The sequence below is a fragment of the Prionailurus bengalensis genome, chromosome C2 (genome assembly GCF_016509475.1).
Source record: "Prionailurus bengalensis isolate Pbe53 chromosome C2, Fcat_Pben_1.1_paternal_pri, whole genome shotgun sequence".
In the NCBI taxonomy this organism is placed as follows: Eukaryota; Metazoa; Chordata; class Mammalia; order Carnivora; family Felidae; genus Prionailurus; species Prionailurus bengalensis.
This window is the reverse complement of record NC_057350.1, coordinates 12,031,079-12,173,578: the sequence shown is the minus strand read 5'-3', so window position 1 is coordinate 12,173,578 and position 142,500 is coordinate 12,031,079. Positions and strand designations below refer to the sequence as shown.

General features: G+C 48.7%; 2 protein-coding genes and 1 long non-coding RNA gene across 5 annotated transcripts; 2 read left to right on the top strand and 1 right to left on the bottom strand.

Annotated features, from left to right (window-relative positions):
• Positions 1–47,594: 47,594 nt before the first annotated feature.
• On the bottom strand, positions 47,595–73,590 carry LOC122491226. The gene is made up of 2 exons (XR_006299305.1): positions 73,159–73,590; positions 47,595–48,179 (listed from the first exon to the last, which is right to left on the bottom strand). It is a non-coding gene; the product is annotated as an uncharacterized LOC122491226 (long non-coding RNA).
• On the top strand, positions 73,581–106,032 carry IFNAR2 (interferon alpha and beta receptor subunit 2). 3 transcript variants are annotated; one of them, XM_043593709.1, is made up of 10 exons: positions 73,756–73,864; positions 81,976–82,083; positions 82,966–83,053; positions 83,792–83,833; positions 85,713–85,836; positions 87,881–88,053; positions 90,675–90,835; positions 95,698–95,866; positions 99,886–100,016; positions 103,868–106,032. In XM_043593709.1, the coding sequence occupies exons 3-10, from the start codon at positions 82,999–83,001 to the stop codon at positions 104,570–104,572; spliced, it is 1,560 nt and encodes a 519-aa protein (XP_043449644.1). In that variant the 5' UTR covers positions 73,756–73,864; positions 81,976–82,083; positions 82,966–82,998; the 3' UTR covers positions 104,573–106,032. The 3 variants fall into 3 exon arrangements, with proteins under 3 accessions (XP_043449645.1, XP_043449644.1, XP_043449646.1); XM_043593710.1 differs by lacking the exon at positions 81,976–82,083 and having other exon boundaries at positions 73,581–73,864; XM_043593711.1 differs by lacking the exons at positions 73,756–73,864; positions 81,976–82,083; positions 85,713–85,836 and having other exon boundaries at positions 83,002–83,053.
• An 840-nt stretch (positions 106,033–106,872) lies between these two features.
• On the top strand, positions 106,873–133,122 carry IL10RB (interleukin 10 receptor subunit beta). The gene is made up of 7 exons (XM_043593712.1): positions 106,873–107,020; positions 108,642–108,765; positions 113,272–113,429; positions 115,489–115,655; positions 119,833–119,980; positions 125,973–126,127; positions 132,439–133,122. The coding sequence occupies exons 1-7, from the start codon at positions 106,972–106,974 to the stop codon at positions 132,751–132,753; spliced, it is 1,116 nt and encodes a 371-aa protein (XP_043449647.1). The 5' UTR covers positions 106,873–106,971; the 3' UTR covers positions 132,754–133,122.
• Positions 133,123–142,500: the final 9,378 nt, after the last annotated feature.

Genomic DNA, 142,500 nt, shown 5'->3' with positions numbered 1-142,500 from the left:
GACGTTAAAGTAAAACCAGCCATCATTTGGGAAGTCAGGCATTTTCTGGCGGACCCTCTATTCCCGGGGGACATCTCAACCAACCGTGGGGGTTCACTGACAGTTTAGAAGACACATTTCCCAAGCAGATGAGCTGTCATAGACTGGAAAAAAAAGGGCTCGTGTTTCTCATTTCTTTCCGTTTATTTCATCTGAGTTATTAGTATCAAAGACTAGAGTGAAATACTCTCAAACAATTAAAACAATCCGTGTTCCACGCATTTAAGTTTCTATCCCATGAGCTCAAGATGGAAACGAGACTCCATCCGCATCATTTCTGGAAGCCCACAGGACACATTTGTAGTTGTTCCAGCTCTTTCCGACAGAACTGGAAGGAACTGCCGTGAATTTCACAGAAGTCACTGCTCTGTGACAAAGTTCACGGCTCTCCATACCACCTGCCTTCCGTTCCCACCAGAAGCCATCATTCCTGATTAAAGCAAACACTGTCAATTCGGCCGCAGCCCCGGCGGCTCCGATCCCCTCTGAAAACATTGCCAAAACAGATTTCTGATTGGGTCACGTTAGGTCACAGTATCCACGGGTGGACAAAACGTAGTAAAAATTTTATGGGCCACCAGAGACACATTGGATCGGTGCAGAACAAACCCTGGTCAAAAGAGCGCCGTTGGCTTCAGGCTCTTTGGCCAGCTCCTTGGCATATGGAAACTTCCCCAAGACTTCTCCAGCATCCTCTGCAGCCCGTGGCCCCCACCCCCTCGCTCCTCCGTCAGTCCAGACGGCGAAGCCTATTCTCTTTCAGCTTCGTGCCTCACAGGGAACAAAAGAAATTTCAAAGTGGGTCTCTCGCCTTTGTTAACACCCGCAAGGGCCCTTTGAGGAAGAGTGGGTGGGAGCTGGGGGGGGTGGGGCGGGGGGGGGAGGGCAATGAGGCAGTAGCTTTTCCAGAAGCTGTGGTTTTTATTAAATGCCTGCCAGCCTCCACTAGTATGCATTAACTTGGAGAAAGGATTGCTATGAGAAACCTGACCATTGCCCCCCCCCCCCGCCACTGGTTTTACTGAAGGTGTGGGAGGCGAGCAGGGGTATCCAGTCCTGTTACTGGGTCTCTGCCTTCGCTGGCAGACGCTGAGGGGAGTGTGTCCGATGATGGAGGCCGCTGAGCCTCCTGCAAAGATATCCAGACCTGATCTGTCGGCCCTGGGAGCCACAGAGGATGTCTGAGTGAGGGAGAAGACTGCTCTCGGGTTCTTTTGAGCTTTGAAGTGTCATCGGCGAAATGGCTCCTGAAAGCTACAGTTTCCCCACACCGATGGGGTCACCTGATGGAGACTTCAGTGATGAGAGCCAAAAATTCTTTTTTTTTTTTTTAAAGTGCTGTGACAATGTTGACGGGACAGTTTACGTAGAGCACCTTCTTTTTTTTTTTTAATTTTTTTTTAAATGTTTATTTATTTTTGAGAGAGAGAGAGAAACAGAGCATGAGTGGGGGAGGGACAGAGAGAGGGAGACACAGAATCCAAAGCAGGCTCCGGGCTCTGAGCTGTCAGCACAGAGCCCGACGCAGGGCTCGAACTCACGAACCGTGAGATCATGACCTGAGCCGAAGTCGGACGCTTAACCGACTGAGCCACCCAGGTGCCCCAGAAACCAGAAATTCTTAACCCTACTTAGTCTCAGTTCTGTTATGCTGAACCTTGAGTCTTTTTCTGAACCTCAGTCTCCTCACCAATAAAATGGGAAGAAGTGTTTCTTAGGCCCCCATCCATGCATAACAAGCAAAAATTTTTAAGTGAGATCTGAAGAAATGCTATTTATGGCTGGAGCCTTTAAATCACTTGACATATTTCCAGAAGAGAGATTTTCCAGCTCCTCACTTCCAAAATGAAAGGCTCTTACTGCTTGAGAAAGGAAAGGCAGCTTCACTCTCAGACTGATCAACAGAGGCACTTTCTATTTTAAAAATTTTTTTTTCAACGTTTTTTTTTTTTGGGACAGAGAGAGACAGAGCATGAACGGGGGAGGGGCAGAGAGAGAGGGAGACACAGAATCGGAAACAGGCTCCAGGCTCCGAGCCATCAGCCCAGAGCCTGACGCGGGGCTCGAACTCACAGACCGCGAGATCGTGACCTGGCTGAAGTCGGACGCTTAACCGACTGCGCCACCCAGGCGCCCCATCTATTTTTAATATATTAAAAAAAACTTCCTATTTTATACGTATAAAATTCCCAAGATGGCTGCAAGAGTATCTCCCATCCCACACGACCTTCTATCGTTCCTCTATAGTCTGTGACTTTGAGAGTCCTCGCACCAAGAGGCAGGGGTCTGTGCTCACGCTCCTTGAATCCCAACAGGCTTGTAACTCACTTGTAACCAACAGAATCCAACAGAAGTGATGAGTCATGAAGGCTGAGTCATGAAAGGTATGCATCTCCCACTGTGTCCACTAGAACACTTGTGCAGGCCCTGAGCCGCCACGTTGTGGAAAGGCCCGTCGAGGTGGCCATTTTGTAAGGAAGCCCAAACAATGTCACACAGAAAGAGCTCCTGGAGAAGCACGTGGAAACACGCAAAGGGACAGAAAGAGGTGTACAGGCTGTTCCCCACTGCTCCAGATGCCTGATGTTCCAGCTGTAACCACTATCTGACCACAACTCCATGAGCGACCCCCAAGACAAAAACCACTCGGCTGGTCCTTTCCTGAATTCACGACCCACAGAAGCTGTGAGAGAACTGGCATCTTACAGCACCTTCCTAAGCCCGTCTCTACCCCCAAATCTTAGAGCGATGGGTTATATACACACACACCAGTGTATATAACAATCACCTGCAATACCTCCCCGCCTCTACCCAGATTCTGATTTAGTGGCTTTAGACGGAAGCCAGGTGGCGAAATCCACCCCAAGAAGATCAGAAAGCAGAATGGGATGTACCACTTTTGCTTGCCTCCAATCCTCAAATGCCTGGAAGCTCTCTCCCCCCTCGCCACAGGGCTCTTTTTCTGGATTAATTCTGAAGGCACAAGCTTCGGGTCCCCCAGGAAAATGTTTTGTCCGGAAAACTTGTTGGCTAGAGACCTGTCTGGTGCTAAGTGGGCAGAGGCAGGAAAGCCCAGAGCCGAGAGCATCCAACGACTCTCCCGGGACATCTGGGACCTCTTTGGCTGAAAGCTACAGGGAAACGGGGTCACCAACTGCTCTGTCGGTCTGCTCTACATGGACCCCCTCCCCTTCCTGACCCTCACATGTATACCCTGTCCCTGCTGGTCATTGTGCCGTGAGAGACTTTCCGTCCTTCCAGCAGAGTGATGCCTAACAATGCTTCCCCCCTTTCTCACTGCGAGTCCGACATGCACTCCTCTGTGTGGTCGCCGTGTTCAGCTCCAAACCGGGAGCTCGCGTTCCAGAAGGCCTCACTTTTCCAGGCTTTGGACGTTCTCTCCAACTGAGGCTACACACGCTCACATTGTGTTTTTGATATGACACATTACCAGTTGTTCGATGTAAACGTTTAAAATGCCCCGTGCTTTGTGTAACCCCGTTTCGGCATCCCCACCCCCATGTATTAGGCGCTTCAGCAAACGAAAGTAACCTCACTCAACCTCTGATTCTAAGATACTCCGTTGGTAATTGCGTACCTATTTTCCTTAGACACATTCTCCCCTTTTCTTCAGGTTTTCTTTGTTTTGATCCTGACTCCACCATCAAGTTTAAGCTTGCTGAAAACAAAGCCCTGGACTTTTGTTTTTCTGTACCCCCTGCAAACCCTCATGTTCAGAGCATCCACGGGTCCGCTGACGTATGACACACAGCACAGGGTGGGCTTATTTCGTGACTAGCTGGGTGGTCTCTCTCAGTGCCAGTGTCCTTGAACGTGAGGCAGGACACGTGCAGGAGGGTCGCGACCCTTAAATATGAATCTGTGGGCAATACACATATACAGTCCCTGAGACGTAAAAGATATTCAGTGAATCGCAGTCGTGGGTTGAACTGTGTCCCTCCAAAAGATATGTTGAAGTCCCAACCCTGACCCCTGTGAATGCGATCTTATTTGGAAATAGGATGATTGCAGATGTAATCAAGTTAAGGTGAGGTCCTGCTGGAGTACGGAGGGCCCTAAATCTGAGGGCAGGTGTCCTTAGGAGGAAGAGGCAAGTCGGAGACACACGGTTACACAGAGGGAAGATGGCCACATGGCCGTAGAAGCAGAGATTGGGAAGATAAAACGACAAGGCAGGGGACCCCAAGGATTGCTGGCCACCGTCAGAAGCTGGAAGAGACAAGGACAGATCATCCCATAGACCCTTTGGAGGGAGCATGGCCTTGCCAACACCTGGATTTTGGACTTTGAGACTCCTAGAGTGTGAGACTGTACATTTCTGTTGTTTTAAGCCGCTCAGTTTGTGGGTACCTTGTGATGGCAAAACTAATACGCATTTTGGTTCTGGCGGGGCGGGGCGGGGGGGGGGGTTACTGTTTTTTTTTAATTTTTTTTTTCAACGTTTATTTATTTTTGGGACAGAGAGAGACAGAGCATGAACGGGGGAGGGGCAGAGAGAGAGGGAGACACAGAATCGGAAACAGGCTCCAGGCTCCGAGCCATCAGCCCAGAGCCCGACGCGGGGCTCGAACTCCCGGACCGCGAGATCGTGACCTGGCTGAAGTCGGACGCTTAACCGACTGCGCCACCCAGGCGCCCCGGGGGGTTACTGTTTTTGAAAAGGAAGAGAGGAGGGGCTCCTGGGTGGCTCAGTCGGTTAAGCGTCAGATTCTTGGTTTCAGCTCAGGTCATGATCTCATGGTTCATGAGTTCAAGCCCTGCATCGGGTTCTGTGCTGACAGGGCGGAGTCTGCCTGGGATTCTTTCTCTGCCCCTCCCCTGCTCATGCTCTCTCTCTCTCTCTGTGTCTTCAGAAGAAATAAATGACCTTTAAAATTTTTTGGAAAAGGAAGAGAGGAGCCAGCTAGACAAAGGCCCGGAGGATGAGGGCGGTGTTCATGTAAAGCAAGGCACCCACACGGGGCAGGTGCAATCCTTTCCTCCCCCCGGCAGCCGAGGACACCTTTCCCAGCCCTTCCTCCCAAGACTTCCCAGCAGCCCAGTACGTAGTCCATGGGACCAAGCACTATGACATAGAGTTTGTATCAATGGTGATTTCATTGAGGACTTAGTCCAAAAAGATACCAGACACAGTGGTGGTGGGTAAAGGCAAAGAGTTGTGGTTCCTCCCCCGGAGGAACTCAGATCAAGGGAGCCCTGCCCTGCAGTGGGGAGGAGCAGAGCTCTGGGTTGGCAGGGGCGCTGTGGGTGTGTGGGTGGGGGGTTTGCTGGTTATTGCCCAAGTCTTAAAGAACATGGTAAGATCAGGCCAGAGAAGACAGCAGCATCCAGGCAAGCATAAGAACAAAAGCACCAGAACGCGAAACAGTGTAGCACGTGCAAGAAAACGGAAAGCAGCTTAGAATTAGCAGACGAGAGGGGTGCCTGGGTGTGTCAGTCATCTAAACGCCCAACTTCAGCTCGGGTCGTGATCTCATGGTTCGTGAGTTCGAGCCCCACATCGGGATGCTTTGGATCCTCTGTCCCCTTCTCTCTCTGCCCTTCCCCCACTCCTTCTCTCTCTATCTCTCTGTCTCTCTCTCTCTCTCAAAAATAAATAAACATAAAAAAAAAAAAGAATTAGCAGCCGAGTCAAGAAGAGGAAACTAGCAGGCGGGTCTGGGAGGCAAGTTGGGGCAGTGAGCTTAGAATTGTGCCTCCGGGAGTTGGGATGTTTCTCAAGGACTTAAAGCAAAGGAGTAACAAAGACAGGTTTTCGCTCCATAGAGATCATCTTGGCTAAGATGTGGGGGACGGATTCAAATAGAACAGGAGAGGCGGCGGGCTGTCACACAGTCCGACCAGCCACAGCGAGGCTGGGGCTGAGGAAGTTCGCTGGATGGAGAGGAAGGGTTTCAGGGATCTTTCAGGGGCGTCGAACTTGGACTCCCCCCAGAAGCAGGGCCTGTGACAAGCACTTACTGGGCAGGCAGTTTCGGAAGGGATCCCAGAAACAGCAGTGGCTGGGGGCGGGGGGCTGGGGAGAGGAGAGGAGTCAGGTCAAGGGGGTGTCGTTGGGCTGGTTCCCTGAGTGGGCAGTGGGGCCCAGATCCCCGGGGGGCCCTCGAAGGAGGGTGTAGGGACCCCAGAGCCATCCACTCGGAACACGGATGGAAGAAACACTTACCCATCACCTCCCACCTCCTACTGGTCAAGGTTCTTCTGAAAGAATGTCGTGTTTCTTGAACTTCCAAGCTTACACGGGAGCCAGAGTGGCTAAGCAAGTGTGACCCAAGTGGCTTGAGCTGAAAGCAAGTGGTACCCCCTGCCCTGTCGGGACACACCTTAGAGCTGTGGTCACGGCAACACCCAGGCCCCAGAGGGGAGCCAAGAGAGTTCGAGAAGGGGCACAAAGGGGGGGCGGGGGGTCCGGGAAGCTAGCCAGACAGGGGAAGTGAAAGGAAGACCAGTTTCTGGGGTGGGTAATCGCGTGGGTGGTGGCGCCCTGTCCCCCTGGGGATGGGCACTGGAACCATAAGGGGCTTCGTGAGCGACATGCTAAATGGAAAGGACTGCGGGACCGTCACAAGATGTGGGACGAGGTCTGCGGAGCGGTCAGGCCCGAGGTGGAGCTCAGGGGACAGAATGAGAAGCCCCAGGGCGGGTGTGTGGACAAAGCGAGGAGCCGCCTGACCCAAAGGCAGGGCCCTCGGCTACCCGGAGGCTCAGAGGCCAGAGAAGCTAACGAAGGAGGCTCGAGGAGAAGAGAAACAGAAGAACCAGGTCACGGAAGCCGATTGATTGAAAGACACAGAGCCCTGGAGGGTTTCGCGTGCAAGACCAGATCAGTCATCTCTCTCTCTCTCTCTCTCTCTCTCTTAAAGAAAATGAGGGCGGGCTTGCTTTGTCTTTTAAGTGTCCAGTCTGCTCCTGGCACCTCCTTCCCTGTCACCGAGTCCTGTCGCCTTTCCCCCACGGTGGCATCCATTCTTGCTCCCTCCTGGCTGTTGTCACCGCCACCGTGTGGCTTCAGTGCCTCTGGTCTGAACGAGTCCCTGAAGGCCTCCCGCTCCGGCCTCCCTCCTCCCCCCTCCCCCAGCTTGATTTTCCGAAAGAAACAATCTGAACAAGAGATCCTTCCTGATCTTTCTCTCACCAACAGGCATCTTCATTTTTTTGCTGCCACTCACAGGGCTGCTATCAACGCTGATACGTTTGTCTCCCGGAGCACTAGAGTAGGAGTTTCTCTGGAGGAAACACTTAGGAGTGACATTTCTGGGCCAAACGGTATGTTCATGGCGGTCCTGACTCTCAACTTTTTTCTTCCGCTCACCCACAAACCCTACATTCCAGACAAGTACGACCACTGCATTTCTAGGACAGCCCGAGCCTTTCTCCGTGTTGTTTCCACTGCACGGGGTGTCTTTCTCCCCCATCCCCAGCAGTCCAAACCCTGATTTCCTCTGAGCCCAGCTCACATACCACCCCTCTTCCAGGAAGGCCCCCCTGACTCCTCCCCACCAGCACTATTCTCTCCCTCCTCTGTGCGCTGAGGCACTTGATTTTTCCCCCTCATCCTCTTCTCCTTTGCCATTTCCTCTCCCAAGAGCAAAGGCCGTTTCTTCTCTTTTTTAACGTTTATTTCTTTTTAAGAGAGAGAGAGAGACAGAGTGCGAGCAGGGGAGAGGCAGAGAGAGAGGCAGACGTGAGAATCCAAAGCGGGCTCCATGCTATAGGCGCAAAGCCGGACGTGGGGCTCAAACCCGTGAACCGTGAGATCATGACCGGAGCTGAAGTCGGAGGCTCAACCCACTGAGCCACCCAGGCGCCCCGCAAAGGCAGTTTCTATATCACAATCCCCCCTACGACTAAGGTGTAACGGACACTGTGCCTACCCCAAAACCCACTTTCTTTTCACACTTTCTCATCTCCGAACGACAAGAGTGTCTTGCATTTGATAGTGTATCATGGTTTAATCGGCAGCTTTTCTTCTTGGTGCTTCTTAAAACAGCAACATGGCTACGGATACCTTAAGATTCCACTACATACAGTAGGATGCGTTCAACCGATATTTGCTAAATTGGGTGGGTTTAAGTCACTTTAGGTAGGAGAGAGAATCTCGACCCACTGTCTGGATTAGAACCATTATGATGCAGTTCGAGGCTTCCCTAGAGTCCCCTGACCCTCCCCTGCCCTCTGGGTGATGACGGAGGCGCCCAGAAAGACTTCACCCATTCTGAACCCACACGGGGAAAGAACTTTCTTAAAGACGTTCTCACCTGCAGGATCCCAGCTGCCGCAGCAGCAAAATCTTAATAACAAGTCTCTCGCTGGCATTCATTTCTTCCCTCTCTGTTTTGCAACTCCTTCTCCCTCACCCCTGCTTCCTGGAGCCCCACGCCCCCCTCATAAACCACCTACACCCAAGCGCAGCTCTCGGGCTTTGCCTCGGGGGATCCCAACCCAGACTACAGGATTGCCATCAGACTGTCCTCACGGGGCCTGTGCCTGCTGTTCACGAAGGAGGGAGGTGGCCGCAGGGTCTGCGGGCAGCCGAGGGTCCAAAGAGAGCTGCCTCTCCCCTGGTCCCTCCCACCCATCCTGCCTGTCCTGTAGACAGGCTAGAGAGCAGGATTAACCCGGACTCGTGACAAGGCCCCTAAGGAGGGAACATCTCCAGGGATGGCCGGGCAAGAGGACAGGAATCCTGCCTGGTCTGGGAGTGAGGGAGGGGGCGGACTGGGGCGGCACAGTGTGTGTGCCGGGAACAGATGGGGCTTTCTGGGGACCAGCGCTAATTAAGCGGCTCGGCAGCTCAGGCCCACGCCTATTGCCCGAGGCCCCTGGGGGTTGAGCCCGTGGCTGCGCACAGCCAGGAGCCCACCGAGCCCCGAGACCCCAGCCCAGGGAAAAGGAAAAGGAGGAGGGAGAGGGAAGCCCCAGGAACTGGTCATCTCTCCACTGTCCAGGCCAGGCAGCTGCAGCTTCTCACCCGGATCCGGGTCTTATCCACCGGTGCCAGGGACCCAGGGAGAGGAACAGAGGGGCAGGAAAGCAGGGGAAAGAGTGAGGGCCCTCTGCTTGAGAGGGCTGTTGCCACCACCCACCTGCCCTAGAGCCAATGAAAACGGAACCTCAGAAAGACTGTGTGTGTGTGAGTGTGTGTGTGTGTGTGTGTGCGCACGTGACAGGCATGCGACAACTTTTCAGTCACTTCATGCCCAAACCCGGGTGGCTGCTGGCACCCTCCCACCGCCTTCCCCTCCTCCCCACCCCTCACCCCCTACCCCCCACCCCCCCATCCCTCCCCTCTCCGTGTTCCCTCTCTGGCTCCTCCCTGGCTTCCAAGAACAGAATTCATTGTAACGGTTCCTGCTCTCCAACCAGAGATGGGGTGTGTGCTGTGTGGGGAGGACACTGAAGGGAAATAGCTCCGGCCTTTTAATTTTAACTGGAGTTGCCTGCGTCAGGAAGGACAGTTTGGGGGCTCTTGAGTGGCTCGGTCGGTTAAGCATCCGACCCTTGATATCGGCTCAGGCCATCATCTCGCGGTTTGTGGGATTGAGCCCCCCTGTTGGGCTCTACCCTCACAGCGTGGAGCCTGCTTGGGATTCTCTCTCTCTCCTCTCTCTCTCTCTCTCTCTCTCTCTGCCCCTCCCCCACGTGCAGACACACACACACACACACACGCACACACACATGCTCTAAATAATAAACTTTTTTAAAAAAAGGAAGACAGGGCGCCTGGGTGGCTCAGTCGGTTGAGCGTCCGACTTCAACTCAGATCATGATCTCGCAGTCTGTGAGTTTGAGCAGTCTGTGAGTTTGAGTCTGTGAGTTTGGGTCTGTGAGTTTGAGTCTGTGCTGACCGCCCAGAGCCTGGAGCCTGCTTCCGATTCTGTGTCTCCCTCTCTCTCTGCCCTTCCCCTGCTCTCTCTCTCTCTCTCTCTCTCTCAAAAATAAACATTTAAAAAAATAAAAATAAAAAAAATTTTTTTAACTAAAATAAAAAAGGAAGACATCTTTGGTCCGGATTTTTTTGTGTGTGATAAACCCATAGACGTGTGAAATGGGCTGTATATTATGTATATCAATTAATTCATACTCAACACTTGCAATCTGACCAGGATCAAGGTGCATTTTTAAATTGTAAGCAAGATGCTCCCAAACACACCGCTGCCATCGAGCTTAACGAGGCCAATCTGCTTGATTCTCTCCCAGCTCTAGGCCACCTCTGAGTCCCCGGGGCCCAGTACACTCCTAGCTCAGAGTAGGAATTGGTAAATTTTTGTCGAATACATAAATCCGCCTTTCAAAATACAATCCCAGAATTTACAAACAATAGCTGACCTATGCACGCTTACTGAATGGGGCAAGCCTGCCCCAAGATGCAAGTCAACAGAGAGTGATAAAATGATGCTGGAATCCACACCAGTCCCCGAGCCAGAATCCAAAATTCGTTTCCTTTGTCCTTTCATCGTGTGTGTGTGTGTGTGTGTGTGTGTGGGTGTGGGTGTGTGTGTGTGTTTTAAAGTTCTTCCATTTTTCCATTCTAAAGTATTTACGGGTAAAATAACCTAATGTGTGGGTTTGCTTCAAAACACTCAGCAGACTGGGTGCATGGATGGAGGAACACTAACCACGTGTGGACACCTGTTGGAGCTGGCTGATGGGAACACAGGCATTCATAGAACTGTTCTCTCTACTTTAGAAGCTGAATTTCAAAACCACGTTTGAAATTGTCCACTGTAAGGTGTTTTCATTAGGTGGTCCTAGGAAAAATTTAATTGAAACGAAACAGAAATTTTAGAAAAAACGAAGCATACAATTCACAAGGTTGGTGTCCTACCCTCTTAGGACACGGATGTCACACACATATCCCAGCCAAGGAGCATAATACGCATGGCACCCCTGTTCAAAAATGTTCTTGGCGGGGCGCCTGGGTGGCTCAAGTTGGGTAAGCGTGTGACTCTCGATTTCGGCTCGGATCACGATCTCACGGATCATGGGTTCGAACCCCACACCGGGCTCTGTGCCGACAGTGCGGAGCCTGCTTGAAATTCCCTCTCTCCTCCCTCTCTCAGCCCTACCCTGCTTGCTCTCTCTCTCTCTCTCTCTCTCTCTAAATAAATAAATAAATAGTTTTTTTAAAGTGTTCTTTGCCACTTCCCCAGTACTTTGCAAATGCAAACTTTAAGCCACCCAAAATGAGTAATGATAAATTCCATTACTATTTCCATGACTTTTTCTACTGATTAAAAAGAAAAAATAGCAAAAGCAATCCTCAAGACAATGCTTCCCTCTGTGGCTCCACACCGTGGGAAATAATCAAACCCTCTTGGAAAACTCGTTTTTAGAAACAAGCGTAGCGGAAGATGTTAATAACCAATTTCTAACAGAGTTCCATCACTTTAAGATTCTAGCACAAAATGTGAAGCAGGCGGAGTAAACACAGATGCTTTCACTTCGGATGATGCTGTGTTGGAGTTAAGGAACATCTTCCATGTTTGGTCGGTAGGATGCTTTTAGCTGTGACCACTTGTTAAGGTTTTCATTCTAGACCTTTTCCGCACAATTTGGAAATTCTGTGGTGAAGAATGATTTTAAAGTCTCCGGAAATGTAAACCTTGATTGTAATCTCAAAAGACAATTGAGTACCTACACTGTTACTATGTAAATAAGTCAGCAGGCCTGGGCATTTTAGTGGGCTCCCAAAGGCTCTCCAAAAGACGCAAGTTGTCCTGTTAAAGGGGCCATCAGCAGATTTCCAAAAGGGAGCACGCAGCGATGTCCCATAACCCGTCTTGAGCCTGGAACTTGAGCAAGCAAAGCCATTTCACAAATGCTGAGCCTGTATTTCCAAATGCATTCCAAAATGACCTTGGAAACCCAGCGCAATGGAGATAATATCTTTAGAGTCAGGAGGGATGGACTTAAGAGAAAAAGAGTTACCAGGGACTGGGGGCGGGGGGGGGGGGGGGGGGGGAGAGATGTCGTTTAAAGGTACGACCTTAAAACTCGCAGGCAAATACGTGCTGGAAATCTAACGCACAGCATCGTGATTATGGACAATATTGTGTTAGAAACATCAAACTTGCTAAGAGACTAGATCTGAATTCTTCCCACCCCAAAAAATAAATGGTAAATACGTGATATGATAGGGGTGTTAGCGAATACTATGATGGTAATCATATTGCCATAAATAAATGTACCAAAACAACACGTATACCTTAAACTTACATCATGTTATATGTCAAGTGTATTTTCAAATAAAAAAGGAAAATTACCTTGTCATTATTTATCACTGAAGCAGAATCACTGTAAAAGGAGAGAGCTCAACTCCAAAGGATGGAAAACTAAAAGTAGTTTTTACATATGCATTTAATGTACATGTTAAATATACGTATAGGTGTGTGTGCATATGCATGTGTAAATATACATATGTAGGTACATGTATGTGTGTATACATATACTTATCATATATGAAAGGGAACAGCCCTTTTCCAGGGAAAGGTGGAAAGAGTCAAAATAATAAATATTATTTTGCCTATTATAAGAACCATTGCCCGAGAACAAATATGAATTATTCATAAAATCCTCGTATGTACTCCCTCACACAGCGACTGCTAATATTTCCCATCTCTTTTAAATCTTGCTCTTTTTTTTTTAATGTTTATGTATTTATTTTTGAGAGAGAGAGAGAACATGAGCAGGGAGGGCCGGAGCGAGAGGGAGACAGACAATCCCAAGCAGGCTGCACGCCATCAGCACAGAGCCCCACGTGGGGCTCGAACTCGCAAACCATGAGATCGCGACCTGAGCTGAAATCAAAAATTCGATGCTTAACCGACTGAGCCACCCAGGCGTCCCTGGTATTATCCCCATTTTATAGCTGTGGAAACTGAAGCCTGGGAAGATCACATAATGTAACCAAGGTCATACAACCATCGAACAGCTCCCCACCATTTCCCAAAATTAAAAGAACTCTATTGTATTGAAAGGTGCAAATACGAATAATGGTTGCCCCAGCCCTCTTTTTTTTATATATATATTTTTAACGTTTATTTATTATTGAGAGAGAGAGACACACAGAGCGTGAGCAGGGAGGGGCAGGGAGAGGAGGAGACCCGGAATCCGAAGCAGGCTCCGGGCTCCGAGCTGTCAGCACAGAGCCCGACGCGGGGCTCGAACCCACAAACAGCGAGATCATGACCTGAGCCGAAGCCCGACGCTTAACCGACTGAGCCAGCCAGGCACCCCTGGTTGCCCCGGCACTCTTGAGAAAAATCTAGATCTAGCTCTGCACTTGAGGATGTTCACCATCTCCCACCCTCTTCTCAAGCTAGCTGCCCCCTTTCCTAAGCAAACACTCGAAATAAATGACTTCCGAGGGAGCTCTCCATGGACAAATCAAGCGTGTCCTACGCAGAGCAGCTGATTTGTCTGTAAGATTAAAGCCAGAGCTCTTTTTTGGGAAGTTCCACCAAAGGCTGGAACACATGGGGCTATTCTGGTAGAAATAAAAAGTGATAAACCCACCTGGGGACAACAGAGCCGGCAGGGACTCCATGGGACCAGCAGATGGTCCCTAAAAGGTCTCTGCCCTCTTTCCCTCCTCAGTGGGGGGCAACTGTGGCTCAGGCCCAAACCTTGGGGGCACTTTTGACTCTTCTCTCTTACCTCGCATCCAACTGCCGGCAAATCCTAAACTTCAAAGTATATGCAGAATATGATCGTTTCTCACACCTCCACGGCCACCGGATCTACCTATGATGCCGGGTGTCTGGATTCTTATCGTTGTCTCACCTGGTGTCCCAAGTCACAGTCTATTCTTTTTCCTTTTTTTTTTTTAATGTTTATTTATTTTTGAAGGCGAGAGAGAGACAGAGTGTGAGTAGGGGAGGGGCAGAGAGCGACAGAGACACAGAATCCGAAGCAGGCTCCAGGCTCTGAGCCATCAGCACAGAACCTGATGCGGGGTTCGAACTCAAGAACCACGAGATCTTGACCTGAGCCAAAGTTGGAGGCTTAACCCACTGAGCCACCCAGGCGTTCCAAGTCAAAATGTATGTTAACACGGCAGCCAGAATGTCTCCTTAAAAACCTAGTCAGATCCAGGCCGCTCTGCTCTGACCCCTCCAGGGATTCCCCTACTGCTTTCAGAGTCAAAGCCAAAGTCTCTGCAATGCCCTGAGGCCCTACAAGATCCGCCCCTGTCCGCACCCCATCCTCCGTCCCTCTTGGACCCCATCCGGGACCTACAACTCTCCCCCACCCGACTCTTCTCCCTGAACACCAGCCTCCCGTGTTCCTCAGACACGCCAAGGCTGTTTCCTGCCTGGAGCACACATCCCGGGACCTCCTCGTGACTCACTCCCTCACCTCCTTCCATCTTTGCTCAGGAGATCCTTCTTCAGTGGGCCTGCCCCAACCTCCCCCACCTAAAATTGTAACCTCCACCCAGCACTCCCATCCCCCAGACCCTGCGCCTTTTTACCCCATTAAACCCCTCCCCTGCTTACCTAGGATATCATCTGTTTCCTGTGTAGTCGGTCTCCGCTCCCTACCCCTGACGCACTCAGGGTAACTGGGTAAGCGCCAGGAACACGATAACTTTTACATCCCAGGGCCTCGGATGGTACAAGGCACACATGAGACCCGGTTTGCGAATAAGTTATTAACTGAATGAATGGATGGCCGTGAAAGAAAGACAAGGGCTGAAGATGAATCTTTCAAGAGTGCTTCCTGCCTCCTCGCCCACTCCTCCTGTCACTGGGAAGAGGAAGGTGATGTGGTGGAGGGAAAGACCTCGAACTGACCAGAGGGAAGAGTCGTACGTCAAGGCTTTGCCCCAAAACTGTATTAACAGTAAAACAGTAAACGCGGACACTTACCCAGGATCCTCTGCGTCCCAAGCTCTGTGGAAACTGCTTTACCTGTTTCCGCTTCTCGACACCCGACCCTATGCGGTACTTGGGTCTCCTCTGTGAGTGCGAAACTTTGCTTTTGTGGTGACTATTGGGACACCAGCTGCCCGCACTTCCTACTGACTAGCGACAGATTCAAGGGTCCCCGTGGCCCCTTCAGGTTTGGTAACTCGCTAGGATAACTCCCTGAACCCAGGAAAGTGCTCTACTTAGGGTTTTGTTATAAAAGATACAAACTGGGAGCCACGACAGTCGGTTGAGCGGCCGACTTCGGCTCAGGTCACGATCTCGCGGTCCGTGAGTTCGAGCCCCGCGTCGGGCTCTGTGCTGACAGCTCAGAGCCTGGAGCCTGTTTCAGATTCTGTGTCTCCCTCTCTCTGACCCTACCCCGTTCACGGTCTGCCTCTCTCTGTCTCAAAAATAAATAAACGTTTAAAAAAAAAATTCAAACTGGGAGCCACGAAATGAACATACGTATAGGCCGAGGTCTGAGAGGTCCCAAATCCAGAACTTCTGTGCTCTTTCCCCACGGAATCAGGTGCATCACCCCCCTAGCACATTGATGCTGGCATCACCAACCAGCAGGCTCCACCCGCCCTCGATGTCCAGAGCTTTCCATTGAGGTTTTCTTGCCTAGGCACAATTGACTGACTCATTGGCCATGTTTGAAGCCCATCTCCAGCTTCCCTCCCACCCCCAGAGGTCAGAGGTCAGGCTTGCCCAAAACCCAACCCTCCAAGTCCGTGCCTGGGCTTTTGGTGACCAGTCCCCATCCTGAATCACCTCATCAGTTAGTATAAACTCAGGAAACCCCTCCTGTTACTTGGGAAATCCCAAGGACTTAGAGCCTCCCTCTCACAACCAGAAACAAAAGCCAGGCAAATTCCTTATGATGACAACAGTAACATCACCTAAACTCTCCTTCAAGGCCCCATGCAACTGGCAGGAGGGCAGCTCGGTCCATTTCTTGGCTAAATTTTCTGCAGGGTTAATTCCGATTTCCAGGAGGGCACGAGGCTCATGTGGCTCCACGGGGACAGGGAAGGAGGGAACGCACACCCGGTCATTGGTCACCAGCTGTGGCAGCTGCCGTACCTGTAGCACTTGGCCTGCAGGGGCGTCTGCGAGGCTCCTGAGGCCGAGCCCCCCTGGACCCCAGCGTCTCATTTTCTGTCTGGGCTCTTGCCCCATCTCTAGGATCTGTCTAGAGCATGGCCCAAGCTTTCTCTATTCTTTCATTCCACAAACCTTTTCCTTACCCTCCACCCAGATTCAGCTGGCAAGGGAGAGGGGTGCAGAGTGCTTTTCTCCCAGGAACCACAAATATTGTGCACCCATTTCTCCGATTAATCTCTCCCCACAGCCTGGAACCTCCTTTTTTATTTCAGAGACAAAGAGCCTGTTTTTACCTCATTATGTTTGTTCTCATATCTGATAGCTATGCCCACATGTGTTCCATTCCTCACCAAGGATTGGCTTCAAAAACCCCAAGGCCAAGGGCAGCTGGGTGGCTCAGTCAGTTAAGCGTCAGACTCTTGATTTCGGCTCAGGTCGGGATCTCACGGTTCACGAGATGCAACCCCACATCAGGCTCCGAGCTTCAGCGACGCACCTGCTTGGGATTCTCCCTCTCTCTCCCTTCCTCTCTGCTCCTCCCCGCCCCCCAAATAAACAAGCTTTAAAAAAAAAGGAATCTAAAGATCTGTTTACAACCAGGTATCGTGTGCCCCCACATGAACGTAAACGCACACAAGCACCGCTTATGAAATATCCTTTGCCCCAGAAACATGAACCTGAACCCAGTCCAACCTCCAGCTGACTTCCACCTACTGGCAAGGTAACAAGTAAATGACACCAGAAGGAAGCAAACAGACAAGTGGAGAATCTGGGCCATTCTCCTCCGGGACCGCTAATCTGGGTTGCACAACAAATCAAGGGGAAGGAGACTAAAAGAAGAAAAGGTCGAGAACCGCTCTAGATTAAAAGCCACCTAAGAGCCGTAACAACCAAATGCCATGTAGAGGCCTTGCCTGGATCCTGACTTGTACAAACCAACAATACAAAGATACTTTGGCGACAAGAAGGGACATGTGATTATGGGCTGGATAGTATACCCAGCATATTACCAAAGAAGTTGGATCCGTGTTGTGGGTAATTGTTTGTGGCTTTGTGAGCAAATGTTCGGTTCTTAGAGTTACATACTGAAGTATTTCGAGATTAACTGATGTGATGTCTGGGATTTACTTTAAAAACACTCGAGCGTATTAAAAGGGGTAAAGAAAACAAAAATGGCGGATAGCTAAGAAGTCAGTTTTATTGATCCACAATTTATACACAATAAAACTCTCCCTTTTTAAAGTTTAACTAGTTGTGGGGTGCCTGGGTGGCTCAGTCGGTGAAGCGTCCGACTTCGGCTCGGGTCATGATCTCGCGGTCTGTGAGTTCGAGCCCCGCGACGGGCTCTGTGCGGACAGCTCGGAGCCTGGAGCCTGTTTCGGATTCTGTGTCTCCCTCTCTCTCTGCCCCTCCCCCCTCACGCTCTGTCTCTCTCTCTCTCAAAAATAAATACAGTAAAAAATTGTTTTAATTTGCCTAGTTTTGACAAACATACACAGTTATGTTACCACCACCACAGTCAAGATAGAGAACATTCCCTTCACTTACAAGGCTCCCTTGTGTGTGGCAAAATGTTGGCAACTGTTGGATGTGTGTGATGGGTGTACGGCATTTAACATATTATTTTCTTTTTTTTTTTAAGCGTATTTATTTTGAGAAAGAGCGGGGGAGGGGCAGAGAGAGAGAGAGAGATTGGGAGAGAGAATCCCAAGCAGGCTCTACGCTGTCAGCCTGGAGCCCAACACGGGGCCCAACCCCACAAAGTGTAAGATCGTAACCTGAGGGGAAATCAATTCAGGGGTCACCTGGACAAAGATGGTATTTTAAGCCCCGGGATCAGATTAACTCCCCCGGGGAAAGAGTGTCGACGAGACAAGTCGCCTTAAGGAACTCTACCATCAACAGGGAGCGGTCCTGCCCGACACGGGCCAGCCCCCGGAGCTCCTGAACTGCACTCCACTTCCTTTTTGTCCCCCATCTTTGGAAACAGGCAGGAATCACTTACGGATGCCCAACCAGGGGCTTCTGGGTCTAATCGGGGTTCAGTTCTTCCCACCAGCGGCCTCAAGCCTCATTCCCATTTCCTTTTGCCTCACCGGCAAAGGCGGTTCATGCCCGGGCCAGGCTTGTCGGACGGCATCCGCGGGCCGTCCACCGCATGGGAAGTATATGAGAGACGCTCTCTGACCCTGGGGACTGGCCCGGACTTTAGGTGCGCTGCTCTTCTGTGTTTGGCGTTGTTCACTTCTTTCTGGAACTGTTCTTAGCTGTCGCTGCATCTAGCACAAGGGCCAGCACGGTGCCTCGTGCTTTCCGGGTTTCCACGGAAGTTTGATGGAGAGATGAGCACCTAAGTCACGGTCAGTGACGCCTGCCTGTATCAAAGGTGGGAGGGAAGAAAGAAAGCGAAGTGTTTCTTCGGGAGCTCCTGGGGCTGGCCTGTGTCAGGCATGGCCATTCCTTCAACTTGGAGACAGCTGGCCACAAGCCACTTGGCATTCTCAGCATGCCACATCCCCCAGGTGATGTGTACAGCTTCAGGTAAAATTTCCACCTTCTTATGGGAGGGCCACTCCGTCTATGTTCCAGCCCATATTAAGGTAGACCCAAGGGGCGCCTGGGCGGCTCAGTCGATTAAGCGTCCGACTCTTGGTTTTGGCTCAGGTCGCCATGAAAGATAACAAATAAAAAAATAAAACTACCCACAAATTTTGTAACAATTACAGACACGCATATTAACCATACCACTATACATTTGTCTCAACTTTTAACTGATTTGTACACTTGGTTTTGGCTCACAGGTCATGAGTTCGGGTCCCGCGTCAGGCTCTGCGCTGACAGCACGGAGCCGGCTGGGGATTCTCTCTCTCCGCGTCCCTCTGCCCCCGTCTCTCTCAAAATAAATAAATAAACTTTAAAAAAAGGTAGACTCCAGCACTCAAGAGAGAGGGAGAGTGAGCAGGGATGAAGTGAACTTTGGAAGAAAAGAATAATTGAATTGAATTGAATTGAATAATTGAATTGAATAAAAGAAAAGAAAAGAATAATATTCTTGGAAGAAAGAATAATTTGAGTGCAACAGGAAGTTTCTGAAAAGCTATTTCTGCCATGAAATCTCCCTAGGAGGAGCAGAACCTATTTCTCACGTGCAGAGAAGCCCAGAGGACAGAGACTCTTGGACAAGTTGCACACTCTCCGGAGGTAAACGTGATTCACCTCCCTGCCCTGTTTCTCTGTGAACTTACCGTTACCTCAACTGCCACTAAAATGTGCTTACTCCTCCCTTGGAAGATTAATGTTTCTATTTGCTTTACACTTTCCCGAGCACTTTCTCATACGTTATCTTGTGGGGTAGCAACTGCGTGGTCATCTCCACTTTACCAGTGAGAAAATGAGCCCAAGGTCATCGAGCAGTGCATGGAAACCGGATGAGTCACCAACACTCAACTCACTGCATGATCCCCGGGGCTGAGTGACCGCCTCCCTGGATGGTCGCACAGTCATTTGCCGAACTTGTAGATGATTTCTGGAAGCCTTTGTTTCCCTATAGATTTATTACAATTTCACTCCAGTCTTTGTACCACAGTTGGTTTGCCCAAAATTGGTTGGTCTGGCACGGCCGAATGTTGGCATTGGTGTCTCACATTTCTGGGCTCAAGCACTCACCCGTTGCGTGATGTTTCTATGTGGGTGCGTGAGCTGGGCCCTGTGTGAATCTCACCGTCCTCTTTCTGTAGATTTATGTCCTGCCTCTGTTTCTGCTTCTGGCAGCGAAATCAGAATCTGTCCCGGCCCATTTCTGTGAGTGAATTTTCTGCACACTGACCTTGACCCTTGATAACCGGCAGAAGCAGTAGAACTTGAACTCAAAATGCTGGGCGGCTGTTCTCCGACGCTGAGTCGCTTTCGCTGAGCCTCCCATCACGTAAGCCATTTGTCGCCGTGCCTTTGGGTGCTCGTTCTCACTCCTGGTCCTGGCCTGCCTGGCGTCCCCGTGAGTTCTGGCTCCTCTGCTTCAGCCTCGGGCACCAGCCATGCAGACCCGCGCGGTGCCTTCCTGTACCTGCTCTACGTCTCCCAGCACCACACCACATGCAATTAGGTGCCTAATAAAGGCTCTGCACTGCTGATGACAGTAATGATGACGTGACGCCCATGATGATGATCACAACTGGGAGCAATTGAATGAAATTATGCATAGGGGTGTTAAGCTAAACGTCAAACTCTCCTGATGCTGAAATTTACAGAATTGTGGATTCCTCCCCAGGGTTTGTTGGAAAAACTCCTCCCTGGAGACAGCCAGTCTATCTTTCTATACCTATGCGAGGGCATGTATGGCCAGTATCACGAAGCATAGGAAAGGGTTCCCAAAGGTGCTTCCAGACCCAGGGGATGGCTACGTGCCTTTCTTTTTCTTTATCTGCTTCTAATAGTGGTTCATCAGACATCTATAGAACGGGAGCATTGTGGCTACAGTGATTTCAGATGGCCATCCATTCTTCCTGTCCCTCCACTGAAGGGTCTATTTCACCTCCCCTTGACTCTGAGTTGGTCTTATGAGTTGCTTTGACCAACAGCATGTTGGCAGGTTACCCTTGCCAGCTCTAGATCTGGATTTTAAAGGGTCTCACCGTCTCTGTTTTCGCTCTCGATGCTCAGCTGCCTTGCCCTCAGCCAGACTCCTGCAGGATGAGAAGCCATGCAGCGAGGACCCACCTTGGGTATGTCAGCCCCAGTCAAGCTCCCAAGTGAATGTAGCCACACGTGTGGTCCCAGCTGACATCCCAGCTCGGCAGCGTCGAGCCCTGTCCGACCTCCCAAACCACGGAGTCCTGAGAACTGATACACAATTACCGCTTTCCGTCATGGAATTTTAGAGGGATACGTTATGCAGAAGTACACAACACGACACTGCTCTGGTAGAGCCAACAGAGAACTAAGAGAATCCACTGCAGGCATCTGCAGAATCAACGCCTCGAGAGGAACTCCATTTAAAAGCCTTTCCCGCCAGGTCTGGTCCATCCTGGGCATAAATTTGAAGAACAGTGTAGTCAGAGAAGCCTGGCTCCTGTTGAAAAGGCTCCTCCCAGGGCACCTGGCTGGCTCAGTCAGTTGAATATCCGACTTTGGCTCAGGTCATGATCTCACAGTTCATGGATTCAAGCCCCACATCAGGCTCACTGTCAGTGCAGAGCCTGCTTTGGATCCTCTGTCCCCCTCTCTCTCCACCCCACCCCTGCTCGTGCTCTTTCAAAAATAAATAAATATTTAAAAAGAAAAGGTTCCTTCCAAGAGAACCCCATGAGCAAAATGGCTCCCCTAACTCCAGCTCTGCCCATGCCTTCCCGGGGGTCACGCACCCCAACACTAACAGGGGCGAAGGCAAGTCATAGGAACCAACGGAGTGGGTGGAGTGTTTGCAAATCAGTCACGTGGGAATGAACATTCTTCACTCCCAAAGGGACCGATGTGTTCTCCCATTTTTTTTTGAAACAGGCAGCCTTCCCTGAAGTTTCATTGTCACTTTTGCTGGAGATTCAGGTAAAAGAGAAGCAGCCTCCTATCGTAAGACAGACAGCAGCACAAGGGCAGCTTCTCATGACAAGTGGCTCATGGCTCCAGCTCAGGAAGGAAAGGGGTGGTGGTGTGATAGATGCCGTGCTGTGCTGCCCAGATCCCCCCGCAGAGCTGACCCACTGGTCTCTGATGTGGCTCTCACCAACTCACTCTTCGGGGATTGCCCTCAACGAAAAAAATAGCTATCTTGACCAAGGGCATGCCCCTTCCCGGGGCAGCCCACATCCAGAAATGTTCCATGTGGGAGGTAAAAGTCTGGCTCCCGCCCTTGCAGCGAAACAACCCAGACAGACCATCCTACCTTCTGTGGGATAGACTGAGCCCTTGGTTGTGGCCGAACCGCCCCATCATGATTCCACTTCCCCATCCAATCCTTCCCTCTTCCTCCCCACTACCAGTGATGATCCTAAGACCACTCTCCAAAAAACTCCTGACTGCAAATTCCCATCTCAGAGTCGGCTCCCCAGGGAACCCCACCAAAGCAGGGGGTGGGGGAAGCTAAAAATGACCAGCAGTGGGCAGCTGCTGCTGTAGCCATTGTCACATGTCAAGACTGAGCTAGATCTTTGCCATGCTTCAAGAGAAGTCACAACTCTAAAATTTTATGTGCGATCTTGTAATATTTAAACGCTGACTTGCTTTTTTCTCGTGTCATGTTTGCAACCTCTGAATCCCATCCACTTCATCGGAGATCCTGAGGCTTACCCATGAAATCTATCCAGCTTCTTGGACTCAATAAAGCGAAATCTGTCCAGCTTCTTGGACTCAATAAAGCGAAATCTATGTACTCCTGTACTCCACATGATCCTCTCAAATTCTCAGATGATTGATCGAATATGAAAAGAGAGTTCCTACAGGTTGACCTTCATGCAGGCTAGCAAGCTTATTCCACCATTGCTGTAATGGGCTAAATGCTTGTGTCTTCCCCACGCCCCTCCACCAAGTTCATATGTTGAAGCCCTAACCCCCAATGTGATGGCATTTGGAGATGAGGTCTTTGGGAGGTAATGAGGATCGGATGAGGTCGTGAGGGTGAGGCCTCCACGATAGGATTATCGCCCTTATAAGAAGAGGAAAAGACACCAGAGAGCTTGTTCTGTCTCCTTCCTTGAGTGCACAAAGAAGAGGTCATGTAAGCAGACAGACAGCAAGACGCTAGCCACCTAAAGTCAAGGGAAGAGGCCTGCCTGGACTGGACTTTGATCTTGGACTTCCCAGCCTCCAGAACTGTGAGAAATACATTTCCCATTGGTTAAGTCACTCCATCTATGGTATCGTGTTGATATCTGCTGTGTTACAGCAGCCCAAGCTGACTAAGAATTTCCCCTTATTGTTCTGCATCAGTTAAGTCATGGGTCAGTTCCCACTTTGCATACACTGGCAACTACTGCGTGAGACTCTCAGGTGGGCCACATGGCACAGCACAGGACATCAGCTCCTGCACGGTGAAGACACCTCAGTTTGCCAGCCCCTCACTAGCCTGCCCACTAGCGTTGGCCTTCTTTGTTTGGACGAACCAAGGGTGCTGGCCATGTTGATCTCGAGCAATGAATCTCTGGGGCTTTAGCCTTATATTCTCACTCGTTTCTGCAACTGATGGCCCGGGACCCGTGCACACATCTGTACAAAGAGGAATTCAGCCATCCTCTCCCATGGTGCCCTGCCAGCGGGAACTTCTAGAACCTCCTGATGGCAGAGTCAACTAGAAACAGGAAGACGTGGTGGGGGTGGTCTGGATACACGTCTACACCCATCATCAGGCCTTCTTCAATTCTCATGCATATCTGCCTCTTTGCAGCCGTCAATCCAAAAGCCTGTTCGCTGTTCCCTTTCAGTATGGAGAAATGCTGATGTTCTGGGGCTTCCACAGCAAGAAGGCAGCCAGCTGGCTTCGCCTGCTTACAGCCAAGACGGTAAGGCCTGGGTAGCTTCATGGCACCACATCTGTGACCCTGGCCAGTTGGCATTTGTCACCACCCTGCTGGCACTAATTTGGCACCTCCTCCCGACCGCAGGGTGACGGGAACATCCGTTGAGAAGACAGCAACATTCCCCTTACGGGTCACAGAGAAACAAACACTGCCATGCTGGCTATTCTTTTCTCAAACTGAGCTGGGTTTGGCCTGGAACGTAGTAGGCTGTCAAAGAAATTTATGTGGAATGAATGAATGGGCATCAATTGAGGCAGTGTCCGAATGATATTCCGATATGATGATTTGAATATGTGGAATTTAAATGTGGGTCCCTGACTTTATCAAATAATTCTACTTTTTCCTTAAGTATTTCTGACGTCCAACATCATGGTGGCCCTTAAATTAGGGACAGGCTACTGAAGGCCCTTTTTGACCTGCTCCCAACTCTTATCTTCAACTTCATGTCTGTCTTCTCCCTTCTTCACCCATGGTGCTCCAGCCACATAGAACTCCCTTCACTCCTCTAAGTGTGTGTGTGTGGGGGGGGGGGCTCTCCCTGCCCCAGGGCCTTTGCACATCTTGTTCTCTCTGCTAGAGCTTTCTTTTACCACTGCCATGACCCCCACCACCGCTAGCCTAATTCATTCATATTCATCAAGTCCCAGATTTAATGTTATTTCCCTAAGACAACTTCCTCAATCCCCAATTCATCTGGATTAGGTATATCACCTATGTTTCTGAAATTTCCCTGTTTTAGCACCCGTCACCACAGGTAGCCCCACTGCCTGTTGTACCTCTCGTCGGACTGTGCACATAATGCAGGGAAGCGTTTCACTGTGGTATCTTCAGGGATTGACAAATGGGAGGTGCTTGTTACATGTGTGAGTTTTGATTGGTTAATTAATTGGCCATTAATAATTCCATTAATAGCTCTATTATTAAAGGGCTCTGTTCTTGTGCCCTCCTGGAGCTCAACAATGTAGGCTTCAGAGAACAGATCTTGGCATCAGACAGATGTGGTGTGCAGCCTGACCCCACCCATACCAGCTATATGAATAAAGATAATAGAAACCACTTTAGATGGCTTAAATATAAATATATATTTATATGGATATATTAATTATATTAGTTATATGTTATACTATATATAATATAGTATATCGCATATGTAATTTATTATATATTATAATAATAATTATATATAGTATAATATTATATTATATATATAATTATATACATATTGTATACATAGATACAATAATATATAAATATATAGAACATAATATATACTATATATAATTATATAATATATCACATTATACACACACCATATACATATATTATGTATATATAATATTATTATAATATAATATAATATAATTATACATAATATATGTATATATTATATATATACATATACATATATGTATATATATTTTATATATATACATATATATATGTATATAATATATATAATATTATTAATATATACGTGTGTGTGTGTATATATATATATATATATATGTATATATGTATGTTAGTTAGTTACTTCTTGGAAGCTCCAGGAAAGGTAGGAAACCAGATATGTCAGCTGTGCTGGTTTTAAGAACTGGCTGAAAATTCTTGGATATTTGTCTGATCAGAGGCGGAGTCTAATTCCCCTCCTCGAATGTGGGCCTTAGTGACTGCATGGCATCTGAAGCTAGGCGACAGGGCTTCTGCCCGGCTTGCTCCCTCTCTCCCCACCCCCCGCCCCACCGCCATGGCGTGAGGAAGCCAGGCAGCCGCATGGGAGACCACGCGTAGGAGTTCTGGCCCTGGCCCCAGCTAAGGGCCCAGCCAAAGTCGGCAGCAACGGCCAGCTGTGCAGGTGAGCAAGCTTGAGAGGGTCCCAGACCCCCACCTTCAAGTCACTCTACGCTGGGTGGAAGCAAAACGACCGTCTCTGTGGAGTCCTGCCCAAAGGGCAGATTCACAAGCAAAATAAAATTTTGCCATTGTTTTCAGCCTGTAGGGTCTGGGGGCGGTTCCTCATACAGCAACAGATGACCAGAACATCAGCTCTGCAGCCAAAAGCACGGCCCACGGGGTGCCGCAGTGAACACCCTGTGCCACTCTTGCCGGGCAGAGACCCCCAGCTCCATCCCGGGAGCGTAGACGCTGCATGCGGTTCTAGAGCTTCTGCCATGGCTGTGCCCCGAGAGCCGGATGTCTCCGCTGACCTCCCAACCAGAGGCGCCCTGTGCACGTTCAGCTTCCTGGTGTCTGCCAGCCCTAAACCAAAGCCCGAGTGGGACATCTGACTGGCGGGTCCCGCAAACGTGCCCCATTGGCAAAGAAGGCTGGGAAGGCAACGGCCTGGGTGCTTCCAGAGGAGAAGCCGACCCAAGATATGGGGACTTCTCCCAACAACGAAAGGGTGCTCAAAGGAGCCCAAGGGCCAGAGCATTTCTGTGGACGCCTTGCCAGAAAGCTCAGACCAGCCCTTAACCTGCCCGTGGCTCAACACTGCCCAAGCAGAGGACAGCCACCTCACGGGACTCTCAGGCAGGGTGAGACAGTGTGTGGAAGGACCTGGGCATAGGCTTGGGACCTGGTGCGTGGGCTGCATGCGATGCTCCGTGAGACCTGGTATCGTTACCACACCCAGGAGTCCACAGCGGACTGGTCTCCGGTGATCCTCAGACCAGCTCTAGCAGAACATTTGCAACATCTTGTTACGAAGCAGATTCTCAGGTGCCACCTGGGATCTACTAAATCAAGCTGGGGCCAGGGAATCAACATGTAACATACTCTCCAAGTGATTCCCTGAGCTAGCATTGGGACCTCTCTCCCCAACATTCATTCGTGCATTTATTCCACAACTGACCTCCACCTGTGAGCCCAGGGCCGTGCTAAGTAAGAGAAGAACTAGCAACCATCCACATGGGGTGGTGGGGGGCGGAAGCTGGTGAGCCCCATTCAAACGTGCAGCATGGATGATAAGACCGCTGGCAAAGAGAACAGGTGTTGTGCAACAGAGGAAAGGGAGGTACTGGGCTGGGTTTGCCTCTCCCACGGCAGGCGATGACTGTCCACAGCAGCCACGACCAGGTTTAAGTACAGCCCCCAGGGGCGCCTGACTCCGCCCCAGGACCAAATTCCTGGGGAAGCAAATCTGATTAGCCCTCCTGGGTCACATGGTCACCCACGCGCAGAGCACCCACCCCTCCAAACCAGCTCCCGGGACTGCGCTGTGGCCCGAAAGGTGGGTGGTGGGAAGGGGTGCAGATCCCTGGGGCGCGTGTCCTGCAGACAGGTGAAATCCCGTTAGCGGGACGCAGAAATAGGCCATTGCGGAGGGGGGGGGTCGGGGGGGGAGCCTCTTGAACGGGTGATGGGACCAAAGTTCAGACCCCTTACGAGGGGGAACAATGAGGCGCTGACCGCGGGGTTGATGTAGGAGAAAGCTGATGGAAACTTCTTCTTCGACGGCAGTTATTTGCATTTCGTCTTCTCGAGGGCACAGGGGCCAGAAGAGGGTTTGCTGCCCCGGTGACCGTGATTAGGACTTGTGTCGGGAGGACTGGCCTGGAAGCCCACGCACGTGCCAGCCTGGAGGACTCTTGGAGCAGAGATGGGCTTAGCATTTATTGAGCACCTACAGGGATCCAGGCCTTTGGCTCAGTGCTCGGTCATTTGGTTGAATCCTTACAGCAGCCCTATTACTGGCCTATTTCACAGATCAGGGAAGCCTTAGACCGGGGAATCACTGGCCCAAGAGGAGCCTCAACCCTTGTCTGGTCCTCAGGGTCATCCGTCCACGTTACCAGATGGCAAAAATAAGGGAGGCTCACGACATCTAGGTGAGACGGGGCAGGATGAAAAGGGGTGGTAGGACAAGGCGGGGTCAGATGGCACTTGGGTCCAAGGTGGCAGCCAGGGACTCCAAGGGTCACAGCAGAGCCCAATTCCACCCGGTTGGGTAGCCGGCTTCCTGGTCTATGAGCTTCCCAGGCAGAGACGGGCCCTGCAGCCTCTTGCCTGCATCGGAGCCTTGGCTGGGCCCTCCTGCGCTGCCCCCAGGCTGAGCAGCCCGGCTCCCCTCTGACCAGACCCCCGCACACCCTGCTGGGGTTCCCTGGAATCAGCCTAAGGGCTGGGGGGCTCTCATCAATAGAGCCAAATCCCCCCCCAAGGCCTGGGCACCTGCTCAAATGCAGGAAACCAGGAAGACCAGACTGAGAAAGGCAGAAGCCGGGTGTCCCAGTCCAAGATCTTACAGACGTCATCTAGGGTGGCGGGTTGGGAGGGGAAAAGGGACAGAGGCCGGAGTCATTTTAGAGGAAGAAGCCCACGGGCGTGTGACCCACATAGTCCATCAAGGGCCTGCCACCACCAAGGTCCTGCTCTGGGCATGGTTGTGGCCGCGAGGAGAGGGAAGGACGGACCTTGGAAGTGCAGGTGGAGCTTGCTGAGAGCGTGACTCAGAAGCCAGACTGCAAGACTCTGCTGTTGACTCCTGTGTGACCCCAGGCAAGCTCCCTAACTACTCTGGGCCTCGGCTTCTCTTCGCTAGAATGGGATTACTAGTGGTGCTTAATTCATAGCGTTATTGTGAGGATCCGACAAATTAGAGGTAGCGATCACGACAACAAGGCTTGCTCCGTGAGTGCTTGTTATTATTTTCTGAATTAACTCCTTCGTCACCCTACCTAGTGATATCCTTTCCTTCCCAGCTGCTATCACTGTGTGACCGTATTACATCTCTGGTGGGTTCGCCACGGTGGGTTTGCTGTCTGGGCTGCTTCCTCCCGGGCTGCAAGTTCAAATGCGGGCAGGGAATTTGTTCTGCCATCACTGAGTCTTCGGTGTCTAGAAGGGTGCCCACCTAGCACGTAGCAAGCACTCGGTCAATACTTGCTTAGCAAATGAGTCCAGAGGCTGCTAATACCAGAGAGCTAAGAGGGGACCTCGAGCAACGTTAATGCTAAACAGGATACTAAACTCCATAGGAAAGGGACACAAAGCCACAGAGCTTCAAAGGAAAGAGAAATAGGAGTGCCTGGGTGACTCAGTCGGTTAAGCGTCCGACTTCGGCTCAGGTCATGATCTCGCGGTTCGTGAGTTCGAGCCCCGCGTCACGCTCCGTGCTGACAGCTCGGAGCCTGGAGCCTGCTTCGGGTTCTGTGTCTCCCTTTCTCTCCCTGCCCCTCCCCGACTCACACTCGGTCTCTCTCTGTCTCTCAAAAGTAAATAAACATTGAAAATTTAGAAAGAAAAAAAAAGGGAAGAGAAATAAATCAGTTGAGAGTTCTCAGAAAGGTTTGGGAGAAGGAATACCCTGGGAGAGGGGTCTCTGAGGAGGAAGAGAGTCTCAAGGGATGAAGATGGGGTGGAAGGTGTGGCTGGAGGGGGGAGTTAGTGAGAGCAAAAGCCGAGGTAGGGAAAGGCAGAGCATGCTTCGCAGGTGGCCAGTGGTGTCCTTGGGCTGGTCCGTGAATTACAAAGGTTGGTGGCAACAAGCTTTCAGTGCGCTTCCGAGGGTAAACTATTCCCTGGGTCCCAGGAGGATTCAGTGCAGGTGCTTCCTGCTCAGCGGCATCTGGGCCTGACCCTTCCCTCGAGCACGCCTGTGCTGGGAATGAGCCATGGGGTCCACACTCGTGGTGGAAAAGATCCCAGTAGCTTTGTGTCTTTTTTTTTTTTTTTTTTAAAGAATGCAGAAGCTGGGTTTTCAATTCTGAATTCTAAGACAGTGAACATATCCCACCTTTAGAGCACAGTGGGGGTCCCCAAATACTATTCAGCTTTGGGATGGATAAGCACGCTTCCCAGAATGCCCAAGAGCGCAGTGCACCCAAAGAGTTTTAAGTTCTACTTGACTCCTCAAAGGAAATTGCCTTCTCAAAGGACCACGTGGGGAAAAGAGTGGGCGCCACAAGCATGTGCGTTTTCTCCTATGTCTGGGTGAAAAACAATCCACATCTGTCCCCTCTGCACATATTTACCAAAAAAAAAAAAAAAAAAAAAGGACTCAACATTTTCTGTTTGGAAGGCAGTACCACTTTCTTAGCCCAGGAGCTGTTCTGTGGTTCACAGAGTAGAAACGATGCCCTGTTCATGGGTGTGTTTAATACCAAACAAGCAGTGAAAGTTAAAATAATTACCTGAGAACAATTGTCTATGTTTCTGTCATCTAATTAGGTAATCTGCCCAGGTGTTTAGCACCGAGGCCTCTATGCTTTAATTGGAAAAAGTCAAGGACAGAAACTAATTAGCAGCATTAATCCAAACCAGAAGTCTAATGATATTAACCACAAATCACCGCTGCCATCAGGAACCTTTATCCTCACACATTTTCAAAGTGGGGGAGGAGGAGCGGAAGACAAAGTCGTTTTGAGCTTTAGAATACCGACTTCTAACCACCAGTTCCGAGCAACCTTGATCCACTCCCTCTAAGAAACTGAAAGAATTGTGATTGACAAGGCAACAGAGAATTGTAGGTGAATGAAGACATCCCGACCTTTGTTTCAGGCGAGAAAGAGTGACATACCCTCTTAGATTCAACGGCGCTCAGTTCTGTTCGCACGTTGACCCCCACCTCCCTCCTGAGCCCCCCGCCCCCAAGTTAAAGATAAGAACCCACATGTGCCTAAAACTTTTAGAGGGCAAATAGATTTGTATGATTTTTTTTTTTTTTTTAGTTTATTTTATTTTAGAGAGAGTGTGAGAGCCAGCAGGGGAGGGGCAGAGAGAGAAAGAGAGGAGAGAGAGAATCCCAAGCAGTCTCCCTAATGCCAGCACAGGGCCCCATGCGGGGCTCAAACTCACAAACCATGAGATGGTTGGTTACCTGAGCTGAAATCAAGAATCAGAACGTTTAGCCGACTGAGCCACCCAGGTGCCCCAATTTTTATGATCTTCAGCTCTCCTAAAATTTCCCTTTCATTCATTTCTGTTTTCATTTCAATGTGAGAGAAAAATAACCAAATTCTACGAGAAAAATCCCTAATTCCAAGATGGCGAATGGACTATGGGGTCTATAGAAAGAACCACCGGGTTGTTTTTATTATGGACCCTCTTCTGCTTACCTCTTGGTCATTTTTCCAGAAATTTTCATTCCCCGTGACATTTTTCTTAGGAGACCTGGTGGTTTGAACACACAGGGAGAGACAGTTTTGATTTGTTTGGTTTTTATCAGACAACAGAAAATGACCTTAGAAAAATTTTAGATCTGGGGCGCCTGGGGGGCTCAGTCGGTTAAGCGTCCGACTTCAGCCGGGTCACGATCTCACGGTCCGTGAGTTCGAGCCCCGCGTCAGGCTCTGGGCTGATGGCTCAGAGCCTGGAGCCTGCTTCCGACTCTGTGTCTCCCTCTCTCTCTGCCCCTCCCCCGTTCATGCTCTGTCTCTCTCTGTCCCAAAAATAAATAAAAAACGTTGAAAAAAAAATTAAAAAAAAAAAAAAGAAAAATTTTAGATCCCTAGCACCCCGACATTTTACGTGAGAAATTAGATAAAAACTCAAACTGGATGAAAAGCCCAACTGGGGACAGGGCTGAAGACGGAAGAAGTCCCCGTCCGAGAATTAGGAAGTTCAAACGCAATCCTTATTTGTTGCAACGGAGGAAACCGTTTTTCCAACCCCTCTTCTCTCCGGCGATGCCTTGGGTTTTGTTCGTAGGGCTAGCCAGATCCCTCGAGGTTAGTGCCGACTGACCCAAACTTGGACCCTCCCCCAGCCCCACCCAGGAGAATAAAACCTGTGTATAAAGCAATGCTCCGGCAGCTGCTTCGGGAGGTGCCCCTGGCTTGTTTGTTTATGTATTTATTTATTTATTGTTCATCCTCTCTTTGTTTGACGCACGCTAGGCTTTTCCAAGCCTAACCCTCAAACACGGCTCACGCGGGAAGGGTTAAAATAATGTGGTCATTATGGGGCTATTCCCGAGGACCAGGAAGCAGACGCCCACACCCAACTTGCAGCTGGTAGGAGGCCCAATTGCCATCCCCCAGGGACTTTGCTTATTTCTATATCACAGCCTCCCACCTTGATAAAAAAAGAAGAGAAAACACACCCATTTCACTTGGACTGTGCGCTAAGAATAATTGCCACCAATATTGATTGGTCCTTGGGGACCCGGCTGAATGTAAAAATTGCAGACCGTGAAATCCCAGCTGATGGGGCCTCCCAGAGACTGCTGCTTATTTGTGACATGTTCCTATGTTTAAACTTATCTGTGAAAACTGTGAAATTAATATCCTCACAATATGGTGACACACCCAGCTGGAGCACAGGGCTATTTTTGTCCTCGCTGTTTGCCACGCCGGCTTCTGTCTGCGCGCCCGCCGCTGCAGACCCTTCTGGGAAGCACGTTTGCTACCTGGTTATTTGCAAGATGTGAGCGAACGCGTGAGGTTTTTCACTTTCTCTTTGCCGCACGTTTTGTTTCAGCGGGGTTTTAACCTAGAAGGGCTCTCGTGGCGGGGGTGCCCCTGGCTTGGGTGGAAATGTCCTGAGGCTGCGTTAGCCTCTCCTTCATCGTGCGCGCCCCCAATGCAGGAGGCCGGAAGCTAGACATTTCCTGGCAGGTGCCCTCGTCTGCGAAAAACAGAGGAAAGCGTGCTAGCGTCTTAACCCCTAACTCCATGGGATTGAGTTGCAAGGTTCAAACAGGACAAGGATGGAACTTTCAGAGGTTTCTGTGATGAATCACAGCTAAAAAAGAAATCCTACTCCTTCGTTCTGAAACCACGCAGAGATGTGCTTTTAAGCCCACGCAAAAAAAATATCAGTGGCTGTGCCGATGGAAATTTCAGGGTCTCAGGGACTGTTACCGTGACATCGATAAAAGCAGCAGAGAACTAAGGCACTCTGCTTTCTGTTTGTCCAGGGGCTCTTTGTTTCGTATGTCATTATCAGAGTCGTTGAGAGAGCTCGTCTTCCTTCCCGTCTATTCGGCTGTCCTGCCCTTCCTCGTGTCATACACAAATTAAATGATCTGGGCAACACCACTTTTTAAAAACACATGCATATAGACAAAAACTGGAAAGACGTACACCGAAATTCCCCAAGGTCCTCTCCGTCTACTATACAGTTCCTATGATTTTGTCTTTCTTTTGCTTATCTCTGTGTCCTCAATTTCCTACACTGTGTGTGTATCGTGACTGTAATAAGGAAACAATTATTTTTTTTTAAAGCAACAAATAGCATCACGTCTACAGTTCACATGCAAATTACATGTAATTTCACTTTACATATTTAATGTGACAACTATGTAAACAAAATATTTAATATTGCCATCAATCTTCCTACTTACATTTTATATTCAAACATCTGCTGGGATGCTTGGGTGGCTCAGTCCGTTGAGCGTCCAACTTCGGCTCGGGTCATGATCTCGCGGTTTGTGGGTTCGAGCCCCATGTCAGGCTCTGTGCTGACAGCTCGGAGCCTGGAGCCCGCTTCGGATTCCGTGTCTCCCTCTCTCTGCCCCTGCCCTGCTCTCACTCTGTCTCTCTCACTCTCTCTCAAAAATAAGTAAACATGAAAAAAAATTTTTTTTAATTTTGCTTTTATGTTAAATGTTTTCGAATTCACCCTGATATATCCCAGTGAGGAACGACAATGTAGCTGTTCCTTCTTTTGTGTATGTACTTATTGGTCGGTTAGCTGGTCAGCCGGTCGGTTAGCTGGTCAGCCGGTCGGTTTCATTTGATCTTTGCTGGTAGGATTTCCTGTTCGTCACTTTCATTGAGCATTTGACTATATTGTTATCCTGACGTTTCCAACAAAGGGTCCCGGTTGTATAAATCCAGGTGCTAACTAATGAGTAGGAAAGCCTGTAGAATGTGAAAAATATAAATGCAAGACACAGACGCACACACACACGGAAGGTACAGTGTATCTCACGATCCCAAATTTGGAAATCGTTTTTTAAAATCACAAACCAAGCCAGTTCAGCAAACATGCCCCTAGCGCAGGAGAGAACAGCAGAAAAGTCTGCATTCACGTACATCTCCAGTGGAGCCACCAATTGCTGGAAACAGCAACCTTCTTACTTCTGCGCTGAAAACAGAGCATGAGAAACCAAGATAAAGTATATCCCTAACTACTTGGGAAAAACTTCTGGCTCCAGGGGCAGTTGAGAATCAACGTATTTAAGACTGTTGTGAAGCTGAGTTCACAATGTTGGTGTTATTTGTACACAATATTTCTGCAGACGCAGTTTGCTGCCCCACCCCTCCAGCCCCAGGAAACCGTCACATTTGCGGTTCCAGACCTACAGACTCATGGCGACAGGTTGACGGAGTTCCTGCTGCCGAGCCGGGAGGTCCCACGTCAGGATGCGAAGAGGAAGGGCTGTTCCTGAACTCAGCTGGAACCCCTCACTGGCGGGGCTTGCTTTCGCAAAATGCAGCTGACGTTTGTTTTTATTGGGGATGATTGATTATTTTAACCTGCAAAGGCAGGTGTCTGGAGGCACAAGAGAGGGAAGCCGGCAAAGTGGCCCCTCAGGTTATCTTCTCTAGGCCAGGGGGTCTGTTGACCGTCATCATTCCCGAATTAGAAGACACAAAAGCTTCCAGTTCTAGAACCTTCTCTCCAAGTCTGGGCTCCCCTGGAGGTAATTACCAAAAAGCGATGTAACACTGTTTTTACTGCAGCAGCCACATCGCTGCCAACTGGTATGGTTTTTTAAAAAATAAATAAATAAGACAGAGTAGGATGAAGGCGGGGGGGGGGGGGGAGGGGGGAGGATTTCCCCATATTTAAATTTGGAAGGTTAACGGCTTGACTCTGAGCACAGACCCACAGATGTTCCACCAGAGACTCTTTCGGGAAGAGGCTGCCCATCCCACATCAAGAAGGGCACTTGGAAAACTGCAGACACTGCATGGTGTTGGGGTTGCCCGCAAAATACATGATGGGTTTCTCCTGGACACATGAGACAAAGGAATGATTAGCATTTTTCCCCCCAGGGGCCGGGCATGAGACATTCACAAAGCAATGGCTACCTAGATGTGTGCTAAGATGTTTTCTACTTGCAAAGGCTTTCTTAGGAGTTATGTAGTTCAGGAAATTCTAGCCTGACTAGCCTGACAGGTTCAGGAGAGCTACATCCAGGCCCCACAAGACCACAGGCGGCCACGGTGTCCCTGGTGCCCCTGCCCAAGGCACAGGGAGCCAGGTGAAGGTTGACCGAGAAGTGTAATGGTGATTCAGCTAAGAAAGCCACCTCCTCCGGCCATGGCCTGCGCCAGTGCCATTGGTCACCCGGAGACTCGCCAGATAAAATACAGAACACCCGGTTAAATTCGAACATCAGGTGAGTAATGTAATCTCTTAGTTATAAATGTGTCCCAAATGTTAAAACACTAGAGCGGCACCTGGGGGGCTCACTCAGTTAAGTGTCCAACTTCGGCTCAGGTCATGATCTCGTTGATTTGTGAATTCAAGCCCTCTTGAATTCACAGCTTGAATTCACAGAATTCAAGCTCTCTTGCTGTCGGCGCAAGGTCTGCTTCGGATCCTCTGTCTCCCTCTCTCTCTGCCCCTCCCCCGCTTGGGCTCGCTGGCTTGCTCTCAAAAATAAACATAAGGGGCGCCTGGGTGGCGGTCGGTTAAGCCTCCGACTTCAGCCAGGTCACGATCTCGCGGTCCGTGAGTTCGAGCCCCACGTCGGGCTGTGGGCTGATGGCTCAGAGCCTGGAGCCTGTTTCCGATTCTGTGTCTCCCTCTCTCTCTGCCCCTCCCCTGTTCATGCTCTGTCTCTCTCTGTCCCAAAAATAAAATAAAAACGTTGAAAAAAAAATAAAATAAACATGAAAACAAACAAACGGAAAATCGTACTATAATTTGGTACACGTACTGTGCTCCAGGACATATTCTAAATAGTATATACTTACAATATTACACACAAGTTTATTATACCCAAATCTCATTTATTGTCCATCTGAAATGCAGCATATAATTCAAATTCAGAAATATGGGGTGTCCTGTATTTTTTATTGGCTAAACCTGGCAACCCCGGCATACAGCGACTTCAGAGGGAGGGGGGATGGCCCCAGGCCCTCCACGTGGCCCCCCTTCCGCTTCCTACCCCTCCCTGCTCAGAGGCCCCCCCCCCACTGAAGAGGCCTTCCCTGACCATGCATACACCGCCTCACCCCTTCCCACACTCTCATCCTGCCTGCCTCCTTTCCAGAGCTTATCACTGTGTGACACGCCATGCATTCTAAATAACTAAAGTTTAGGGGCACCGGGGTGGCTCAGTCGGCTAAGTGTCCTGACTTGGGCTCAGGCCACGATCTCACAGTTCGTGGGTTTGAGCCCCGCATCTGGCCCTGTGCTGGAGCCTGCTTCAGGCTCTATGTCTTTCTCTCTTTCTGCCCCTTCCCCGCTCACGTTCTCTCTCTCTCTCTCTCTCTCTCAAAAATAAAAAATAGGCATTAAAAATTTTTTCAAATAAGTAAAGCTTATTTTCATTCTCCGCCCCCTCCCCCATGAGCTCCACAAGGCCAAGGACTTTTATTTTTACTCCCAGCCCTCAGACTAGACCCCGCTGCTCCACGGGCCTTAGGAAGTATCTGTGGCATGGCGTGACTAGCAGTGACCACGTGGGCAAAAGCAAAACTCTGACCTGAGAGCGGAGACCGAACCAAGGGAACCTGGCGCAGTTGAGCGGCTCGCCCAGTAGATCCGCCGGCTGGTGCTCCCCGGATGCTCACGGGCGCGCGACTCACCTGCTCATCCCATAGGTGCGAGGTGGGCTCCAGATTCTGCCTTCCTAACGAACCAGCTCCCGCGGCAAAGGGAGTATTTAAGAAAGCACAGATAAAGGTAAAAATAAAGAGATCACAACCTGAAGATCCCGCAATTCTGTGATCTCAAAGGAAGGTACCAATGGGCGGGGGGATCTAAGTTACTTGATAAAACAATATTTTCCAGAAAATAGAAAGCCAGTCATCCTGAAGCTAGTAGGCCCGTATTTCAGAAACTGTTCTTATTAAAGCTCCCTTACCTCTGAAGGAAACAAACAAACAAAAACGAATACAAGGATAATAAAAACCACCTCTCCCCGCGGAAGAGAGGAAACGGTACCTGCTGGCACAGAGATGATGTCATCAGCGCGGTGACACAAGTGTTAACAGGTGCCAGGAGCGGAGGTGCGTGCCTGCCTTTTTTGGTGGCCTTGAATTCCGTGCGACAGGTGCTGAACGCCTGGAGGACCCTCACTGACCACGCCTTGACGGTGCTCACCATTAAAGCATAGGACACTTTCCTCACTTCTATGCCCAGAAAGTCAGCAAAAGCTCACCAAAACAAACAAACAAAAACTTGTTTTCTCGGAGGAAACCTTCTCAAAGATTGAATTCAGAGTCTGGGAACGTACCTGTGACATCCCATCCCTAATATGCTTCATGTTCTACGAATTATGAAAGGAGCTGAAAATAGCTACCACGGAGTCCTTTTCATGATCAGGCTGCTATGCGTGAACACCTTTTAAAATTTACATGCAGTCTCGGGTGTGATAATTTAAACAGAACTCATGCTTACCGACATTAAAAAAAAAAAAAGTAGACTAGAATAAATTTCCACCCATGCCCGCTGTTTTTCTTCCTTCAGAAGTATGGAAAAGGAAAATAAATCATCTGTTAGGCACAGATATATACAAATGCTTCTTATAATAAAAACCGGACCAGGGGTGCCTGGGTGGCTCAGTTGGTTGAGCCTCTAACTCTTGATTTCAGCTCAGGTCATGATCCTAGGGTCGTGGGATTCAGCCCCATGTCAGGCTCTGTGCTGAGCATGAAGCCTGCTTAAGATTCTCTCTCTCCCTCTCCCTCTCCCCTTCTCCCCTTCTCTAAAAAAAGGGGCGGGGGGGGGGCGCCTGGGTGGCTCAGTGGGTTAATCATCTGACTTGATTTCGGCTCAGGTCATGATCTCATGGTTTGTGGGATTGAGCCCCACATCGGGCTCTGTGCTGATGGCTCAAAGCCTGCTTGGGATTCTCTCCCTCTCTCTCTGCCCCTCCCCTGCTTGTGCACATGCCTGTGCCCTAGGGTGCTCTCACTCTCTTGCTCTCAAAATAAATAAACGTGTTTTTAAAACAAATTAAATATAAAATAAACAGCTTAAATCTGGCCTGTGATTAGGAATAATAGGCATTTAAAATTCAATGACGATTGAATTCTTTGGAAATATCACCAAAAGTTTATAATCTGGGAGACCTATGTTTAGCCTCACCTCTGTGGCTTGGCTTCAGGGAAGAATCCTACATCTCTGGGTCTCAGTTTCCTTGCCTAGAAAGTGAGAGAACCGAGGGGCACCTGGGTGGCTCAGTCGGTTGAGCGTCCAACTTTGGCTCACGCCGTGAGTTCACGGTTTGTGGGTTCAGACCCCACGTCGGGCTCGATGCTGTCAGCAGAGCCTGCTTCAGATCCTCCGTCCCCCTCTCTCTCCACCCCTCCCCTGCTTGCACACTCTCTCTCTCTCTCTCTCTCAAAAATAAAATAAACCTTTAAGAAAGGAGAATTGAATCAAATTACTTTGCAGATTCTCTCCAATTCCGATGACAGTCTATCACTTCACCCGTCCTTTAACCTGACGCTCCAGCAGCCACATGCGGTTCTTCCTTGGGAAACAGCGCCACCTTCAGGTCACAATGACCATAACAGAGCAGTTGGGGCATTGCTTCTCCAGCAGGCAAGAGGTATTTGCCAGATTCACAGAAACCCGTCCCCTTCATGTCCTCTGGGATGTGGCCACACATTTGTGAGCCGGCCAGCTAGGTTAAGATCAATGTGTACGGACATGGCACCAAGCTGAGCTAACTGGCCCACAGGGGACAGATGCATGACCTTGGCCTAATTATCATAGCCCCCAGCCAACAGAGCTCACCCACAGAACGATTCCTAGTGGAAGGAAAGGAAGCAAGGAACATACAGGATTAACTGAAGCCCATCAAACAATGATACCTATTTCGACACTTCCACTTGAGAATTACACAACAGACTCTTTAAGTTAATAATGTTTTTTTTTCCACACTGCAAATATTTGTTGAGCAACCAACCGCTCAGTGCCCTCAATGCCAACACAGTGCTGAGGGCTCTCGCGGAAGTATTCTTCTTGCATTCCCACAACAGCCTTTGCAAGATAGGAATTAAGATCCACATATTTCAGCACAAGGAAATTGAGAGTCAGAGAGGCCCAGAACGACAGCTCTGGCCTCCAGGCTTGAATATGCAGACACGTGCACATTCACACGGTCCTCCTGAGTAGGGATGGACCTCGGTCAACCACGAACATGATAGCGACTGCCCCTTTTCGAGAGCTCGTGTCTCAGCACGGTGTTTTCTGCCGGTTGCAATCAGCGGATTGGAAGCAAAGGCAGTCTGAGAACATGGCTCATTTCTTTGGAGCGTGAGCCGTAGGCAGAAAATGGCCCTGTCTTTGCCAGCCATCCTCAGTTGCCGTGACCCAAGCCGCTGTTGGATGAGGCCCAGGATAAGGTGTGATGTGGCGATCTGTTACTAAGCATCGCCATTTCGAAATGATGACACTTCCTACAAATAGAGTATAGAACATTTAAAATTGTCCCTTTGATAATATCCCACCACTCCCTAAATTCCATAGGTTCTCTCGGTTGGACAAAGGCACAGAGGAAGTGCTAGCCCAGGGAATGCGTCGTATCCGGAAATAGGTGCCCTGTGCATCACTGAGGAAAGAGGTAGGGAGCCACTGTTCAGTGCCAAGGGGCTCTGGGCTGCATAACTCACGCTTCCCTATATTCGAATATGCCTACTTGATTTTAGTTGACAAGATCAATTTTCCGGTCTTTGTACCCACCCCCCCCAAACAGAATACTGGGCACATAAATACTTGCTGATGCGTCAAGGGAAAAAGTATGGTCTCCATACAGAAAACAGGAATGATACTGGCTGGGGTGATCAGACGTCTTCGAGATGACAGCTGAGTTATTTTAGGACAGAGCCCAAGGAAAGAGCCTGGATACAAGGGAGATGGGAGGAAGTGTCTGTGAACTTTGGGTTCTGGGTAGCAGTCAGAAAAGACCCAGATGGAATAAGACACCAGAGTTGGCTTGACCCTTTGGGGAAGGAAAAGTTAAGATCTGACATCTGAACCACGAGGCAGCTGCCAGAAAAAGAAAAAAATAATAATATATTGTGTAAGCAAGGAATTTCTCAAATTTTAAGTACAGTATCTTCTCATACTCGGGAAAGCATGTTTTTCAGGGTTGAGTGATGACCACGGAGTCGCAGCTAGTTAGAAGTTGAGAAAGAAAGGCCTGACCCGGGTTATCCAGTTTTTTTTGCACGTGATCAGAATCGACACCGTTAGTTCCGCACTGTCTCAGAAGCCAAGGCCAAGGAGGAGGAAACAAATGGGAGGAAGCCAGCCCGGCTCGGGACTGATGGTCACGCCATGGAGGCAACCACCGAGCATGGACAGGAGCAGAAAAGCAGAAATGTCTACATGGCACACATTCCTGGAAAAAGTGTTGTGCAGCGAGCCTCAACAACGGCAGCAGTGGCTTAGCTAATCCTGGCTGGAATCCGGAGAGACCCCTCCCCAGACCCAGTGATGACGGTGGATTCACAGCCCGTTGTCAACTGTCCCTGCCTTCCATGTGTCTTACCCTGCTAGCCTTCTCTTCTCCTCCTTTCCACCCCACCCTCAGTGACCCCTGCCTCCTTTTTAGAGTCACTGACCTGCAGGCGCCTAGGACAACAGAGAATCAGTGACATCTCCCTGAGGGCCCAAAGGATGGAAACTGGTTTTACCTGAATGGAGAGCCGAGGACTGGGAACAGGTGACAAGGAGGACCGTCCTCTATGGGAAGCAACCGGTAGCTGGCAAAGAGGCTTTAGCTCTTCATGATTGGGCAAACTTTCAGTTCCCTGAATGAGCCAGACTTCAGGACCCGCCGGCCCCCAAGGCCACTTGGGCACGTGAAGGAAAAATGTGTCCTTTGAGCCAGGACAGCCCCGCTGTGGGCTTGGCGTGAAAAGGACGCCTCCATGGGAATTGGGTAAAATGGCCCAGGCTGGGCTTGAGCCCCCATGCACCGCCGCCCCCCACCCCGCCCTGTCCCGATGGCATGAGCTTCCTTGGGCATTTACTCGGGCTGTTCGGTCTTCCTGAAATGCTTCTCCACGCCACCGCCAGGGGTCTCACCTTACAGGTGACTGACCCCGGGTAAGCCTCCCCAGCCTCTCCCAGCTGAACTTGCTCGGTTTCCATTTGCACGTCACCCTGTGCTCCTCCTTAATCAGCCTCATCACAATCACAGCATTTGCGGAAATGTCTTTCTCTGATGAGTGTGTAAGCTCCTAGAGAGGAGGGTACGTGTCCCACCCCCCCCCCCCCCCCCCCCCCGCCAGCTCACTGCCTGAAGCCCTATGCGTGCCAGGCACAGGTGATACAACTCAGTAAATGCTTCCGGAAGACGTGCATGATGGAATGAATGGAAGGTTCAGCAGAGGAGTCAGAAGAAGCCGCCTTATCCTTCTAAAGGGAATGGTTTGACCCCACTCCCCCCTCCGTGCAGCCAGGACATATCAGGAAAGTCCCTATATCACAGGCCGGGTCCCCTTATCGGGCTGGGTGGCGGAAACTGAGGCCGAATGGGCCAGCCTCGTTGGCGCTCACACCCCTATTTTTCTCGTTTGCATCCGAAAGACATGGACTCTGGGCATGCTACAAAAACGTGCTTCCCAGACTGTACAAGAGAAGAAAAATCCTCACGCCATAGAGGCCAACTACAACAGGCAAGGGACTACCCACATTTGGAATACACGGCTGCCGGTGTTTTCTTTTCATGGTGTCTGGTCACCTTTCCGTCATTTATTCCCAAACGTTTATTGGGGTACCTCCTAGGTGCGCCAAGCACAATTCTAGTGGCTGATTTTTCCATGCTCGAGAGAGCTTTTGGAGCCCAAGCTGTGTGGATTGCTTCTGTTTCATAGCATTAGCACAGGCTGAGAGTGGTGGAGAAAGCCTGACATCTTGACTGCGGTGCACCAGACTTGGTCCAGACCTGCTGTCCGGCTCACAGCTCTAGCAGTGCAACTTGACCATGACAAGGAGAGTGCAGTTAATAGCATTAATCTGACTGGGGCACCCGGGTGGCTCAGCCGGTCACGCTTAAGGGGTTAAGCGTCCAACTTTGGCTCAGGTCACGATCTCACGGTTCGTGAGTTCGAGCCCCACGTCGGGCTCTGTGCTGACAGCTCAGAGCCTGGAGCCTGCTTGGGATTCTGTGTCTCCCTCTCTCTCTCCCCTCCCCTGCCCCTGCTCTGTCTCTCTCTCTCTCTCTCTCAAAAGTAAAATTAAACGTTCTAAAAAATGTTTAAAAAATAAAAATAAATAACATTAATCCAATTTACAAAGGATGTGTGTTGACCAACAGGACAGTGATTTCCTGCTCACAAAAGGGTATTCTTTGTGGACTATTTCTGGAAGCACTAGACGAGGTTAGAGATTTGCAGGGTGTGGTGGTGGTGGTGGTGGTGGTGGTGGTTTTGTAAGTTTATTCATTTTGAGAGAGAGAGAGCATGGGGGAGGGACAAGGAGAGAGGGAGGGATAGAATCCCAAGCAGACCCCACACTGTCTGAAGTGGGGATCGAACTCACAAACTGTGAGATCATGACCTGAGCCGAAATCAAGAGTCAGAAGCTTAACTGACTGAGCTACCCAGGAGCCCCCAAAGATCTACAGTTTCATAAGGAGGCATTAGGAAACTATATTTATATTATTACAAGCTGATCTTCAGCTTGGGAAGTTGCACCTCCCATACAGGTTGGTGCAGAATTTTCCTCCAACCCCTGTCCTCCCCACGGGGCCCTGGCCAAGCAGCCCTCCCCCAAGACCTCCCACCCCGTCCTCACAGACCAGCATCCTCTGCTTGGCACAGTAGGGACCCACCCCAGTTGCTGTATATTTTTTAATATCAGCCCTGATTACGGGTGAAGAATTCTGTAAAGATTCTATAAAGCATTTTATAAAGTAGCATCTAAGTACTTTGTTTTTAATTCTGAACAGGAAATTCATTGTTTTCAGGGCATTTGGCTGTAGCATGAAGACCCAGCAGAGGGAGCCATTTCCCAGCATAAAAGTTGCTATGAAACACAAGATGGCCGCTGTGTTAGGGCCGCCATAACAAAGTGCCACAGACTGGGAGGCTTCAACAATGGGAACTGGAAACATACTCTCTCTCACCATTTTGGAGGCCAGGAGTCCGAAATCAAGTCGTCACCAGGGTTGATTTCTTCTGAGGCCTCTCTCCTTGGCTTGCAGATGGCCAACTTCTCTCTGTCTTCCCTCTGTGTGTGTCCTGTCCCAACTTCCTCTTCTTATAAGGACACCGGTCATTTTGGATTGGGACCCACCCTAATTACTTCATTTGACCTTAATTACCTCTTTAAGGCCCTATTTCAATTACAGTCACGTTGTGAGATACTGGGGATTAGGAGTTCAACATATGGATTGCGGGGGGGGGGGGGGGGGGAATACAATTTAGCCTATAACAGCCAATGGGGTTTTGGAGTGGTGGGGGTCTGGAGCTGATGGCCAGGAAAGAATTCTTGAGACGTCTTTGGTGCTAAAAAGGTGATTTTATTAAAGCGTGGGGACAGGACCTGGAGGCAGAAAGAGCTGCACTGGGGTTGTAAAGAGTGACTGGTTATATACTATGGAGTTTGGGGAGGTAGAGGCAAAAGGGAGGCCTCCAGAAGGACTTTCTTATGCTAAAGAGGACTCTGGCATACCAGAAGCCTTGATACTGTCAAGCTAAGGTTGTTTTCCCTCAAGTAAGGCATTAACTATTATGACAGTAGGGAGGGGTGCTTGGGTGGCTCAGCCTGTTAAGCATCCCACCCTTGATTTGGGCTCAGGTCCTGATCTCACAGTTTGTGAGTTTGAGCCCCGCATCAGGCTCTGCACTGACAGTGCAGGGCCTGCTTGGGATTCTCTCTCTCCCTCTCCCTCTGCCCCTCCCATGCTCTCTCTCTCTCAAAAACAAACAAAAAAGAAAGTAGGGGGTCCTGGAGAAATGGTATACTCTGTATTTGCCTCAAGTATCTGTCAATGGGCTGCAGATTATAAAGAAATTTAATTTTACCTGCCATTTCCTTCTTGTCTTTGTTCCCCACATCACTATGGAGGGGAGGGTGATGTTGGGGCTCCAGGAAACTGAGTCTATAGGTTTCTGGAGATGAGGCTATTAATAAGGTATCATTTCTTCTTATAATTTATAATTATATATATGTTTCTTCTTATAATTATCGTTTCTTCTTATAATTTACCAAGACATTTGTAAACTGATGGAGACTCATGTCCTATTAACATTTGTTTTCCTCCTTCCTTTGTTCTTGAACAGGTAAAATATCACACATATCCCATGGGGGGCGGAGGGCGGGGGTGCTAGTTTGTTCTTTGTCCTCACCTTGCCTTAGGCTCCCTCATCACAGCCCCCCCCCCCCCCCGCTCTTTTTAATTTTGTGAACTTTTAAAAAGCTGTATATTTTTAAATGTGTCTCCACTGTTTTCTAAACGTTCGCTCACCTATACTCCTTTTAACTCCCGTGGTGATAAACCCATGGTTCAAAGGTCTTTGTCTGCCGCCATATTGGTTTGCTCAGATTGACAGAAAGGGCAGACGCAGCCACCTCTAGGGAAAGTCATGCAAGTTCACATAGCTAAAGACACAGAAGGAAGTCCATGAGGCGAGGACACAGTGGCCACCTAAAGAGGCCACGTCAGGTCTCTGGGCATGGAATGGGAAGTTGCAGATGATAATAAGAGCTACCCCAAGGCATCGGCAAATCCAGTCTCGAAAACTCTCTCTTCCCTCTTGATTTCCCCTTCTCTCCCTGAAGCTTCATACACTCAAGGCTGGGGCAGTTCTGCTGTTGGCTGGCCTAGAGTTGCACGGGGACACCTCATGGCCTGGGGTGCCGGATCAGTCCTTCAGTTAGACGATAGCAATCTGACCGAGAAGCACGCTCTGCTCCCCAGGCAAAGAGCCTAGTCTAAGACACCCCTGACTTAGAGCCTTAGAGCTGGACACGGGCAGTTAGAGGTGTCTTTTTTTTTTTTTTTCAACGTTTATTTATTTTTGGGACAGAGAGAGACAGAGCATGAACGGGGGAAGGGCAGAGAGAGAGGGAGACACAGAATCAGAAACAGGCTCCAGGCTCTGAGCCATCAGCCCAGAGCCCGACGCGGGGCTCGAACTCACAGACCGCAAGATCGTGACCTGGCTGAAGTCGGACGCTTAACCGACTGCGCCACCCAGGCTCCCTCAGTTAGAGGTGTCTTAAGGGGTCAAGTTAACTGGCCCCTAGACTCGCCACGTATCTCACCCAGCCGTCTTAAAATGTGGTCTACCCAATCTGAAGAGTTGTCTTAAGGATGAACAAATGCATCGTGGCACCTGAGTGGCTCAGTTGGTTAAGCATCCGACTCTTGGTTTCGGCTCAGGTCATGATCTCACGGTTCATGAGTTCGACCCCTGCGTCGGGCTCGCAAGTGTGAGGCCTGCTTGGGATCCTCTCTCTCTCTCTCTCTCTCTCTCCCTCTGTCTGTTCCTCCCCAACACAGAGCATGTGTTCTGTGTCTCAAAATAAATAAATACTTTTTTAAAAAAGGATGAACAAATGTATCTAAATAGTAACCGGTTGTCTTACCCTACAATCAGTTCATTGCAAATAAATGTCATTCAAAAATTATTGTATGTACTTCCTTATACATCCATGTATTAGAGGATTTATGCAAAATGCACCATTACCATTCATACAGTAAATAAGACCAGGAAAGGACACGTATTTGCTTAAAGTAGGATTCTTTTGCTTACGGTGCACCTGCTTTCCTGTAAAACTGCTTGTAGTTACTGCACATGTCAGGACAGTTGAGGTAGAGTTTAATTCTTGAAAGAGATTAAAAGCCCAAGTCCGGATTCAGAGGCAAGCAAGCCTTTCCGCACCCCCAGGTCTGGAGGACAGGGGCAGTTCTCATGAAGTACAAGGAGCTCTGAATCAACATGGTTCGCTCAGCCGTTCATTCCAGATCCCAGAAGTCAGCTGGGGCCCCTTTCCCTCTGGAGCTCAAAGCGTGATTGGCCCAGGCCCATCATAATCATATCATGACCCAGAATGTGCGCTCCCTGGACATGTATTCTTGGAATCTCCCTCTCTTCTCCTGAGTATGATCTCGAGACTTCTTAAGCCAAAGTCAAGGGTCAGACACTTAACTGACTGAGTCACCCAGGTGCCCCAAGCCACCTTCGAAGATCAGCTAAGGTTGCATATAGCTTTCGTGTTTTCTGTTTTCTTAACAATCTGTTTAACCTGTTCTCACCGAATGCCTTCTACGAGGTGGTCACAAAGGGGGCTCTAGAGCCAGACCCCAAAGGTAGAATCCTGGATTCACACTTACTGTGTGACTTTGAGCAAGCTGCTTGTCCCCTCTGGGCCTCTGTTTTCTCACCTGTGAAGTGGGGAACGTGCTAACAGCTCCCGACCCTTGGGGTTGGGCTGGGCACGTGACTCAGGAGGTGGGGAGCACCAGCAACACCAGCATGAGTAAGAGCGCGGTCAGTGGTGCTGTGTGGTGGGCACGGGATGAGCCAGGGAACCACAGCCCAGGGCAAGTAAACCCTCAGCGTGTCTCAGTGCCCTGATGGCGGAAGTGCAGGGTGCCGTGGGCTTTACAGGGGGGTCACCTGGCCCACATTTGGGGAGCAGAAGGCTTCCCGGAGGAAGGGACAGCTAAGCAGAGTCCAAGAAGGGAAGGAGGAGCCAGAAAAGAGGAAGTTGAAGGGTCTTTGGGGGACAGGGAACAGCATTTGCACGCACACTCCCACAGGGAGGAGGGAACACAGAGGTCAAGGGCGGACACTAATTTAGCCTCGTGGGCATGAGGAGTGGCCCAAAGACTGGAGCACTAAGCGGGGCAAGAGCAGGTTCCTTCGGCCCGGGGAGGAGTCTGCGTTTCATTCCAAGGGTGACGGGAGCCCAGAAGCCTCCGGCAAGGGAGCAGGCGGATGGCATTTGCATTTTGGCCAAACAGCGCTGGCTGCTGTGTGGAAAGCGAGTGAGAGCGTGGGCTTTTGTAGTTTTTGTGTTTGCCTGTGACCCACGGGGAGCGAAGCGGCACCACAACCGTCTTCGTCTTTAAGAAAAATGACACGAAATGGCATTACAAATACCAAAACAGGGGCAGGGCTTTGCAAGGGGCTAGTGGCCCTGAAGTCCAAGCTTCATTGGCCTCAGGATAGAGCCACTTCTGATTACAGCCCAATACACCCACTCACACACACACACACACACACGCACACACACACACACACACACCATACACAATATACACACTTGAAACAGGTCAGTATTTATCATATTATGCACTAAGTGCCGGGCTATTTTCTATTGTGCTTTTTTCCTTCTATGCCATTCCATTCCATTTCTCCCTAAGGCTATCTGTGACTCACTACAGTGATTTCATGACCCACTAATAAGTCCCAAGCTGCCCTTTGGAAGACACTGGCTTAGAGGGAGGCACAGGAAGTCCCGAAGTGGGGCTTTAAAACAGAGCGGGCCAGAGGCAGGGTGTGTTTGGCTCAGATGGGGCCACAGCCCGGGCTGCGGCTCGGACACATGACACACAGCCACCTCCCCACGTAGGAACGCGGAGACACAGGGCCTCGCAGCCTGCCAGGACAGCTGGCAGGAAAGGGCCCCTCGCTGCATGGCTAATCTGACCCTAAGAAGATTTTGATTTGAATCACCTTTTTGCTTACGGTGGCCTTGGGTTTCCTGTGCCTCTCTCCAAATCAGTGTTTTCCCAACTGCAGTTTGGAGCCTATTAGTGGGTCATGAAATCACTTTGGTGAGTCTCATACAGCATTAAAGAGAAAGAAGGAAAGGAAGAGAAGAGAAGAGAAGAGAAGAGAAGAGAAGAGAAAGAATGAAATGGAATGGAATAGAATAGAATAGAGAATAGAACAGGCAGAGCACATGGTAAGGGTAAGTACTGATTTACTTGGTGTGTGTCCGTGTGTGTGTGCATGCATGTGCTGTGTGTAACTTTTACTTCCAAACAGCCATTAAATAAGTAAAGCTGTAAATGCAGGGCAGAGGAAATCAATCATGTCCAGTGACTCAGACACAGAATTTACAGAATGGAGCAACTCAAGAAACTCCAGACCGAGAAATACAGAAGAGATCCAGCCCCCACAGACGTGTCGGACTCTGCCAGATGATGACTCAGTGAAAGCTGAGCAGTTTCTTCACTTGGCCAACTTTTTTCCTCGTTGCTGTTCAATCCAGCCGTCCTTCCTCCTGCATCCCGGGGGCCTGGGTAGGAAGGGGCCTCCAGTACTGGAGTGACTCACCCTCCTACCAGTCACCTCAGAAACCCTCAGGCCAGGATCATTCTTTTCTCTTCCACACAGATGCTCTTGCCCGCTTATGGGTCACGGCTCCAAACATGTGGGAACCCGCTTCAGGAATTTCCCACCAAGTCGCAGCTCGGTCCTCGGTGTGTCAGGAGTTTACAGAGAAATAGCCGGGCTCCTAGACTATTCAGCACGAGTTGGATTTGTGTCTTGAAAACAAAAGAAAAAAACAACACTTTCTCAACTAAAAACCACGACAAGGGGTCCTAACTTGATAATTGTTCTGATGTACACGATTTATGTGAAAATCACAAAGTTCAAGTCTACATAAGTGTGTTTTTTTGTGAATTACCTTCGTGAGAAAGAATTACATTTTCTTTTTTCAAGGGTGCCATGCTAGAAAAATCCAGAACGTGGAGCCATCACGTCTGGACATACGTGGGTGCACATACGTAGGAAGGCGCACAGAGCCCCCCTTGCTGTCTTCACCTCCCCCCATTGGTCCACCCACCTCCCCCGCCCCCCGGCTTACGCTTCTTGCCCACACTCCGCTGACCCAGCGTTGCCAAGATCCTCACCGATCTCCAGGCTCTAAAATGCAACAGACACACTCTGGTCCTCTGCTTGACATCTTGACATCGTCCAACGCAATCTGTTTCCCTCTTCTTCCTAAAGCACACCCTTCTCTCGGCTCCCACCTGACGCCACACAGTCCTGGCATTTCTTCCGTCTCTCTGGCCACCTCTCAGCTTCCTTTGCCAGCTCCGCTTCCTCTACGAAACCTCAATGGGCACGTCCCCTCCTGGGTCCTTTTCCCTTTCTGTTCTATATAGTCTGTCTAGGCAACAGGCAGTCATGGGGAGGTGGCGTGGGAAATGTGTGATTGGGCAGATTGGGGTCGTCACGCTGATGGAGCGGAGGCCGCATCAGCAGCCTTTTAGTGCTTCCGCGTCCTCGTCCTTAGCAACTGGAATCCTCTTCTAAAACAACAGCTTCAGTCCTCCCACACTCCGGCTCAACCTGGCCCATGCGTCCCTCCCGCTGCTCTCAGAATGCGGCCCCCAAACCCTCACCACTGCCGGTGAGGAAGACGTCTCTTCAGCATCGCTCACCCTTGCTGAGTTACTTGAGCCACCTTCTGTCACTCGTCCATGACACCCTACATACTGGCTGCTATGATAACTCTTTTGTCGCTTCAAATAACAGTTTTGGTGCCAAGAAACATGTTTGACACTTATCGGTGAAAAAATATACACTTACTGCTTCTGCTCATGAAATAAATAAACCATCTCATCACTATTTTCTTAAAGTTTTTTTTAATGTTTTATTATATATTTTTGAGAGAGAGAGAGAGAGAGAGAGAGAGAGTTAGCGGGGGAGGGGCAGAGAGAGAGGGAGACACAGAATCCAAAGCAGGCTCCAGGCCCTGAGCTGTCAGCCCAGAGCCCAACGCGGGGCTCGAACTCACAGACTGAGAGATCATGACCTGAGCCGAAGTCAGATGCTTAACCGACTGAGCCACCCAGGCACCCCTCTAATCGCTGTTTTTTAACAAAGAACATTTTATTCTGTTAACCAAATCTTTACTCCATAATTACACAAGCAATTCATTTAAATTTTAATCACACAAGCAAAAACAAAAAAATCCTAAGACACCCCCACCTTAACAAATGCTCCTTCTCTTCTCCTCCCCCACCAACCTCCCCCCCCCCACCCCACCCCCGCCAGTGGCTAATGCTAACATTTCCCTAGTTATCTAGTGTTGGTTCGAATATCACATCTTTCAGGAAGCCTTCCCTAGGATGAGCGCTCCCATACATTCTCATGGCTCCTAGTCTGTCCCTTTCCAGAACTGATCATCATTGTTATGAATTACTTGGTTGTGCAGCTCTTTATTGAATGTCTTTCTTTGCTGGTCTGAAAGCAGCCCTGTGGGATGAGGAATGAGCCAGCCTCCTTCGGTGAGGGTCCTGTGGCTCCCAGCACAGTACCTAGCAGAGTGGACACGCAGGACATAGCCAATACATGGATTCCAGTTTTAGTTTCAGATGCTGACCCAGCAAGAGTGCCGATTTTCCCAGAGATAAACCCAGGAGAAAAGTGATAAAATTATGCAAAAGCCCTGGGGGAACGTGGTTGTGAAAGGAATGGGGGGGGGGGCGGGGGGGCGGGATTTGGCCAGAGGCAGGAGTTGGCAGGCGGTCTATGGAAACACTCAGAACAGAAACCATGGGCTCTGAGCTTATTCCTCCCCAACCAATGTCAGGGACAAACAGTGACTTCCCTAGACCCATGCTAACCCTGCTAAGACCCATGCTAAGACCTGTGGTCTAGTTGTCCCCGGGAGAAAAATCTCAGTAGTTCTGTGCTTGTGAGGAGTTAAGAAAAACAAGTAGGGACACACACACACACACACACACACACACACAGTTGAGTCCCTTCTCTGACAGCTCCCTTTTCAAACCTCCATCCCATAGGAATCCCAATCTAAAACGCTTCCTGAATAGTTTCTCCCTGGGGCAAAGGATGGGGAGCCAACCTGAGGAGTTTGTCTTGCTGAGTATGGAGTGACTGCAGGGACTGATGCACCCACCACCTTATCTCCCTGGGACAGTGGTAGCCTAGGCACTGTCTCAGAGAGACACCAGTGCCCCGCAGCCCCGCCATGGAAAATGAGCTCACAGGTCAAAGTAGCAAAAAGCATTAGAGAGGCACGACCATTTTCAAGACGAACAAGCAAGGAAATAACAACAAAAAACTAGGTTACAGAGTCCATTGGAAGCAGAAATGTTTGTAAGTCCAAGGCGTGAAAATTAGCCTGATAGGGAAATACAAATCAAAACCACACCGAGATACTACCTCACATCTGTCAGAATGGCTCACGTGAGCAACTCAGGCAACAACAGATGTTGGCGAGGATGCGGAGAAAGAGGATCTCTTTTGCATTGTGGGGGGGAACGCAAGCTGGTGCAGCCACTCTGGAAAACAGTAGGGAGGCTCCTCAGAACACTAAAAACAGAACTACCCTACGGCCCAGCAATTGCACTAGTAGGTATTTATCCACGGGATACGGGTGTGCTGTTTCGAAGGGACACACGTACCCCCGTGTTTGTAGCAGCACTATCGACAACAGCCAAAGTATGGAAAGCGCCCACATGTCCATCGATGGATGAATGGATAGAAGATGTGGTATATAAATATACAATGGAGTATTACTCAGCAATCAAAAAGAATGAAATCTTGCCATTTGCAACTCCGTGGATGGAACTGGAGGGTATTATGCTAAGTGAAATTAGTCATTCAGAGAAAGACAGAAAGCATATGACGTCACTCATATGAGGACTTTAAGACACAGAACAGATGAACACAAGGGAAGGGAAGCAAAAATAATATAAAAACAGGGGGTTATGGGAGGGGGGATGGCATAAATGGGGAAGGGGCATTAAGGAATCTGCTCCTGAAATCATTGTTGCACTAGATGCTAACTAACTTGGATGTAAATTAAAAAAATAAATTATATTTAAAACCTTGACCTGATAAATCATTAAGAAATAGGGGAGGGGTACCCGGGTGGCCCAGTCGATTAAGTGTCTCACTCTTGATTTTGGCTCAGGTCATGATCTCATAGTTCATGAGATTGAGCCTCTCATTGGGCTCTGTGCTGACAGCATGGAGCCTGCTTGGGATTCTCTCTCTCTCTCTCTCTCTCTCTCTCTCTCTCTCTCTCCCTCTCTCTCTGTCCCTCCCCTGCTTGTACTCTTTCTCTCAAAATAGAAATAAACTTAAAAAAAAATCTTTAGGGAGGCTGGGTGGCTCAGTGAGTTAAACGTCTAAAGTTCGGCTCAGGTCATGATCTCACAGTTCATGAGTTCGAGCCCCACATCAGTCTCTGTGTAGACAGATCAGAGCCTGGAGCCTTACTCCAGGTTCTGTGTTTCTCTGCCCTCCCCTGCTCATGCTCTGCCTCTCTCTCTCAAAAAATAAATTAACATTAAGAAGAAAATTTAAAAATAAAATCTTTAAAAAAAAGAAAGGACGAAGGGGAAATGAAACAATAATAAAACAACATAAAAAAGGAACTGAGCATATGACATAAAAATACATAAATAGTTGAAGTAAAGACACGTTGATGGAAATAAATAGCAGACTGGATGCAATTCAAGAACAAGTCGGTGAATTGGAAATCCAGCCTGAGGAACTTCTTTAAAAGAAGGGCCAAAAAAAAAAAAAAAAAAAAGGAAACCATTAGAGGAAAGCAAAGAAACATGGATGATTTATGTGTAAGTGCTAACATGGGTGGCTCAGTCGGTTAAGCGTCCAACTTCAGCTCAGGTCACGATCTCACGGTTTGTGAGTTTGAGCCCCACATCGGGGTCTCTGCTGTCCGCACAGAGTCAGCTTCGGATTCTCTGTCCCCCTCTCCCTCTGTCCCTCCCTCATTTGTACTAAATAAATAAATAAAAGCATTTTAAAATATGCAACTATCAGGGCGCCTGGATGGCTGGGTCAGTTGAGCGTCCAACTCTTGGTTTTGGCTCAGGTCATGATCTTGCAGTCTGTGAGTTCCAGCCCCGCGTCAGGCTCTGTGCCGACAGCTTGGAGCCTGGAGCCTGTTTCAGATACTGTGTCTCCCTCTCTCTCTGCCGCTCCCCTGTTCATGCTCTGTCTCTCTCTGTCTCAAAAATAAATAAACGTTAAAAAGCAGAAACAACAAAAAAAAGGAGTTGCTGCAAGAAACATAGAAATACAAGTGACTGAATACCTTAGAAAAGTCAGTTGTTGTCTTAGCCTAAGAACAGGAAAGAAAACACATTTATAGTTACCCAGAAGTCTAGATGAGAACTGTCCAACAGAAATGCCACGTGAGCCACATAGTTGACTTTCAACTGAAACCACAGTTAAAAATTAGAAGCAGGTGAAATTAATTTTAATAATATGTTTATTTAACCCATTGTGTCCAAAATAATATAATTTCAACATAGAATTAATTTTTTTACTGTTTTTTTTTTGAGAGACAGAGACAGAGCAGGAGTGGGGGAGGAGCAGAGAAAGAGAGGGGGACACAGAATCCAGAGCAGGCTCCAGGCTCTGAGCTGTCTGGACAGAGCCCAATGTGGGGCTCGAACCCACAAACTGTGAGATCATGACCCGAGCCGATGCTTAGCCGACTGAGCCACCCAGGCACCCCTAACATATAATTAATTTTTAAAAGCTGTTCATGAGATCTTTTACCCCGTCACATGCTAACTCTTCAAAATCCAGTGTATGTTTCGCACTCAGAGCCTGTCTCAATTCAAAGGCTCCATAGCCACGTGTGGTGAGTGGCTTCGTACTGGGCAACATTGCTCTAAATATCAATAAGATGGTGTTAGAAATGAAGTGCACCAAGAACTATGAGAGTGTGCTAAGTATTCGTCTTATTTGATGGAGGAAACAAATTCTAATAAAGACATTACAAAGGTGGGACAAAATGAGTAATAAATGAAGAGCCAAACTGGGACACCGGATGGTTCCCAGGGTGCAAAACTTAAAGAAGCACTCACTCTCAGGTGCCGACCTTGAACTCGTCTGATCCCGAGTGAGTGCCTCCTTGAATTTTGTGCCTGGGAAGCATGTTTGCCTCACCACACTAGCCCCAGCCCTGCTTAAGACAGAAGAAACATCCCAAATATAGTAATAACTGCAATAAACGTAAATGAACAAAATGCACCAAGTGAAAGATACAGATTGCTGATTGAGTGGGAACAAAATCAAGATGTATGCTGTCTTATAATATCTGAATACCTGCAACATGAGACCACACAAAGATTGAAGGCAAAAGCATGGAAAAAGACAGACCAGGCAAATGCTAGCCAAAAGACAGCTTGTATATAACAATATTAATATCATATAAGATTAGAATAACCATACATAATTTATTGTCTAAAGCAGCATATCTTTGAGAACAAAAGGTATTCTTAAGAATGACAGCAGGAGGGGGGCACCTGTGTGGCTCAGTCGGTCAAGCCTCTGACTCACTTGATCTTGGCTCAGGTCATGATCTCGTGGTTGGCAGGATCGAGCCCCACATCAGGCTCTGTGCTGGCAGCATGGAGCCTGCTTGGGATTCTCTCTCTCTCTCTCTCTCTCTCTCTCTCTCTCTCTCCCTCTTTCACTCTCTGATCTCCCCTGCTGGTTGGTTCTCTCTCTCTCTCAAAATAAATAAATAAACCTAAAAAAAAATTACAGCTGGAAAAGAGAAATAAACTGGGACTGTCTTAAGCAAGTCAAGATGGATGGTCAGTCACGCAATATGAAATAAATCAGAAAGTATTATTACGGATAAGAAGGATTTCTAAAAATTATAAAGGTTTGGGGCACCTGGGTGGCTCAGGTGGTTGGGCGTCTGACTTCCGTTCAGGTCATGATCTTGTGGTTCATGGGCTCAAGCCCCACGTCAGGCTCTGTGCTGACAGCTCAGAGCCCGGAGCCTGCTTCTGATTCTGTGTTCCTTCTCTCTCTGCCCCTCGCCCGCTCATACTCTGTCTCTCTCTCTCTCTCTCTCAAAAAATAAATAAGAGACACTAAAAAAAATTTTTTTTAATTATAAAAGTTTTAATTCCTCAATATTATATGAAGCAAAAAACCCCGATAAGACAGAGAAAAAAGGAACAAACCAAAAAACAGACTCTTAAACACAGGAAACAGACTGGTGGTTGCCAGAGGGGAGGTAGGTGGCGGGGGGGGGGGGTGCATGAAATAGGTAGAGGGGATTAAGAGGTACAAACTTCCAGTTACAAAATCAATAAGTCACAGAGATAACAAAGACAGCATAGGGAATATAGTCAATAATATTGTAATAACATATAGTGAGAGATGGTGACCACATTTATCGTGATGAGCACTGAGTATGGACAGAATTACTGAATCATTATGTTGTACACCTGAAACCAATATAACACTGTATGTTAATCATACTTCAACTTAAAATTTTTGATAGACATATGGGGGAAATTGCTCAACTCCACCTTCACGATAGGAGATTTTAACACACCATTCTCAGTGAAGGATGGGCCAAATAAACAAACAAAACCTCGGGCAAAAAATATAAAAGGTTTGAATGTCACCTAAACATACGTACAGGGTTACGTATCCAAAGCTTTAAAAATGCGTTGTTTCAATCACATATGAAACATTTACAAAAATTGATCATATACCAAGCCGTGAAAAGGCCCTAAACAAACTTCGGAGAATGAATATCACACAAACCAGACCTTCTTGACCAGACGCCACTGAGATAGAAGCTACTATAAACAGAAATATTTTGCACGTTTGCCGGTGGGCATATAAACTGATGTGAGAACACTGGGGGAAAGTTTAGCACGGCCGCCTAAAGCGAAATAGCCACATACCCTGCGATTCAACAATTTCACTCTTAGAAACATACCTGAAGCTCCTGCACCTGTAAATCAGGCAAAATATACAAGAACGTTTGCAGCGGGACTGCTCTCAGTCAGAAAAACCTGCGGGTGCCTGGCTGGCTCGGTCAGTGGGGCATGTGACTCTTGATCTCAGGGTTGTAAATTCAAGCCCTACGTTGATGGTAGAGATTACTGGGGGGGGGGGGGGGGGGGGAATCTGGAAATAACCTAAAAGCTCATCAAGGAAAAGTAGGAGAAAAGATCATGGGTGAGTTTGTTTTGTCCTGCCGTGTAACAAATTGCCACAAATTTAGTGGCTTAACACAACACCGATCTATCACCCCAAAGTTCCGTAGGTTAGAAGTCTGGACAGGCGGTAGCTGAGTTCCCTGCTCAGGGTCTCCCCAGGCCGGCTCAAGCCGCTGGACAGGCAGCCAGCCCGTCTGAGGCTGGGGTCTCCTGGCAAGCTCACTGGTCGTTGGCCGAAATCGATTGCTAGTGGTTGGAGGTCAGAAGCTCTACTTTCTGGATAGCTGTCGGCCAGGCGTTCTTAGCTTCTGTAGGCCACCTGTCACATGGCCCTGTCCGCCGCATGACCGCTTTCCTCTACAAAGCTAGTCGGGAGATTTCACCGCACCTTTATTTTTTATTTTTTATTTTTTTTAATTTTTTTTTCAACGTTTATTTATTTTTGGGACAGAGAGAGACAGAGCATGAACGGGGGAGGGGCAGAGAGAGAGGGAGACACAGAATCAGAAACAGGCTCCAGGCTCTGAGCCATCAGCCCAGAGCCTGACGCGGGGCTCGAACTCACGGACTGCGAGATCGTGACCTGGCTGAAGTCGGACGCTTAACCGACTGCGCCACCCAGGCGCCCCTCACTGCACCTTTAAATCTCTGACTCTGGCCCCAGAGATAAAAGGGCTTGTGCGATTAGGTCAAGTTCTCTTAAGATCCACTGGTTTGGGACCTGAATCACATCTGCAAACTCCCATCACAGCAACACTTAGATTAGTGTTCGACTGAATAAGGTGTGTGTACCAGGGCCCAGGTGGCCACCTTACTCTTCTGCCATCCTCAATGGTCTGTTCACCTGATAAGTATTATGTAGCTCAAATGGGATGAGTGACAGCCACCAGCAACTGGAGGGATTCTCCTTAGCAATTTAATATTATAAGGAAAAACTAGAGTCCCAAAGACCCCGAATTAAAAACCACTAAAGGGGCACCTGGGGGGCTCAGTTTGTTAAGCCTCCGACTTCAGCTCCTGATCTCGCCGTTCTTGAGTTCAAGCCCCACATCAGGCTCTCTGCTGTCAGCCCAGAGCCCACTTTGGATCCTCTGTCTCCCTCTCCCTCTGTCCCTCCCCCGGCTACCACCCCACCCCCTCAAAAATAAATAAGCATTAAAAAAAAAAAAAAAAAGGATGTGTGTATTCCCTCCGTGGCTGGGAAGGCAGCTGGATTCCGGATAGCACCAAAGAGGCAGTGACTGATTTCCTCAGGGCAACCTCACCACCTTGGAAAACTTCCAAAATGTAAGTCGAAATGGCCATTTGTTAGAAAAGCCTCGTCTGAAAATATCTGCAGTGATCAGATACCACTCTTACCCACTCAGACCTTGAACTCTCTTACCCCTGTTTCCTATTTCCTCTCTTCCCCAATGCCACTGACTCCTGTGCCCCTGCATTTAAACATACCCAAGGCTCTCCTGGGGGGGGGGGAGGGGGGGGAGAGGTGGGGCAGGAAATGAAGCAAGACCTCTCTTCCCCCAAAACCCTTCCAGCAGCAACACTAGCGAAAGATGTTGCAAACACATCCCCTACAATCTGAGTCTCGGTCCTCAGGCCACCCACGGCCACCTGACTTTCGCCCTCTCCATTGCACAAAACCTGCCCTCCTCCACCAAGTCACCCACCACCGCTGGCATTTAATTTTCCTGGCCTTTTGGCACCCTTTGACTCTGTCAACCACTTCCTCCATGAACCCTTTTTTCTTAGAAGCTGTCACCTCCCTGACCGCTCCTTTTCCGATTCATCCACGGGTTCGTTTTCCTCCACTGTCCCCTAAATGCCAAAGGACAGTTGCCAATTGTACACTGTCGGTCTCCAGATCCTCCCTTGCGCTCAACCTTCTTCACTCTGGGTGCATAGAACCAACTAGCCGCAGGAAACGTCTTCAAACCCTTGTACCTAGAACCCTCTGTACCCCAAGCTGGGCTCGCCATTTCCTCCACCCCCCCCCCCAACGTCTGCTCCTTCCTTGATGTGTCCTCTGTTCGCAGGGCTGTCCAGAGAAACAGAGCCAACGGGATACGCAGAGAGAGACGGATTTCTTTTAAGGAACTAGTTCGCAAGATTGGAGAGGCCGGCAAGCAGGAAGCCTAGGGAAGAGTTGACGTTGCAGCTGAAGTCCGAAGGCGGTCTGGAGGCACAAGTTCTCTTTCCTCAAGGGACCTCACGTTTCTGACCCATAGACGTCCTGGTCCAGGGCCCCATCACATCTGAGCTACGACAAGAGCCTCAGCCCCGCCCTCTGCCCTTCTGGTCTCACCTTCGCTGGACACAGTGAAGAGTGAATCTGCTGATCTTAAACTGGCCTGTGATCATTTCCTGCTCTAGACCACCATGAGCACCCAGTCTGATATAGGAATGATCTGTTGTTGGCTCAGATACCAGGAGTGGTGTTACTGGTGTGCAATTTTTCTAGAATGAAGAACTGGTGGTTACGTTTGGAAGGAAACAGTGCAATCTAATTTACACAACAGTGACAACTCTAGAAAAGTCAATTGCATTAAAACCATACCGTCTCAGTCTGCTTGGGCTGCTATAACAAAATACCCTAGACTGGGTGGCTGAGACAACAGATGTTTATTTCTCATGGCTGTGGAGGCTTGAAGTCCAAGATCAATGTGTTGGCCAATCGGCTCCCGGAGAGACTCTTTCTCTTCTTACAAGGACATTCATGTCATTCATGGGGGCTCCTTAGCATTCACCTTAGAGTTCCTTACAGCTTTCACTCTGGGGGACATTGACTAAATCCTCTCTGGTGAGATCAGGGGAGTTGGAGCGTTGTCATACCCAAAAACACTATCGCTCCCCAGCACTTACGCCAGGACCTAGGATCCAGTCAAGGCAGTTTGATAGGCTCTTGCCACCCTCACACGAGCTGCCTGCCTTCCTGAGCCACTCCTCTAGAAAATCCTAGGGTCTTCCAGAAATCCATCAGCTCTGGGGCGCCTGCGAGGCTCAGTCACTTAAGCGTCCGACTCTTGATTTCAGCTCCGGTCGTGATCTCACCATTCGTGAGACAGAATCCTGCGTCGGGGTCTGCGCTGACCGCAACATTGAGAGAGTCAAGGTACACGAGAAAACAGTGAGGTTGAGGGATTTTAAAAAATGAATCCACATTTCCATAGTGACTCACTGGCTGAGATTCAATAACACATAGGTAAAATTAACTCACTGCCATCGTATTGGCTCAAGAGACTTTAGCAATCACTTGGTCCGCTGGCCTGTTCTGGATAAGAATGCTGTCTCAAATCCCATTACTTCCTTCTTCCTTTCCCTTCAAGCCCCGGTGACACCCATTTCTCAAGAAATCTTGGAGGATGATCTGGGCTCCAGAGCACTGCAGCAGCCCCAGGACCCTGACACCTCACTCATAAAGACCCTAGTAGGGTGAGGGCATGAACAGAGCCAAGTCCTAGAGAATGATGCTAGCCTAAAAAGAGAGTTGAAGAGGAAGGAAATGACTAATTCTGAGAATCAGAGGTCATGTGCATATGGCTTAGTCTCTGAGTTGAGGTTGGGTGTGATGGAGGCAGGGCCTCTTTGTCACCCAGGGCCAGAAAATGGCCCAAATGCCAAGGCTGGAACACCCGGAACTATTATCAGAGACATTTTGCAGCTGAGCCGGAAGAAGCCGCCCCTCCATGGCCCATTTCCTTCCACCTGCCTGGGCCACAGAAGGCAGCTGCAGAGAGAAAAAAAACTCGGTGCGGTTGAACTATGGTTTCTCAGTTTGAGACTCGGGGGGATGGGGACAGGGGAATTGGCCCACACTGTCCTCACACATGCAAGTTTGAGGAAGAGTTCATGGCTTATAATGGGCACAGCCATCTACAACCTCAGCCACGAGCTGCCAAGAGGAAGCTCGAGCTGAACATTTCACCCCAGAAGTAAACTTGACTAATGAAACTGTTCATGCCAGAGTTGAGGCCAGATCCTGTCCTGCAGGCTCCTGATTCGGTTTTCTTTCCATTGATCCCGAGAAGAGTTGGAAGGCACAGGATTCTGCATTTATGAAGAGAAGGATCAAACCCACTAGTACTCTCTCCAGCCCAGAGAAATGCCTTCACTCGGTCACCTCCCATCATGAAGACTTTGATCTACCAGGGTATTTCCCGTCTAGAATGTTCCTGCTCCACAGACCTCCTTCAAGACCCTTTCTGTTCAGCTCATTAGCAGAAATGTTGCCATACGGCTTCCTGCAGAGTGCCGAGGCTGTCAGATACATCCTTCCCTTCCGTTTTCAAATCTACCCACTCTTTTTGCCTTCCTTTGTCCTGCTGCAAAGGACAAAAGGTCCCTGCCTCTACCCCAAACCAGCCCCGTCAGTGTTTGGGATCCCCCTCCCATCTGAACAACTTCACTCTTGCCTTTATCTCCTTGTTTCCCCATTATCAACTTGTCACTCTAGAAGATCATCCTCAATAGACTGTGAACATGCCTGGTAATCTCCCACCCTTTTACCGGAGAGACAGGGAGTGAAGGGATGGGTGAAATAGGGGACAGATGATGGGGATCAAGGAGGGCACTTGTTATGGTGAGCACCGGGTGCTGTATGGACCTGCTGGATCACTGCATTGTATGCCTGAAACTAACATTACACTGGATGCTAGCTAACTGGAATTTAAATAAAAACTTTAAAAAAAAACAACACCACCCACCCCTTCACACAACGGTGAGATACCACCACGCACCAACTGGAGTGACAAAAATTCAAAACACGGACACCACCCAAAGCTGACAAGGGCAGGGGGCGTTCATTCACTGCTGGTCGCAATGCAAAATGGTACGCCCACCTTGGAAGGCAGCTTGGCAGTTTCTTACAAAACGAAACATACTCTTAAAATATGATCCAACGACTGCACCCCTTGATACAAACCCAGATGAGTTGTTCACACCAAAACCTGCACACAGATGTCTATAGAGGCTTTATTCATAACTGCCCAAACTTGGAAGCAACTAAGAAGTCCTTCGATAGGTGAGTGGATGAACAAACTGTGGTACACGTTTACAATGGAATATTATCCGGCACTAAAAAGAAAGGGGCTATCAAGGGCTATGTGCTGTATGATTCCAACTATATGTCACGACGGATAAAGCAAAACTATGGAGGCGGTAAAAAGGTTAATAGTTGCCAGGGTTAGAGAGGAGAAAAAGAGAATGACAAGCGGGGCACAGGGCACAAGAGGGGCAGCTAGATGCCGCAATGGTGGATGCAGGGCTTTATTCTTTTGTCAAAACTCAGGGAATGTACAACACCAAGAGTGAACCTTAATGTAAAGGGTGGACTTTCGTTGATAATCATGTGTCGGTATAGCTCCATTGTAACAAATGTCCCACACTAGTGCAAGATGTTAACAGGGGAAACTCGGGGAAGGAGTGATATGGGGACGCTCTGCTTTCCACTCAACTGTTCTGTGAATCTGCAGCTGCTCTAAAAAAAAATAAATCATTTATTTTAAAGAGTAAAAATAAAACTATTCACCTGTGTCCCCAGGGGCCATCCTGGCTCCCACCTCACTTCTCTGCTCACTTCCCACCAAAACTTTTCCAAAGCTGCTCTCTCACCTTCCGTGTTTGTTCCCAACCCTATCTCTCTTTCTAGATACGTATTTCTCTCTCGCAGTTTCTGGCTGCTGCGAAAAGGAAGTATCACAATCTTAGTGGCTTAAGATAACATAAATGTATTAGTTTACAGTTTGGGAGGTCAAAAGGCCTAAAATCAAGGACAGAGCTCCCTTCCTTCTGGACTGCAGCAAGAAATCCGTGTCCTTGCCTCTTCTAGCTTCTGAAGGCCACCTGCATGCCGTATCCTCTGTCTTCAAGGACATGGCCCCTCCCTCTGTACTTCGATCTTTCTCTTCTGATTCTGACCCGCCTGCCTCTCTCTTATGTGGATCTTGTGATTACCTTGGGCTCATGCAAATAATCCAGGATAATCTGTCCATCTCAAGATCCTTAATCACATCTGCAAAATCCATTTTACTATCTAAGGTAACATAGTCAGAAATTCTGGAGTTCAGGGGATGGATGTCTTTGGGTTGAGGGGGGGACCATTCTTCAGGCTGCCACACTCTCTAACGGGACTCCACTGAGACAGCTCTTGGCAAGAGGTTCCTGGCAGCCTCTGAGTTGCAAAGCCCAATGGTCACTCCTTCATCGGGTTCAATCTATCAGCCACGGTCAACAGAGTTGATTGAGAAAGTCTCTTCCCTCCACTTCCATGACATCCAATCTCTTGGTCTCCTACCATCCAACTGACCATGCATGGCAGTTCCCTTGCCTCGCTTCTCTCCTGGATGTCTAGACATTGGCGAGACTCAGGGCCAGTCCTCAGCCCTCTTCTCCATCTGTTCTCTAGGTGACCCGACACATCTGATGACTTAATACTCCAGCTCTATGCTGACGATGTGCAAATTTAGAATCCCAGACTATACCTTTACGCCAACGCCAAAAACTGTATACCTCACCACCTTCTTTGTACGTCTTCAATACATTTTTACTTTTAAACAGTCACAAAGGTACAGAAAAGTTGAACTATGGGACAAAGAGCTTTTTTTCTGAGTCATTTCCTGTGGCCCATCACCCCTAAATACTTTCATGTTTACTTCCTAGGAGCAAGGACACTCTTCCACATGACTATAATACAACATTCACGATAAGGAAATTAACTTTAATGAGTTAATACCATCTAATCCCTGGACCTCCTTCAGGGGTCCCCAGTCAAGTCCTCTCGGTAAAAAGGACCCAGTTCAGTCACAAATTGCTTTTAGTTGTCATGTCTCTTTAATCTCCTTTAGTCTTGAAGTTTTCCTTCGACTTTGACCTTCATGACCTTGACCTTCATGACTTTAGAAGACTACTGGCCAATTATCTTCTAGAATATCATTATATTTGGTTATACACCTTTGGCAGGAGCATCGCAGATGTGGTCTGCTGTCTGATGAAGACATTGCTCCCTGCTGAGCCATATGCAATTTATGCAGTGTTGTCCCAACATTGACAGTGTTCAATTACATCATCTGATTTAAAATGAACTCTGACAACATAGGCCACTGTAAAGTTACTCTTTTCACCTTTGTAATTAATAAGTATGTTTTGGGGCGCCTGGGTGGCTCGGTCGGTTGGGTGGCCGACTTCGGCTCAGGTCATGATCTCGCGGTCCGTGAGTTCAAGCCCCGCATCGGGCACTGTGCTGACAGCTCGGAGCCTGGAGCCTGTTTCGGATTCTGTGTCTCCCTCTCTCTGACCCTCCCCTGTTCATGCTCTGTCTCTTCTCTGTCTCAAAAATAAATAAAACATTTTAAAAAATTAAAAAAAAATAAGTATGTTTTGTGGGGACATGCTTTGAAAGGAGGTAAACATCCTACTCTTCATCAAACTTTCAACTTACTCAATATAAAACAAGGAAAACACCAGTGTGGACTCATGATGTCCCTTTTTATTAAGTGGGTTATAATCCATTACTGGCATTATTTATTTTGATACTCCCATTGTCCTTGTTTGGGCCAGTCCCTTCGACATGCCCCTATCATTCTTTGACAGCTTCCTTGCTTTCCTGCATAAGGTGTTCCAGACCTGCCTTCCCTGCCCCTACCCTGGAATCTCCAAGGAACCAGTTTCTTTTACTGGGTAATTATATTTCGAATCAAAGATCGAGGAACTAGGTATGCCTATCACTATTGGAATGTCACCAAGCCCCTCAGAGGGCAGAGCTAGGGGAGGAAATACACACATACATGTATGCATTCATATCTCAGAGGGCAGAGTTAGATAGATAGATACAGATATAGATATAGATATAGATATAGATATATTCATTCTATAATTATATATATTTATTTTTAATATTTATTTTTGAGAGAGAGAGAGAGAGAGTGAGAGAGAGAGCGAGCAAGCATGGGCAGGGGAGGGGCAGAGAGAGAGGGAGACACAGAATCCCAAACAGGCTCCAGCCCCGAGCTGTCAGCACAGAGCCCGATGCGGCTCTGTGAGACGAACCGTGAGATCATGACCTGAGCTGAAGTTGGACACTTAACCGACGGGGCCACCCAGGCGCCCCTATATAGTTCCATTATATACAAAAATATATAGCCTCACACATACTTATATTACTTATAAATATTTACATTCACATGTGCACATTTTACATTGTACATATTATCTTTTATATATTCTATTGTGTCTATTATATTATTATACCTATTTACATTTTATGTCTATATCTATCTTTCTATGGGTCTACCCATCCATCTAGAGAAAACCATGAGTTCACATCAACGCCTCCAATTCCAATCCAACACCGCAGAGTTGATTCTAGTCTCTCCCTCTCACTACCTGTTTCTCCAACAGAACCTTAGCTCCCATTAGCCTTGATAGATTGATAGTATGGCTGATCCCCCCTGTAGTATGTAACCAATCTCCAATCTCCCCTGCCCCTCCCCCCTTTCTCAGCATGAATGCCCTCCTCAAGCCACCTGGGCTGTCCCCAGGAGAATTCCTTCCTCACCCCTTTTGTACCTCACACTGCCCCCTACTCCCGTGTGGGTGCAACCCTCACTCTCCGGCATGCTCTGACGCTCCACGCAAGATTGTCCTCACGGATGCCCCCTATTTCCCCTCGATGGGTTTCCACGGCTCCCCCATCACTCACCAGCATGGTCCCTGTCTTGCTCCGTCCCACCTAGCAACTTTAGGACTCTACCTGCCTTAGCATCAGTGGGCCTGTCAAACTTAACAGTACAAGGCAGAATGTTAGATTTCCATCCTCTACCCTTACACCATTTTTCTCTCAGCCTTTCCCATGTCAATTCACGAATCCAGTAGCCAGCGCATTGCTCCAGCCCTCGATACGGTCACCCGTGATTCCACACTAGACTTGCTCTTCCCTTTCCTTCTTTGGCTGGTTCCTGGCCCGGGGGCTTTTGGGCTTAGCTCTTCTTCCAGCCTGGCCCTCTAGGAACTCTTAACCTCAGACTTCCCGTTGTTCAGGTCTCAGCCCAGATGTTCTTAGCTGAGGGAGGCCCTCCCAGACCAGCTTGTCCCCCGTAGCTCTCCCAGGCCCCCTCCGGCTTACCACCTGTTGCTTTGTCCTCACATCACTCTGAAATTATCTTGTTTGCTTATGGTCTGTGTCTGCACCCCCAGCCCCCCTCCACCCACTAGTTATATAAGCCCCACCAGAGAGCAGAACTTGGCCTGTGTAATACACTGTGCTACCTCCAAAACACACAACCATAGTTAACATGGGTGGGTGCCCAATATGTATTTCTGAGTGAATAAACAAAGGTGCATTTTTAAGAATGTAGTAGACTTTCTTTACAGAAAAATACAGCATATAGTACAGAGATTTCCCATATAACCCTTCTCCTCCATACAGTTTCCCTTATTGTTAACATCTTGTATTGGCGTGATACGTGTTACAATTGATGAGCCAATAGTGATACAATATTATTAAAGTGTAAAGTTTACATTGGGATTCGCTCTTTGTGTTACCCAATTCTACGGGTTTTGACAAATGTATAATGTCACGTAGCCACCACTATAGTATCGCGTAGGATAGTTACAGCGCCCCCAAGTCCCCTGTGGTCCACTTTTTCTTCCCTACCCAAACACCGGAAACCACTGATCTTTTTACTGTGTCTATAGTCTTGCCTTTTCCAGAATGTCAGGTCATTGGAATCACCCAGCATGTAGCTTTTTCAGGCTGACAGGTTTGTAAATTTAGATCCCTCCATGACTTTTTGTCTTGATTAGCTTATTTCTTTTTATGACTGAATAATATCTCATCGTACGGATGTGGCCGCCATTTGCTAATACGTTCACCTGTGGAAGGAAATCTTGGTGGCTTCCGCGATAAAGCTCCCGTCGATTTTTGCGTGACCACAAGATTTCAACTCATCGTAGTAAAGTTCATGTTTGCTGGATCATACGACGTAAGAGTACGTTTAGCTTTGTAGGAACTGCCCAACTGTCTTCCAAAGTGATTCTACTGTGCTGTACTCCCACCTACAAGGAATGACTCCTACTGCTCCAGCATTTCGGGTTGCCAGTGTTTGGGACTTTAGCCATTCTAATAGGTATACAGTGGTACCTCATTGCTGTTGTAATTTGCCATTCATTGCCAACAAATGATTTTGAGAACTTTATGTGCTTCCTTGTCATCTACCTATCGTTTTTTATGAGGTGTGGGTTCAGATCTTTGCCTCCTTTGTAATTTGGTTGTTCTCTTATCACGTTTTAAGAGTCCTTTGTACATTTGGATACAAATCCTTTATTAGATAAGTTTTGCGAATATTTACTCCCAGCCTGTACCTGGTCTTTTCATGATCTTAACAGTGCCTTTTGCAGAGCAGAAGTTTTTAATTTTTTTTAAACGTTTATTTATTTTTGAGAGGGAGAGAGAGATACAGAGCATGAGCAGGGGAGTGACAGAGGGAGAGGGAACACAGAATCGGAAGCAGGCTCCAGGCTCTGAACTGTCAGCACAGAGCCTGATGTGGGGCTCAAACTCAGGAACTGTGAGATCATGACCTGAGCTGAAGTCGGACGCTTAACCGACTGAGCCACCCACGCGCCCCAGAAGTTTTTAATTTGAATGAGGTCCAACTTACCAATTTTTTCTTTTGTAGATTGTATCTTTGGTGTTGTATTTAAAATTCACTGGCAAACCTAGGGTCATCTAATTTTCTCCTATGTTATCTTATAAAAGTTTTAGAGTTTTGCATGTCACATATGTAGGCCTATGATCTACTTTGAGTTAATTTTTGTGAAAAGTGCGAGGTCTGTATTTAGCTTCTTTTTTCTTTTCCTTCTTTTTTTCTTTCTTTTCCTTTCTTTTCTTTCTGTGTGTGTGTGTGTGTGTGTGTGTGTGTGTGTGTATTCAGCTGTTTCAGTACCATCTGTTGGAAAGACTATCTTTCTCCGTTGAACTGTCTCTGCAGCTTTGGCAAAGATCAGGCGACTATATTTGTGTGGGTCTTTCTCTGGACTCTTTGTTCTGTTTCATTGATCTACTTGTCTGTTCTTTTACCAAAATCACACTGTCTTGATTATTGTGGTTTATGGTAAGTCTCGAAGCCAGCTAGCTTCAGTCTCCTGACTGTCTTCTTCAGCCATGTGTTGGCTATCTGAGCCTTTTGCCTTTGCACATAAACTTGAGAATCATTTTCTTGATGTCCACAAAACAGTCTGCTGAGACTTGACTGAATGCAAATCCAATTGGGAAGAACTAACATTTTAACAATATCGATTCTTCCTATCCATGAATATAGATATCTCTTTATTTATTTATATATATTTTTTCACTTTCTGGCTTCACAATTTTGTAGTTTTCCTTATGTACATCTTCTGCATGTTTTGTTACACTTAGAAAAATATTTTACTTTGGGGGTGACAATGTAAATGGTACTGCGCTTTTTTTTAATATGTGTTTTTTCAATTTTTTTTTTATGTTTCTTTATTTTTAAGAGGCAGAGACAGAGCGTGAGCAGGGGAGGGGCAGAGAGAGAGGGAGACACAGAACCCACAGCAGGCTCCAGGCTCTGAGCTGTCAGCACAGAGCCCGAACTCATGAACCACAAGATCATGACCTGAGGGACGATTAACCGACTGAGCCACCCACACGGCCCCAATGGTACTGTGCTTTTAATTTGAAATTCCAATTGCTCATTGTTGTGCATAGGAAGCAGTTGACTTTTGTATATTAACCTAGTATCCTGCAACCTTGTTAAAATCACTTATGACTCTCAGGAGGGTTGTTTGTTTGTCTGTTTGGGGATTTTTTGGTGAGTTCTTTGGGATCTTCTACATAATTATGCCATCTGCAAACAGACACCATTTTATTTGTCCCTTCCCAATCTGTAACCCTTCTTCTCCTTATTTGTAGGACTTCTGGCACAGTGTTGAATAGGCGGGAGGGAGAAGTCACCCTTGCCTTGTGCCCGACGGTGGGAGAATACAGTTTTTATAATGTGAGCTGTAGGCTTGTTGGTAGATGTTCTCTATCAAGTTAAGGAAGTTCCCTTTTATTCCTAGTGTGTTAAGAGTTTTTGTCAGGAATGAATTTTGGATTTTATTAAATGCTTTTTCTGCATCTATTGATATCATCATGTGATTGTTCTTCTTTAGCCTGTTGATATGATAGCGTATATTCATTTTAGAGTACGTGGATTTTTGCAGATTGTACAAGCTTCACATAACTGGAATAAATCTCATTTGGACATGGTCTATAATTCTTTTAATCATAGTTGGATTTGATTTGTTAATATTTTGTTGAGAATTCTCACTTCTGTATTCACGCGAGCTATCGATCTGTGGTTTTATTTTCTTGTATTGTCTTTATCTAGTTTGGGTATTAGGGTTATGCTGGCCTCACAGAATGAGCTAGGAAGTGTTCCTTCTACTTCACTTATCTGGAAGAGTTTGCAAGAAATTGTCACCATTTCTTCCTTAAATATTTGGTAGAATGCACAGTGAAACCATCTGGGCCTGGGGCTTTCTTTTTGGAAGATTACCAACTATTGATTCAATGTCTTTAACAGCTATAGAATGATTTCAATTATCTATTTCTCTTTGTGTGACTTTTGATAGATTGTGTCTTTCAAAAAATTGGTCTAAGTCATCTAAGTTATCAGATTTATGGGCATAGAAAATTATTCAGAATAGTGCTTTATTATCCTTTTAATATCCATGGGATTAGTAGTGATTGGTCCCTCTCTCATTTCTAATTGTAGTGATTAGTGTCTTATCCTTTGTTGTTGTTGTTGTCGTTGTTTGGTTAGCCTGGCTAGAAGTTTATCAGTTTTATTTATCTCTTCAAAGAACCAGCTTTAGTTGTGTTGATTGTCTCTATTGATTTCCTGTTTTCAATCTCATTGATTTCTGTCCTCATATTTATTCATTCTTTTCCTCTCCTTGCTGATATTGATCTCCTCTCTCTAGTTTCCTAAGGTGGAAGCTTATTGATTTGATATCTTTCTTCTTTGCACTGCTTCCCACAAATTTCAATAAGTTGTATTTTCACTTTCATTTAGTCCAAACGTTTTCTAATTTCTTCTAAGCCTTCTTCTTTGGCCCAAATGTTTTCTCATTTCTTCTAAGACTTTTTCTTTGGCCCATTTGGTATTTAGAAATGTGTTGTTTAACCTCCAAATATCTGAAGGTTATCTAGCTATCTTTCTATTAGTGATTTCGAGTTTAATTCCATTGTGAACTGACAGCATACTTTGTGTGATTTCTATTTTTTTCAGATTTGTTACGGTGTGTTTTACAGCCCTGAATATAGTCTATTTTGGCAAATGTTCCATGCGAGATGAAGAATAACGTACATTTTGCTGTTGTTGGATGAAATATTCTACAAATGTCAATCAGAGCCAGTTGATTGGTGATGTTGCTCAGCTCAACTATATGCTTACTGATTCTCTGACTACTGGGTCTGTCGATTACTGATAAGGGGGTCATGAAGCCTCTATAATCATGGATGTGTCTATTTCTCATTGCAATTCTATCAAATTTTGCCTCACATATTTTAACACTTTGTTGACACTTTGTTAGGCATCCACACCTTAAGGATTGTTATGTTTTCCTGGAGAATTGATCCCTTTATCATCATATAATGTCCTGTTTATCCCTGATAATTTTCTTTGTTCAGAAATCTGCTACTCTGAAATTGACATAGTTCCTCCAGCTTTCCTTTGATTAATGTTGGCATGCCATAGATTTCTCCATCCCTTTGCATTTAATCTATCTGTGCCTTATATTTAAAGTAGAGTTCTTGCAGATAACATGTCGTTGGGTCTTACTTTTTTACACACTCTGTCTCTGTCTTTTAATTGGCATATTTAGACCATTCACACTTAAGGTTATCATTCATATAGTTGGGTTAAGGTCTACATATTTGTAGCTACTTTCTACTCTACTATTTATACTTGTTCTTTGTTTCTTTTTTTAATCTTCTATTTTTTTTAAATTTAAGTTTATTTACTTATTTTTAAGAGAGACAGAGACAGCGTGAGCAGGAGGGGCAGAGACACACACACACACACACACAGAGAGAGAGAGAGAGAGAGAGAGAGAGAGAGAATCCCAAGCAGGCTCCTTGCTGCCAATGCAAAGCCCAACATAGATCTCAAATCCATGAAACTGCGAGATCATGACCTGGGCAGAAACCAAGAGCTGGATGCTTAACTGACTGAGCCACCCAGGAGCCCCTTTAATCTTTTACTCTTTTCTGCCTTCTCTAGTTTTAACTGAGCCTCTTATATGATTGCCTTTTCTTTCCTTCATTAGTATATCTATTAAAAAGAAGTGTAATCATCAGTGATCGCCCTAGAGTTTTCAATATACATTTACAACTAATCTAAATCCACTTTAAGATAACACTACACCATTTCATGAGTAGTGCAGGTGCCGACCCACAGTAGGTTTCCAATTCCTCCTCCCCATGCCTCGTAAACTTTATTATTACACGTTTCATTTATCCATAAGCTCTAATCACCCAATTCAATGCTATGGTTATTATTTTAAATAATAATCTATTCAATCACTTTGGAATAAGAAAAATAAAAGATTTTATTTTACTTTTACTTATTCCTTCTCTAGCAGTCTTTCCATTTTTAGACAGGAAAAGCGTCCAACCTATATTATTTTTTTTTTCTTTCTGAAGGACTTATTTTAACATTCCTTGCAAGGCAGGTATACTGGCAACAAAACCTTCCATTTTTGTTTGCCTGAGAAAGTCTTTATTTCTCCGTTATTGTTTGAAGGATGATTTTTCTGGATATAGAATTTCAGGCTGCTGGGGTGTTTTTTTATGTTACATCACTCTTCTCGCTTGCGGTTTCTGAAGAAAAATAACGTGAAATTCTTATCCTTGCTCCTCTGTAAGGTAAGACGTTTCATTCCTCTGGATTCTTTCAAGGTTTTCTTTTTGTCCTTGGTTTCCTATAGTTTGAATACGAAAAGCCAGCATGTAGACTTGTCGGTATTATTTATTCTTAGTATTGTCTGAGCTTCCGGAGTCTATGATTTGGTGTCTGTCACTAATTTTAGAAAATTCTCAGCCATTATCGTTTCAAATACTTCTACTCCGTCCTCTCTCACTCTTCTCTTTCTGATATTCCTTTCCTACTAAGAATGTGATACCTTTCGTAATTGTTCCCCACTTCTTGGACACTCTGTTCCTTTTTATTGAGCGATTGATTTTTACTTTTTAGTTTGGGAAGTTTCTAATTTTTAAGTTTTATTTATTTATTTATTTATTTTGAGAGAGCAAGGGTGAGTATGTGCATGAGCAGGGGGAGGTGCAGAGAAGGAGACAGAGAAAATCCCAAGCAGGCTCCATGCTGCCAGCACAGAGCTTTAGGCGGGGCTCAGATTCACGAACTGTGAGATCATGACCTGAGCCCCAGCCAAGAGCTGGATGCTTAACCAGCTAAGCCATCCAGATGCCCCTAGTTTGGGAAGTTTCTAGCCACGTATCTTCACACTCACTGATTCTTTCCTTGGCTATGTCCAGTCTACTGATAGGTCCGCGAAAAGTGTTCTTCACTCCTGTTACAGTGTTTTGCTTTGTTTAAATTTCTGGCATGTCCTTTTGACTCTTTCTTAGAATTTTCATCTCTCTACTTACATTACTCATCTGTTTTGTTGTTGTTGTTGTATTTTTCCTCCCAACACCAACCAACTCGAATGCCAGCTGGTGTCCTAGAATTCAATTCAACGCTGACACTAAGTACCCAGAACTCACATCAGACTTGGCAGGTGTAAGGCTCAGTCCTCTAAGACTGCCCTCACTTCAGATACCAGTCACAAGTTTTGGGTTCCCGGTCCACCCACCCTTCTCTCCGACCTGACTACAGAGTCAGGGGTTCCCATGACCACCCTGCCAGGTTTGAAAATGCGCTAAACTGACTCACAAAACTCACCAAAGTGCTTTAGTTACCATTGCTGGCTTACTGTACAGGATACAACCTTGGAATAGCAGGAGTCAAGTGCAGTTTAACTTTTCCTACGGTTTCCAAGACTCCTGCTCCCTGCACACCGATTCTCTCTCCACATTGGTCTGCCTCTCCGGGTTTCCAGCTGCAGTTTGTGCTGTGATCAAAGAAGAGATTCACTACTGGATCAAAGAGATTTCCCAGGGCGCCTGGGTGGCGCAGTCGGTTAAGCGTCCGACTTCAGCCAGGTCACGATCTTGCGGTCTGTGAGTTCGAGCCCCGCGTCGGGCTCTGGGCTGATGGCTCAGAGCCTGGAGCCTGTTTCCGATTCTGTGTCTCCCTCTCTCTCTGCCCCTCGCCCGTTCATGCTCTGTCTCTCTCTGTCCCAAAAATAAATAAACGTTGAAAAAAAAAATTAAGGAAAAAAAAAAGAGATTTCCAGTTGGCTCAGCTTTTCTCTTGTGAAATGTGGAGTGACAATTTCTAAGCACTTTACATCTTGGAACAGACTGTGTTTGTTCTTTAAAATCTCTTTCCATGGGACACCTGGGTGGCTCGGCCGGTTAAGGGTCCAACTTCGGCTCAGGTCACGATCTCACAGTTTGTGGGTTCGAGCCCCGCGTCGGGCTCTGTGCTGACAGCTCAGGGCCTGGAGTCTGCTTCAGATTGTGTCTCCCTCTCTCTCTGCCCCTCCCCCACTCATGCTGTGTCTCTCTCTCTCTCAAAAATAATAAAATGAACACTAAAAAAATGTTCAATAAAATCTTTTTTCTGATTATATAAGTAAAAATATTTGGAAATTAGACATTTGGAAAGGGAAAAGAAGAACCTAAAAATCACCTTGAGCCGCCCAGTCTATAATTAATCATTGTTAACATTTGTATATATTTCTATTTGTCATGTTTCTATTTGTGGGCATATTTATATTCATAACTATGTTTTTATAAAAGGATGGAGTTCTGTATTGTCTTTCCCCCACTGTCAGGGACTATTTCTGAAGCTTCTCTAAAACTGCTGCAGAACATATTTCCAATGTTGAATGTCTTCTGTGGGGACCCTGACCCGGTGGCGAGTTCCCTTCAGGTCTTATGGGGCTGGTGACAATTCTCCTCTTGAAGACTGAGGGTCACACATGAAGCAGACTGACATTCTCTCATGATCACCTCGGTGCCTATCGTAGGGAGGAGGGTCAGCAAACATTAGTTGACTGGACGGGTGCAAATGTCCCCTTTTTCGGCTACAAAAACTATGAAACGTCCTCCTCCCCCTTTCCTCAGAGTCCAGAAAGCCGAAAGTCAGGTTGGATGCTCGATGAGAACTTACGGGGTTCGTGTATTTCTTTTCCTTCTCCTTCGAGGGGATTTTCAACATTTCTATAGGAGTAGCTTTAATGTTCCATGCATACATACATTTTCCTGAAAGTTACCTTATATTCTATTTTGAAAATCGCCAATATAAACCAGAGATACGCAAACTAACGGGGGACTATCTTTCCTCTCCTACCCTGAACACTTTGATCCGTGGGGGACTGGGGAAACAGGAACGCAGAGGGGAGGACTCACGGATGAGGAGGGAAGCGAACTGACAACATCGGCAAAGGCCTGCTCCAACCTGGAACTACACCAACCCTTTGCAGCTCGATGGTGGCTACTTTTATCCCTGTGTCATCGATGGGAGCACTGTGATCGGGGTGGCTTCGAGAACCGGCAGGCGCGGGAGCCAGGAGAGAACCCATCCACTCTTTCATTCGTACACTCATTCATTCATCCCACTTTTACTGAGTAAGTAAAAGGTGCTAGCGAGGCTTTGTTCCCAGGGCCAAGCACCGGTGTAGCCCCTGAGGATCCCGCAGGAAACCAAAGCGCACACCCCTTGCCCCCGGGCCCCGCGCAGCCCCCGAGGGGAGGGCGCTGGGGGGAGTGGTAAGAGCTGGCTCCGCGCACGTCAGGCGAGTGGCCGATCCCGGGCTCCGCCCCCGGCCCGCGCGCTCCACCTCCCCTAGCGGCCGGAGGCCGGCGCTCGGCGCGCGCACCCACGGCGGGGACTTTTCGCCACCCCGCGGATCGACCCCGGTGTCTTCCCCCGGCGGAGGCTGCGGGCAGCCCCTCGGCCCGCCGGCGCCCCCCGTCACTGCCGCCGGGGCCGCCCGCAGCGCGCATCCGGGCCGCGGGGCTCCCGAGCCCGGTCCGGAGGTGCGAGGGCGCCGGCCGCAGAGGGTGGCTCGGAGGCCGGCACCCCCGCGGGGAGCGGCGAGGCGACCCTGCCGAGGTAAACGGGCTGGCGGGGTCGGGGGATGGGGACCGCGGGTGCGCCTGACCTCCCGGCAAACGCCGCCACCTTGCAGCCGCTTCCCGGAATCCCTGCACGCTCCTCGCCTGCCCCGGCTCCTCCTCCTGCTCCTCCTCCCCCCGCCCGGTTCCCGGCGCCCCCCCCCCCAAGCCCCCCGCCGCCGCGCAGGGCGTGCCAGGCCCCGGCCGCTGTGCCCCGCGTCGTCTGTTCCTCGCCGCCCCCGGGAGCCTTCTTTCTTTGCACCCGGCCCTGCGCCCCACTTTCCCACCCGCGGCGCCGGGGACACCCGGGCACTCGCGGCTGCAAGATGTGAGCCGTGGTGAAGTGTGAGGGTCACACGCCTCAAGATCCACCCACCTTGCGAAACTGGGCTACCCTCTCGGGCCTCGAGTTCCATCCCCCACCCCGCCAAGAGAACCCCTGGAATTAACCAGCTTTTGTGGCCTAGCGGGAGAGGGTCACCGAGGGGCGACGGGGGTGGCGTGTCCGGCGCCCTTCCAGACTCACCGCTTGGAAGCTGGGAGGAGGAGAGGGCGGGGAGACAGAGGAGCGGGCTCGCTGCGGGGGGTGGGGAGGGGCCGGGGAATTAGGGGAACCCGGTGCGAATCGATACTGGAGTTCAACCCGGAGAGATCAGCCGGTTCTGTGCAGTTAGGAGTTCGATTCCTCAACACGCTTAGGAGGTTGAGCGGCGGCGTTGTTGAAAGACTCTAGACACGCCGCCTCATTTTTTTTTTTCTTTTAGTATTTGTTTGATGTCCCTGCTTTTGTTTGGGAAGAGGTCTTAGAAGCTAGTATAACGCGCCAGAGGGCTCTGATCGGAGCCAGATGAGCCCGCCGGGAGGTGCAGACTCCGGGAGCCCTGGAGGCGTCCTACTGACTGTCCCCCGGGGACTAAGACCCTCAGGCCGCCCCCTGCCCCACCCCTTGGCGAGGTTTCTAAGCACCCTCCCCCGCCCCGAACTGTTCGGGTTTGGGGAGCAAAGGGGTTCAGAAGAGGAAGCCACACCTAGATGGGCTCTGAAGAAAACATCTTTTAAAATTTCCTAGCAACATGCGCACGTTGATAAAGTCAGACCCGTTTGTTCCAGGAAATGGCTTGAACTTTTTAAGTCCTGTAGTGCACAAGCTGGTTTTTCATTTTAAAGTATCAAAAATCTGCACGGCCCTTTTGGTCTTAGCTGTATTTCCTCTCACATTCCTCCTGTATTTATTTTAAAAAAGTTAAAATGGGTCCGAAATTGGGTTCCTGGTGCTTTGTCTGAAAACATTTTAGGAGAAGCACAGCCCCAGAAGTAGTCTTAGAAGTGAAACTTTTTTTTTAATTTATTTTTTTTTCAACGTTTATTTATTTTTGGGACAGAGAGAGACAGAGCATGAACGGGCGAGGGGCAGAGAGAGAGGGAGACACAGAATCGGAAACAGGCTCCAGGCTCTGAGCCATCAGCCCAGAGCCCGACGCGGGGCTCGAGCTCCCGGACCGCGAGATCGTGACCTGGCTGAAGTCGGACGCTTAACCGACTGCGCCACCCAGGCGCCCCAACTTTTTTTTTAATTGTTGTTCGTTTTTAGAGAGAGAGCGCGCACGCGGGCACAAGTGGGGGAGGGGGAGAGAGAGAGGGAGACACAGAATCCAAAGCAGGCTTCAGGCTCTGAGCCGTCAGCAGAGAGCCCCTCGCGAGGCCCGAATTCACCAACCGTGAGATCATAACCTGAGCCCAAGTTGGGCTTAACCAACTGAGCCACCCAGATGCCCCTAGAAGTGAAACTTACCTCATCCCTCCTAGTTGCACACAGAGCCTTGGTGAACTTGGTGAACTCATTTTCCCGTTATATATTGATAAACCCTCGACCTATTAAAGAACCAGCGGCATATATATTCTTGGCTACCAGTCATCCTATTTTACTAAAACTAAATGCCACTGAGTATAGGATGCGCTTTTATGTAACCAAGTAAGAAAAAAAAAAACAAAACACATGCATTCTGATTTCGGAGGGGTTTGGATGTCCGAAAGAAATGCACATTTTATAATCTGTAAAAGGTAATCTGCACGAAAGCAGAACCTGACAGTGCTTGCCCTGAGGACTCTTCATTCCTAACGAGAATGAAACCTCGGAGACATTCATGACTCCCTGACGACCAATGATATGCCAGGCGTCAGGCCAGATAGAAGAAAAGACCGTTATGTTCTCCACCAGGGGACTGGAGGCAGCAGGTTCCCTGAGGGCTGTCTGTCTGTCTGTCTGCATGTTCTATTTTTTTTTTAATTTTTTTTTCAACGTTTATTTATTTTTGGGACAGAGAGAGACAGAGCATGAACGGGGGAGGGGCAGAGAGAGAGGGAGACACAGAATCAGAAACAGGCTCCAGGCTCTGAGCCATCAGCCCGGAGCCCGACGCGGGGCTCGAACTCACGGACCTCGAGATCGTGACCTGGCTGAAGTCGGACGCTTAACCGACTGCGCCACCCAGGCGCCCCATGTCTGCATGTTCTAAATGGCACGCGACCTGGGAAGAATACGAGAACAGTAGTTCCCTGGGAGAGCAGGTGGGCTTTAGTGACAGTCATGAGAAGTCCAAAGAAGAGAAAAGAGAGAGAGAAACGTAGAAGGGAGCAGTTGAGAGCCACTGAACATTGTCTCTGGAGCCAGGAGGAAAACAAGGGCACTTAGTTTCCCCATAAGCCAGGGTACATAGGAGAGAGACGCTTAAGCATCATTCTTGTTCTAATGCTGAGGGTTTAAAAAAAATTTTTTTTAATTTGAATGTACCCATCCACCAGAAACTTTCCTGGTAAGTCAACAACAATCTTAAAAAGGCTCCCTAATACACAGGAAAGAAGCAAACAGGGCCTTCTGAGCAAGGGGCAGTGGTCAGAGGCAGGGTGATGGGGATAGTCAGCTAGGGGAGGGGGTCGCGGAGAAAGGCAGTGCCAGAAGCAAGACCATTCCGAGGACCCTGTGGTTGGCCCTGCCTCGCCTCCCCCTCCCCCCACCCCCACCAGAGGGAGGCCCTACCTCACCTTCACCATCCCAGCGTCAGGCCTTGGGGCTCAAGAAACTGCCCCGTCTTTGCAGAACAGTCTCGAATCTGGTGTGGAAGGCAAGGAGGTTAAAATTGCAGTCCACTCTATCACAGTAACCGATGACAAAGCCATCTAAGTACCAGCAAGGTGAACAGAAGTGGGGTGTGGTGGCTGGATAAAAAGGAAGGGAAAAACAAAAACAAAAACATAGTCTGCAAGGAGTCTTACTAAAAAAGTAATATTACTCCTAGATTAGTAGAAAATCGTTTCCAGGGGCGCCTGGGTGGCTCAGTCGGTGAAGCGTCCGACTCCAGCCAGGTCACGATCTCGCGGTCCGGGAGTTCGAGCCCCGCGTCGGGCTCTGGGCTGATGGCTCGGAGCCTGGAGCCTGTTTCTGATTCTGTGTCTCCCTCTCTCTCTCTGCCCCTCCCCCGTTCATGCTCTGTCTCTCTCTGTCCCAAAAATAAATAAACGTTGAAAAAAAAATTTTTTTAAATAATAATAATAAAATTAAATTAAATTAAATTAAAAAAAAGAAAATCGTTTCCAATAGCCTTATATCCTACGAGTTGGTAAAACTACGAATTCAGTAGAATAAACTCAAAGGTTAGAATATTTTAAAATGTGATGGAGACGGAGTTGCGAACTTAAGCAGATAATTTGAGCACCCTAGGAACATAATTGCAGAAGAAATAAGAAGAAAGAACAGGATACTTTTGAAAATAAAGACATTTTTAATAGAGGAAAGGTTTGATTTAAGCCCAATGAATGCAAATGAAAAGAAAAAAAAAAGATCAAGTCAATTAGGAAGAATCTCCATGTGGAAATTAAAAAAAAAGCACAAACATTAGGATAATTGGGATCCCTGCCACACAGAAACCAGCAAATGGGACAGAAGATGCAAATAAAAGTAAGATAAAAGAACTTTTCTTGAAATGAAGAAAAAAATGGCCTGTAGGTCAAAAGAACATTTTTTCAGGAAATTGCCACTTTCCGAATATTCATATGGGAGTGCTGAGCCCCAAGATATCTTTAGTGATTTCAATTTTTTTTTAAAAAAAGAAGAATTCTTTTAGGAATCCAGGAAGAAAAAGTAAATAAAAGAAGGTCAAGCCAAATCAAGCTGGCCTCAGACGTTCTAGTGCTAAATTCCAGAATATGATGGTTCTGAGAGAAATATTCTAAATGGAGGACACTGTCCCCAGGAGGGTATTTTCATCCCAGCTTAGATGTCACTCAAGGTAATCAATAGGCAGGCCTTCTCAAATATAAAAGAGCAAAGGGAATTCAAGACCCAGGGAGCTCTCTTTGGGGGAGGGAGGGATTACTGGATTAGAAAAATCCAACAAATAACAAGTTAAGAAATAAATCAAACTAAAGACCCCAGACGTAGAGAACTCACGCTCAAAAGGACTGTTAATGAGTATTGATCTAAATGTAGAATTAATCCCAGACATGTTTGGAAATTGTAGGTGGAAAAAAATGTGATCATTATATAATTCTAGACACAAAAAACAATAAAGCAAAAAAGTAATAACAATAGGAATAAGGAAATAGGGGAGGCAGATGGGAGGAAAAAGGAGAGTAGCAACATTCTCATCTTTGAAAGCACAGATCAATAAATACGGTTTAATAGTAAACAGTGCTGGGGGCGCCTGGGTGACTCAGTTAAGCATCTGACTTCAGCGCAGGTCATGATCTCACGGTTTGTGAGTTCAAGCCGCACGTCAGGCTCTGTGCTGACAGCTCAGAGCCTGGAGCCTGCTTTGGATTCTGTGTCTTCTCTCTCTGCCCTTGCCTGCTCACGCTCTGTCTCTCTCAAAAATAAATAAGGATTTTTTATTTTTTTTCTTTTTTTATTTTTTTTTAATGTTTTTTTATTTATTTTTGAGACAGAGAGAGAGACAGAGTATGAGCAGGGGAGGGGCAAAGAGAGAGGAAGACACAGAATCTGAAGAAGGCTCCAGGCTCTGAGCTGTCAGCACAGAGCCCGATGCGGGGCTCGAACTCATGGACTGTGAGATCATGACCTGAGCTGAAGTCGGACTTAGTTTAAAGTTCTTAGAACTTTACTTAACTTAAAGAACTTAAAGTTCTTAGTTTTCTTAGAAGAATATTTTAGGAAATTACTCTGTCTTACAGAAGAAAATAATTTAAATTTCAACCATCCCTTCGGTCTTTCCTTCAGTTTTGTTCCAAGTACAATTAAATTTAGACAGAAGTGTGTGTGTGTGTATGTGTGTGTGTGTGTGTGTGTGTGTGCGCCCACACATGCACATGGGCATAGAAAGATGTCTGGGATTATGTTCACCTAAAGTTAATGATGGAAACATCTGGATGCTGGAATTTGTACTTTCATACATTATTTTTAATGTTTCTTAATGAGCACAGAAAAGAAATTTTACAGAAACAAGAGAGACGCTTGAAAAATAAACTGGAAACCAACATGCCAAGATGCTACCAGTGGTTGATGCTGGGTGGTGGAAATAAGGATGATTGTTACTTTCTTCTTTGTGCTTTTTTGGGGTTTTTTTCCCCTAATTTCCAGGAAAAAAATTATGTAATTGTGTTTGCGTAGTATTTCTGAATTCAGTTCATTCATGACTCCCTGACGACCAATGATATACCAGGCGTCAGGCCAGATAGAAGAAAAGACCGTTATGTTCTCCCCCAGGAGACTGAGGCAGCAAGTTCCGTGAGAGCTGTCTGTCTGTCTGTCTGTCCGTCTCTGCCTAGGAGGAGCTGGAATTCAAAGAAGGGGCCCTGGACATCAGCAGTGTTTGTTGACGTGCCAGAGGCAAGGGTTGCTCTGGGCGAGCCGCACCCAGAGCTGGCTTGCAGGGGACAGTGATTTCCAGGGAAACCTAGAAAGGCTGATGACAGCCTTGAATTCAACCTGCGACACTTGCTTGATGCCTTGTTAGGTGACAGTGAGCTACAGACGGGGCTGGCCACAGAATTTGCGGGGGCCAGAGCAAAATAAAAATGCAGGGCCCGCGTGTTTAAAAAGCAAGAAGGTTGGGGCGCCTGGGTGGCGCAGTCGGTTAAGCGTCCCACTTCAGCCAGGTCACGATCTCGCGGTCCGTGAGTTTGAGCCCCGCGTCGGGCTCTGGGCTGATGGCTCAGAGCCTGGAGCCTGTTTCCGATTCTGTGTCTCCCTCTCTCTCTGCCCCTCCCCCGTTCACGCTCTGTCTCTCTCTGTCCCAAAAATAAAATAAACGTTGAAAAAAAAATAAACATTTAAAAAGCAAGAAGGCATCACTGAAGGCATTAAAATACAAAGCTTTTTCTTTTCTTCCACCTTCTCTGTCTCTCCACCGGTCACTTTGGTATTTGCCATTTAAATGTCGTCCTGAGTAAAAAAATAAATAAAATTTGAAATTATCAGCAGGAGCTTCAACCTTTTCTGCTTTATAGGGTGCAAACGCACAGATCTAAATGCAAACGTAAGCGCATTTAGTTCATGTGGGGAGTCACCGAATTACACAATTGGCATCTCAAGCACATTTTGAGAGGGTACCTCGAACTAGCCAGGAGAAGCAAACTCAAGCCAGACGAGGGAGGGTGGCAAGGAGAAGAGAGGTCCCCCCCGCAGGCACACAGCCCAAGAAGCATTCCCTGGGTTACCGTCAGGGCCAGTGAGGCTCCCTGCAGGTGCCCAATGCCACTCTGCCCCTTGCGACTCTGGGCCCACATGCACTTGGGCCTGAAGGATGCCAGGATTGCTCTCTGCTACCCGCCCTGCACTCCAGCCTGGGGTGGGCTCTGGGAAGTCCAGCCCTGAATCTCTCCTTCCCAAGGACCTGCTGTCTCAACCCATAGCTCACTGGCAATGCCCAAAGGTCTTTAAACCTCTGCCCCTGGACATGCTAGGTACCTGATCAAGGCTGACCTAGATGCTTACCACCCCCAGTCCAGCTAGTCGCCCCCCCCCCCCAACCCTGGGCAAAGCAGGGCCCTGCCAGCCTGGCGCAGGAGCAAATTCCACTCTGCCTGGCCCCTTCTCTGTCTGCTTACACACCAGGAGGGCGTCAGTGCAACGTGGGACTTTCCAACAATGTGACCCAGCTGCCACCCCACACGAAGGGCATCAATGGTGCCCAGGGTCCAGAGGCGGCGGGGGGCGGGGGGTGAGACCAAGCGTGAGCTGAGACTACAAACTCACCATGTGTCCAATGGCCCATCAGACTTCACTACCAAAACATAAGTTCAACGCTACAATTATGAAGAATTTCAAGGCAGCCATTGGAGAGCAGTAAACCGAGGGTGGACCCTTTTTCGTGTAGGACCTGGGCACAGAGATGGGGGAAGAGCAAAGCCAGCCCTTCCTAATGGCAACAGCTTTGCTCTAGAAAGCTGATTTGTAGTCAGGGAGAGGTTTAAGGCACCTCATTAACAACCCCAGACAGGATGCCAAGACAGAAAATGAGATTTTCCAAGCAAGCAGGAAATCTAGTTACTAGTCATTGGGTTGGAAGTAGAGTATGGGTCATTAGGAATAAAGGGGAGGCGACATCCCCTGGCCCACAGGGGGTGAGGACTTCTAAGTGTGTCATTGTGTGTGTGTGTGTGTGTGTGTGTGTGTGTGTGTGTCTCAGCCATTGAATAAACCCGAATGTTCCACAGATGTAGAACAAAGGTGAAGACGTACCGTCAGGCAAAGACAGAGGGTTGAGAAGCCGCGGGGCAGATGTTCAAGTGTAAGGGAGTCCCGTCCCTCCCCACCCCCCTGTGGCATTCTACACGCTAGCTGCGGCCAGCTTCTAGGGAGTGTCCACAGCCCTGCAGGCCCTCCTTCGGGGAGTAATGGTGGGAGATGACGTCATGTGTCTCAAAGATCCCTGTAGACGCTCTAAATGGGTGCAGTCTTGTGGGACAGGTTGTAAGCAGAGGAGCCTAGATAGCTCATGCGTGGGGGAGTCTGCAGCAGGGAAGGCATCTTTGACTTGGAATCTCTCGGATTCCTGTAGAATACCCGGATGGGACCTGTTACCTCATAGTCGAGAGGACTTTTTCATGTTTTGAGCTTGAACTCAGATCTGCCGCCCTGTGGCCCTTTTCCAGTTTCAGCGCGGGGGCTTGATGCCTGCTACAAGTGTTGGGAGGACAGGACACCCAGAACCTATGGGGCGCAGTTGCTTGGGTGGAGACAAAAGCCCTGAGTCAGAGAAGGTAACTAGGACTCACAATGCGGATGCCAAGAAACAAAATACCTTTAAATCTGAAAACAGACAACTCAGAAACGAATGCATGAAACTAATGCGTGAACTTGGGATTCTGTGTCTTCCTCTCCCTCTGCCCCTCCCCTGCTTGCACTCCCGTCTTTCTCTCTCTCTCTCTCAAAAGTAAACATTAAAAAATTTAAAATAAAATAAAATAAAATGGAACACCTAGGGGCGCCTGGGTGGCTCAGTCAGTTAGGCATCCGACTCTTGGTTTTGGCTCAGGTCGTGATCTCAACTGTTTGTGAGTTTGAGCCCCCCATCAGGCTTCATGCTGACAGCATGGAACCTGCTTGGGGTTCTCGCTCCTTCTCTCTCTGCCCCTCTCCCCGCTAGCTCTCTCTGTCTGACATCTCAGAGCCTGGAGCCTGCCTCAGACTCTGTCTCCCTCTCTCTCTGCCTCCCCCCCGCCCCTCCCTCCCGCGCACGCTCGGTTTCTCCCTCTTCTCTCTCTCTCTCAAAAATAAAACATTTTTAAACAAGAAGGAGAAATAATATATCTTTGGTTTTGCTTATACATAAAGATGTTGTGAAGGACTCACCAAAAAATTAATAGAAGTAGTTTTCTGAAGGAATCAAGACCTTTTGCTCTTTGCTTTTGTGTATTTTTGGAAGCGAGTAACTCTGTCGCCTATTCAAAAATTAAATGTAAAACTTCTCCCGGAGCTAGATAGGGAACTGGTCCCAGGTCCAGCTCCTGGGAAGGCAGAGGAAGCCTGGAACAGGAAAATTCCTGTTCCTCCCACGTTGTCCTGTCTTTGTCCTTTTTTATCTTTTGTAATTTAAGTAAACACTTCAGCATTTGGATCACCTGATATCTATTTCCTTTCAGATGTGAAAGTAAAGAAAAGACTTGATACCGAAGATGCTTTGGAGCCAGAATACTTCCTGGATTAGACCCCATGATTTGTATCCCGTGGGTAAGCGTCACTTTTGTCCCAGTGCTCCTAGGACCAAGCCAGCAGTCACCCCACCACCCGGAGCCCTGTTGGGGGTAGCAAACGGCTTTCCCTGCTGAGGGGCCCAGTATCAGCCCATCCGGTGCCAAGAGCCAAATGGAACGTAGATAGGAAGCCTGTGCTGATCGATGGTCTGGATTCAGTAGGAGCACCTGCCCTACTATTAATTTTAGGAAAACAAACAACTAAATAAGAATGACTTCAGGCTCCACAGTGATGGAGAATATCCTCGTGAGCAACCTGAAGAGCAATTTCTCTTAATACCCTCATTCTAATCCAGGGAGGAGTTTATCACTCGACTCCCATACTTAACACCACCCTTGGCAAACACCTTTACCTTTAACGTTTCTTAACCAACAACATGCCTGTGTATTCATATTCTGAGACTTTTTCCAGGCAGGTAAATGCTTCTCGGGACATTCTCTCAACCAACCAGCCCTGGTATTAGCATCAGCTCCCAAACAGAGCTTATTTTGGATTCACTCAGGTTGAAAGCCTTGGGCCATGGGCTGCTGATACAGACAGTGACCTTCTAAGAACCCTTTACTGGAGCTTTTTTTTTTTTCTTAACACATGGATGTCGCAATCCAACGTTAATTAAGCCATGTGTACAAAAGAATGCCAGACCCAGAGCAATAATTACAAATTGAGCCTGGAGAGAGTATTTTTGCTGGTCTAATATTTTTTTCTTCTTCCTAGTGTATATCGGCCTCATGGTTGGTGTGGTATTGGCGTGGCCTGGTAAGAGATTTTCTTGGCTTGGCTGAATTTCGTGTAAGGGACAGAGGATTGGGGTGACCATTCAGAAGTCTAAAATGCGGGGAACTTGATTTCTGATCCCAGATCTGTTGCCCATTTTTGTCTGAATCCTTTTTCCCAGATTTTCTCAAATACTCTCCTTTTCTGTCAAAGGAGCCAACAGTAGCCACATTTTCTCATTTGTCTCTCAAAACTCTTATAAGAAATTAACACCAGAGATCATTTTATTTATTTTTTTTTAATGTTTGTTTATTTACGTTCAGTGGGAGAGAGAGTGCCTGTGAGCAGGGGAGGGGCAGAAAGAGAGGAAGAGAAAGAGAATCCCAAGCAGACTCCACCCTGTCAGCACAGAACCCCACTCAGGGCTCAAACCCACGAACCGCGAGATCACCACCCAGGGGACCGTGACCTGCAAGGCCACACCCTGAGCCGACATCAAGAGTCAGACCGGTAACCGACTGAGCCACCCACGTGCCCCACACCAGAGATCATTTTAAAACTCCTTAAAAGAATTTTCAGGGGTGCCTGGCTGGCTCAGTCGGCAGAGCGTGTGATTCTGGATCTCAGGGTTGTGAGTTCGAGCTCCATGCTGGGTGTGTAGATTACTTAAGAATAAAATCTTTAATAAAATCTTTAAAAACATTTTTAAAGGAATTTTCAACTTAAAGCCCCTTCACCGAAGATTGAGGAGACAGACTATGCCAAACAAAAAACAACCCGGACATAATTTCCCTTTAATTTGCATTCTTACACCTGTTATCTGGTGCCAGGTAAAGGAAAATAATTTTTCTGAACTAAACACCTTGCCTACATATAGAAATCCGCCCCCATAATCTCATTGTGCATTAACTATATATCCAACCTTGTGATGAGCACAGAGGACGAAGAGTTCGAAGTCAAGAAGCAAAGGCCCTAGGTCCTAACCACTGGAAGCTTCAAGAATCATAAAAAGTGAATTTGGGGAAAAAAAAAAAAAAAGACTTGCATTTAAACAGGATTTGACAACATAGCTTTTTTTTTTTAATGTTTTCATTTATTTTTGAGAGAGAGAGAGAACAAGCGGGAGTGGGGATGGGAGAGCGGGGGAGGGGGACAGAGGATCCAAAGCAGGTACTGACAACAGAGAGCCCAATATGGGGCTCGAATTCACACACTGTGAGATCTTGACCTGAGCCAAAGTTGGACACTTAACCCGACTGAGCCACCCAGGTGCCCGACAGGTATAGCTTCAGAGTCTCATTTACCGCTGCCTCTTGCCAGCTGCATAATATTGTATAACCCAACTCTCAGCCTTACAGTTTGTAGAATGAGTCTCTTAACAGCACCCGCTTCAGCATTGCTGCCCGGATTCAATGCCTGGAAAGAGCCAGTCTAGGCATACATTTATCTGTCCCTTCCTTCCATGACTGGGGGACAAGTGCGGTGGGAGATTCAGTGGAGGGAAGGCAGGCAGAGGGCTGAGCGAGCTGCTTAGGGGACTCCAGAAAGAGGTGGAGTGGAGTTGAGAGAATGAGGTGGCCCAGGACAGGATAACATAGATCATTTTGATTCAGCGGGCCACTGAGAGTCCACGATAATTAAGCGTGAGCCGAAATTCTGTTTGCACAGTGCCGAGTTCCTGCATCCTAAGCTTGCCTGCCCTAACAATGTGTTGTTCATCAATTAGTTATATGACTTCATTTTTCATGTCCACCAGAACCATTTCCTTCCTGTGGTTCCAAGGCCCCTGGGGCTTCTGTGCTGGGAGTGTGGGCTCCAAATCCCAAGGAACAGATGGGATAGGAGCCAAGCTATACCTTGAGTTCCAGATTCAGCGTTTCTTTTTCTTTCTTTCTTTTTTTTTTTCTCCTGTTTCCTTTAGATTTTTCAGACGAATCTTGCACTTTAAAGGTGACATTTCGCAGCTTCCGGCTTATCTTGTCATGGGAATTAAAAAACCATTCGATTGCACCAACTCACTATACGTTATGGTACACAGTCATGAGGTTGGTTTGACGCTTAATTTTCTTCTTGCTAAAGGTCTTATCTTTCTACTAATTGGGGGGTGGGGAAGAGTCGTCATCTTACTTATGATAAAGCCTCTCTCTCCTCCTTCTCTCTCTGGTTTGTATTCAGAGCTTTAAAAGTCCAAAGACAAGACACAAGTCCATTTTTTTTTTTCAACGTTTATTTATTTTTGGGACAGAGAGAGACAGAGCATGAACAGGGGAGGGGCACAGAGAGAGGGAGACACAGAATCGGAAACAGGCTCCAGGCTCCGAGCCATCAGCCCAGAGCCTGACGCGGGGCTCGAACTCACGGACCGCGAGATCGTGACCTGGCTGAAGTCAGACGCTTAACCGACTGCGCCACCCAGGCGCCCCCACAAGTCCATTTTTAATTAGGCTGAATAATGTCATATTCCAAAACCACTTCTAACAAAACTTGTATTTATAACCATTTCTACCAGGTCAAAGCCTCAGACGCACAATAATTACGGCGTATGGTTTTTATAATTATTTCTCTGACTCAGTAAGTCTGAATGTTTCAAAGCACTGTTTTCTGAGGACAGGAGTCCAAAGATCTGGTGACCATATCAATGTCGTGTTCACTTTTCTTTACTCGGTGGGGGAGGGGGGGGGGCGGTGGCACATCAGAGAGCTGCCTGGCCCAGACCAGGTCCACGGTCTGGCTTAATCACTAATCAGCCGTGACCTTCAGGCACAGAGCTCGGCTTCTCTGAGCTCAGTATCCTACTTATAGGTTGCCGCAGAGATTAATGCCATAATGGAGGGAGCCTTCTATGGCTCTCTTTTTCCGACGTCTGACATCACCCTTATAAGTTGTCACTTTGATCTAGTAGCTGCGTTCTTTTGTTTGCTGTTTATCTGGCTAACAGCTGTTACTACCACTGACTGGCCCATGGAAGGCCTCTTGTGAGTTTCTCTGGTGCCTGCCAAAGTCTTAGTTTCTCTCTGCGTTAGGTGGTCACGTGTATCACCTACTTACCTTTCTGAGGCTCAAGAAATCAGCCATCTGTGTTGTCCCTATAGAACAGGCTGATTTAGGCCTGGACCCTGCGATCTTCAGCTGGAGAGAGAATGTGTCTCAGGGAGGACACTCCTGATGGTCTTGTAGGGGCAGAGAGATCTGGGACTTCTGTCATGAAAGTGTAATGTTTGCTCATTTATTCACCCAGCAAATATTTACTGAGCACCAACTACATGGCCAGGGGACCAACCATGAACCAAAGCCCTTGGTCGCCTGGAGCCTAGAGCAGACATTCGGAAAGTAGACAGAAATACCAAAAAAACAAATAAAGATATAATGTGGTAGGTGATGGTAAAGGAATGCAGGAACATGAAGACAAGCGAGAGAGGGGGTGGACATGATGGGGTAAGGTGTTCCTTTTTTTTTTTTTTAAGCTTATTTATTTATTTTGAGAGAGTGAGTGGCACAAGCAGGGGAAAAACAGAGAGAGGGAGAGAGAGAATCCCAAGCAGTCTCCGTGCTGTCAGTGCAGAGCCTAATGCGGGGCTTGAACTCATGAACTGTGAGATCATTACCTGAGCTGAAACCAAGAGTCAGATACTCAACTGACTGAGCCACCCAGGTGCCCCTAGGTGTTCCATTTTATTTTATGTATAGATTTTTTTTTATTTTAATTTTTTTAATGTTTATCTTGGAGAGAGAGAGAGAGAGGGAGGGAGAAAGACAGAGTACAAGCAGGGGAGGGGCAGAGGGAGAGGAAGACACAGAGTCTGAAGCAGGCTCCAGGCTCTGAGCTGTCAGCACAGAGCCTGACGCAGGGCTCGAACCCATGAACCCGCGAGATCATGACCTGAGGGGAAGGCGGATGCTTAACCGACTGAACTACCCAGGCATCTTCCAAGGTGTTGCATTTTAAATAAGGTCGTTAGGACAGGCGACCTGATACGGTGATGCTTGAGCAGAGACGTAAAGAAATGAGGAAGTGAGGCCTGCAGTTAACGGAATCTCCGTCACATAAATACTAAAGTTTGCCTTTTCTCATGTCTTTCCCTTTCAAAGTAAACCAGACGATATGAAGATCGTGGAGCACTGTTCAAATATCACAGCATCATTTTGCGACCTAACCGATGTGTGGGAAGTCCTGCCAGAGACATACATCCCCAGAGTTGATGGATTCAGGGGAAACACAATGCTGGTCAGCTGTATCAGCGATTTCTTCCTGGCAACACACGGTGAGTTCATCTCTGCTTATCATTTTCATCATCATCATCAAGATCATCATTATTTGCTTTCCCGTGACATAGGCAGGTCTGCAGAGGTGTCTGAAACTCAGGGCTATGTTTACCAGCTGGCCTTGCCCCTTCGCGGCTCTGGACCTATGAAGTGTTTGCTTCTCGGAGCCTTGGTTTTCTCATCCAAGAAGTGGGACGATAATCTGTCCTTTGCCGGCGATTCCTCACTGCCTGTCTAAGGCAGGCGTTCCGGCAGCAATGGTTGGTTTGTTCCGGTTCATTTCCTGTCACAACCTGACAGGAAGTAGGTCGGGAGGTCCAGAAGGCCTGCATCTGAGCTGTCCCAACCCTTTGGGCCAATGTTTTCCTTAATACGGTACCCCCTCCCCCAGATCATAAGCCAATAGTTCTTATCTATGTTAGTTCCCAAAACACATGTGCACCCGGGGCACTCGGAGACCGGAGCCCGAGAGTGGGTCTGCCTGTCTTTCTTTCCCTATGACTGGAGGCAGCTCCCTGTGGCACTTGTGTTAAACAGCTCCAGGGTGGCTGCTGGTGGCCCTCGGCCAGACTCCAGCTCTTCTTCGAGGTCCTCATTTGCAACTTGTTTCCAAGAGAAAGATTTGGTTTCAGCTCCCTGTTAAAGGCTGTGTGGATGTGCGTTCACACATTCGTGCTTAGCAAAGTGACAATGACCGAATCCCACTGTCGCAGACAAGATTCCCTGGATTTGTGTGTGTGTGTGTGTGTTTATGTGTGCGTCCAGAAAAGAAAAGAAAGAAAAGCACAACTTATAGATCATGGCGCTCAGACCATTACAGAAAGTACATTACAGTAAGGATGAGACGTCATTTGTCAAGACTCAAAATGGTAAATGTCAAACACATGTAAATACCCAGGCTTAGGGGAAATGCGGAGAGTGTACTTTGAACATCTGAAAATCTGCAGCAGGATGTATTCAAATCTTGCCATGTCCCTGCTCTCATCCAGAATTCCTCTTTAATGGTTTGTCCTACAGAAATAATTGTGGACAAATGTAATGATTTAGCTCTAAGAATGCTCATTGACACAGTGGGTCTATTCAGAAAATGTAGAGACAATCTAAATATTCAAAGCAACAGATTGGGGCGCCTGGGTGGCTCAGTCGGTTAAGCGGCCGACTTCGGCTCAGGCCATGATCTCGCGGTCCGTGGGTTCGAGCCCCGCGTCGGGCTCTGGGCTGACAGCTCAGAGCCTGGAGCCTGTTTCCGATTCTGTGTCTCCCTCTCTCTGACCCTCCCCCATTCATGCTCTGTCTCTCTCTGTCTCAAAAATCAATAAACGTTAAAAAAAAAAATTAAAGCAACAGATCAGTTAAATTATAGTGCAGCCAGACGCTTAGTGGAATAGAGTCACCCCTAAAAAGTTAACGATGAAGATCCAGGGTCAGCCAACTTTCTGTAAAGGCCAGAAAAGAAATACTTTAGACTTTATGGGCCACATATCATATACCATATCACCTGTCCTTCTTCAGTTGTTTTACAACCCTTTTATTATTTTGTAAGTTTATTTATTTATTTATTTATTTATTTATTTTGAGAGAGAGAGAGAGCAAGCAGCTGATGGGAAGAGAGAAACGGGGAGAGAGAGCCAGTAGGCTCCACACCGTCAGCATGGAGCCCAATGCTGGGACTCCCAAACTCATGGCTCATGAGATCATGACCTGAGCCAAAATCAAGAGTTAGGCTTAACCAACGAAGCCACCCAGGCTCCCCACAACTCTTTAAAATATAAAAACCATTCTGAACTGGCAGGCTGTGCAAAACTCCAGCCCACAGGCCCATTTTCCACCCCTTGATGTAGACAAATATGCATGGATATGTTTGTGAATTAAGTGAAATATACACCATGCAAAGCTATAGGTAAGAATGATTTAATTTTAGATGAGATGTGTGTGTGTGTGTGTGTGTGTGTATGCACTAGTTCAGTTTATATACGTGTGTGTATATATTTCCATGCAAAGCTATAGGTAAGAATGACTTAATTTTAGATGAGATGTGTGTGTGTGTGTGTGTGTGTGTGTGTGTGTGTATGCACTAGTTCAGTTTATATACGTGTGTGTATATATTTCCATGCAAAGCTATAGGTAAGAATGACTTAATTTTAGATGAGATGTGTGTGTGTGTGTGTGTGTGTGTGTGTGTATGCACCAGTTCAGTTTATATACGTGTGTGTATATATTGACACTGATACGATATAGACAAAACACGATTAACCACATTCAGGGACACTTGCCTACTGTATTTTCTGATATTTCTGCAATGGTTGGGTATCATTGTTACTGCGATACGAAAAGAAGTCATTTTGTTTAGAATACAGGCTGAAAATTCCGAAAGGATGGACTTCCATCCTGGAGCCTTCCGTTTCTTGTGGTAATAGCAAATCACATCGCTTTTAGTCTCAGTTTTTCACCAATAAAAAAAAAAAAAAAAGAATACAACCCATGCGTCACCTAAGACCGTAGGTTACAGAGAAGATGGTTGTCAAGAGGTCAGGTTGTATTACAGCCACAGGAGCGTTGCTGCGATGCAGTCATTGGCTGACACCACTGGGGTCTGTTTCTGGTTTCGTTTTCTCCACAGTGTCTTTGGAACCACCGGACTTTGATATTGTTGGCTCTACCAACCACATCAACGTAATAGTGAAATTTCCACCAGTCATTCCCAAGATACTAAATGGCGAGCTCTTACAGTATTACTTGCCGCTCGTCATCGAAGAACAGTCAGGGAAGATTGTTAAGAAGGTAAGTGGCTAAAACAGTTCTGAGCTGGCAGTGAATATATTTGACTGTCTTCTTAAAAAAAAAAAAAAAAAAAAAAAACAAGGAAAAAGACATTTGTAATGATTTGAGCAACTGAGCCTAAAGGGTCTGAATCCGCGGGGTCTGACTTTAAGCAAAGAAGTCTCTATAGTTCATTCATTGTGGAAATATGTTGACTTAGCCTAGCAGTGTGGTCTTCTTTCAAAGAAGAGGCCACATGCGCCACCTCGAGGGGCACACAGGAAAGGGAAAGGAATGTGGTGTGGACAAAGAGAACAGGCTAATTGCAGCACACTAGGGCGAAATCCCAGGGTGCTGGGATGAGTGGAAGTGGGCCCTCCCAGAACAGCAGCTGACATGTGCATAGCCCTTTGCCGATGAGAAACCCTTGCAAGTACCAGCCCACAAGTCACCAGGGGCAGGGGCATGTCAGGCAGAGGGCACAGGAAGCAGAGGTCCTGAGGCTGGAGTGGACCCAGTGGATTTGAGAATCAGGGCAGGGAGCTGGAATGGAGTAACCGGGACAGGAGACTAGAAGGAGGTGAGATCAGGGAGGCAGTGGGGCCCAATCTTGTTGGGCTTTGTGGGTCTGAGGCTTTGAAGTATCATGAAGCTGCTGGAGGTCCGGAGGCTTTAACAGGGCATCCTGGCTGGTGTATTGAGAATAAACCACAGGAGCCAAAGGTGGAGGTTGGGAGGCCAGTTAAGAGGCTGTGGAGATGGTAATTGCTTAGTAGGAAATGGCAAATTACAATTTTCGCTGTAATATCTACCTGGATATAATCAACGCCCTAATCAAAACAAAATGAAAATAACAGAGGGAAAAAAATCAGCTTATGTAGCTCAGAGACTGTACGAAGCTTCTTTAAATATCATAAACCAGTCACATCTCATTGGTATTCAACCCGTGAGCTACTAACTCTGTTTGAGATTATTATTATTATTTTTTTTTCAACGTGTATTTATTTTTGGGACAGAGAGAGACAGAGCATGAACGGGGGAGGGGCAGAGAGAGAGGGAGACACAGAATCGGAAACAGGCTCCAGGCTCTGAGCCATCAGCCCAGAGCCCGACGCGGGGCTCGAACTCACGGACGGCGAGATCGTGACCTGGCTGAAGTCGGACGCTTAACCGACTGCGCCACCCAGGCGCCCCGAGATTATTATTTTTAAAATAAGAAAGCTATGGGTATTAGGATATTGACAACACCATGAGAGGAAAATGATGGTTAATAAGCATCTTCTTCATTAAAGAAAAGTAATCTTTATTTATTTTTTTTTAACGTTTATTGATTTTTGAGACAGAAAGGGACAGAGCATGAACGGGGGAGGGTCAGAGAGAGAGGGAGACACAGAATCCGAAGCAGGCTCCGGGCTCTGAGCTGTCAGCACAGAGCCCGACGCGGGGTTCAAACTCACGGACCATGAGATCATGACCTGAGCCAAAATCGGAAGCTCAACCGACTGAGCCACCCAGGTGCCCCAAGAAAAGTAATCTTTAGATTAAATTAGACCAAGAAAAAAAGAAGAGACTACTGGTGTAAGCCAGGTGACAGATGGTGGTGGCTTGGACCACTTGGCAGTAATGAGAAGTGGTTAAGTTCTGCATATATCTTGCAAGTGGAGCGGACAGTATTTTTGGATGGGTTGGATGTGCCATGGGGTGAAGAAAGAGACAAGAGCGTCTGGATGGATGGAGTTTCCATTAATGAAAATGGGGAAGATTACAGGGGCACCTGGGTGTCTCGGTTGAGCGTCCAACTTCGACTCCCTCTCCCCCTGCTCCTCCCCCATTCTCTCTCTCTCTCTCTCTCTCTCTCTCTCTTTCTCTCTTTCGGTCTCAAAAATAAAAAAAAATTTTTAATGGGGAAGATTACGGATGGAGGAGGTGGATAATTGGGTATCAGTAGCTTGGATCTGGATATATTAAGTTTGAGGTGCCAATAAGGCATCCAGGAGGATATAGTGAGCAGGAGTTGGATGCTCTGAGTCTGGAGTTCAGGGGAGAGCTCCTCGCTGGAGAGACGTCCTGGGGAGTCGTTGGCTTCTTGGTGCGTATTGATACCTTGAGACAAGGTGAGGTCACCTGGAAGTGGATATGCAGAGAGGAAAGAGGACGTCCAAAGTCAGAGCCCCAGAAGCCCAAAATAGAGAGATCTGGCAAATGAGGAACCAGCAAAAGAGACTAGAGGGGTGCCTGGCTGGCTCAGTCAGTACAGTGTGCAACTCTTGATCTAGGGGTTGTTGTGAGTTCAAGCCCCACGTTGGGTGTGGAGGTTACTTAAAAATAAAACCTTAAAAAAGAGAGAGAGAGAGAGAGAGACTGGGAAGGAGCAACCAGCATGGTAGGAGAACAACTAGGTGAAAATGATGTCCTGGTAGCTGAGAGAAGAAAGTTCCAGAAGGAGAAAGTGATCTACTGAATCAAATGCTATAAATGGGACACGTTAGATGAGGACTATGGATTGGGTATTGGCTTTAGCAACATGGAAGTCCTGGTGACCTTGATAAGAGTGATTTCAGTGGAGTGATGGGGTGAGGACCTGGTAAGAACGGATTCCAGAAAGAGAAGGAAGAGAGAAATTAGAGACAGTGAGGAGAACTAATTCTTCTAAGGAGTTTTTCTGTAAAGAGGAGAGATACTCTGTGGTAGCTATGGGAAGCTGGGGTCAAGAGAGAGAGATTTTATTTTATTTTATTTTATTTTATTTTATTTTATTTTATTTTTATTTTATTTTATTTTTAAGTTTATTTATTTTGAGAGAGAGAGAGAGAGAGAGAGAGAGGGAATGAGGGAGGGGCAGAGAGCAGGGGACAGGGAGAATCCCAAGCAGGCTCTGCACTATCAAAGCCTGAGTCGGGGCTGGAACATGAACCATGAGATCATGGCCCGAACCAAAAAAATCAAGAGTCAGACACTTCACCAACTGAGTCACCCAGGTGCCCCATAAGAGGGACATTTTAAAATGGAAGAACTTATGGGGTGCCTGGGTGATTTAACTCTTGATTTCAGCTCAGATCATGATCTCACAGTCGTGAGTTCGAACCCTGTATCGGGCCGCATGCTGGGTGTGGAGCCTGCTTAAGATCCTCTCTCTCTCTCTCTCTCTCTCTCTCTCTCTCTCTCTCTCTCAAAATAAAGAAAAAGAAAATGGAAGAAGTTACAGCATGTTCATATGCAGATGGGATGTTCCAAAGGGATTGCTGGACCATGTGCTTGAGGAAGTGAGGAGGGATGGAATCTCATAAGCACAAGAAGGGATTGACCTTGGTGCAGAGCAGGGACTGTGCATCCAAGGCGAGTGTGGGGGCGGGGGGCAAAATACTCAGGCCAGCTTCTGTTTGCCTGGTGAAACAGGAAGTGAGTATGGCAGACTTCAAGATCACACAATGGCAACACCAGGTGTGAAACCCAGATAGTCTGATTCTCAGCTACTTTTGGCTATTTCTCCTGGAGGCAAGAGCCCTCCCTCCGTGACACTGTTTCTACTTCTGCCCCCTTTTTCTTCTTCACTGCTTATTGGCACTGCATGAGAGTTTAGTTTGTTAGAGCTCTTTCTTTCTTTCTTTCTTTCTTTCTTTCTTTCTTTCAATTCTTCCTCCTTCCAAATAGAAATTTGCAGAAAAACATTATTACAGAAGGCCGTATATGAACTGCTGGAACATCCTGATTCGTAGAACTGTTAGTATTTTGAAAACCATAAAACTTCACGCAGAAGTTGTTTTTCTTTTTTTTTTTTTTTAATTTTTTTTTAATCTTTATTTATTTTGAGAGAGAGACAGAGTGTGAGCAGGGGAAGAGCTGAGGGGAGGGAGACACAGAATCCGAAGCAACATGGAAGTCCTGGTGACCTTGATAAGAGTGATTTCAGGTCCTGAGTCCTCCAGGCCCTGAGCTGTCAGCACGGAGCCCGACGCGGGGCTCGAACTCACAAACTGCGAGATCGCGACCTGAGCCGAAGTCGGACGCTCAACCGACTGAGCCACCCAGGTGCCCCGAAGTTGTTTTTCTTGAAAGAAACTTCATATCATCTCTCTAATTCCAAAATGGAACAGAACTACCTAGGAACAGAAGGGGCAAGGTGTCTAAAGGGAGAAGATGAGGAATTAGACATCAGCCACAGTTCCGCCACAGCCATGCTGTGTGGCCTTGGAAAGTTACTGAGCCACTCTGAGTGGTAGTTTCCTCATCTGGAGAATGGCGATCGTTGCGACTCTGTGGACTGGTTTCATAATCACATTCGTTAATATGTACGAAGGCACTTCCTGAAGAGTAGACCCATATCATTAATGAAAAAAGATAATCTCATTTTTTTATGTTCTTAGTTTTGCAAGGTTATCTTAATGCATGACAAAATAATCTTGTAAAAATGACATCATGGAAACATTTTTTTTTCTTTTTTTTCATTTTATTTGCCTGAGAGAGAGAGCACAAGTGGGAGAGAGGGGCAGAGGGAGAGAGAGAGAGAGAGAGAGAGAGAGAGAGAGAGAGAGAGAGAGAATCTTCAGGAGACTCCATGCTCAGTGTGGATCTCTCAACCCTTTAACCAACTGAGCCACCCAGGTGCCCAGACATCATGGAAATTTTTATTCCTCGTTGAACCTTTTTCTACTTGTTATAAAGTGCAGTTGCTAGACTAGATTTCATGGTTTAAAAATGTGCATCTAGTTTTGTGCTAAATTGCTGGCCCCAAATGACTTAAAAATACTTTTTCTTTTCAAGCCTGAGATCTTTCTATCCCCATTTAAGATCTGAGGACAAATCCCCAAGGAGGCTTGAAGGGCCTGCCTGCAAATGAAATTCTCACTCAAAGCCTTCCTGATTTTTTTGCTTCTTTTTTATAGCATCACCCCAAGCTAAATGGAAACATCATTGGAAATGTCACTTATGTCATCGACAAGCTGATTCCAAACACAAACTACTGTGTATCTGTCTATTTTAAGTCTAAAGATATGGGAGCAATAAATAGATCTCCAGTCAAATGTACCTTCCTTCAACCTGGACAGGAAACAGGTATAAGTGTTTGAAAACTCATGTTCTGCTTTCATTCCGAGGGAAAACCTGGTTAATGAAAAGAATCTGAAAGTCGTGGAGCCCTGAAGGTATTCCTTCCACGAAAAGCCCATCACAGAGATGCTTTCTGTTGGTCAGTCTCTACTATGCGGTGAAGTCACTTTTAAGTTGCCATAGCAGAGGGACAATCAGGTATCTGTCTTTATAAAGTCAGATCCTCTGAAGTGGCAACACTTTTAGTTTAGCTCAGGGAGTCGGGATCGAATTCAGTTCTGGGTGCCCTTGGGTTGGCCATTATTCAAGCTAGCTGCTGGAGGAGGCAGGGTTACCGGGACCAGTTGCACGCACAGGTATCAGAGGGTCAAATTGTGGAGGCTGGGTGTGGCCCACGGACGTGGCCAGCTTGCAGGAAAGTTCGCTATAGCTTGTAGATGGAAGGGAAGCTCACCAGTGCGTATGACATAGTCCCTCATGAAGACTAAAAAGTCCTGTTGCGAAGGCATCAGAACGGGAAACAGCCTAGTCCCCGAACCTTCCTCTGAGTGGAGAAATCTGCAGTGAGAACAGTCGGGCTTAGGGACGTTCGTTGCTGATTATTTGCTTGGGAAGTAACGAGGCCCCTAATTGTTTTGCCAAAAGTGAAAGTCTCCACCAAAGAAGCCTTTCTGAATTTCCCAACCGACGAGAGTTTCTTTAATGGTCTGACTTACCAGAGTACAGACAAGATCAGGTGGGACAGAAGAAAGCAACCGCAATGGTATGGCTTCCTTGGGGATTCAGTGGACACAGGCCTGGCGCCTAGTGCTTGGAGATGCTCAGTGTGATTTGACTCTCCTGTGTTCCGCAGGGTCCAACGACGCCCGGAGCGATTTTAAAGGAAAAAGTAGCTCCTTTCAAGTACCTTTAAAGGAAAAAGGCATTAGCTTGAATCATTAGTGTAGGGTCAGTCAAATATGGGCAAACCTGAACTTGCCTATAAATTCCTTATGCCTGTAGCTCTTAGGAAAATGGGAACCCCAAACAAATCTACATACGTATGCCCTAATACCAATTCTCCAACACCAGCCGGGTGTCCAGTGATTCCATTCCTTTCTGACGTTCTCTGGAGTTAGCAGGCCCCACAGGTTAAGGGGCTCAGACTCAAGACTGCCCCCTCTTCGGGTACCAGCTGCAAGTCTGGCCATCCAAACTTCTGTGCACTCTAACTACAAATTCAGAGGGTCCCACACTCCCCCTTCAGATTAATAACTCACCAGGACTCATGGGACTCAGGAAGCACTATACTTAGGATTACTTTTTTTTTTTTAATGTTTATTTATTTTTGAGAGAGAGACAGAAAGAGCGTGAGCAAGGGAGGAGCAGAGAGAGAGGGAGAATCCCAAGCAGGCTCCACACTAACAGCAGACAGCCCAAGGTGGGGCTTGAAATCACGAGCCATGAGATCATGGCCTGAGCCAGTCTGACACTTAACTGGCCGAGCCACCTGTTTTATCATAAGAATACAATGAACGGCCAGATGCAGAGGCACAGAGTCTGGAAGGGTCCCGAGTGCAGGAGCTGCTGTCCCCATGGAGTCAGGGTGCACCACCCTCCCCATATGTCCGTGTGTTCCCTGATCCCGAATCTCCCCAAGCCTTGCCGTCCAAGAGTTTATACTGGGTTTTATTACGTAGGCATGATTGATGAAATCGTCATCCACTAGTGATTGAACTCCCATCCCCAGCCCTCCCCCCTCCCCAACAGTCAGGGGCCAGCCGTTCCACTCTCTAAACACCAGGTTGGTTTTTCTGGTGACCAGCCCCCTTCCTGGAGCTATCCAGCACCCTCCCTTGGTTCATTAGCATAAACTCAGGTATGGTCCCCCAAAGACACTCCTGTCGCTCAGGAAATTCCAAGGGTTTTTAATGGTCTGTGCCAAGAACCAGGGGCAAAGACCAGATTTTTATTATTATTATTTTATTTTTCTTATTGTTGTTACTATATTTATATTGTTATTATTATTATTAGACAACGATCTTACAAACAAACGAAACTGCAAAGCCAGCTGAGTAGAGAACTATTTTCTAGTCTCCTCATGGAATACTCTGTCCTTCCTCCGGTGAGGGGCTTTTCCCCTATACCCAGCAATTCTCCCACACCAGCTCAGGGTCCTGCAATTTAACTCAAGTCTGGCACTGTCTACCTGGTGTTCGGGGCTCAGTCCCACAAGACTGTCTCCACCACCGCTTCACATGCAGGTCAAAGTTGTCAGGGGTCTCAGAGCTCTATGCCCTGCAGGAACCGGGGACAAAGACCAAATAAGTAAATATTTTTTATCGTAAATCACAACAGCAGCAATAAAAACTCAGATTAGTAACGTGACATGACAGACGATGGTGGCCTAACACTCAGCCCCCACTTGGAAGATGAATGTAAGACTGACCAAAGGCACACGTTCCCTGGAGGCTGACATGCGCTGTGATTACTCGGTTTTTGCCCTGCCTTTTCTGTTTCCCCTGCTAAAAAGAGTCATGCAATAGCATGGCGTCGTGTCATTTCATCTTTACGTGGTGTGAACACATGATTTGCACATGAAGTCAGCCTCCCTTCTTGTATCATTGCCCCAGACAGTGAAAGGACAGGTACCCCTCGCTATCCAAATATTTGATGTCTCAATTCTTATTGTCTGAAACTCAGGGACCAAGCAGGTTCACATAATGTGGACTCCTCACTGTCCAGATTTGCCATCTGAACTACCTTCAACTGGCCCAACTTGGGAACCAGACCGGTTAGGATGGCGGAGGTGGGGGTGGGGGGGGGGGGTCGGTGCTTAAAAGACAACCTGGGACCAGTGTTAACTTCCTCAGACTCAGCGGTGAATACCACTAGCTTAGGGCATCACTCGTATGGGGGGAGTTTAGTCCAGAGATTGAGAGAAATGTCTCCCCTTTGGTCAAGTCCCAAATTAACCGGTTGGTTCTTTTGCTAAAGCCCTGAGGGAAAGCTGTGCCCATCCATTTGACAAATATTTATTGGGGCCCCACTGTCTGCTGGATTCTCTTGTAGATGCTGGGGAAACAGCAGTGAACAAAACAAATAAAAATAACGCTTCCTGACCACGTGGAACTTACATTGCAATAGAGAGACAGAAAAACAAAATTTAAAAAGCTACTTGCAGTCAGAAGGTTGCAATTCTCCAAAAGGAATTTTGACAAGAAGCTTGAGGGGCACTCAGTAGGACAAAGTGGTCTCTGTAGAGCCCTGGTGTGGCCAAAGTCCAGCCTCAGAATAACCCAGTTGTTTTTCTCAGACAAACTCCCCTCTTCCACTTCTTTCTGCCCGTCATGTCTACTGTTCAATCACAAACTTTCGAGTCCCTTTTGAAGATCTAATTAGCTTTATTGAACGATTTGTGCGTTGAGCAGCATCCCATCTAGCAAGTATGAAGGAGCTCCAAAGGGCTGCAGAAAGAGAAATGCTTTTAAAGGCCGAACGAGGAAGTCAGACCAAAAATAGGATTACTTTCAGGTGAGGTCACCTCCCTTTGAGGGACAAAAGGATCTTATTATGTTAGGTGGATTACCTCATGGTGCTGAGTTGGAAATTCCAGAATGACCAGTGAAGATTACAGTTTGGTGATGTGGGCCAGGCATAAAATGACTCCTTTTTGGGCCTTGAGTTTTCTTTTTAACCGTATTAACAGGTGGCTGTTGAGCCTTTGAGATATGGCCAGTATGAATGAGAAACAGGGTTTTTTTCGATTTTGATGATTTAAATTTAAGTAGTCACATATGGCTGATGGCTACTGTATTGCATGGGGCAGTCATAAAACATCATTATAAACTGGAAGAAATTTCACGTTTAAAAATAAATCTGCCATTTTCATCATTTAAGAATATGTATGCTTGGATTACTTTCACTCTTTTGTCTGTAACAATAGTTTTTCCCATGTTTGTTGTTCTTTGATACCTTATTCCACTCACCTGTGATAATTTATTGAATTTATTTTGAAATAAAGTCATTTCATTTTTCATCAACAGAGTCATCAGAATCCGCCAAAATAGGAGGAATAATTATTATGTTTTTAATAGCAGCTGTCTTCATAAGCACCATATTAATACTGAGACGGGTTGGTTATATATGCTTAAGAAATGATTTCCCCAAAGTTTTGGTATGTAGTCTTTTTTTTTTAATTTCTATCTTTATTTTATAACTTAAGAATTTTTATTATATTCTTAACTATTTTCACAGAAGGAAAAAAAACGTTTTCTAAAAACACTAAGATGCATTATCACTCTGGGTGACTTTTCCATCCCTATAAGTATATATTTACATTTGATGCTTTCTGTTTATACTTGGCCCACGTGTTACTTTTAATGGTCACATAGTATCCCATTGTTATTAATGTCCTATTTTTCCCTCAATCATTTGCCAGCTGTAGGCCATCCGAATTGACTTCTTTTTCCTTCCTTTTTATTATTTGGCCTTTATGAATAATGCGGTATGTTTCATTAACATTTTATAAAGATTTTCTTTCAATTTGGATTACTTCAGTGGAACATATACACAAGGTGGATTTATATTTTTTTTTAATTTTTTTTTAACGTTTATTTATTATTGAGAGACAGAGAGAGACAGAGCATGAATGGGGGAGGGTCAGAGAGAGAGGGAGACACAGAATCTGAAGGAGGCTCCAGGCTCCGAGCTGTCAGCACAGAGCCCGATGCAGGGCTCGAACTCACAAACCCAGTGATATCATGACCTGAGCCGAAGTCAGACGCTCAACCGACTGAGCCACCCAGGCACCCCTGGATTTATCTTATAAAAAGATAAAAGAATTAATTTGCCCCTCATTTGTCATTTTCTCCATCCCATTGCTGTCTTCCTATATTCATTTTATCAGTTTCCATTCAGAGATATCTTATTTTTCTCTAAACTCATTTCATCTTTTTCTTCTCATTTTTATAAACAACTGCACATTTAAATATTCCTCCCCAGTTGATAAAATTGTACTATTCTTTTTCTTTGTGTTTTTACTCCTTCGGATTGGGTTTTGGGGGCTGCTTAGGGGGTGGTGAGTGTGCTTGGGGAGATTTTAATTACAATGGGTATTTGAACCCAGCCCGCATTTGGCCCCGCCTTAGACACCTTAGACGTAGAGGACTCTGTATTGGGTTTCATCCACACTGTGATCCCTGCCTTTCAAGTAGGGACAGTTTTGATCCTTCCGTGTAAGCGTATCTTTCAGTCTTTTATGTTAGCCGTCAGTTGCGGCCTTATCGGTGCCTTAATCCGCCTCTTCCTGTCTGCCAAGTATTTATTCCTTTGGCCTTGAGGTCTTAGACAAATCCTACCCCGATATGTCTCACTGTAGCCTTGAGATATAAAGGTCCTTATTACCACACCTACTCCCTTCTAGATAAATTCTCTGCCTGACTTACCTAAAATGGTTACTAATCCCCCGCCAGGTCTCCCTGGGGTTCCTCCCATCCCTAAGGCGAGTCCAAATTATACACCAATTATAAATACGCCTGTTATTGTGTTGACCCCAGGTACGAAGAGGACGTGTTGTTATTGTGTCTTTCTCATACTTCTTCATGAAAAATTGTTGCTCTGTGTTTAAGTAAAAACCCTAGGGGCGCCTGGGTGGCGCCGTCGGTGAAGCGTCCGACTTCAGCCAGGTCACGATCTCGCGGTCCGGGAGTTCGAGCCCCGCGTCGGGCTCTGGGCTGACGGCTCGGAGCCTGGAGCCTGTTTCCGATTCTGTGTCTCCCTCTCTCTCTGCCCCTCCCCCGTTCATGCTCTGTCTCTCTCTGTCCCAAAAATAAAAAAAAATTAAAAAAAACCAAAAAACAAAAAAACTCTAGGAATGGCAAAGCAGAACACTCTAGGCCTCGTGTATTTGTGTGTATATGTGTTTCATCAAGAACAGATGTTAAAGTTTTCTTTTTCTTTTTTTTTTTTTTTTTTTTTTTTTTTTTTGCATTTAACAAATATTTACCGAGTACCTACCACGTGTTTACATGTTCTAGGTGCTGGGGATATAGAAAAGAACAAAACAAACAAAAACTTCTGCCCTCCTAGATCTTAAAGTCTGAGGACTAAGGGTAGGGACTGTGACAATTTATAGATGATATAACTGGCAAAGTAAAAAAGTCACATGAATCTAGAGATAAATGATTAGGATTAATACGTTTAGTGACGTTGGTACATACAAAATAATCAACATAAAAAATGCTTGCGTTTTTATACACTAGCAATAATCGGAAAACAAACATGAAGCTGCTTTTCAACCTCCAAGAAATTAAGTAGGTACACAACTCGTAGTATAAAGCCCTGTGAATTTTCGCAAACTCAATGCACCCATGTAATTCATGCCTAAATCAAGAAAGAGAATATATAATCAGCCTCTCCAGAAGTCTCTCTCCTGCCACCTTCGAGTAACTAACCCCCACCGAGGATAACCACTATCCTGATTACTAACAGCATAGATTAGTTTTATCTGGTTTTGAACTTGAAATCGTACAGTTAAGTGGAATCATATAGTTGATTTTAAATACCATTGCAATAGTAATAAAAAAATATTTTTAAAACATTAAAGAATAAATCTAACAGAGGATGTTACAGGTCGTTTGTGGAGAAAATGGCTTCTTGAGAGACATTAACAAAGATTTGGTCAAACAGGGAGCCCAGAAACAGACCCACACGTATGGAAACATGTTTAATGATGAGTAGATATTGCCATGGGGACAGGATTGGCTGGGTCAATAAGTGTATCTATCTGGGAGAAAATGCAACTGGAACTTTACCTCACACCACACACAAATACCAGTTCCAGGTATATTAAAGGTTGTCCTATGAAAGGCACTGTAGGAGATTCTATGTGACCTTGGGGTAAGGAAGATTCTCTCAGACGCAAAAAGCAGACACCATAGAGGCTCGACGTGGATACGTTTTCTTGCGTTAAAACTGAGAATTTCGTGTCATCGAATGTCCTCACAAAGAGAGTAAAATGGTGAACCACGGGCTAGGGGAAAATACATGTGAAATCAATAATCAGCAAACAATTAGCATCCAGGTGATCTGAAGCGCCCCTAGGAATCCTGTGGGAAAAAAGACGAACAACCCAACAGAAAAATTGTCCCTACGCCTGGCTTGGGTAGAGTAGGGGAAGAGCAGGTTTGCCCAAGTGGGCAGCCCAAGTAGGCCTTAGGAAAATAGGAAGATGGTGCTGATGACGATTCCAGGTCTCTGAAAGGAGTCTCCTGACCACCTCCTCGTTCGCCCCACCGTAGTTAACCTAGAGACAGACCCACCGACGGGGCAAGACTCAGCCTTGTTCTCCTGTGTTCTCCACAGCTCTCTGCTCGGCTGGTGTCCTGGTGGTGCTTTCTTCCGAGAGCTGGAATAGAGTGAGCTCCAGTCTTGCCATTCCTCTAACCCTCCCAACTCTTTTAGGATTCCCCTCTTCATCCCGAAGATCCTCCAGTCCAGGGGGCTGTGACCCGGATACAATGGGCTCTCCAGAGTCTCTCCTCACCCACGGTTCCCTGACACGCCCTAGGAGAATCTCGATGGACAGATTTAGATGGCAATCCAGAATCTAAGTGGCCGGAGTCCCCTGAGCAGCAGGAAGCGGCGAGGGGAGCCCCGCGGGAAGGAGTGGAGGCCAGAACATAGCCTCTGCCGCAGGCAGCCTCCGCCGCTCGGTGTTCGTGCCCCCTGGGCACGTTTCTTAACCTCTCTGCCTCATTTTTGTCATCTGTGAAATGGGGATAAGAATAGTAAGCCTGCTTCGTGGCCGGGCCGTGAGGGTAAAACGAATGACGACACGAGTGAGGCACAGAGACCAGTGCCCGGCAGGTGGGAAACGCTGTGTAACCGTTAGCTGTTGTTGTTGCTGTTGGCCTCACTGTCCTCATCCTCGTCACTGAACAGTTCATCTCACTGAGTTTCATTATGTCAGAAAATAAAGAGCAAACACTCAGAATTGATTCTCTCTCTCTCTCTTTTGTTTTTAAGAATTTTAATAACTTGTCATCCTGGGTCTTTCTCGAGAGGCCACCCTTGGAAACAGTGGCTTTCGTGGAGGTGATTCACGTTAACCGGAAGAAGAAAGTGTGGGATTATAATTACGACGATGAGAGCGACAGCAATGATGAGGTGGCCCCTCCAATAAGCGGAGGTGGTTATACTATGCACGGGCTAACGGGCAGGCTTCTGGGTCCGGCCTCTGCCTCCTCGGCCACCTTGGAAGACTGCAACCAGCCGGACGCTGAGGAACCCGATCAATCCGAACCTGAGGCTGACACCGAGCCCCTGATGGCAGGATGGCCCAGCCCCAGGCAGTCGGAATGCTGCAAGAGTGGGGCCTACAAGGAGAGAGGGAGGCTGCCACAGGACCCCGTCTCCGAGGATGATGACAGCGCCACCGAGGAGTCTGGGGACAAAATTACCTTCAATGTAAATTTAAACTCTGTGTTTGTGAGGATCCCCGATGACGACTCAGAAGTACCCCCGACGTCACCATCTTTTCTAGAAGAGACAGCCAACCTAGAGGATTCAGATGAAACAGAAATAAGCTTTCTGGCAGCCAGTGGGGAAGGAACACAGCCACCCTTCGCCAGCCCCTCTGCAGAGTGCCCGTGGCCTGAAGACGCTCTTTCTGACAAAAGTGACAGTTCCGAGTCAGATGCGGACATCAGGGATGGTTATATAATGAGATGATTCCCAAGGATAGTTAATTAACAAGGACCGATGAGGTTCTCCCTCCGCGTACGGTCACCAGCCCCTCCGGGGCCTGCCAGCGATGTCGGAGGGAAGGTGCTGGAGACTGCAGTCTGCTGGGTGATTCCTGGTGACGTCATCTATGCAGATTCCCAGGATGGCCACATGGGACCCTCCTATCCTGCAGTGTATTGTTTACATGTCCCAAGGGATGCACTTTGAAGGGAAAGTGTCCTGTCCATTTCCTTCCCCGCATTTATAATGGTTCTGCATCCTGTCTCCCAGAGCAAGGAGCAGGGTCCCCTGCATCTTTCCTGGGTGGTCCAAGACCCTGCAAGTTAATGAAATTAGCCAGGGTGGGAGTGGAGAGTGAAAAGGAAGACACTCAGCAGGGTTCCTAGCAGGTACAGTCAGCAGTGGTGGGTCCAGCAGGCTTAAGGGAGGGGCCAGGAGGGAAAAAGCAGGAAGGGAAGGCCACCAGAAGGAAAGAAAGGGGACCCACAAAGAAACAGAAGCACAGGTTCCGAGTTGGAAGTGGGGAAAGTGGAGCCCGGTCTTGGGCTCCTCCCCGATGTCACATTCTGTCTCCTACACTCAGAATTCAGCTCTCCTCAATTTGAATGAGGAGGACACGTTCGCACACAGAAATAACTCTGGTGTCAGGCAGGTGACTCCTAGGAAATATCTGCCTGAGGGAGAGGGATAGAATCTCAGTGCCAAATTTTAAGATTAAAAAAAAAAAAAAAAGCGAGAGAACAAATGTAAAATCGTTTCAAGGTCTTCAGAGGAAATAAGGTATGAAATAAAATCCCTGGAGGTCCTACTTAGCAATTTAAGAAGAGCTGTGTGCACGGATTCCAACTGTCCTATGTGTGACCACAGTTCCTGTGGAAGGAGGGGTGGGGGGCAGGGGAAGAGAAGTTCTAGAACATCATGTAGCAAACAGTACAAGAACTAGGACTCAGAGGTCTGACTCTGCTATTTCACTGTGTGACCCCAGGTACTTTGCTGAGCCTCTCTGAGCCTCAGTTTCTTCATTTAGGAAATAAGGGGATTGGACTAGGTAATCTCCAAGATCCTGTGGTGCTAGGAGAAATAGCTAGGAGAAAATACACAAGAATTGGGGCACCTGGGCTGGCTCAGTCGGTTGGGCATCCGACTTCAGCTCAGGTCATGATCTCCCGGTTCGTGGGTTCGAGCTCCACATCGGGCTCTGTGCTGACAGCTCAGAGCCTGGAGCCTGCTTAATAACCTAATGAAATCACCTAGGAAAGGAACTTTATGATGGAAAGTGTCCATTCCTCTGTCCTCTTAAAGCAACTATCATATTTTGAAAGATTTCCAGAGTGATATTTTGGGATAAACTTTTTATGGCTGTGTTGATGTATGTGTGTGTGCTTCAGTTTTGTATAATTGTCATAAGTTGGTGAAGGATAATAAATACTTTTTAATAAAACTGGGTAATGCCTTCGGAGTTATTTCTCATTAGAGGGGGTAAATACACAGATGATTTGTGGCTCTGCCGGCATCTCTAGGGTTGCACGGAAGTCCCTCTGTGTGCGGTGGCCTGTAGGGACCAAGGGAACATTCCTCGCCCCTTGCTGTGCTCATGGTGGAGCATTCTAGGGTCAGACGTCAAGCAGTGCCTTATATCACCACGTACTTTATACCCTGCTCTGAACTTTCCAGCCTCACCACTGCCCAAGCCTTGAAGGAGGAAATTAAACGTTTCTCAGCAATCTCGTGAGAGAAACAAGTTTTTGCCCAATAAATAACTTGGTTCTCTGTCGTTTACCCCTAGGTGGGAGGGGGTGACGTAGACTCTTTCAAACTGTCTTTGCTAATAGAGCGCCTTAAAATCAGCTTACTTTCAGGGAAAGGGGGTTCTAGAGAAACCCTGGAGGCAGTTTTCACTGGAGAAAACTTGGGGGGGGGTACGGAATGGTGTCAAGAAAACCCACCACCACCCATGACCCCAGATAGAACCTCTGGGTGGGCGTTGTAAGCTACTTATCTAACTTGGAAGAGCACGCCTTTAATGCTGGCGGGGTGTCTCCCCCAATCCGGGTACCTTACGTACAGTTTTGCAAACGGTTTACTACCGGTGTTTTCCACCCACGAGTTGGGGGTAGCAAGTCCCCTTCCGTCCCCGCGTCTCCCGTCGCCAGGCCCCACCATCTCTCTCTCCCCGGGGCGCCGGGGTGCGCAGGACGCCGGGCGGGCGAGGGCGGGGCCCGGGCCGGGGGCGGGGCCTCGGCTCGCCCCGCCCCACCAGCCCCCGGAAGCGGCCGCGGCGGGGGCGGAGGAGGAGCTACGGGCGCTTCGGGGCGCGGGCACCTGGGCGCTGGCCCGGCGGCTGCCGCGGCCCCCCGAGCGCCCTCCCGGCTCCCGGCGCGGCCATGGCGCGGGGCCTGCGGAGCTGGCTGGGCGGCTGCCTCCTGGTGTCAGGTGAGGGGTCCGCGGGGAGGGGGCGCGGGCCGGTCCCTGCGCCGCGCCCTCCGGGGCTCCCGGCCGCCGCGCGGCCCGACGTCCGCTGGGGACCCGGAGGCCGGGCCGCGACGCCGGCAGCGATGGCCCCAGGGCCAACCCTGAGCGGACCCCATGGGCGCCCTGGAAGTGACCGAGTGCCCGGTCCGGCCGCCAGGGTCTCTCATTCAGTCCTCAGCACCCCAGCACCTGAGCTCTGCCCCTCACCTCCACAGCTGCGGGGCTTCTGAGTTCAAAATCCACTGAAACCTTTTGTGCCCGCCCCTAGATTTCTTGCCCGGGTTGAGATAACCATGGACCCCACCCCACCCCCCTTCCTTTCTGATGAACTCATCCCCGGACTTCCAGGATACCACAGTGTCCCGGTTTTCCTCCTGCCTCTCAGGCTGTTTCTACCTAGGATCCTGCCCCTCTGCCAGATCCCTGTCGGGGTCAAGTTCTTAACCAGGCCCTCTACCCCCTTCCCCCGCACTATCCCTGTAGGGGATACCAGCAGAAGTCTGGCGTTCCATACCAGCTATCCGGCCTGTGATGCAAACATGTATCTCTATTGGCACCAGCTGGGTGGTGGGCCCGTGGTGGTTTATCATACCCTTCCCTCTGCTTTTGTGTATGTTTGATATTTTCTATTAAAAAGTTTAAAAATGGTTTCTTTCTTTTGGGGGGGGGGGAGAGGGGACAGAGCGAGAGAGAGGGAGAGAATTGTAAGCAGGCTCCACGCTCAGCCAGGAGCCCAATCTCACGACCCAAGGATCATGACCTGAGCCGAAATCAAGAGTGGTCTCTCCACCAACTGAGCCACCTAAGCACCTGTAAAAATGATTTCTGTCTCTGGGGCGCCTGGGTGGCTCAGTCGGTTGAGCGTCCGACTTCGGCTCAGGTCACTATCTCACGGTCCGTGAGTTCGAGCCCCGCGTCGGGCTCTGGGCTGATGGCTCAGAGCCTGGAGCCTGCTTCCGATTCTGTGTCTCCCTCTCTCTCTGCCCCTCCCTCGTTCATGCTCTGTCTCTCTCTGTCTCAAAAATAAATAAACGTTAAAAAAAAAAAAAATGATTTCTGTCTCTAGCCCAGCTCTCTCCTCTGTGCACCAGGCCCCTTCCTCCAGCTGTCCTGAACGTCCCTGCTCGCATAGCTCTCCAGCATCTCAAACCTAATGCAGCTAAAAATGGGACTCTCGATGTCCTTGTCCCCAGCCCCAGTCAGGGCATCAGGTGCTTGAGCCAGGAATGAATATTAATGTCTCCACACCAAACGGATCAGAACGTCTCAAGTCTATACCTCTGGAAATATATATAAAAAAACCCGTGTACCCACCCCCCCCTTACACCGTTTTCCCACCACCCAAATCCAGGTCACCCCCATCTGTCCCTTCTTCGTGCTCACTCTCTGCCCCACCCCACCCCCAACCTCCCAGACAAAATCCAGACTCCTCGGCACAGCTGATGTGGGTCTTTTCCCCTCGCCCGTGTGCCCATTTGAAGGCATGGAGCCATAAGGGAGACCTGCATGTTGGACGTGGTCATTTACTTGTGCAACTCTTTTGAGGAACCAAGTTGCAAAGCTTTTGCTTTTATTTTTCCAGCCTTAGGAATGGTGCCACCTCCCGAAAACGTGAGAATGAAGTCAGTGAATTTCAAGAACGTTCTACAGTGGGAGGTGCCTGCTTTTCCCAAAGGGAATCTGACTTTCACAGCTCAGTACCAAAGGTGAGTCTGGGGCGTCCTTGGGCAGGGAGGCCCTGAGCTGGTCACTGGGCTGGACGACAGGAGAGGGTCTGACTGCTGTCACCTGCATGACCGTGATATCCCACAGGGAGCCTCCCGGCTGGCCTTCATTCTGTCCGGGAAATTCTCGTGAAAGTTCTGTTCTCCGAGAAAAGACAGGGAAAGCCCTTTTGACTTTTTCTTGTCGTGTGGGTCCATAGCTTGACAATCGCGGGGCCACCGGTAGATGATGACCTTATATCACATGGCTATGGATGTCACTGGCCACAGTGGTAGCAGTTGCAATGCGAATGTATCAGGTTTGTCACATTGGACGCTTTTTAAGAGAAAAAAATGTCACCGATACCATCTCCACTTACTAGAGTAGCATTGCTAGAAGTCGGCCATTTGGAGGAGGAAGCCATCCAGGAAAACTGAGGTATGCGGAACAGGAAAGCCCTGGCCATCCGGCCACCCACCCCCTCCAGCAGATTATAACAGAACACTCCCGTGCTATGGGGTGCCCGATCATTTGCGCAGCGGGTGCTCAGTTACTCTGTGGCTGTGTCCCCAAATTGAAAGTCGGCCACCTACTGACTGTGAAAAGCTCTGGCCTCTGAAAACAGCACAGAGGCTTATGAAGGAAGGGTGAGTGTCACCAAGACTATTATCTCAGTGGGGCTCTGACTTCCCAGCACCTGCCCTGCCCGCCGATTTTCCCCTCTGCCAGCCCTCCCTCAGCAGCCTGCCATCACGCACCACAGTCTGGACTGCAGGTGACGCACCTTTATGCCAAGTGCAAATAACCGCGAGAGGCCAAAGGGTGATGAGCCGGCACACCTGCCTCCAGTGTGACTCAGAAACATACGGAGACCGCGCCTTCGGCGAAGCAGGAGGAAACCCAGGTCCCAGACCCCATTCATCCCACGCTTCTCGTCCGGCTCTGTTTTGCAAACCTATCCCAGGCCTGCTAAGTCAGAGAAGAAGTAGGAAGATGGACAAGACGGTCTTCACTTGTCTTGGAACTTGTGAATCCCAAGTAATTCCCAGCTCACAGAACATTTTAAGATTTCGAGTTCAGTACAAAGGACTCCCGAATAGCCTCCATCCAGTTCTCCGTTTTTTAAGGCTTGCCTTCCTTTAAGGTTTCTCCCTCTCTCTCCATCATACATCATGCCCTTTTGCCCCTTAATGTTCCACGGTGAACTTCCTAAGAGCAAGGATAATCTTTCACATCACCACAGGGCAGCTGTCAAGGTTGGCAGCTTTAATGCGGGTACTTCCCTCTGACCTCCAGTCCGTAGTCCAGCTTTGTCCATTTTCTCAAGGATTTAGGAAGGGTCGTCCTGTGTCTCCTTTTTCCCTGCTGTGTATTTTCTCCCACTGACATTGGTTTGATAATTTCATGTCTGTTTCTGTGGTGGTGACAGCGGTAGAGATTTCACTGTGGAAAAATCACCCTCCCTCTCCCTCTGTCTCTCTCCCCCATAGTTTATTATTTGGCGTTCTGTTCTGTGCCCTTGTGGTAGAGGCGTTTGGTTTCGATGTTCCTCTTTTAGGTGCGAATTCCCAGTGGCTTCCCAGTAAACAAAGGTCAGTCCCTGGGCTCCAGGTGTCCTTAGCATGGAAGTGTAGACCAAGCACGGGATGTGCTGAGGAAAACACAACATGTGCTGGGGGTACCCTTGGGGAAGCAATTTGATCCTGAAAAATCTGATGACTGTTCCATGGCTTGTGAAAGGTTGGTTCGAACTTAGCCTGAGGGGTTAGATAGCACAGACTCTCTCATATATGTGCGCTGGGTAGGGGTGACCAGAGGAGGGGCACTTTCAGAGGATGTATGGGTGATTTGAATATGGAATCGTCTTTGAAAACTAGATGTAAATATGGGGAATGGGTCATATTACCTGTTTAACGGGGAGAAAAATATTTTTTTTAAACGTTTATTTATTTTTGAGACAGAGAGAGACAGAGCATGAACGGGGGAGGGTCAGAGAGAGAGAGAGGGAGACACAGAATCAGAAGCAGGCTCCAGGCTCTGAGCCGTCAGCACAGAGCCCGACGCGGGGCTTGAACTCACGAACCGCGAGATCATGACCTGAGCCGAAGTCGGATGCTTAACCGACTGAGCCACCCAGGAGCCCCGAGAAAAATGTTTTTTAAGTACAATAAAAATGACTTGTAGGGCGCCTGGGTGGCGCAGTCGGTTGAGCGTCCGACTTCAGCCAGGTCACGATCTCGCGGTCCGTGAGTTCGAGCCCCGCGTCAGGCTCCGGGCTGATGGCTCGGAGCCTGGAGCCTGTTTCCGATTCTGTGTCTCCCTCTCTCTCTGCCCCTCCCCCGTTCATGCTCTGTCTCTCTCTGTCCCAAAATAAATAAAAAACGTTGAAAAAAAAAATTTTTTTAAAAAATGACTTGTGAAGGAGAAATTGTTGCAGAACAGCTTTTGAAATACCCTGTGTTCCAGTCAGTTGATGCATTAGTTTATTTTTTTTAATATTTTCTTAAAGTTTATGTATTTATTTTGAAACAGAGAAGGAAAGATTGAAGGAAGGAAGGAAGGGCCGAGAGAGAGGGAGAGAAGGAGAATCCCAAGGAGGCTCCACGCTGTCAGCGCTGAGCGCTAAGTGGGGCTCCAACTCACAGATTGTGAGATCCTGACCTGAGCTGAAATCAAGTGTCAGATGCTTAACTGACTGAGCCACCCACGCGTCTCGATGCGTTAGTTTAAGTGAAGGAAGTGGCCGCGTATGAGAAAGCCCCCTTAATGCAGTGACCCCTGGAGTTTCCAAATGGTGGGATGTCAGGCGACCGTGAAGAGTCAATTGACCAAAGATTTGTGCTATATTAAGTGAAAAGAGCAGATTGTAGAATAGTATGATCCCAATGATCTCTGCCTACTTTTAGTAGGAAATTGTTCTGGGCCCCGTCGCCAAGACTGTGGCGAGATGTGGTGTGGCTCCTAAGACTGTGGGCTCTGAAGTCCAACAGATCTGAGTTCCGTTGGGCGAGTTTCTTAGGTCCTCCATACCTGTGCCTCATCTATAAAATAGGAGTGGGGCGCCTGGGTGACTCAGTTGGTTAACTGTCCGGCTTCAGCTCAGGTCATGATCTTGCGGTTCGTGAGTCCGAGCCCCGCGTCGGGCTCTGTGCTGACAGCTCGGGGCCGGAGCCTGCTTCGGATTCTGTGTCTCCCTCTCTCTCTGCACCCCCCACCCCCCCCCCCCCACCCCCCCCCCCCCCCCCGCTCACACTCTGTCTCTCTCTCTCTCTCTCAAAAATAACTAAATGTTAAAATTTTTTTTTATAAAATAGGAGTGATCTCAGTCCTGCCCTCCTGGGCTTGTGAAAATTCATTGAGGTAATACTGGTGAAATACTTCTTGCTCTGCCTGACACCTAAGTGCTTGACAAGTGGGCTATTATTTTTTTTTATCTATCATCATCACCTTCACTGTCACCTCTGAGGACAGCCAGATTGGCTTTGGGACCAAGACAGAGGGAGGTCCCCTGAGGAACCAGTCAGATGAAATCCTCAAGCCGGGAGCCTGGGTTTCCTTGGGTCAGGTGAAGCTGTTTGCACTTCCTCAGGCTGTTGTGAGGTTAAGTCACACACACCTGGTCGCTTTTCCCAGCCATTGTTTTCCTTGTTCGGCTTCACGTTCCTGCCACCCTCCCTTCAGTGGTGGGTGCCAGGGCTCGAGCTCTGTTTTCAACAAATTGTATAAGACACATCTATGTAGGGGCACCTGGGTGGCTCAGTCAGTTGAGCGTCCGACTTCGGCTCAGGTCATGATCTCACGGTCTGTGAGTTCGAGCCCCGCGTCGGGCTCTGTGCTGGTATCTCGGAGCCTGGAGCCTGTTTCCGATTCTGTGTCTCCCTCTCTCTCTCTGCTCTTTCCCCCCTCACGCTTTTTCTCTCTTGCTCAAAAATAAACAAACATTAAAAAAAACTAATAAAAAAAAAGACATCTGTATAAAAATGAATTGTTTTGTGGTTTTTCCAGAGGAATTGCAGCAAGAGTCGTTTGTAGGACATTGTTTGAAATTATTGTAACATACTTATTTTGGCTACTCTGGGTATATCAGTATTCACAGACTGTGTCCCACATAATCAAGGAGGGAAGCTTTCTTCCTCAAATGTATTGAGTAAACCCTGTTTTGGAGAGGTACGTGCTCATTAAGATACGAAGGTCACTGAGAAGTTCTGTTATGAAGACAGATGCCTCTTTATGTTTAACCTAGTTTCTGCCCCAAGTCGTTTGACTTTGGACAGATTATTTTTGAAACAACTTATGATATCTCAAGGATCACCCAAGTCCCATGGAGCACAGTTTGGGAAATGCTCTTACAGACGAGGCAGGCTACTCATCAAAACTGATGATTTCGAATTTGGTGTATTTTTCTCACGTTATTCTCCGTTATCCTTTGGTAGTGGGGATTAATAAAGTAACAGTCAGACTCAGCCCAGAGTGAGAACTTCCATGATTTTATTTTTCCGATTTTACAGTTACAAGAAATTCCAAGATATGTGCACAAGTACTGTCTTGATGGAATGTGATTTCTCAAGTCTTTCCAAGTATGGTGATCACACCTTGAGAGTCAGGGCTGAATTTGCAGATGAGCACTCAGACTGGGTGAACATCACCTTCTGTCCTGTGGATGACAGTAAGTCGCTTTGTTTTCCATTTCATTACAATGCCATCATCATGCCTTGGGTTTTTTTCCCCATGGGGTAGCCCATCAGCAAGAATTCTTTGAGCTCCCACAAAGTGGGTGGCCTTGCACAAGGAGCTTAGGGAATATAAGAAGGGCTATGGTCGTAAAGAAGTTTATGAGAGAGACAGGAAGGCATAGTCACAAAGTCAACACGATAATTAAATCTAAATCTAAGAATGTCAAGGCTCGTGGGTAAAGAAGGAGTTGAGGCCAGTGTTGTTAATGAAAAGAACTGGAAAGATTAATGTAGTGCATTTTCTGGGAGGAAATCAGAAGTTAGGACGTAAGGAAATGTGACATGGCAGGCAGAAGAATAAAGGTTATTCAAGGCAGGTGTGGAGACAGGTTGACCGGATGCAGAGAGCCGGCTCGCGCAGAATGAAGGACAGAGCCACGGATTCGGTGCATGTCAGGTACATTGAGTCAGGCAGGCTGGTAAGCATCAAAAAGAATGTTCCCAGGTTAGATCTGGGGGGTCGTGGGGACTCACCAGAGGTCACAAGATGAACATAATTAGAACATCAGGAATTGAAAACTAATTAAGCCACCTTATAGCAATGGAGAGAGTAAGAGGACAGGAGGGGCCGGGTACCCTCACTAACAAGACTCAAGTGCAGTCTTCCGAGGAGTCCTGGAGAGAAGCATCGGAAGGCTTGTGTCTGTGCGGGGTGGGGCCTTTATTCTGCTCCCTGCTCTGGACCCCCGGGGCTCCCACCACTTTGCCCCCCCCTCGCCCCCTTCACCCCCCCCCCACCCCCCGGTTGGGAATGCAGCTAGGACACCCTTCCACTCTTTCCCAGTTCTGTCCCAGCCTTGGACAACAGAACTCTTATTTCTGGAGTCAGAAGTCATCAAAGTTGTATTATCTTTTCTAAAGGTTATCTTTATGAAAGTTAAGAAAAAGAAACATTGAGGAATACAAGCAGCTTGGGGCGCCCGGGTGGTTCAGTCGGTTAAGTGTCTACCTCTTGATTTCAGCTCAGGTCATGATCTCTTGGTCTGTGAGATTGAGCCCCGAATTGGGCTTGTGCTGGCAGCATGGAGCCTGCTTGGGATTCCCCATCTCCCTCTTTTCTCTGCCTCTCCCTGCTCATTCTCCCTTCCCTTCCCTTCCCTTCCCTTCCCTTCCCTTCCCTTCCCTTCCTTTCCCTGCTCTCTATTTTAAAAAAAATAACAAGCAGCTTAACAGTAGTCAAGTTTTCAAAACATAGTCCAGTCTTCTGCTCCTGTAATTGCTAAGGGACTGACTGGGTCCTGACTGGTTCCAGTTCCCGTTTGGGGACCCATCTGTGGAAATTCCCTTTAGAAACTGATACACAATAGCTGAGCAGCTTGCCCAAAGGTCATGCAAGTAAGGAGTGGCCCAGCAAGGATTGAGAACCAGGCTGCTCTCTTCACACTGTGAGCAACAACCGCCCTTCTCTGGGTATTTGCCTCTTGAAGTTGATCTGACAGGAAAGTGCTACAAGATGTCACGTCGAATCTATTTACACATTTTGCTTTGAAAGCAAATAATAAATTTTCTTATCTGGTTTTCAGCTACCAGCAGATTAAAAACAAGAGTAGAATGCTGGAAGCCGGCCCACTAACAGCCTCAAAAGAAGTAACAACAGCCAGAGAAGAATACAGGATATGACTCAAATAGCACAGTCACCGAGAGATATTTATTATTCACGGCACAGTTGTTAATGGGCACCTACTGTGTGTCAGGCACATTCTTAGTGCAGAAGCTGTAACAGTTAACAAGACAAAATCCCTGCCCTCATGGAGTATACACTCTAATGAGGGAAATCAGACAATAAATAGACACGTATTTTATGACAGATTTGACCGTGGAGCAAACAAAATCCGACCACCCTCCTTGGCCACCTCAGTCAATGTCATAGCCATCTTACATCCAAGAGCAGAGTCCTTCAGTAGACCATTGGTCTGCACCGTTATGAAAAAGAAACGTTGACGTTTTTAAATGGGATGTTTGACAGCCATTTTGCTTTGTTCTCTTCCTTAGCCATGATTGGACCACCTGGAATGCAAGTAGAAGCACTTGCTAATTCTTTACATATGCGTTTCTTAGCCCCCAAAATAGAGAATGAACCTGAAACATGGACCATGAGGAATATTTATAACTCGTGGGCTTATAATGTGCAATATTGGAAAAATGGCTCTGACGAAAAGGTAAGCTCAGCAAATCGTATGCATTTCATGTGCAGCCTCCCCCTCTTTGCCCAGTATTAGTCTGAGGCCGTGATTATGGAGAAAGGGAGCTAGGAGGCCATCCAGGTCAGGGTCTTGCAAGGTGGTAGCACCTTATGGTCCAAAGGGTTTAAGGCCAGTTCCTCTGAGCGCCAGAAGCTTCCCAGTCTGAAGGATGCCTAGTATCTGGCTCATGCTTCCCGGGCCCCAAGGGAAATGACTTCCAGGGTACTAGCTCAATGAGAGCAAACCTTCCTCTCCCTGAAGGGAAGTTGTAGGAAAAGATAGAACTGACTCAGCAGTCACCTGACAGAAGTTGGAGTCAGCTGAATAGGGTGACGTGCTACATAACTGCTGTTCCACGGTATGAACCCCTGTGCCCCATGTACACCACAGAACAGTCAAGGCCGTGGTCACGGCAGCCCCACCCCTGGATGCTAGATGAAGAGTGTCACATTTTACCCACCTGACCCCACTTTTCCCCATCACTCTCCTCCTCTCCAGGGGATGGTTCCTTTAAAAACATGAGCTAGGAGGGGGCGCCTGGGCGGCTCAGTCAGTTAAGCGTCTGACTTCGGCTCGGGTCGTGATCTCACGGTTTGTGGGTTCGAGCCCCACATCAGGCTCTGCGATGACAGCTCAGAGCCTGGAGCCTGATTTGGATTCTCTGTCTCTTTCTCTCTCTCTCTCTCTGCCCCTCCCCTGCTTGTGCCCTCTCTCTCTCTCTCTCTCTCTCTCTCTCTCTCTGTGTGTCTCAAAATTAAAATAAACATTTAAAAAACAAAAAAAAAAAGGAGCTAGGAGTTTGACCTGGTTGGATGTTGCTCCTGCCATTGTGACTCTGGTCACATTTTGTACCTCAGCTCCTTCCTGTCTGCAGAATGGGCATGAAAACCCACGTCATTAATACAGTGAGACTAATAACCTCCTTCACAGGATTTGGGGGAGTTTAATGGCATAATGAAAAAAAAATAAACTTGTCCCATTACCTGAACAATGATATGGTCAATACATGGGGTTCCCTTCCCCTTCTGTAGATGCACTAAGGCTATTTTCATTCATCCTTGGTCAGGTTTTGTTCTTATACTTACTGCTTCCAAGCTGAATGCCATTCGTGGTCCTAAACTGACATATGTATATGTCATATAAGTTAGATTATGTATATGTTACCCCTTCTATATTAAATGGTGCTTTTATCACTTAATTCTCAAGCGTCTGGGAGGAAAGAGTCACCTATGGGTATTGTTTTAGGAATTGTGTAATTAAATCTATAGGTACATACTGCTCGGCCCCCCAGAATCTCAAGTTAATTTTTCCCTCAAAAAGTGCTCCATTAAATGGCACAGGATATCAGCCTTCTTCACAGAATAGATGATTTTGCTTATAGTCAAGATCCCAGGAAATGTATGCCTAGAAAGCAATACAGAATAATAAGGGCTTTTTTTTTTAAGATTATTTATTTATTTTGAGAGAGAGGGGAAAAAAAAAAAAACCCATGCGCAAGCAAGGGAGAAACAGAAAGAGAGAGAGAGAGAGAGAGAGAGAGAGAGAGAGAGAGAGAACCCCAAGCAGGCCCCATGCTATCAGCACAGAGCCCAATGTAGGGCTTGATCCTACCAACTGGGAGATCATGTTCTGAGCCGAAACCAAGGGTTGGGCACTTAACCGACTGGACCACCCAAACTCCCTCAGAATAATGAGTTTTATAGCCACTTATCAAGTGCAGGCGTCTCTGTTAAGCTCTGGGATGCAAAGATAAGACAGGAGTTAGCGAACCTTTATTAAGGATCAGTTTCCACCGCTGTCGTGCCTGAGTGCCTCCTGCACCAGGCATGAAATGCAACACCTCGTTTATCTTTAGCTTCTCATCCAGGATGTGCCCACAGGATAGGCGTCTGGCTGCACGTTTGTCCTGTCACTTCTGCCTGTTGTTGTTGTTGTGACATGCCGAGTGTTGGGGAGGCTGCCTGCTCCCCCGCTCCTCCCTCGCTGGTGTCTACCCTGTCACCATTACTGGTTTATACGTGCTGTAGACTCAGTGTTTGTGTCCCCCACCAGACTCATGTGTTGAAACCTAACCCCCAAAGTGAAGGTATTAGGAGGTGGGGCCTTTAGGAGGCTTGGGATTCGTGCCCCTATAAAAGAGACCTCAGAGAGCCCCTTCTCCCCCTCTGCCACGTGAGGACCCAGCGTGCAGATGGCTGGCCGTGAATCAGGAAGCAGCCCTCCCCGGACACCAGATCTGCCCGTGCCTCGACCTGGGACTCTTCCGCCTCGAGTACCGCGAGAAATAAATGTTTCTTGTTTATAAGCCACCTGTTCTGTTACAGCAGCCTGCAAGGAATAGGACAGTGTGGTTCCCTTCTCGAATGCAGGCTTAAAAGGCTGCCATGTTAGATCCCTAAGCAAATCGCCTAAAAGGCTTCGGGAAATTCTGTTTCTTCCTGCTGGGAGAGAGTGGGCAGATAAAGTGAGAAGTTGCCCAGGTGTGAAAGACAACTGGAAAAAAGCAGTCAAAGGGGACTTGAACAGGGCCCTCCCTATCTGTCCTTCCCTGCCTGCCACTGTGAGTCAGCCCTGAGTTTAGTCTTTGAAAAAAAGAGCACCGTAAGGTCTTAGGGGTATTGGAGTTCTAGAAATGAAAGCCAGGGTTTTCTTATTTTTAATTATTGGAAGTTACGGGGCTCCTGGGTGGCTCAATCGGTTGAGCGTCCGACTTCGGCTCAGGTCACGATGTCACGGTCTGTGAGTTCGAGCCCCGCGTCGGGCTCTGTGCTGACGGCTCGGAGCCTGGAGCCTGCTTCCGATTCTGTGTCTCCCTCTGTCTCTGCCCCTCCCCCGCCCATGCTCTGTCTCTCTCTGTCTCAAAAATAAATAGAAACATTAAAAAAAAAATAAATTTAATTATTGGAAGTGACACCATGCTTTTCATCAGTCGGTGGTATAATCCGGTTCTTGTCCTCAGTGAGCTTAACTTTCTCGTACAATACAGGAATAGAGACAAGTTTTCAACAAGCCCAGCCCTAAAAGAAAAATAACCAATTACTAAAGCAAAAGAAGAGTCTGTGCTCACTTTCTGTGGAAGTTCCTATGCCTGGAACGCGTTTTAAGTAGGAGCCTTCTATCCAGAAATGGTAACCGTGATGGAGGTGTGGCTGGTAGATGCTCTTCTTGTTTCCTTTCTTTTGCCGGCAGCTGTCTTGGTTTCCCAAATTCAGGAATATATCAATTATGATACCTTCTATTCAAACTAAGCTGAGTCAGGGATGTCCCTCCAGAGGCAGGCTGTGATGTGTGCCCTGCAGGGGAGGCAGGCCGCCGCTGGACGAGAGCATCCCAGGGGCTCCAGCAGAGAAGCGATTTGAAGGAGAAGGCTGGGCAGCTAAGGGTCGGCCACCTGCCCTTGACTTAGAAGGAAAACCACACGGAGTCTCACTGTACATGACCGGTGGCAGCAGTTCTGGGGCTGCTGTACCAAAGTACCACAGATTGACCAGGAAGGCGTCGGCTCAAGGTTCTGGAGGCCAGACGTGTGAGATCAAGGTGTCAGCAGTGGTGGCCAGTCCTTCCGAGGGATGTGAGGGAGCCTCTGTTCCATTGCCTGTCTCCTAGCTTCCGGCTTGCTGGCTCTCTTTGGTTCCTCAGCTTGTAGAAGTGACAGCCCAATCTCTGCCTCCGTCCTTCTGTGGCATGTGCATGTCTGTGTCCAAATTTCCTCTTGTAGGGACGCTGGTCATACCGGATTAGGGCCCATCCTAATGAGCTCGTTTTAACTTAATCACCTCTGGAAAGACCCAGGCTCTCACTAAGTCACTTTCCAAGGTACCGAAAGTTAGCCGTTCAGCATATGAATGTGTTGGTTACACATATTCAACCCCTACAACTTAATTCTTTTTAAAAAAGGGGTAGGATGGTTTAGATGGCATCTAAACTAGAGAACTCAGGAAATGGAGCGGTTCCATCGGGACCACAGTCCATCCTTGCCCCGCGCCTTAAAATGCTCTCGGGGCCCCCTGACGTAAACTGGGAGGAACGCCCGCTTCCTTCACCTGCCTGCTTTGAGCCCAAAGTAAAGATTATAACTGGCAAAGAGGGGAGGAAAAAGAGCTGGTGTCCTTTCACAGCGGAGGCATGTTTTCACTTTTGTCTTCGTTCCTAGTGGCCGATTACTTGTCAGTATGACTTTGAGGTCCTCAGAGATCTTGAGCCACGGACAACTTACTGTGTTCAAGTTCAAGGGTTTCTTCCTGATCGGAACAAAACCGGGGAATGGAGCGAGCCTGTCTGTGAGCCAACAACCAATGCCGGTGAGTCTTGAAAATCACCGTCTGTAGTTCTGCCTCCTCTGAGCCTCCTCTGAGCCTCCTCTGAGCCTCCTCTGAGCCTCACAGCCTCCTCCGCCTCCTCTGAGCCTATAGACACCCACCGAGTGTTAGCGTTGGAAAGTTCCTTAGACAGGAACACGTCCGGCTCAAACTGCAGCCCAGGTCAGCTCTCACCGATCTGCTTCCTGCCGGAAGGAGACCACACCACCTTCCGAGGCAACTCGTACACTCTGAGACCAAAGGGACGGATGGACACGTTTTCCGTTCATTGAGCTGGGCTCTGCCCCCTGGCACCCACCCGCACCGTGTCCATTCTGTGCCCTCAGGCCTCCTGGTGCGTGTCTCATCACCCGCCCCCCCACAAGACCACCCAGCAGGGTCAAGCCCCACCCCCAGGAGCCTTCCCTTCCCAGGCTGCATGTCTCCAGTCCCTTCAGATACATGAGGGAGAGTTTGGAGACCTTTATCACTGTCTCCAGCAAGGCTACTTGTCTTGGCTACCAGGATCGCAACACCATCCCTCACAGTGCCTCCATGCTCCCTGTTTCTTAAAAGAAAAGAGAGAGGGAAGGGGGAAAAGAGGGAGAGGGGAGAGTACCATTGGCCCGGACGCTGTGATCATTTACATACAGGCACATTGCATACGGGGTCATGCAAACTTGCGGCTGCGTGTCTGCCCCCAAACGGCAGGCCTTTTTATTATTTAAAGACATCGTTGAGAGGCTCAGCCAGCTCAGACCACGGAAGGATGAATACAGGCAGGTCCACTCCTGGCCGTTTTCATTTACCGAGGCCCTCCTGGCAGCAAGGCGTTGATCTGGGGGCTACAGAAATACCAAGGAGAGTCAGAAAGAGTTCCCTCCAGAGAGAACAAAACTTTTCATCTTCCGGGTCACAGTGCAGCGGACAAAACTGCGATGTGACAACAGTCTCATTGATTCATCATCTCTGCTCCTCATCAACTGTGTTCCAGGACTATTTAGGAATGTTTCTCAAAACAAGAGCCCTGTAATCTTGAGGATGCTTAGAAGCGATGGGGCGCTGGATTGCGCGGTCAGAAAAACCACCCTGTATATTAGGACTTTTAGCGTATTTGACCTCTCACCACCTTTTCTTGAGGACTAGCATTCCAAGGAACACAGCCTGGGAAAAACCAGCCCATCATATGCCGTAATTTACCAACAGGTTACCGTGCCCAAAAAAGGAAAGGCAGCCATTTTGAACTAATTGCTTCTTGGTGCCCTAATGTTGTTTTCAGTTATCATCCTTATCCTTTTTTGTTGTTGTTAATTTTTTTTCAGCGCTTATTTATTTCTGAGAGAAAGGGACAGAGTGGGAGTAGGAAAGGGGCAGCGAGAGAGAGAGAGAGGGAGACACAGAATCTGAAGCAGGCTCCAGGCTCTGAGCCATCAGCACAGAGCCTGATGCAGCGCTCGAACTCACGAGCCGTGAGATCATGACCTGAACTGAAGTCCGGCGCTTAACCGACTGAGCCACCCAGGTGCCCCCATCCTTATCCTTTTTAAGTGTTGATAACTAACCCTTAATTCTGGAATGTTTGTTATTGTTTTCTGGAGATCAGCATCAAGCTTGCTGGCCTGTAGTGTCTTGAATCTTATTATTGTTGTTGTTCCCTTTGTTTTCTAAATGCACAAATTGCCTGAATCCAGGATTCTTTTCTTTTTCTTAACACTTATTTATTTTTGAAAGAGAGAGAGAGAGAGAGAGCATACACGCGTGCGCACAAGTGGGGGAGGGGCAGAAAGAGGGAGACAGGATCTGAAACAGGCCCCGAGCTGTGAGCATGGAGCCCAATCCGGGGCGCGAACTCACGAGCCACAAGATCATGACCTGAGCCAAAATCAAGAGTCAGCTGCTCAACCGACTGAGCCACCCAGGCGCGCTCTGCCTGAATCCAGGATTCTTTCACATCTTCCAGGTCCATGATCTTTGCGGTGTCATCCAAAGATCGGCAATTGTAGTAGGAAGTTTTCTCAGGGCTGCAGAGCCACACAGAGAATGAAAGTCTTGTGGTCTCCCTGAAGGGCATTCTCTGTCTCTCTGTTTTTTTCTCTAGCCCCCAGTTCAGTGCCTCGCATCTGTAGGCCCAAGGTCAGTGCCCAAGTCCACCTGCCTGTGTCCCTGCTTCCACGGTCTGAGCTGGCTGAGCCTCTGTGCAGTGCCTTTAAGTAATAAAAAGCCTCCTGTCTGTGCGCTACAAGTTATTTGCTAGCCCACATGTTGTTTCTATAGACCTCCTCTAAGTCTTTTCTCATTTTATTCCCCTCTTGAATCATTTTTACTTGATTTAGAATTCTGTACCTTGGGAGCCCCAATCCTGCTTGAATCACTAGAATCGCTGGTCTAGAATCATCCTTTGCTCTGAACACCTGTCATCTGCTTTCCCAAAACCTTGAGTACATTTCGGGATCACCCGGTGACCCCTCCTTCCCCCATTAACATGACATGGGCCATGGGACAAGTCCCGGACTGCCCTCTGCCTCAAGCATCTCATCTACAAAATAGGGACAGTAGTATATTGCCACCACACGCGGGGCTTGGGGGACTTGAACAGTGCCTGGGACAAAGTGAGGCCTTAATACGTTAGATATTATGGTTACTAATAATGACATTATTACAATCACCTTGTCAGGTGCTCCTCAAGGTTTATGTCATGAGACACAGTGTGAGGCCTACAATTTGACCAACGAGAAATATTTCAAATATTTTGTGACTGTAAGTGATTACCCACGAACTGACAAAATCCAAACATTTTATAAAAGAAAAGTGTCACCCACTGAAAACCTGCTTTTGTCAAACATCATCTTAGGTTTGTTTAAACACAGTTCTCTCTCTCTTTTTTTTTTTAATTAATGTTTATCTTTGAGAGAGAGAGAGTGCAAGCAGGGGTGGGTGGGGCAGAGAGAGGGGGACAGAGGATCCGAAGCAGGTTCTGCCACTGACAACAGCGAGCCCGACGCGGGGCTTGAACTCACGAACCACGAGATCATGACCTGGGCCGAAGTCAGACGCTTCACCGACTGAGCCACCCAGGCGCCCCCAAACACAGTCTTCTCTTCTAAACCTCACGACAGATTTTCCCTGAGAGCTTTGGGCCCTGCCCCTCTTACAAACTGGAAAATCAGGGTTCAGAGAAGGGAAGTAACTTGCCCACGGTCGGTCGCCCAGCCAGTGAATGACCGGGGATGGAGCAGGTTATCTTCCCTGTAACTTTACTGCCTACAGATGAATTCCACAGGCGAGCGCAGGCATGACTTCCCTGCAGGTAACACAGAGGAAGGGAGTCCTTCCTGACCCGCAGCAGGTCAGAGAGCAGAGGGTTTTGACTCACAGATCGTCCTGTAATTCTCAGCCCGTGTGGCACAGTGACCTGTCCTTACCCCTTCTCTCTCGGGGTGAGTCACAAGTGCATCTTTTGAATTTTGTCACCACCAAGCAGATGTGCCCACGGAACGTCCTCCAATAAGATGCCGGCACATCCTGGCTGGATCACAAGGAGCCCAGGCGCTGCCCTCGGAGGGGGGCGTGGGGGGCTCGGCACAGTGTCATCAACGGCGCAGGGTCTGGGGTCGAGGCCAGCAGTGTTTAGTCAGCACTCAGTGAGTAAGCCTGCTGCGCGCCACACAGAGAACTGCCAAAATGCTAGATGGAAGGACAGGTGGACGAGTAGGGGCCTGGGGCTTCCCTAAGAGCGAGATAGCAGATCCCAAGTCGGCCTCCTGCCGTTCGCTGAGGTACAGCCCCGGGACCACTGCATCCAGCTCGATCGCCACGTGACCCTGCATTCGCCGAGAAAGGACCTGTTTGAGTGCTGAAACTGGGGGCTGGAAGGCACCACCCCTGGGTCCAGCAAATGAAGCAAGAATTCACCAGGGAATTCTGGGAGGAGTTCCCCTCGGCCAGGAGGAGGATGAGGCCACTGTTGTGAATGAAAACACAGGGGGCCGAGGGAGGAAGGCAGGCTGGGCCCAGCCCCTGCGCCCCCTGCAGGCGCCACCCCGGAGCAGATATCTGAGGACGGTGCCTGCGGGCCTCATACTGCTAAGTTGGGGGGGGGGGGGGGGACGGGGGCAGGGTAGCAGCTGATGAGGCTCCAGCAGGCTTGGTCTGCCCCGTGCGGGCATATTCTCGACAAATAAAATGACTCCCTTTAAAATGACTTGCTCTTTGGGGCGCCTGGGTGGCGCAGTCGGTTGAGCGTCCGACTTCAGCCAGGTCACGATCTCGCGGTCCGTGAGTTCGAGCCCCGCGTCGGGCTCTGGGCTGATGGCTCGGAGCCTGGAGCCTGTTTCCGATTCTGTGTCTCCCTCCCTCTCTCTCTGCCCCTCCCCCGTTCATGCTCTGTCTCTCTCTGTCCCAAAAATAAATAAACGTTGAAAAAAAATTTTTTTTAAATAAATAAATAAAATGACTTGCTCTTAGAGGGCAGGGTTCACTTGCTTTCCTCTCTCAGCACCAGATGCTTTGGGTTTTGATCGGAGGGTGGCGCCAGTTGCCAGGCGTTGGGCACTGGGAGGGTAGGTGGCCCGGGCGACAGAGGAAGGCTCCTGGTGCTTCATGAGGGGAGCCAGGACCACAGATACCCAGGTCAGAGGTAAAGCTGGGCATTAATTGAAGCAGTAAAAACCTATTCAGTGAGGGCTGCAGGAGAGAAAGAGCTGCCTGGACAGGTTATCTTGTTTGTTTGTTTGTGTTTGAGAGAGAGTGATCAGGGGAGGGAAAGAGAGAGAGAATCCCAAGCAGGCTCTGTGATGTCAGCGCAGAGCCCAATGCACGGTTCGAACTCACAAGCCGTGAGATCATGACCTGAGTGGAAATCAAGAGTCAGACGCTCAACTGACTGAGCCACCCAGGCGCCCTGAGCTGCCCGGCCGTTTTAAAGGAAGAACAAGGGGGCGCCTGGGTGACTCAGCCCCACTTCGGCTCAGGTCATGATCTCACGGTTCGCGGGCTCGAGCCCCGCCTCAGGCTCTATGATGACAGCTCAGAGCCTGGAGCCTGCCTCGGGTTCTGTGTCTCCCTCTCTCTCTGCCCCTCCCCTCCTGCTCACACTCTGTCTCTCTCTCAAATACACATTTTTAAAAATTTTAAAGGAAAATGAGAAGAGAAGAGAGAATCAGGGCAGAGGAAAATTACAAAAAGCAGGTGAGAGGGTCGGTCAGCGTCAATGCAGTTAGGCCATCAGTGTCTATCGCTAACTGGCATTAACAGGTCAGCTCCTACCTTCCTTCGGAGGCTGGGGGACAGGGGCCCGCCTTCCTGATGGCTGCAGTTTAGAGGAATGGCCTGTGGGTCCTTGAGAAGGACACCCCTGGGTTTCACGAGATACGTATGCATCTCAGAGGGGCAGAGGAAGGATTCACAGTCATAAACTTTTTATGGTAAACGCTCTAAGAAAGGAAGGCCGGGTATTGGCAGCCTTGAGTTTCCCCCGACAGAAACCCAAGGCAGATGCTGGGGCGTCCCGTCCCAGCAGCGTGGCCTTAGGCCACTAGGAGACAACGTTGGAGTTTGGGTGTGTCTCTGGGCGCAGAGGCTCAGGTGGAGACGTCATGCCAAGACCTTTTTGCTGTTCTCAGTACAAAACACTGCAGTGCGTGTGTTTTACTGGGGCTCTGGGGCCCCAGAGAGTCCCATTTCCCACTTCAAGGCAGAAGAGGTTTCTCAGAATGGGGAGGCTCACTGCCCAGGGTTCTTGCTTACTCTTACCCTGCCTGTCAGCAGTCCTGCCAGAAACCAAACCTGGGAACAGATAGGAGGGGGTGACCCTTGCTGGAAACGCCTGGATTCTGGAGCAGCTTTCCCGTGGTACCTCCTTACCCCTTCCGAGATGAGCGGATGGCCCTGCTTGCCGGGATTGCCACTAGATGGTGACGGTGGGATGGTGTTGAGGTCACGTGACCCGTGTGTACTTGAGCAGCAGGTAACGCAGCCCTCTGTCCCGTCCCCGCAGAGACTGCCCCGTCCTGGACTGTCGCCGTCGTCCTGGCCGCCTCGGTGTGTGTGGCCTTCCTGCTCCTCGGCTGCTCCGCCCTGCTGTGGTGCCTGTACAAGAAGACCAAGCACGCCTTCTCCCCTGGGAACCGTCTGCCTCAGCACCTGAAAGAGGTAGGCCTATGAGGGGGCCTAACTGGAAGGGGACCTCTTTTTTTTTTTTTATGTTTATTTTTGAGACAAAAAGAGAGCACGCAGGGGAGGGGCAGAGAGAGGGAGACAGAGAACCCTGGCAGGCTGCATGCTGTCAGCGCAGAGGCCGATGTGGGGCTCGAACTCACAAACTGTGAGATCAAGAAATCAGGGGTTGGACGCTTAACCGACTATGCCACCCCAGTGCCCCGGAAGGGGACTTCCTTTTAAGTCAGGGCCATCTCTTCCCACGTGGCGGACTGTCCTGGAGAAGGACACCACTGCAGGGCAGTCTGTGGTCACGGAACAGCCCACGGGGAGGAGGCAAACCGTCCCTCCAACCTGGACGTTGTTCCTTCTCTGACCTTCCCTGCCTGAAGCCCCAAGTTGTTAGGGGGGCACTCAGCTGTGAGACAGCTGCCAGCAGTGTCCCCCGGTGGCCAGGGCAGTGAGGGCCTCCTTCCAGAAGGAGATCCGGGGGGGGACACACCTCAGCATCTAATACAGTCCACCCCTTATACAGGAACCCACCAGAGCAGCACCCCCGAGACTTAAGTCACTCTCTTCCTGGGGAAAGTTACATGAGGAAGGTTAATGGAGCCACTCTGGGCCTGTCTCAGGAGCACAGGTGACACGGTCTCACAGCTCTGCTGGCCCCCCTGTGGGACCCTCTCCCCACTCCCCTCCCATGACTGCCGTTTGTCTCATTGGTGCCCCAGGCCCTCAGCCCTGAGTAGTTCTGAGTCTCTAGTCACGGGGCACCAGAAGCCTGGGCGGCTGCACTTGTCCACTTGCCATCATGGCACAGAGACCACCCTGAGACACCCAGTGACTCACTTGCCGTTCGAACTGCACAGGGGATGGGGCACCTGGGTGGTTGAGTCAGTTAAGTGTCCGACTTCGGCTCAGGTCATGATCTCTCGGTTCATGAGTTTGAGTCCCACATCGGGCTCTGTGCTGACAGCTCAGAGCCTAGAGCCTGCTTCCGATTCTGTGTCTCCCTGTCTCTCTGCCCCTCCCCCGCGCTCTCTTGCTCCCTCTCTCCCTCTCTCTCTAAAAAATAAATGTTAAAAAAAAAAAAAAAAAAAGAACTGTGCAAGGGACATCCTGAGACATCCGGTGTCGCCTTTCCTTGCCAGCTGGGTTCCTGACATGAAGAAGTGGTGGCCATAATGTAAGTTTACCAGGACTGTCCTACTATGTCCCCTGGTAAGAAGGCTCCCCCTTTGGGAACTCTCTACACCAGAGGTCAGCAAACTTTTCCTTTAAGGACCAGATAAGCAGATGCTTCAGGCCTTGTAGGCCAGGAGGCAAAAATCAAGATATCATGCAGGTATTTATACAACCACTTATAGGTAATCATTTAATGGTTTAACTTTTAAACCATTCTCCCTCTCTTTTTGTTTTTTTAATGTTTATTTATTTATTTTTGAGAGAGAGAGAGAGAGAGAAAGAGCGTGCGCACACGCACAAGCAGGGAAGGGGCAGAGAGAGAGGAGAGAGGGAGAATCCCAGGCAGAAACTCCATGCTGTCAGCACACAGTCCAATGTGGGGCTCGAACTCGCAAACCGTGAGATCGTGAGCTGAGCCAAAATCAAGAGTTCACCGCTTGACCGTCTGAGCCACCCAGGCGCCCCTGAAACCGTTCTTAATCCGTGGGCTTCCCCACGGTTGGCGGATCCTGCTCCAGACTCAGCCTAAAACTGAGCGCGCACCCTAAGTGGGTCCCTGAGAGCGATGGTAAGCGCGGCCGCTCCGGTTTCTCCCCCTTGGTTCCTGAACCCTTGTTCTCTATCGAAGGTGCAGCGTCACGTAACGGTCCTTGCTTCTGGGTGCACCCCGGGTGCCGCGGGACGATGCCCCGTTCTCGCAGGGCACCGTTTCCCGGCTGGCGCGTCACCCGCCCCTTCCGCCGGTCGGTCCACCGCCCCCCCGGGCTGGCCGCGGCTGGGTCGTGTGCCGCGTGGTATCACCCGTGGGCCCCTTAGACGTGTGCCCGCTCCGGGCCTTTTTTGCTGTCAGCGGGCCCCCGGTCTCACGCGATACTAGGCGGGGGCCGTGTTAACTTGCCGGGGCGTCCGTAACAGAGCCCCACACGTTGCGTGGCTTAAGCAGCGGAAGGTTATTGTGCCTCGGTTGTGGGGGCCAGAGGCCTGACATCCGGGCGCCGGCAGGCGGGTGCCTTCTGCGGCTGTGACGGGGAGCCCGTTCCCAGCTCTCCTCTGGCTTCTGGTGGTTTCTGGCCGTCGTTACCATTCCTTCGCTTGGAGATGCGTCGCCCCAACCTCTGCCCTCATCGTCACGTGGTGTCCTTTATGTGTGTGCCTGTGCCCGTGCCCATGTTGCCTCTCCTTAAGAGGACCCCAGGCATACGGATTAGAGGCCCACCCTGAGGAGGCCTCTTTAACTTGAATACCTCCGTGAAGACCCCGTCTCCAAATCGGGTCACATTCCGCGGCGGTGACACCAGAAGGGGCCGTAAAGCACTTGACTGCAGTGGACGCTCGTGGGAGGGATGGTTTGCCGTCCTCGGCTGCCAGGGCCTGGGTCAGCGCCGCTGAGGCCTGACAGAGCGTGGGCTCGGTTGGCACGCGGTCCCGTGGCGGTCTCAGAGTCCACACACGACACGGAGCCACTTGGAGCCGCCCCCCTGAGTCCAGCCATCGGCCTCCGCCCGCGAGTCCGCGGGGAGCCCGGTCTCGGGGCCGCTTTTCTTCCAACACGAGAGGACGAGCAGATGCGCGGCCGAAACTCCGCCGACGGAGGGCTTTCTCCTCTCCGCTGCCGTTCAGGGCCCCCTGGTTCGGGCCGCAGTGCCGCCACAGGCCGTTTGGGGTGTGTGGCCACGCGCCACGCCAGCCGCCCTGTGAACCGCCTTGGGCCTTTTCCTCCTCCTTCGGCCGGCCCCCCGCGCGGGCGTGGTGCGGACCGAGGCGGAGGCGCTGGTGCAGCGGGGGTGGGTGGCGTGGGAGGCCGGGCCCCGGGTACGTGCGGCCTCCGACCTCGCTTCTGGCCACGGGCCGTGTCCCTGCTGGGTCCCTGTAACGTCCAGGAGCCGTCTTACAAATCGGGCATAACTCTCTGCGGCAGTGGCCGGGCCTGGCCCCCAAACGGCAGTCATCCGCGTAGCGATTCTCCTTGTAGGATTTGCCGTCCACCCCACCCGGCGTGGCTCCCCACCGCAGACCCGTCAAGGATCTGCCCGGCCACGCGCACCTCGTGTTCGTTGGGTCCAGTTAACACGTCGTCACTGACAGATAATGCCGGGCCTTCGTGCCCCTGCGTCGGCCGGTCACGAGATGCGGCCAGGGCGGCTTGCTCTACAGCCCGTTGGTCCTGCGGGGGCCTCTCCTGCCCTTGGCAGCCGTCCTGTGTCCCTCTACAAACACCCTGGAGTCGGGTTCCCAGGTATGGAATGTGCTGCCTCCAGACCCAGAGAGGCCCACTTAGCAATGGTGCCAGTTGTTAGCGGTGGGAGGGGTGAGACACAGCCGTTGGCCCTTTACTTTAGAGAAGATGTCCAGCGGGTCCTACTCCAGGGGACCCCTAAAACTTCACTGATATGGCGGGTCCCTGAATGTCCACACGGTGAGTTTCCCAAGCTCCGAGGTGCGTGTGTCTTACCAAGGCCTCGCCATCTCTTTCTCTTCTGGTCCCGTTGCCATATTGTCGTGATAGCTGGTGTCCGGCCCCGTCCCCACACCACCCGGTCAGTTGGTGGCAACTGCCCCTGGGAAGGACGCGGTCCCTCGCGTCCCGCGCCCTTCTGTATAGGGCAGTTTCCGGACGCTGCTGTGAGCCAGGCCAGCCCCAGAGTTGCCAGAAGCTGCGGAAGAAGCACCGTGAGGGCTGGTCCAGGCCGCACGCCATCCACGGTGGAGGGAAAGTGAGACACATGACCACAGGCAAGTGTTCCCGAGCAGTTAGAACCTTCTCTCAAGATCGCTAATCAGTTCATCAAGACCGCCTCAGCCAGAAAGAGCCATGAGGCCGCTGTGAGCTCCTGAGAAGCAGGAAGAACAAAGAGGGGCAGGCCCTTTGTTCTGGGCAGAAGGCATTTTGTAAGTGGAGACCCAGAAGGAAGCAAAACTATTCACCTGCTGTTTTTGCTTGTGGCTTGTCGTCACAGACTGGTCAGACAGGAAAGGACAACTGGGACCACCTGCCGCAAGGCACATCAAAGCCAGATCTGCTGGAACAGAGCCCCTGCTCCAAGACTAGAAGACTTGCCCCACCTGCCTGCTGAGGCAGCCCCTGGGATGGCTGAGAAATGCGGGCAGGGGAGCTGGAGAAGGGGGCCAGCGGGGAGAGGGACGAAGGAAGCACCGGGAAACTACAAAGATTGGGATCATTGCATCATGGGATGCTCCAGCCTGATGCGTGATGTAAAGGTTCGCCAACCGCGGCCCAGAGAACAATTCTGGGTTTCGGGGGACTCAGCAGGGACAGGGACTTGGAGTTAGAGCAACACGGAGGCTTATCCAACACCAATCTGTTGCGTTTCTGTATGTGTCCCGCCTGGACACCGGCCTGACATGTGCTCTCCTGAGACTCAGCCCATCTTCCTCTGTTCTTTCCTGTCCCCTTTCCCAGGAGAATCAAGAGCGGCCCTGGCCCATTCTTACGAATCCACCGGATCTGAGAGTTTGGGGAAGTTCCTCCTCTCCGCAGTGTCTTCCTTTGCACAAACCGAGATCTGGGTGTAATTCCTCTTGCCCCTCCCCTCCCTTCCATCAGGTGGGAGGTGGAAATCCTGCGGCATTAAACCAAGTCCCATCAAAGGGTTGAGGGAAACTGCAGAGCTCTGAGACTGTCTCCACCTCATCCTGAAGATCCAAGGGCATCGGTGGACCTACCGGAAGGAAAATGGCAAACATGAAGTCGGCAGATATTCCAGGAAACACCTGGGCATCTTTCATGCTTCAAAGGGCAGGAAAGCCCCGGATGGTTAGACCGGGGTTCCTGCTCGTAACTAGCCCCATGCCCTAGGAGAGGGAAATAAACAAGGCCATGTGCATTCGATGCGCTAGACAGAAAGATAGCACAAGCCACGTGTATTTGAAATTGGCCAGTAGCCACATCGTCGTTTATTTGTTTATAAGTAAAAAAGGGCAGATGAAATTAACACTGACAATATACTTTCTGTAACCCAGTATTTACAAAATATTATTTCAACCGGTCATCAATGGTCTTTATAATTTTGGAAATATTTGCATTCTTTTTTCATACAGCATCTTCGAAATCTGGCATTTCTCACGTGTTGATTCGAGTAGCCACATTTCAGGTGGCCAGAAACCACATGTGACTCGTGGCTGCCAGGCGGCACAGGGCTGAGGGCTGAGACTAGGGGCTCATCGGGTACTGGCAAACACCAAAGAGAGCCCCTAACCCTGCCTGAAGACAGACGGGAGATTCTGTTCGTTATTCCAAGACACGTTCATCCTGTGCCTGCGACATCCTGATTCCTAGAGGGAATGACACTCAGGCCTGTGTTAGTGCCACAGCGCTGTGATTGCTCTAAATCCCAGCTTAAAAGAGGAACCATCGGGGGCACCTGGGCGGCTCAGCTGGTTAAGCAGCCAACTCCTGGTTTTGGCTCAGGTCATGATGTCACGGTTCGGGAGATCAAGCCCCGGGTCAGGTTCTGCTCTGACAGTGCGGGTCACATTGGTGGGCAGCCATCGCCACCATCCGTCACCAGAACTTTTTCATGATCCCAACCAGAGTCTCTGCCCCCATTAAACAGGAACTCTCCATCCCCCCCTCCCCAGCCCCTGGCACCCCCGTCCTGCTTTCTGTCCATGACCTTGACTACTCTAGGGATTTCGCGTAAGTGCAACCATACAGCATTTGTCCTTTTGTGCCTGGCTTCTTCCACCGAGTGTAATGCCCTCCAGGTTCATCCACGTAGCATGTGTCGGAACTTCATTCCTTTTTACGGCTGAATAATTTTCCACTGTATGAACAGACCACATCTTATCCATTCCACCGTTGACGGACACTCGGGTTGCTTCTCCCCCTGGCTCTCGTGAATGATACCGCTGTGAACATGGGTGTGCAGATATTTCTTTGAGGCCCTGCTTTCAGTTCTTCTGGACGTGTATCCAGAAATGAAATTGCTGCATCATATGATAATTCTATTTTTAACGTTTTGAGGAACTCTCCGTCTGTGATTGTCACATCCTTTAAACTCGCATTCTCTGGCCAGGAGTTCTGTATAAAATCTGTGTAAGCCCAGAAAAAGAAATGGGAAAATTTGATCATTAACTATCTTTTTTTTTTTTTCCTGCAGTTTTTGGGCTGCCCTCATCACAATACACTTCTGTTCTCCTTCCCGCCCTCTGATGACAATGAAGTCTTTGACAAACTGAGCGTCATTACGCCAGTCTCTGAAAGCAGCACACAGAATCCTGGCAACGGCTGTACCCCGGGGACCCTGTCGGGGCAGGGCTCCTCCGGGCTGGTCCCCGAAGGGGAAGTGCACCCAGCTGAGTACAGCACCCCCCTGGTTCTCTCGCCTGCGTCTGAGGGTAAATGGAGCGGGAAACCACCTGGGCAAACCCCAAATCTGGATCTCGAAGATTCCGAGACAACATCTGAACAATGAAAGAGCTAGATTTTTCAAGACTCACTTGGCAAAAATAACTCCACATTGGGAATTTGCTGCTTTATAAAGACCTCAATAACTTTAAGAAAAAAATTGTTGACCACTGGGAGTATAATTTTCAGCCTCTTAGGGTCACTAATATAAGGAATAAGTTTTAATTATAAGAAACAAATATTTTAAATGAGGAATAAAAACCGAGGTGCTGTAAAATCCAACCAGACTGCCGATAGACTGCCTCCAAAAAACAGCCTCAACTCAGATGTGGTCAGCAAACTTTGGGTTCTCAGAGATACTTGGCCTGGATTTATTTTTCTACTGTATACGTTTTCTATAGTGCTGGTGCTCTATTAAAGTTTTATTCTCTGTTTAGTCTGTATGCATTAATGGTACTACATTTGGGTAATCGTCAGATATTGAACGAGGCTTTCATCTGCCATTTTTGGTGTCCACTCATTCGCCAGGTAATCCTTAGTCCCTTCCTGCCATCATCCAGGAGCTGTGCCAGGTGTGAGGGTCTGATGGCATCTGGGAGCTATCAGTCTAGAAAGCTTTAAATTCTACCTCAGGCAACTTCTACCCTGTGACCCCTCAGTTTCCTCATCTGTACATGGAGATGAAAAGACCTAAGGGGGGCGCCTGGGTGGCTCAGTCGGTTGAGGGACCGACTTCGGCTCAGGTCATGATCTCACAGTTCGTGAGTTCGAGCCCCGCATCGGGCTCTGTGCTGACAGCTTAGAACCTGGATCCTGCTTCAAATTCTATGTCTCCCTCTCGCTCTGCTCCTCCCCTGCTCATGCCCTGTCTCTCCTTCAAAAATAAATAAAAACAATTAAAAAAAATTTTTTTAATTAAAAAAAAGTGCTGCTCCCGGTGCCCGCACATTGTAGGCACTCAGGAAATGGTAGCTGTTCTTACCAGCAACATAACCAGTCATGGGTATGACTTTAACTCCTAACTTAGGTCAGCGACAAATGTCCCTTCCTCTGTGCCGGACTGCCCAATCAACAGCGGCGTCGAAGGCCACAAAGGTAGGAGAAACAACTCTTCAAATAACTCGACATTTTTAAAAAGAAACATCATGGGTGGGGGTTGGAGGGGGGAGGCGGAGGGAGATTGGAGGATTGCTGACCTTCCTGGCTCTCATTTGACGTTTCAGTGTGATTTCATTGTTTTCAATAGCCTTGTGAAGGAGCGAGCAATATATTCTCAGTTCTCAGTGCCCCCAAAGATCTTCCTCTGGTGTGAGGCTAGTCTCATGACAGGGGAGACGTTGATTCTCTTCCCTGGTTGAGTTCTTCCTCCCTACACGTGGAGTAGGGGGGAGGGGGCGACTGCCAAGTTCTGCACGGGTGGAGACATCTGGCTCAGGAGGGAAGAAATGAGACACCCCATTGTCGACCCTCTCTTACTGCGGACACTTGGATTCTTTTTGCCCACCGGACACCTGAATCTCCCTCACCTTGCAAATGTGAACCCCTCCCCTTTTCTGGGGGCTCTAAATGCCACACGCTTGCTTCCTAGTTCCCTTGCCGCTGGGCTACAGGGCACACAAGCCCGGCTCCAGCCCAGCTTTGACCTAGGAGACGGGCAGCAGAAAGAGGCAGGCCTCCTAGGAGACGTAGCCAGTGGCCAGGAGAGCTGACACCATCAGCAGCGACGTGCCCATCAGACTGGGTCTGATTTGGACCTTGTTCCTGCCTGGGTCCCCACTAAGTCTGTTTCCCCCAAGCCTTCCGGAGAATCTGTGAGCTCCTCTAGACCATATTGAGAAATTCCTTTCCTTCTTGTATCGGCCAGAATCGTCTTCTAGTGTTCGCATCTAAGACCCGGAGGGGACCTCCAAGAGTGAAATGGACTGGATGTCGATTTCCCAGTCCTGAAAATCCACCGAGCAAGCGCAGGAGGCAGGTGGGAATGAGATCTCTCTCTGTCTGGCTTCTCAGCAGAGGGAGTTGACGGTAATAACACCTTCCCTCTAGAGGTGGGAGGTCCTGAAGGGCTTCAGGGAAAGGAGTTGAAGCCCAAGATTGGCTAGCTGGAGTCTGGGGGGCTCATCAGCCTCCTACCTCGAATGGGAGAGAGACACAGGGAGGGAGGACAAAGGGAGAGCAAAGCGGGGGTCCTCCTGGGCCAGGAGCTAACAACGGAGCCTCTGCCCCACGCTGCTGGGTGAGCCCCCCACCCTGCCCCCCGCGTATTTTGTGTGGTGGTGGTGGAACCAGAGGCATCTCTGGGACCGAGGACTCTAAGCACTCTGAGAAAAGCCCTGTTGTCTGCTCCCCGGACCCTCCACACACGCCCCAACCCCACTGCTGGTCGATATTTGGTTGGTGCTGAAAAGTCCTCCCACATAGTCCCCATCCTCTTCAGCCCTCCGTTTATCTCCTGTCCACCTCGCTAATGATGCGGTTGGCTCACGTCTCTGCAACAGTAAATAGGGGACACATCTGTCCTTTGGCAATCTTGGTGATAAAGAATGCCCATTTAGACTTCCATTTCCCGCAATATGGCTGACTACGCAATGTCCCTGACCCTCAGATGAAATCAACTGAAATGCTGGATGTAATGGGTATTTTTAATATACTTTATTTACTTTTTATTTCTTTAGAGATTATTATGTATTTGAAAGAGAGAGCGTGGGAGGCGCAGAAAGAGAGGGAGGGAGAGAATCCCAAGCCGGCTTTCAGCTGCCAGCGCAGAGCCCGACTCAGGGCTTGAACTCATGAGCTGTGAGATTATGAACTGAGCCGAAGTCAGGAGTCAGACGCTTAACTGACTGAGACACCCAGGCGCCCCTGGATGTAATGTTTTAAAAACATTCAAATGTTTTCCTAACAAGGAAGGAAGGAATATTCAGAGACCAAACCCCACAGAATCTGATCTAGTGCCACCTTTCCCTTTGAGGGCGTTTGACAAACCCTGTAGGTATCAGCTCCTCACGAAGCCTCAGGGGACAGAAGACAAAGATCGGGGCTTACCCAGGGTGGGGTCTAAAGGAGCCCTTCCCCTGAATCTGAAATCCCAAAGAGCCAGCCTTCTGTGACAGGGTGACTAGGAATAAATGAATCCCATCCCACCGCCATATTTGTTTCCCCGGGGTTGCCATGACAAAGTACCACAAACTCGGTGACTTAACGGAAACGTATTTTCTCACAGGTCCAGAGGCCAAAAACCCAAAATCAGTATCACTAGGCCTAATTCAACGTGCTTCAGAGTTTTGGGGGACAATCCATCCCTTCTTGCAAATGCCGGTGACCCTTGGTTCATGGCAGACTTCCTCCAGTCTCTGCCTCTGTGTCCACATGACCTTCCCCCCTTCTGTGTGTGTCTTCCTCCTCCTCCTCTCTCTCTCTTTTTAAGTTTATTTATTTTGAGAGAGAGAAAGAGTGTGGGGGGGAGGGACAGAGAGAGAGAGAGAGAGAGAAGGGGGGGAACAGAGAAGGAATCCCAAGCAGGGTCCACACGGGCAGTGCAGAGCCTGAAGTGGGGCTTGAACTCACAGAACCGTGAGATCGTGACCTGCGCCGAAACCAAGAGTGGACACTTAACCGACTGAGCCACCCAGGCTCCCCGCTCTGCCTCTCTCGTATGAGGACACTTGTGTTTGCCTTCAAGCCCCACACAGATAATCCAGGACAGTTTCCCCATCCCAAGGTCCTTAATTTAAGCGCCTCTGCAAAGACCCTATTTGCAAATAAAGTCACATTCACAAGTGTCAGGGATTAGGACCCGGCATCTTTGGGCGTTATTATTCAGCCTACCGCATACCCTACGAGGGATTACAAGGGAACCTTTTGGGTGTTGGTTGTGTTTTCTGAGTGAAGGGGCAAACCACTTCTTCCCTGAAAGGTTATCATCTCAAACCAAAGCTTTGCAGCCCCAAATCACACTGTCTGGGTGGTCAATGAAACCTCGTTAGAAATCACGAAACCCAAAAGGAAAGCATCATGAGCAAGAACCAGCAGACAACACGCAGCTGAGCCAGACCCCCAAAGACTCCATTCAGATCACCGTATAAACAGAGAATATACAGCAGAGAATATTACAGGATAGTCAAATACAAGTAAGAGGGCACTGATAATCTCAGGAACCACAAGAGGCTGGATCATTCTGCTTTATTGTGGTAACACATGAATCCCAAACCTCAGTGACTTGTAACAGCAACGACTTGTTTCTCACTCATTTGATGTGTGGCTAGAGGTCAACTGTGAGTCCGTTCCAATCTCAGTGGCTTCGTTCTAGGATCTAGGCTGACGGACGTGCCAAATGGGGAAAGGAATGCCAACCCTACAACAGTTCTTAGAGCTTCTGGTTGGACATGTAGCATGGCACTTCCGTCCACATTCCTTTGGTCAAAGACATGGCCAAAGGCAAGGTCAAGAGACTGGGGAAGGACTCCTCCTGAGGGGAGCTGTGAGTCATAGAGCAACAAGCAGGGATTCACAGTCCTCTTACAAGGAAGGGAGAGAATTGGGAGCAATAATTATAATCTGCTACAAACTGAGAAATGACCAAACAGATTGGGGGGGGACGGGGCGGGGGGGGGGAGGGCACCGTGCAAATAGACCCTCTAGAAATGCAAACTATAATAATTGGAGTTTAAAAGTCAGAGGATGGGGGACGCCTGGGTGGTTCCATCAGTTAAACATCCAACTCTTGGTTTCGGGTCAGGTCATGATCTCACGGTTTGTGAGTTCAAGCCCCGTGTCAGGCTAGTGGGGAGCCTGCTTGGGATTCTTTCTCTCCCTCTCTCTCTGCCTCTCCCCTACTCGTGCACACACGCTCTCTCCAAATAAGTAAGTAAACATTTTTTTAAAAGCGTCTGTGTGTGTGCGTGCGTGTGTGGAGAGAGAGAGAGACAGAGAGGAAGTAAATGTGGCAAAGTGTTAATAGAATGCAGGGTGCCTAGACATTCGGCTTTTCTGTAGGTTTAAAAGTTTTCACGAGACATAGTTGGGGAAAATTATATTAAATATACAAATACTTACAAATCAAGTATTCGATTTCCACATATGTTCAAAATACATAGAATTTGCTCAGAATGAGGTAATGCGTCTTTGTCTCAGAAAAAAAAAAAAAAAAGGGGGCGCCTGGGTGGCGCAGTCGGTTAAGCGTCCGGCTTCAGCCAGGTCACGATCTCGCGGTCCGTGAGTTCGAGCCCCGCGTCAGGCTCTGGGCTGATGGCTCGGAGCCTGGAGCCTGTTTCCGATTCTGTGTCTCCCTCTCTCTCTGCCCCTCCCCCGTTCATGCTCTGTCTCTCTCTCTGTCCCAAAAATAAATAAAAACGTTGAAAAAAAAAATTTTTTTTTAAAAATCTGGAGGCTTTAATCTTATCAGTGACTCTGTCCCAGTATCTTCCTGTCTGAGAGGTAACATTTCCACCGCGGCTTGACAGGGAAGGTGTTGCTGGGGACCTTCCTTGAGGGGTTGCTGCCTGCCTGTATGGAGAGGTGGCCCCCCAACTGGGAGAAGCAGAGGATATGGGATGTGAAGGGTCCACACTGGTGGGGAGGGGGAGGGGCTGAGCCGGGGTCCCTGCAGAGCCTTCTGGGCTTTCTGGTGGAGTCCCAGAAAACAGCGGGGCTCCTGACATTCACGCCACATTCACACGCCACACGGATGCAGGTGTGGACACTGGGCAACCGAGTCCGGTCCTAGCTAACTGTCCAGTTGATTCCTTTCTCTTTTTTTATGTTTTATTTATTTATTTTGAGAGAGAGACAGAGAGAGAGAGAGCAGGGGAGGGGCAGAGAGAGAGAGAGTGAGCAGGGGAGGGGCAGAGAGGGAGAGAGAGAGAATCCCAAGCAGACTGGCTACAGTCAGCATGGAGCCCGAGGCGGGGTTCCATCCCACAAACCATGAGATCATGACCTGAGCTGAAATCAAGAGTCAGGCGCTTAACCATCTGAGCCACCCAGACGCCCCTGGTCGATTCCTTTTTACTTGCGTTCTTGCTTTTTGTTGGCTCAGGCCCCCAGAGGCTTTTCTCCCCAGAATTGTTCAAATCTCTTTTTCTCCCGTGATGGAACCGTTTGAGGGGTCTTCCTTTCAAACAGACTTGAACCTTCTTTTTTTTTTTTTTCTTTTCTTTGTGACGAAGAAATAATATTGACCAAGTCATCGTGTATTAAGGGCTTACTGCGTGCCAGGCTTTGTGATTCATTATCTCATGGATCCTTTGTGGTTGAGCCTTCAGCAGGACCCTCTGAAACTATGTGACAGAAAGAGTTCCTCCAGGATGCGCGGAAAGGGTTGTGGCCCGAGCCCTGCAGGTCGTTCGGGGGTGGGGGGGGGGGGGGTTGCTGCCTTGTCGAGGGTCTGGAGCCCGGCTGTACTGGGGCAGATGTGGCCGACAGGCTGCTGAGGCTGCAAACCTCACAGTCAGGAAGGAGGGAAGAATCCCACTTGGGCGGAAGATGTCCAAAAAGTCTGAGACCAGAAGGGGATTCATCAGATCATCTTGTGAGCCAAGATAATTCTAAGACCCTGTGGCAGAAACGTGTGTCCTGTTTTTGTTGAAAAGGCTCCCCTGAGGGAAGCCAGCCCAGCCCACTTCCCCTCCCCACCCCCATCCCTCCCCTTGCCAGCTCTTTCTGGGAGACCCCCCTTGTGGGAAAGGAACTCACTGCACTTCCTCATGGGGCTGCTACCCTGCTGCCCTTAGCCTCCAAGGCATTGTTTCCCCTCTTGGCATCTGTGGCTGCCCATTGTGGCCACCTGGAGAGCTTTAAAAATGTCAATACCCAGGCCTTGCCCTGACCGGTTACTTCCAGCTCTCTGGGGCAGGATTCGGGTGTCTCTATTTTACAAAACTCCCCTCTGGGTTATTCCAGTGCACAACCATGATGGAGAAGAGCGGCTCCCTTGGAGCATTTATGCTACTACTCTTCAAAAGGAGGCCCAAAATGGCGTCTCCTAGGCCAAGTCCCCAAGCTGGGGCTTGATACATGACCCAATTGCAGAAACCTCCCCCAGAAACGCAGTCTTAACTGGTCAGTCAGGAGTTCTTCCACCAAGTGCCAAGGAGTCTGCCACCTGGCCCTCTCCATCCCCCAAAGGAAGATGAGGTAATCTGCTTGATAAGAACCCATGCTCCCCGCCCCCCTCCCCCCCCCCCCCCCCCCCCCCCCCCCCCCCCCCCCCCCCCCCCGGCTGAGGGAAAGCCTGGCCTGGAACAGTCCTTTGCTTCTGCTAATAATTGTCTTGCCCCGCCTCCTTCTATAAAATCCCCAGAGCACCCTCCTGCTCGCTAGATGGGATGCTGCACCATTCACGAATCATTTAATAACACCGCTTAGGTCTTCCAATTTACTTGGTGGAGTTCTTGTTATTTAACGGTATGACCTACGTACCCGCTGACCTGCGTACCCGCTGACCTCCCTTTGTCTTCCTGGTCTCCAGCCTTCAAAAGGGTTAATCTTGGTTTTACTACCCAGCTTTTGTAGGCAGGTCAGAAGTCGTCTGGGGTCTGGAGTCGTGAGCATCTCTGGGAAGCCGACACCTTAACCCCGGCCCCACACTCCAGCCCCACTTCGGGTTTCTGATCGGCTCGCCAGGGGTCACCTGGGAAGCAGTTCTGGGGCTGTTACCCCTGTCTCTGGGCCAGCACCCGTCACGGAGCCTCGGACCAAGCGACCTCTATCGAATTAATGGCGAATAAAAAGTGGTAACCTGAAGCCTTCTTGAATACGTGACAATGACACGTGTCATAAACACGCAGGTTGAACAGAGCTGACTCTGCTCACGTGAAAGAGGCTAACAAGACGCCATAAATCACGTAAAAGAGCCCAACAAAACCAGTGAAAATTTTCCAGGTGAAAGAAGAGGGTGGTGTTCTGTCAGCGGACCCTGACTGCTTTTAAACGGAGTCGTTGGTCACGTCCAGCTGCGTATCGGAAGTCACTCAGAAGTTTACAGCAGCTCCATTCCGTTCCCCATTTTTCATCCGTTTGTTGCTTGTGGCTAAAATGTAGCCTGTGTTGTAGTCAGAAGCGGTAAAGTCATTAGGAATCACGCCCTCAATGCCAAACTCTGTTTTTTAACTTTTTTTTCAATGTTTATTTATTTTTGAGAGACAGAGAGTAAGTCGGTAGAGAAGGGGCAGAGCGAGAGGGAGGCACCGGCTCCAGGCTCCGAGCTGTCAGCCCAGAGCCCGACGTGGGGCTCGAACCCACGAACCGTGAGATCGTGACCTGAGCCGAAGTCGGACGCTTCACCGACTGAGCCACCCGGGCGCCCCATGGTAAACTCTGTCTTAGTATTAAAAGCCATCCTTAAGCTTTGGCCGTTTAAGATGAGCCCAGTGTCAGGGAGTTCTCTAGAGTCAGTGTTTAGTCAGGCGTTCTCAGGCCACGTCGAATGCTCTGATCATCCTTAGAGGCAGATGTGAGAATAAGGTGTTGCTGTGCCCCCCAAGTTTGTTTTTTCCTCAAAGATTGGCTCTGAAGCTTCCTCCCAAGACGGGATCCTGAGACGACCTCATCACCTGGTGTTTGCTCGAGCCTCGGTCACCAGACACGCCATTTAGCTTATACCTTCACTCTCGCCAAAAACAGAGCTAGGATGAGGGAGGATCAAATACTGCGGAAGAAAAGCTCAACGAGAATCGCTGCTTTCCCTTCCTTTTTCTAGCCTCCCAGCCATTCTGTGTAGAACTCAGTCTTAAGAAAGGACAACAGGTTGCATTTGCCAAATACAACCAGGGAACGTTCATACTCGGAGGGTTCCTGTTGGAAACTGGAGGACGTACCTGTGGCTGATGACAACCTGGGAGGGCCTCCAGGAAGCCGCGCAGACACCCAATGCTAATATCAGTGCAAAGAGCACAGGAAGTTCTCCGTGCACCCTCAAGGGAGTCATTGGCTCCCCTCGGTCCTGCCTCCGCATCCTGTGTGTACTGCAATTTCAGCACTTTGAAAAATAACAGTAATACCCGCTTTCCTGAGATGTAATTCAGTACATCGCACCCGTTAAGCGTACAGGGCAAACGTTTTCAGCGTAGTCACAGAGTTGGGCAGCCAACACCCCTATCCACGGCCAAACAGTTTCATCTCCCCAAGAAAGGGGGCCCCTCCCCATTCTCCCCTCCCCTCTGGCCCTTGGCAACCGCTAACCCACTTGACCTGTCAATGGATCCGCCTCTTCTGGACATTCCATACAGGAGGAATCATACACTATGGGATCCTTTGTAACCGGCTTCTTTCACTTAGCGTAAGGTTTTCCAGAGTCACCCAAGCTCTGTAGTGTGTGGTCATAACTTCATTTGTTTTTATCACTGCTTGGTTGTCATTCCATTGTACGGAGAGACCCCACTTTGCTTACCCGTTCACCAGCGGACGAGCAATCGGGACACTTCCATTCTTTTTTTTTTTTTTTGATCCCCATGAATAAAGCTGCTATGAACATTTGCGTGCGGGTGTTTGTGTGGACGCGTGTTTTCAGTTCAGTTCAGGAGACACCCAGGAGCGGAACTGCCGGGTCATACGACAGTTTTATGTTTAGCTGCTTGATGAACGGCCAGACTGTTTTCCAGAGCAGTTTTGCACTTTGTAACAGTCTTTCTGAAACCATGCCCCGTAGGGTTAATGAGGTTAAACCTGTCACCAGCAAGACCCCCCGCCGACCCCTCTTCTTCTTCACGGGTATGTTAACCTCATCTTCTAGGGGAGAACAAGCAGAGTTCCAGTGGCCTGGACCATTTTGAGCTCGACCACCGACTCACGCCTGCACAGGTGACTGAGCGTCTCA

Coding starts and splice junctions, on each gene's coding strand:
- IFNAR2 (XM_043593710.1), top strand. CDS start 82,999: ATGCTTTGGAGCCAGAATACTTCCTGGATTAGACCCCATGATTTGTAT. Junction 83,834..85,712: donor TGTGGTATTGGCGTGGCCTG/GTAAGAGATTTT, acceptor TGTTTCCTTTAG/ATTTTTCAGACGAATCTTGC. Junction 85,837..87,880: donor TTATGGTACACAGTCATGAG/GTTGGTTTGACG, acceptor TCCCTTTCAAAG/TAAACCAGACGATATGAAGA.
- IL10RB (XM_043593712.1), top strand. CDS start 106,972: ATGGCGCGGGGCCTGCGGAGCTGGCTGGGCGGCTGCCTCCTGGTGTCA. Junction 108,766..113,271: donor TTCACAGCTCAGTACCAAAG/GTGAGTCTGGGG, acceptor CCGATTTTACAG/TTACAAGAAATTCCAAGATA. Junction 119,981..125,972: donor TGAGCCAACAACCAATGCCG/GTGAGTCTTGAA, acceptor CCGTCCCCGCAG/AGACTGCCCCGTCCTGGACT.